General features: G+C 32.9%; 2 protein-coding genes across 2 annotated transcripts; both read right to left on the bottom strand.

The window, feature by feature from the left end:
- Positions 1–39617: 39617 nt before the first annotated feature.
- On the bottom strand, positions 39618–121318 carry LOC126893402 (leucine-rich repeats and immunoglobulin-like domains protein 2). Its single transcript, XM_050663541.1, has 10 exons — positions 120965–121318; positions 120769–120912; positions 78311–78454; positions 77571–77714; positions 77319–77462; positions 68021–68240; positions 67808–67970; positions 67099–67746; positions 51997–52224; positions 39618–41523 (listed from the first exon to the last, which is right to left on the bottom strand). Exons 1-10 carry the CDS (start codon positions 121129–121131, stop codon positions 41087–41089), a joined length of 2439 nt encoding a protein of 812 aa, XP_050519498.1. The 5' UTR covers positions 121132–121318; the 3' UTR covers positions 39618–41086.
- On the bottom strand, positions 113324–120762 carry LOC126893403 (golgin subfamily A member 6-like protein 22). Its single transcript, XM_050663542.1, has 2 exons — positions 118840–120762; positions 113324–116345 (listed from the first exon to the last, which is right to left on the bottom strand). The coding sequence occupies exon 2, from the start codon at positions 115282–115284 to the stop codon at positions 113614–113616; it is 1671 nt and encodes a 556-aa protein (XP_050519499.1). The 5' UTR covers positions 115285–116345; positions 118840–120762; the 3' UTR covers positions 113324–113613.
- Positions 121319–144179: the final 22861 nt, after the last annotated feature.

Raw genomic sequence — 144179 nt, 5'->3', positions numbered from 1 at the left:
AAATTATACTATGCACTAAATAAAAGTTTTATTAGGAAGAAAGAAGTAAGCCTGAAAACAAAAATGAAAGTATTTCAAACCGTATACGAGCCGGTGCTACTCTACGGTAGTGAAACGTGGACAGTGAACAACATCCGTAGTAAAATCCAAGCATGCGAAATGCGATATTTACGTGCGGTATCCGGGGTGACCAGACGTGATCGTATAAGAAATGAAGACATACGTGAAAGGTGCGGTGTTGGAAGGACCTTAGACAGACTTGAAACGAAACAGTTATCGTGGTTCGGACATATGGCGAGAATGAGTGAAGGTAGAACTGTAAAGAGGGTATGGAAAGCGGCATCTGACAACAAACGAAGAAGAGGCAGGCCAGCAAGAACGTGGAATGCAGGTATTGGAAAGGCTTGCGGAAAAAGAAATATTGGGTGGAGAGAAGCAGAAAGACTAGCTACCGACCGAAAGGCATGGAGACGTCTCATTTCTCCACTTACCTCGACACCGTAAGGTACAAGAGGACGGCTTAAGTAAGTAAGTAAGTAGTCTCAGTGTAAGGTCGAACTCTGAGCAGCTCGGTACCTTCCTGAATTTTACGAAAGCTTGTCGAGCTTGCTCAATGCGACATTTTACTTCCCTGTCCGATGCCCAGTCTTCAAAAAGCCACGTTCCTAGGTATTTGAATTTGCTCACTCTCTCAATGGACTTAGTATTCAGTGTTATGGTGGAGTTTTCAAATGCATCCAAGTTTCTGGAGATGATCATGAATTTGGTCTTTTTGGTATTAATCTCTAATCCCATTCGCTTACTGTATTCTCCGATTATATACATATCTATTAAAGATATTATTTATATAATTTTAAAGTGCGCATGCGTTTTGCTGCTAATTTGTCGTCGACACGCACTTAATATGTACTTCTAGCTCTGCCCAATAGTGTCTTACCATCGATTTTTCGAAGGGTTACCTCTGCTGTTTCTAGCTAAATAGTGTGATGCCTACATATTTAAACCATCACTTGTTCTATTATCTCACCTACCAGCTCTCACTTACATCTTAGTAGGTTTCCCTTTATAACCATGTATTTTGTCTTTTTTGGGAAAATTATCATGTTAAATTATCTGGCAGTTATATTAAATTGGTGCAACATTCGTAGTAAATCATCTTAACTTTGAGAGATTAGTATTGCATCGTCTGCATAGCAGATTATAAGTTTTATGTTTTTCCCTTTTTTAGTTCTTACTTTTTTTATCATTTCATCCATGATCGATCGTTTTAATTATTCCTAGAGGTAGCTCTCTTGCGTATAAAAAATGGATAACGTTGTTTAATGTGATCCTGTCAAATGCCTTTTTAAGGTCCACGAAACATAAATATGCCTATTTGTTGTATTTTAATGATTTCTCACTTATATTCGGATAACTTTCTTTAAAAACATTTGAAATCCTTTTGTAATCTCACATTTTGTTTTTGTCCACTAGATTATTTTGATGTGTGTATTATGTTAAGATAAGGCAAGATCAGTTAAGGCTAAAAACTGAATTAAAACAAGCATGAGCGTATCAATAAAACAGGACGAAGTATTTTTTATAGTCCTGGATATCTGGAACTAGTGAATTGTCCTGTTAGAAGAGCCGTATCGCTTCAATTTGGATAATAAATAAAAGTATAATTTATGTAAATGTTTTTATTTTGTATATATCCGATTTTCTGCATTTGGAAGTATAATAGATCTACTGTGAGAGAACTAAGTGATACATAAAAACTGATACCAGATAAGATTTCAGTAACAAATACATAAGAATTGGATATATTTATTTAAAAGGTATTTACAAATGTTTTTGTTGTACTGTATAACAGTTTAAAATAATTATTAATTCTTGTTAATTTATAATATAAACTTAAACTGAAAACAAAACGAGATTTAAAAAAATATTAACTTATTTATTAAAACAGACGTAGTTCCAATATTAACTTTTACATTGTTTAATTTTACCCCTACTGGAATTACTTAACTCTAAGCTACCAATACAATACTTCAAAAAATAGCGAATATGTATTTAAATATTTCTGTACTCTACAAGGCCTTCAAATACTGTAAGAATACAGATGCTCTGGTTATGTTTAATTTGAGAGTGTATACAGGGTGATTGATTAGTAGGGTAAAGCTCAATAGCTCCGCTATAGTAATAGATAGCAATAAAAGTTAATAACAAAAATTTTAGCCACCTTTGAGATTCACAACACAAAATTAGTTAGAATGTTACAGGGTGTTCGATAACACAGTGGCAGACCTAACTTATGTTTTTTTAAATGGAACACCCTATATTTTATTCTATATTCGAAATCCTGTTAACTTCTCCATCACAAAAATATAAAGGTTTGTAATGTTATACAGGGTATTTACAAAGTTATAACCAATTTTGTATGAAAATCGTAACAAGTTCAACTCCCTGTATAAATAAAAATAAGCATAACAGGAATGGTTTATTAATGCCATATTTTTCTATTTATTGTCAAAATTTTTAAGAATTATTGATATTGCTAATTTTATTTATATCAAATACAGGGTGAGTCAAAACGCAAGTACATTATTTTCTGAGTAATGTTAAATGGAACACACTATATTTTATATCATTATTGAAAAGTAACATTAACATACTTTAATGTTTATATAACATTCCCTATGCCCAAATTTATTAGTTTTCGAGATATTTTCATTTTTCAGAGCAAATTATTTTAGGTGTTTAAATTTATCTAAATTTTAAGTAAGCCATGACTGAATTGACAATTGAAGATTACCGATTATCAATCCGGTAATCAATGTAACACTGTAGCAAATAAAGAAATAAAAATAATTTATTAGTAATACATTTTACAAACAAAAACACAATCACTACATGCAACATTTTTGAAACAATTAAAAACTATCTCTTTATGTAAATGCAACAAATAAACAAAGAAAATTAGTAATAAATTTTACAAAAAACACACAAACACAAAATACAATATTTTGTGAAGACAATTAAACACTACTTTTGTATGTAAATGTAACAATGTAACAAATAAAGAACGAATCATAATTTATCAGTAATACATTTTGCAAAAAACATGTTTGAAAAAATTAGAAGCTACTTTTAATAAAATATTTTTAATATTTAATTACATAAGGTGTTCAAAATTATCTCCTAACACATTTTGTATCATGTACGCCTAAAAACGATCATTGAATGAGCTAATTACTCTACGGAGCATTTGTAAATTAACACATCGAAATACACTTTGTATTCTATTTTTCATCTCATCCCTTGTTGTTGGAGGTATTTTATAAACTTCATTATTAACGTAACCCCAAAAAAATCAGTCCAGTTTATTAAATTCTGGTGATTTGGGTGGCCACGCTACTGGTCAATTGAAAAATGACAATATCTCGAAAACTAATAAATTTAGACATAGGGAATGTTATCTAAAAATTAAAGTACGGTAATGGTACTTTTCAATAGTGATATAAAATACAGGGTGTTCCATTTAAAATTACTGAGAAAATAATGTACTTGCGTTTTGACTCACCCTGTATTTGATATAAAGAAAATTAGCAATATCGACCATTCTTGAAAATTTTGAGAATACGTTAAAAAATATGGCATTAATAAACCATTGTTCTTTTGCTTATTTTTATTTATACAGGGAGTTGAACTTGTTACGATTTTCATATAAAACTGGTTATAACTTTGTAAATACCCTGTATAACATAACAAACCTTTATATTTTTGTGATGGAGAAGTTAACAGGATATCGAATTTAAAATAAAATATAGGGTGTTCCATTTAAAAAAACATTAGTTTGGTCTGCCACTGTGTTACCGAACACCCTGTAACATTCTAACTAATTTTGTAATGTGAAGCTCAAAGGTGGCTAAAATTTTTGCCATTAACTTTTATTGCTATCTATTACTATAGCGGAGCTATTGAGCTTTACCCTACTAATCAATCACCCTGTATATAATAAACATTTTCTTTCCATTTTTTTGAGGTCAAACTATTTTATTAGGTGTATTCGCGGAGCAAATCCTGAACTTACCCAGAGGGAGAACGCCTGCTCATTAGGCGTTCTCCCTCTGGGTAAGTTCAGGATTTGCTCCGCGAATACACCTATTTTATACAGGAATATTACTTAAGTACACAAAATTCTTGAGACACAGAGATTCCTTTTGGGGATCTCAATTTCTTGAGAATTCTTAATTCCTTTTAGGGAGTCAATAAATACCTACTGCAAAAGTTTTGAAAAACAATCCGGGAGAATAACATTTAAACTAAAAAATTCTTAAAAAACGTGGCATCTAACGATATAACGTATAGAATATGTTAATATCTAGTAGACTTAAAAAAAGGATATTCATTCATATTAAAACTATTTTACAAAACTGACACAACTCAAAATAATGCATTATTCGTCACAGAAAATGTTGTACTATCTTATTGTGTTTTTGAGATATGACCAATATTGCGAAAAATGTCAAACAAACTTTTTGAATAGCAATAACGACACTTCGTCATCTGGCAGCCATAACTAACTTTATGACGTTATTATACAAAAAAATCTGTTCACTAACATAATCCATTTTATACTTTTTTCGAGATATGACGAACTTCTTCCAAAGTAGCGATATATATTTAATACAATCTTACTTTATGGTTGTTCCTCGCATTTAAAACAAAGTTTTTTTTAAATTACGGCATTGTTCGAATCAGATTATGGTGAAGTACCTTTAATGTTATAAAAAAAATTGAAAATTCTTCAAAAAAGGATTGTTTCTCAAACTTATGTACCAGCTATTACTCAACTATAATGGAAAATATCATTTTAAATGCAGATAATATTGTTATTTTTTAAAAACTTTCAAATTAACATAATTTACTAAAAAATTACCCTCCACATTTTGTACCACGTCGTTTTTTAACAAAATTTAATATAATATGGCAATAATCTAGATTTACAAGAAATGAAAAACGACACGGTCAAAACCTGGCAGGCAATATACAGGGTGTCCCCGAAAATAGTGCGTTCCTTAAAGGTATAGGTAGAAGTCACCATGTAGAGCAAAAAAGTCTTATAACATTTTTTCTAAATTCAACCGTTTGGTCAAAAAATCAAAATATATTGTGTTACGCAAAATGAAATCTGACAACTATGTATACAAAAATCTAAAAATAGACAATCACAATTCAAAAATAGTTGGGGCATGGGCCTTTAGTATTTACATTAACCCTGTCTTCCTCCTGAACAAACAAACAAATTCTTGTTTTGTTTGATTTTCAAACATGGGGTGGTATAATTATTTTACAGGTGTACCTGTCTGACCTACATTTTTCTGGTGTCAATAACCATGTCACAAACAGATTTTGTAGAGTGATGCCAAATTAGTAAATTTTATAAAAATAAAAGTTCGCTTATATGGCGAACAATGTATTTTTTTGTAAACGGTTAACTTTAGAAAAAAATGTTTCTTTTTTTTTCTACTTTTTTATTCTACATGGTGTATTATATCCATACCTTAAAGGAACGCACTATTTTCGGGGACACCCTGTATATATCTACAGAGCATGAAAAAAGTATTCAAAAAATCACTTAAGCCCACGTTTTTACATTTATTTATCGGTAAGTGATTCTTTCGCAACTTTAAAAATTAGTACGTATATTCTTCTTATGTACATTTGTTGAAAAATGTGTCACACAAATGCTATAAAAGACACGCTGCATAAAGCACTTGCGTTATTTTTTAATAAGGCTTAAAAATTCTAAGTCAGTAAAATCGTGTTTCTATGTATATAAGGTACGCAGTTATACATTGCTTCAAATATTAATGCACCAATGGACAGTCAATTATTTGAGAAAAATAATATATATACTTGACTACGAGTTAGAAGTGTGAATAGAAGAAAATACAGTTTATTTTAGGATTGAGATCCAGACATCATACTGGCCACGCAAGGTTCTTTACCTCTTTAGACACGCTACAAGAGGTTATGCCAATAAAAATCTGAAACTTGCCCGTGTTTTAGCTATGACCTTCTGGATATTTAAATATTTCTTTGCAAGGACAAAGTTACTTTTTGTAGTCATAGTAAAATCATAAGAAAAACGTCAAAAATTGAAATGTATTGAATTAATTACAACGTAACAAAAAGAGAACACAAAATAATATCATACTTAACTTACTAAACTTACATAGGTATGTATTTAGAAAACAATCTTTGTCTTAACCTCTTTGACAGTACTAGCAAATCGTACTGCATTAAGATTTTGACTGCATGTCTCCTCGAAAGGAGACAGATTAACAATCATCAAAATTTTTGAGTTGCCTCCCAATGAGGATTGTAATAAATATGTAAGTTTAGAACTCCAGTTTTTGAGTTGCCTCCCAATAAGGATTGTAATAAATATGTAAGTTTATAATTCCTATATGGAATATGCTTATCTTTACTATGTAAGGCCAAAATGACCTTATATAAATAATAAGGCAATAAATTATTGTATTCAGGAAATTAAAGGATTATCCAAAAGTCCTTTTTTATGTTTAATTTTGAAGTTGAATGAAAAAATACTATTCAACTTTTGACTCAAGATACACAACTCTTCCATTGATGCAGAAAAACAGTATATTTTTTAAAACCTTATAAAATAACAACTTAAAAAATACCATACAGTAGCCTCGCTTAAACGGCCAACTTTTAAACACTTTGTGCCCAATCTCGTAAATGCAGAAAGACTTGGATTCTTTTAAAGCTACTCAATAACAACATTTATGAAAATACTGTATTCCCGTGTATACACTGAATTTCTATTTTTGTATTTTTAAGGATCTTGTCTTTTGCATGCTTTCACCACCGGTATTTTGTAATGTTACAATGATTTTAGGTCTCACGGGCCTGGGTATGGAATTATTTCTTCCTAATGTTTCATCGGGATTCTTTTATTTTGCTCCAATGATCAAAACAGAGAGGACATACTGATATTTTTGGCGTTACATTGAGTACTGAAATTACCAAACCAACAAAGAAAAACATATCTTCAACTATAATCACTACCTGCTTTTACCATGAAGAAGAAAACCGTAAAGAAAATAGTCAACCAGAAAATACCCCTGACACAGAATCTACATGAAGCTCAAGATATAAATATGTGGTAAATTTTACGGAAGGCCTACGTTCAGCAGTGGAGAAATTAATTAATGATGATAACAAATGGTTGCAGCTTCAAAAGAGATGTAGAGATTAAAATACAAAAATAGATAAATGATTACAATATAGTCATTCATTAAAACTGTTCTATATCAAAGTAGAGGTAGGGTTACTGCGTTGAGCCAATTACGAATGCTACTGTAGATACATGTAAACTAAAGTATAATACGTTTGTGGGGAGCATTATATATAAATAAATACAGTTATGTACAACATATATATCACAACTAAATTATATTAAAAGCGTTTTCAAAATATAATACAAAATAATCAGCTAATTGCTGCAAGAACAACAAATAAAGTTCCTATAAGTCAAGTTAAGTTAAACAATTTTATCAACAAAAGTACAATTCGCTCCTCTGGAAGAAAAGTGTTACAACTCAAAAAACATCATTTTTCAGGACAGACAAATAGAGTTTTTAGATCCTAATTTAACTGTCAGTTTTAAACGGTAACTGCTAAAATTTTTAAATTAAAAGCGAAGAATATGGATAAGTGAATGTTTCTAATTGTGTAAGAAGCAAAACCAAAAAAACTATGGTATCTGATTTAACAAAGAAAAAAGATCAAATACAATATACACCAGGGAAATAAGGCAAAAATATACCATGTTTGGGACAGTTGAGCAGCCAGGTTGCAAATGGGTTTTTTTGGGTACCTAATACATTATAAATACAAAAATGCCCGTCACAGTTTAGACGAGAAATTTAGTTATTAACAAATAAGGGTCAAAAATGAGAGTTTTTTCGTTTAAATCGCTACAGGTAAAAATAGGGTAATTAAATGTATTATTTATAATATTTTTCTTTTAGTAGATGAGCCAAGGTTTAAAATAGCGTTTTTTGAATTTTGGTCCGATTATTTGTTGCTTCGGATATTTCAAAATAAAACTAAAATTTCGAAAATAAAAAATTTGCTATAACTTTTGCGAAAATGAATTTAGGACTTTCATATTGCATGAAAAGTTGAGTCAAACAGTCCATACAATGCACAAAAATTTTTAAGACGATGATAATGTGTCAATTAGTTTAAATTTTATTCAATTTGTTTATTCCAAAGAGCTTTTTCTTTGCAATGTTATTGTTCAGAAAATAATAACGATACAGCAATTCAGTGAAAACAACATGAAATAAGAATAGTCATATTTTCAACGCATTTTAAAGAATCATTAAAAAGTAATTTTTATCACTCAGAAAACATTTTACTAAAATAGAGTCATCTTTGGCTTATAAACAATTTGAATAACTTTGTTAATATTGACTATAGGCTAAAACTACAATAGAATTTGAAAAACTGGTATTTTTATACGAATTTTAAAAGAAAAACTTTTCGCATAGGTTAATTACGGTCAAAGTTAGCCACTTTTTTTATTTAATTGACGGCTACTTTGTTTGTAACAATTAAGCAACCTAACTAGAGCCATTTTGAAGTTGAAGATATATAGGTTATGTGTAAAAGTTTGAGTAAACTTTGAACCTCAACAGAGTGGTTAATAAAGCTTTAAAAATGGCGTCCGAACGGAATTAATTCGTGGTCGGTGTAGGGTAATTACTAAAATACGTGCACTCAAAAAATGAAACTGATTCTGCAAACATATGCTGCGATTAATATCGCTGGAACTTGTTGATGGATTTTGATCATAATTTTTTTAATTTGTATGTACTCGTAGTCTTTAGAGTACATTATGTACACACAACCCACCTAACATTACAAAATGTTAGGGGGAACTCCCCTTATTACTCAGGGATATGAAGAATAGATTACGACCGAATCTAAGACCTACCGAATATACATATATAATTTCATTAAAATCGGTCAAGCGGTCTCGGGTAAGGAAACGAACACTGTGACAGGAGAATTTTATAGATGTAAATATATAGATGGCTATTAACAAATAGGGGTTGGTGATAGAAGAGTGAAAATTAAGGGTTGTATGTATTTTTTAATTCTACATCATATAAAATTAAGGTAGATAATTTTGTCCAAAAAAATAAACAAAAATGTCAGGGGGGCAACCCCCCTTATTACTTATGGGTATAAAAAATAGATTAAAACCTCTTCAACGTCCTACAGGATAAACGTAAAATTTTATAAAAATCGACCAAGCCGTTTCTGAGTAGTATGGTAACTAACACTGTTACAGGAGAATTTGATGTATATAGAAGTAACTGCGAATTAAATAATAAAAGTGGCTAACTTTGAACCTAATTAACCTAGGCAAAAAGTTTTTTTTCTGAAAATTCGTATAAAAATACCAGCTTTTGAAATCCGAAAGTAGATCTACTCTATAGTCAATATTAACAAAGTTATTCAAATTGTTTAGAAGCCAAAAATGACTCTATTTTACTAAACTTTTTTAGGAGTGATAAAAACGACTTTTTAATGATTTTTTTCAATACTTTAAAAATATAACTATTATTCTTGCATGTGGTTTCCAGAGAATTGCTATGTCATTATTTTCTGAACAATAACATTGCGAAAAAAAAAGCTCTTTGCGATAAACAAATTGAATAAAATTTAAACTAATTGACAAATCATCTTAAAATTTTTTGTGCATTATATGGAATGTTTGATTTAACTTTTCGTGCAATATGAAAGTTTTACGGCCATTTTCGCAAAAGTTACAGCACATTTTTTTTGAAATTTTAGTCTTATTTTGCACTTTCCGAAACAAAAAAGGATCGGACCAAAACTCAAAAAGTGCCATTTTGAACCTTGGCTCATCTACAAAAAGAAGAATATTATAAATAAGATATTTAATTACCCTATTTTTACCTGTAGCGATTTAAACGAAAAAACTGCAATTTTTGACCCTTATTTGTTAATAACTAAGTTTCTTGTCCGAACTGTGACGGGCATTTTTGTATTTATAATGTTTTAGGTATATAGTACCCAAAAAATCCACTTGCAACCTGGCTGCTCAAGTGTCCCGACAAAAACCTTATTTCTCTGGACTAATAGTTTTCGTGATCAAAAACGATACGTTCACGTAGAATATCAGAGCATAACCTCAAAAGTGTCATTGTTCCGGAATAAAAGTATTCATTTTACCGCCAAAGGAATGACACTACTGCCATCTTTCGAAGTTAAAAGTAAACATCTATGTGACACTTTTCCTGGTAAAAGTATGGGCAAGTATGGGGTATTTGGAGTCAATTTAACAAGATAACTTGAAATATGTAGTTTTGAGTTGTGGCACTTTTCTTCCGGATGAGCGAATTGGATTCGTATCAACTTAATCTATTGATGAAGTGTTACTATATGGTTAAATTTCGTGAATTAACATCTTGACACTGAACATTTTGTTCAAAACTTGTATATGAAGTAAATGTTAAGCCGGATTCCTGAGTAAAACATTATTGGAAAAACATAATATTATTTTCCCAACTGCTTAATTTTTCTTAACAGCATTCAGTGCAAACGAGTGAACTGATTTAATATTTTAAGGTACCACTACAGATTAGAAAAAATCAGAAAGGTTCTGAAAATTCACAGAAATTTTGTTGATCGATCGTTCCACAAAAGTTGATTCGTAAAACACCTTTTTACAGCTGACATTATAACATAACTTAAAAAAATATTACGCGAGGTATCCCAATAACTTCTACATTTTTAAATACCATTATATACAAATATTATAAATGAACACAATGCTTATACATTTGATTAAGATAAAACGCTCAAAAATGCATCCTTATTAGTATTAAACCGCATAAAGCTGGGATCCAACGGAACGTAGTGTGGCACGCCTGGAGAAATAGAATATATATAATAGGAAAAGATAAAAAGTAAAGATCGGAATCAACGCAACGTGAAATAGCGTTATTTCCCTCAAAATTTGTGATTTGCGATCCGTGGGCCGGCGTGAAGTCTCCCATCGTTTGTCGGTAAATGAATACGGTTCAAAGGAAGTCAGAAGCTGATACATACTCTTTTAACTCGGCTAGAGACTGGTACGGTCAATGCCGTGGTAATTTTACTATGGAGTGGTCTAACGACGTTGTGTTTGAATTTTTATCATTGTATGAATTATTTTATAATAAAAATTACAAATGGGAATTCCACGAAGACACCTTAGAGAAAATAAAAGAAAAAAATAACTATACCATAAATACCTAAGCACAAAAGATCCACAAGACCTCCGTAAATATAGAGATAAGAACACAGAAGTTATTCCAACGAAAGAAAAAAATGAACAATGGGAAACTAATGGGGAACTAACAGGAAAGAGACAACTTTTATACAATACATACAAGACGACGAGTGGCAGAACCACTATAAAAATCTACTGATAGAGCAACAGCATCGATGGAGACGAACAAAAAATAATGACCACAGAGGAAGAAAAAATAGTCATAACAGACAAAGAGATGAAACAAGCAATAAATTCCATGAAGAACAATTAAGCTGGAGGACCAGGAGGAATTGTGGCGGAACTAATCAAATACGGAACAGAGAAACTAAGAATAATGATTTGCCGAATCATGGAAAGAGCAATAAATGGAGAGGACATCCCTAAACAATGGCAGGAAGCCTACATAACATCAATATACAAAAAAGGTAACAGAAAAGATTGCGAAAATTACAGGGGAATACCCGTCATCGCTACAATGGGAAGACTGTATGGCAGGATCCTCAGGAACAAAATAGAGAAAAATATAGAAGGTAAAATCGGAGAAGAACAAGCAGGTTTCACAGCAGGGAAATCATGTCTAGATCATATCCATACAATACAACAGACAATAGAGAAAAAAAGAGCTAAGAACAAAGATGTACACATGGCGTTTATAGACCTTAGGAAGGCATACGACACCGTGCCAAGGAAAGAACTGTACAAAGCAATGACTAAAATAGGGATACCACCTAACCTAATACAAGCCATCAAGAACATGTACAGTGGAAATGAAGTAAATATAAAAATCGGAAACAAGGTAGTTGCTAACTTCAAAACAACAAAATGATTACTAGAGGGATGCCCAACGTCACCAACTCTATTTAAAATATTTTTAGAACATGCACTAACAACTTGGAAGACAAAATGTAGGGGTATGGGAATACCGATAAGGGACGATTATCTCTACACATTATGTTTCGCAGACGATCAGGTGGTGATAGCTCAAGATGAAGAGGATATCAGTTACATGGTAAGAAAACTAAAAGATAAATACAAAAAGGTGGGCCTGGAAATAAATATGAAGAAAACGGAATACTTAGCAATATCGGAAGAAGACGTAAAAAACTTAGAAATAGAAGAACAAGTTGAAATAAAAGGAACGAAGAATTTTAAATATTTGGGCTTTCGAAAAACGGAACAACAGAAGCAGAAATAAAAAATAGATTGGGACAAACAAGATCTTGCATCAGACAACTCCATAATGTAATCTGGAATAAGAACATCAAGGGAAAAACAAAAAAACCCAAAAAGCATTCTGGCAACCGAAATGGAATACTGGAGAAGATGCTGTGGTCTCACCAGAAGAGACAGAATAACAAATGAGATAAGGAGAAGAATGCAAGTGGAAAAAGATGCCCTGCAATATATAGACGAGAGAAGACTAAAATGGTACGACCACGTACGCAGAGCAGAAAACACTTGGATAAACAAGGTTGCAGAATGGAGCCCAAGAAGAACGAGAAGAAGAGGACGACCGAGAAGATCTTGGAAAAACGAAGACGAAGCCATATCTAAGAAAGAATTGGAAGACGGAGACTGAGAAGATCGAAAAAAATGGAAGTCCTGGCTGACGGAAGGGAAACGGCATTAGCTGTAGACAACCGTTTATGTACATATGAATTATCCAACTTACTAAAATATCTACCGCCAACACTGATGGTGTGTACCTTCGATATTCGAGGAGACAAGCTCCATGGGAACGGTCCGACCGAATGTATCAAAAGTGAATATTTATTAACTTCACAGTAACGTGAGCTGCCGACAGTGCTCTCTTTTCTTTTCACTATTATATATTTTTTATTTCTCTTTGCTGACGTAAACTGAAGAGTGCCACATCACACTCCCTCGGATCCCGGATTAATAATTACGAATTCGTAATTTTTCTGGGAGATACGTAATAAAAGGGTTTAATAAAAATTTGGAACATTGCATTATCATTTAATGTAATCATAAAAGGCTACGTTTTTGTTAGTAAAAACGAAATTCGAAGATGTGAACGTAATGCACTGTTACTATTTGTAACGATAAACAATACGATCCTTTGGACATGATTTCGTCATTCTTGATTCCGTCATCACTCGTAACAGTAAAATATCTGATACTGTGAAAGCATTTTTTTTGCTATCATATACAGAATGGACAGATTAATGAGTATTGGAAAATTACGTCAACATCACTCATTACTACTATAACAAATAAGATATTTTGACATAATTTGGTTATTTTTTGTACTGGTATAGGAGAAATAAATAAATCTAAGGAATATTAAAAATTATTCAATATCAAGTCATCAGTATTTTTAAAATATCATCAGCCATCATGAGTGGCTGCTACTGCTTCAGACCTCTTCAAGATGTGTCGTTATGTTCTGCATTATAATTAGTTCATAGCTTACCCATAACTAATCTTTGGCTGCCAAACCTTCTATTTCCCACATATTGTGCAATGATTCTGTTTTGTGGGATAAAGCTATGTGCGCTTTCTCTTTTTAATGAGTTTTAACTTGTGGGCACAATATAAAAATATCTGTAAGTAAGTAGCCTATGCGCATTTTAGCTCAAATTGGGCCGTTTCCCCATGAAAATTCGTATAAGAAAATCTAAAGGTTATTCTGCACTTTTTGTACCAAAAAGGTTCAATCCAAAGGGTTTCACGCAAGACGATTAAAGGCAAGGAAAGGGTAAAGACAATAAGTAGGGTGTGTGGGAAACTTATTAAGAACAAAATAGAAAATGACTAGAGAGATTACGAAACAGAGGAGCAAGCTGGCTTTAGAGCTGGGCGGTAGTATCAGGATTATCAGCATCCAAAAATAAGAGCAAGGCAGTCATTTAATTTTTAAATGTCCTAGAAAAACAAACAACACGTTTGTTTTCAATTAAGTAGGTGACACAGATTTCTCAACACAAGTACACTAATCGGCAATAACGCTTTGTCAGCTAGTCAATATTATTGTAATTCACGGCCACGATGTATCAGCATTCAAAACAACAACACCTTACACTTTACTTATACATCCAGCAAGCGTGATTCATTCTAATTCGATCTGTTGTCAATTATCATTCGTAAAGCAAATACATCATCAGATGGTTATACCGTAAGCACACCAACTAGTTACTAATATATTTAGTAGTGTTCAATAAATAAGTATGAACAAGTGTTTTATCAAACCAACCCTCACCTCCAGTTAATCAACACCCCGTATTTACCGAGTTCTATTATACACAGTAAGACCACCTGTACTCTATTACGCAAGTTATTGAGAAAAAAATATCCGTCAATAAAGAAGTTCACGTGGTGTACGTAGACTTACAAAAAGCATATAATAGTGTGCCCCTCAGCAAACTATGGTCCAACATCTAGCTAACCAACATTAAACATGGTCTTATCAAAGCAGCCCAAAATCTGTGTAATGAAACGACTGCAAAAATTAAAACTGGATCAAGGATGTCTGAGTGATTTAAGGTCATGGAAAAATTGAAGCAGGGTTGCTGTATTTCGCCTACCCTTTTCAAAATTTATATGGAACAAGCACTCAAGCTGTGGAAAATAAAATGTAATGGCATGGGAATCCCTCTCAATGACGATACAACATTATACACGTTATGTTTCGCTGATGACCAAATTCTGATTGCTCGGGATCATGACGACTTGAGTTACATGACGCGGAAGCTAATAGAAGAATATAACAAATGGGGTCTCGAAGTCAACATTAAGAAAACTGAAGCCATGTGTATTGGAGGGACAAAGCAGTCCATTACATTAGGATGGGGTAGAAAGGCTTTATCCAAGATGAACGACATTGTGTGGGACCAAACAATATCTAAAGCGAACAAACAGCTCATATACAATACCATACTTAAAAGTATCATCACATATGGCAGTGTAGTTTGGCCACGTAACCAAAGATAAACTGTTACTAGTAACAGAAATGGACTTCTGGTGAAGAGCAGCAGGCAATTACTGCATATGCAGACGATGTAGGTATAATTATTAGGAACAAGCCATGACTAATGAAAGCGTTCAAAGAAATTGATCCTAAAGCACAAAAAAGGAGGCTTAAAATAAACGTAAGTATATGATCGTCGAAAGAACACCTAACAATGACAATTATATCACAATAGACGACTATACTATTGAACGTGTGGATGCCTTCACATACCTGGGCACAGAAATCAATCATAGTCCAAGGCGGATCTGTTTTGAGATGGACGTTGAAAGGTGACTCTTATTTTTTGCAGAAATTGCTTGGAATTAACCCATATAATAATAATTGAGTTATCCTCCCACTCAAAAAGGTCCGGAATATTATTTAAATATTCAAAACATGAAGGAAAAATTCGATTTTTTCTTCGTTTTTTGATTATAATTGTAAAAGTATTCACTTTCGAGAAAAATAGCAATACTTGCGAAAAAAACATAAAAAAACAAGTATTCGCCTTTTACGTTTTTCAACCATTTCTGCTACACTTAGGACCTCCATATTTCACCCAGAAAAATTTTATATGATAAAACAATACTGTAAATTTATTTAAGATCGGTGTAATAGATTTTGCAATCCAGTTTCCCAAAAAAATTAATTTTTTCAAAATGTTCTTCTTCTTTAAGTGCCATCTCCGCGGCGGAGGTCGGCAATCATCATAGCTATTCGTATTTTAGAGATGGCTGCTCTGAAAAGTTCATTTGATGTACATCCGTACCACTCTCTCAGGTTGCGCAGCCACGATATTCTGCGTCTTCCTATGCTTCTCTATCCTTGAATCTTTCCCTGCATAATCAATTGGAGCAAACTGTATCTCTCTCCACGTGTAATATGTCCGAGATATTCCAATTTTCTTGTTTTTATGGTACTTAGGATTTCCATTTCTTTATTCATCCTTCTCAGAACCTCTTTGTTTGTAACGTGTTCTGTCCACGATATTTTCAGAATTCTTCTGTACACCCACAGCTCGAATGATTCTAGTTTTTTCATTGATGCAGCATTCAAGGTCCAAGCTTCCATTCCATAAAACAGAGTCGAGAAAACGTAGCACCTAGCCAACCTAACTCTTAGCTCCAACTTCAAATCTCTTGTGCAGAGCACTTTCCTCATTTTTTTAAAATTTGCTCTAGCCTTTTCTATCCTGATTTTGATTTCCTGTAAGTAATCTCCTGTGGAGTTGACCATTGTTCCAAGGTATGCATATTGATCGACTCGTTCGATATTGGATCCGTTTATGACGAGATTTTCGTTATTTCTTTGAGTTTTCGATATTCTCATAAACTTTGTCTTCTTGACATTCATTGTTAGCCCGTATTCTTCTCCAAACTCTGCTATTCTGGTCACCAGCCTCTGAAGATCCCCAATATTTTCAGCTAAGATGACAGTGTCATCCGCATATCTAATGTTGTTAATGGGAACTCCATTTACCTTTATTCCAGCTGTTTCACCCTCAAGAGCTTTTTTCAAGATCTCTTCCGAGTAGGCATTAAAAAGAACCGGCGACAACACGCATCCCTGTCTCACTCCACGTCTGATTTCAATTTCCTCTGACAGCTGATCGTTAACACGTACTTTTGCTCGTTCAAAATGTTACAGGACTGAAAATAAAGCAGACAGCAAGTTAATTTTTTTTGCAAATAGAATAATACTGTACCTTTCATTTGCAATTTGCAAAATTAAAATCGGTTCACGCGCAAGACAGAGGTGTTCGATTCACACAAGTTGATTTCCACCAAAATTTCTTCCAATCTTTATCTAATATATTATTTTCTTACTCTATATTTTGTTGTATTTTCATATTTTAATTCCGCAAAAATCAAATTAATTTGATTATTGTTTGTGAAAAATTGTTTAAACAATTGCATATGTTTAAAAATAATCCGCTTTTATTTTCTAAGTTAAAATACGAGTATATGAACAAAGAAAGTTTTTGCTAAAAAAAGTGTTATTTCAAAGGACAGAGTATGTATTTTTATTTTGCAATAAACAAATTTACTTATTTATTTCGAAATCTCCTAAAAATTAAAATTTATCAATCATTATCAAAGGTCATTGGAATGCCCAATCAGAGCGAACGTATCCGATGTCCTGCGCGTAGCATAAAAAATTAATGTTTATTTAAAAAAATTCCTGACGCCGTGTTAGTTAACCGATTTTAATTTTGCAAATTGCAGATGAAAGGTACAGTATCCTATTATATGTAAAAAAAATAACTTGCTGTCTGCTTTATTTTCAGTGCTGCAACATTTTGAAAAAATGATTTTTTTTTGCGAAAGCTGGATTGCAAAATTTATTTTGCAAAATCTATTAAACCGATCTTAATGAAATTTACAGTATTGTTTTATCACATCATAAGGTTTTTCTGGGTGAAATATGAAGGTCCTAAGTGTAGCATAAATGATTGAAAAACGTAAAATGCCAATACTTGTTTTTTTATTGTTTTTTCGAAATTATTGTTATTTTGCAACAAGGGTGAGAAGTTTTAAAATTCTCAGTTAATCCTATATTGTAGGAAATTTAACTACGCAACTTTTATGTTGGTACAACTTTTCTCGAAATTGAATACTTTTAAAGTTATAATCAAAAAACCAAGAAACAAATCGAATTTTTCCTTCATTTTTTGACATTTTGATTACTTAAACAATGTTCCGAACCTTTTTGATTGGGAGGATAACTCAAATATTATGATATGAGTTATTTTCAAGCAATTTCTGCACAAATATGAGTCACCTGTCAACATCCAAATATACTAATATTTTTACAGATGCGCCCTGGTCTATTAGAAGAATTCCGTAAGTAGCGAAATTGATGCACGTATTTCCAGCTGGAATCTTACATACTATGGTCTATGGTAATAATAAAAGATTGATGATGATTGATGACATCGAAATTATTAGACAAAAGAACCAAAATGACTATATCTACAGAACATTGATTAGATCCTTAGTAACCCATGGTTGTGAAACCTGGTTAATGACGAAAAGGGATGAAGCCGAACTCAGGACATTCGAGAGAAAAATACTGAGAAAAGTATATGGCCCGGTGCAAGAGAAAGACGGCACATGGAGAATCAGGAGAAACGACGAGGTTTGGCTGTCGACTGTCATGGCTGACTGGAGAAACGACGACTGTCATGGCTGGGACATGCGCAGAGAGAAGACGATGCAAAAACAACAAAGAAAATATTACAATGGAAACCGATAGGAAGGCGAAAAAAGGAAGGCCCAGAGCGAGATTGTTGGATGACGTGGAAGACGACTTGAAAACCATAAACATAAGATAATGGAGAATATGGGCAAACGAGAGATCCGAGTGGTAGGACATGGCCAGACAGGCAAAGACCCGTCCAGGGTTATTAAGCCAAAGAAGAAAAGGAAGTGAGGAAACAATAGTTAGATTACAATAAAATATGGAACAAAATGGCTATGAATCAGAACATTCAAGCAAAAAAGTGCCGAATGAACCTTAGATTTGCTAATGGTAATTTAAAAATGGGAAAATTGCCCAATTTGAGCTAGAGTATCCATAGACTATTTACTTTTCTGTATTTGCAAAAATGTTTTTTTAAAAGCCTTTTAACACAATTTGAAATTTTATAGTAAGTGCAAATGTGAAAGACTATGATTTTTCATTTTAAAGATTTCATTTACCAGAATATAACAAATGTATATAGTTTTTAATTTCATATATCAATCAGCTGCATTATTGCAATTATTTAATACTGTAAACTATGTAATAATCTCAAAATTTATTATAGACATTTTTAACTGTTATCCAACAGATTCCTTTAAATCAGATGACCAATTCTTAAAAACGTTTTGGCCAAAAGGCACTTTTGTTATATTGTATTTAGTTTCAAAAGGCATTATAAGCACTATTTGGTTCAAAAGTTCAATATATAGTCATACAGTTAGCAACAGATAAAAATAAATTATGCATACCTTAGTAATATTATCCACTGTATTTAATTGAAATAAACCACAATTTTCAAGAAACCAGAACATCAGTTCAGTTCTATATAAACAATTTTTTTTTATTATCTCCCTTTATTGACAATCAGATATAAAACAAACATCTATAAGTCAATTTGTTGGTCTTACATTAAATTAAATTATTGTAAATGTGGTGACGTGGAGAGGTAAACATCCAGCGATGTTTCCTCGGTTACCTCTTAGGTCGGAGGACCAGCTTCTTCTTAGTCTTCTATTGTGGACAGGTTGCAGTAGTGGATGAAGTAGTGGATTAGGATGGTCTTCTAGTTTGTTGTGGTGTTTTCTGTTGTTTTCTCGGATGACTTCGGTTACATATGGAATTTTTAGATCTGTGTGTAGAGTTTGGTTTGATACATACCATGGTGCATTAACTATTGCTCGAAGTATCTTGGATTGCGCTCTCTGGATAATCACAGTATTGGATTTGCTAGCACAACCCCACAGTTCAATGCCATAAGTCCAGATTGGCTTTATCACTGCTTTATATATTAGCAATTTGTTTTCTATTGAAAGATGGGATTTTCTTCCAATGAGCCAGTAAAGTTCTTTGGTTTTTAGGTCAAGTTGCATTCTTTTCTTTGTTATATGGTGTTTCCAGTTGAGTTTATTGTCAAAGTGTAGCCCTAGATATTTGACTTGATTACTTTGTGGTATTTTTATTTGATTGATGGTTACTGGTGGGCAGGTTCCAGTCCGGAGGGTGAATGTTATATGGGATGATTTTGTTTCGTTTACCTTAAACTTCCACTTCTTCAGCCATATTTCAAGTGAGTTTAGATGCTCTTGGAGATTTTGTGCTGCTGCAATAGGATCGTCATGCTTGGCAAAAATAGCAGTGTCGTCTACAAATGTCCCGATGGTTGTTTTATCATTTGTAGGCAAGTCATATGTATATAGTATGTACAATAATGGCCCTAGTATGCTCCCTTGTGGTACGCCAGAGTGAATAGGCTTGTATTCCGAGACTTCTTCATTAACTTTTACTTTAAACTGCCGTTCGTGTAGGTAGGCTTTCAGTAGGTTGTAGTAACTTGCTGGAAGAATTCTTTTTATTTTGCATAACAAGCCTGGATGCCAGACTTTGTCAAAAGCCTGACTGATGTCTATAAAGGCTGCTGTGCAGTACTGCTGATTTTCAAGTGACTGGTTAATGGCGTTGACTATGCGATGGCATTGTTGTATCGTTGAATGGCTTTGTCGAAATCCGAACTGATGATCTGGGATCCAATTTTGTGGATTTATTTCTGCATTTATTCTGTTTAGGATAAGTCTTTCAAGCAACTTGGAGATAGTTGGTAATAAGCTGATAGGCCTATATGATGAGACATCTAGAGGGTTTTTGCCAGGCTTTGGTATCATAATTATTTGTCCAATTTTGAGTGCTTTGGGCCAGTAGTCACATCTAAGTATTGCATTGAATATGTGCAGTAGTTTAACTATGCCCTTTTTGGGTATTTCTTTTAACATTTTTGCGGTTATCAGATCTTCGCCTGGTGCCTTCTTTGGGTTTAGGGTGGCAATTACGTCTCTAATTTCTTTTGGAGTAAATAGTTTTATTCGGTCCTGTATCTGTAGTGGTTCTTCTAATATTTGGTTCGCTTCTGGTACTTGGTCGTCATTTAGTGGAGTAAAAACTTCTGCTAAATACTCGGCAAATAGGTCAGCCTTTTCTTTATCACTTTTTGCCCATGGTCCTGGTCGTGTTGAATTTTTACGTATTGGAGGTAATGCTGTTATTGGCTTTCTCTTACTTTTTATGAGCTTCCATATAGAGTTGTCTTGTCTTGAAAGATTGGTGATATAATTCGTAAATGACTCATTTTTGACTTCTTGCAGCTTTGATTTTAATTTGTTGCTGATGCGATTGTATCTTGTTCTGCTGTCTGGTGTGTGTGTTCGTTGCCATGCAGATCTGGCCTTTCTTTTTTCAGCTACCAGTTTTTTTATTTCTAAAGGTATATTACTTACGTTTCTGTTGGGACTACTTTGTGGGGTAGCTGATTTAGCTGCATACTGTAGTATGTTTATAAATTTGTTATAGTCCTCTTCTATTTCTTCCGGTTTTTTCAGCCTCGTTGTTATTTCGATAGTATCGTGAATTATTTGTCGGTAAGTGTCCCAGTTTGTTTTATTGTTGTGCAGGTGGAGTTTTGGTTTTTTAGTGATAACTGTTGTACTTACCGTTGCTATTATTGGGCTATGGTCAGTAGTTAGGTCATAGCTTGGTGTTATATCTGTATAAGTTATACCGATACCGTTTGTTATGAAGAAGTCCAATAAATCTGGTTTTTTGTTGGGATCGGTAGGCCAGTATGTTGGTGTTCCCGTTGAGATAAATGAGTAATTCTTATTTTGTATAACATGTGCCAGTTCTCTGCCTTTTGTTGTTATAAGTCGTGACCCCCACAAGGTATGCTTGCTGTTGTAATCTCCCCCAGCAATGAATTTTGGTCCTAAAGTTTGGAAAAATTCTTCATAGTGTTCTCGTTTTAGATTATGGCGAGGAGGGCAGTACACAGCTGTTACGTTGACATTATATGGAAGTGCTTCAACGCTTACTGTCGTTGCTTGGATGTGTTCTTCTTTGTACTTCAGTAGTTCATGATGTTTAATATTTTCTTTGATGAGTATTGCTGTACCTCCGTGGGTTGTGCCGCCAGGATGCTCAGTATGATATAGTTTATATTTAGGTATGTTAAAATAAGTTCTGTTCGTAAAGTGTGTTTCACTAATTAAAAATATGTCAATTTTATTTATGTCTAGAAATATTTTCACTTCTTCTGTATGGCTTGGAAGGCCGTTGGCATTCCATTGGGCTATTCGAAGAAACTTAGCCATTTATTTCATTTTGTTCATAAGCATGGTAAGCATGTTGAGGACCATGCTATTTTGTTGGATTAGTTGGTTGAATAGATTCTTGAATTCTTCCAAAAACTTGTTTAACACAGTGGTTGTATCTTCTGTTTGGTTGCGTTTAGTTACTTCAGCATAGCTCAAGCCCTGGGGCAGTGGATTGGATAGTTGTTGTGTGTTTCTTGTGTATATATCATTTGTGTAGATTGCTGATGGGTTTTGATGCTCTCCATTGTTTTTATTGCTTCCTTTGGTAAGTTTCTTATAGTGATCACATCCCTTGTAATTGGCTGGGTGGCCTCCATTGCATAAACAAATGTATTATACAAATTTAGTATAGCTAAAAACCTCCAGTCAGTATACAGGGTGTCCCCGAAAATAGTGCGTTCCTTAAAGGTATAGGTAGAGGGCACCATGTAGAGCAAAAAAGTCTTATAACATTTTTTTCTAAATGCAACCGTTTGGCTAAAAAACCAAAATACATGTTGGTATGCAAATTGAAATCTGACAACTATGTATACAAAAATCTAAACATAGACAATCACAATTCAAAAATAGTTGCAGCATTTTAGCCATAAGTATTTACATTAAACCCTGTCTTCATCCTAAACAAACAAACAAATTCTTGTTTTGTTGGATTTTCAAACATGGGGTGGTATAATTATTTTACAGGTGTACCTGTCTGACCTACATTTGTGTGTCAATAAACTAAATCACAAACAGTTCTTGTACCATGCCAAATTAGTTTAGTACCCATGCCAAATTAGTTAATTTTATGAAAATAAAAGTTCGCTTATATGGTGAACAATGTAATTTTTTTTGGAAACGGTAAAACTTAGAAAAAAATGTTATAGGACTTTTTTGTTCTACATTGTGTATTATATCCATACCTTAAAGGAACGCACTATTTTCGGGGACACCCTGTATAAATAATTATAACCCGTTCAGGCAAGTTTCATTATTTTTTCTTGCAATTTTTTATTGAACTTCTTTAACTATTGAAGCAAACGTAGCGAAGCAAACGATTGAAGTGCGTCTTTTAGTGAAGAATACTGATTTTTTAGTGTCTTATATTTTTCATTGAGATTTTTATGTTTGTCTTTCAAAATTTGATATTTTTCGTAGTAATCGAAATCCTCAATCCTAGGCTCAGGAATGGTTTCCAATTTCGCTCTTTTATGAGGGCTAGAAAGTCCTCCAGCAGGGTTTCTCTTAGCCTTCTATGGACATTTGTATTGGGACCTGTGTTTGTTGTAGCAAGACTTGCAGGGACATTTCTACTTTGAGCTGGTCCAGCGGTTCTCTGAATAGCAGCAATTTTTACAGGCTTATTGATGTTCTTTTGAACATCAATATCATCACTTGTATTATCTCTCTCTGCAATCCTGACCCCCCGGAGGGAGTGTAGTGGTCGACGTGATGTCGTTTATTGTCCGTCTCCAAAGATCTCTGTCTCTGGTCATTTCTTTTAATTCATGAATAGGTCTTTTGCATATTCCTATAATTTGATCGATCCACCTTGTTGGGGATCTTCCTCGTGATCTTTGGTCTTCCATCTTTCCTTGTATAAAAGTCTTTCCATGTTTTCTGTGATTGCTCTCATAACATGTCCAAAGTACAGGCCGACAAGTATCTCGTGAAATAAAGTTGTCACCGCGCATCAACAAATTTGAAAGTGGCGGTAAAGCAAAGCCATTCGTGAGTAGCCGTTAAGGAACGATCTGCTCGTAATTTTTACAGTGTTGCATTGTTTCTGCTGCTCGCGGTATTTAAATTTGATCTTGTTCTTTTTCGTTTATTTTATTGTTGTGATTTTACGTTTTGTATTTGTGTATTTTGTTTTAATTATTTTAGTTTTATACTCATTTTATGCAAAACTTCTTTTTGGAACTCTAAAATTAAAAACTGTAAAGGTAAGTAAATAATTGTAATACAAAAAAGTAGATATACCTAAATTACTGTTATTTAATGGTAGCAATGGTAGCATGGAGCTTAAGAGCAAATTATCCGGACGACCTATTAATAGTCTAAGTCGAGAAATTATTGCTAATGTGTTAGCCTTTATGAAAACGGAAGCTGAAGAAGGTGTCACAATACCTCATTATCGCATAAAAGAGCATGTGGCAGAAGCGGCAGGTGTTTCCGAAAGTACAATAATTTATAGAATCTTAGCTGAATAAACGAAAATTGAGCAAGCTATATCTTATAGAAAGTAGTAAACAAACACCTATATTTACCATACTATTTTATAATATGGTATCCATAGCAACTTCTTTATGCTGGCACTAATGGAACATATGCAATTGCAGGATAATGCGACAATGCTCCTCCTTTTCTTCTTCAATAAATCATATTATAAAAGAAAAAAAGAAGCAAACTTTCGAAGACGTTGACAAAGGGGTGTCAATGCGTATTATTCATAATATTTGCATATGAGTGGTGCAGAAGTACCTCAGCTAAAATATATTCTGTCTAAATTCAGAGATGCTGGAGGCGATTAAGATACTTTTTAGGAAATTTTAGAAGATTAATTATAAGAGACACTGGTTTCCGTTGGAGAAAATCAAAAACAAATCGAAGACTTCTAATGGAAATATATGACATTCAGAAGCTTCGTATACACTATTTAAGAGCAACCATGCAAAAAATGGGAGCAAGGATTTTAGTTCAACAATCAACAATAAAAAATAATATGGAAAAACTGGTCATGACTTTAAGAGACACAGATTCGGAATGGGATTTTTCTGATGATGAAGAATTAGATACCGAGAATTTCTAACCCCGCGGGTAAAAATAAACTGATTTATTTAAACCCCATTTATTTGATAATATCTACGACTCATTAATGCTATTATTGTTTCAGAATTTTCAGTAATATTTTACAATAGACAATATTATGTACACGTACTTTTTAATTTAAAGAAAATAATTTTGCCGAATTTGTTACTGTTATATTAAAAAGAATTTAAAATATTAAAATGATAGGAAAAATCATATAATTATTGCAATATTTAAATATTTATTTTGAAACGTTAAATACTTATCAGTAATGTAGTTTTGCAATTAGGATCTTTTAAAATAAAAGTGTCTTAATTGTATTGTAATGACATCGTAATTATCTATTGTTGGGTAAATATTATATTTCAATCAAATCATTATTTTGTTTGCCCTTTATTCCATACAATGTTTTAAAATTCTTTATCTGATTATGGATTTACACGACATGCAATTATTTGAGACTCATTTCTTTAGATACCATACTAAAAATACCCAATATTACAGTGGTCACTCACATATTGACAACACTGCGGTACGGACAAAGCGGTAATATTCGGATAAACTTCATCTTTTTCTGTCTGAAGGCTTTCTTTGTCTGCGCAGTACAAGACCCGCCCATTTCACGAGATCCCTGTTCACCTGTATTTTAATTGTTGGAGATGGACTTTACTGGAGAGTCGTTGGCTAACTTTTAGCTATCTTAAAATTGAATTATTTGTCCTATGGTCGGTCCAAGGAATTCGTAGCATTCGTCTCCAACAGAACATTTCAGTGGCGTCTATCTTTCTTCTTTACGATTTTCTCAGGGTCCAAGATTCACATCCGTAAGTCAGTATTAGAAATATTAAGCAGTTGATTAACCTCACCTTTAACGCCCTTGAAATTTGACAGTCCCTCCATATTGTAGTCATTTTTGCTGTGGCAACTTTTGCTAGATCACAACAGATATAAATATTACGTAAAAATTAGAATAACTATACAACTGACTTGTTCCAAGATGACGGTGTTGTTAAGATTAAACCAGAAATGGTAAAGTTGCAGAGAGAAAACGGAGAACAATGGCCGGTAGAATTATACCGCAAGGCATGACAAACTATTAAGATTTCAGTTTTGAAATTAAATTTGAGAATTAAAATTGTGGTTTATTTTGATTAAATATAATGGTTAGTATAGAAATGCCACAAGAAAATAGTTTCAAACCTATAATTTTCATAAGAACTTTAACTTCTACAATACATTTTTTCCAGGCATATATAAACTTATGCAACGTTATACTTTCATACAGGATGGGGCATTAGTGTGACAAAGTCAAATTACTCGTTTGTCGTAAGAGATACGAAAAAAAGTTATTTACATAAAAGTTGGGGCAGGGATAGGACCATAATTTAAAAATATATAGGGTCACCCGTATTGACAGGGTGACACAAACTTATGTTTTTTTTAATGGAACACCCTGTATATTTTTACATTTTTCGATTCTTCTCGATGCCTTCTTTCTCAAAATATAGGGTTTTGTAATATTATACGAGGTGGTTTAAAAGATAATTACGTTTTATTGTTAATTTTGTAGCAATATTCACACCCTGTAGAATTATAGTGATTTGACATCAAAGTTTCTATTTATGGTCAAACGATTTTTAATATAGTCTACTATTGTTAAACATTAATAATATTGCGAAAAGTTTAATATACAGGGTTGGTCAAAACTCGGAGTATTTTCTGAGTTTTCTTAAATGGAACACCCTGTATTTTAGTATTCTAATGAAATGATATTTTATGGTACTTTTTTATTTCTTAAGCATTCCCTATACCTAACTGCTTTAATTTTTGAGTTATTCGTGATTCTTTAATCCAAACATTAATTGCAACAAAAATTACGTGAAATTTTATTAGGTGGCTGTGCAAATATTCAATCAAAAATAATTTTTCGAAAAAAAAAAGTAGATACTAATCTAGACTGATCCTTAATTTATTAATTTTGGACGAGATATCCAAATACCTACGTAGTTAAGATTGTTGGTGCGTAAAATATGAATAAAAACATACAAGATTCTACCTAGTTGGCTATGACAATAAATTTGATAAAACATTTGACATTATACTATTTTTATAGTTCCAGTTGCTTTGTTACCATTACTAATATTAATTTTTTTTAATAAATAACTGATGAGTAACTGATCAAAATGGTTTCTGTGGTAGGAGAGTATAATAAAAATGTGCTACTAGCAATAAGAATTTTTCATCAGCAATTCCCTGATAGACGAAAACCAAGAAGAGAAACTTTTGAAAGTATACTAAAACGGTTTCAATGTATAGGATACTTAAATTACGAGAAACCTGAATAAAACTATTGTAAATGAATAAAATGAATTAAATGTAATCCTTAGTGTAACAGGATCTGCATATTAGGAAGAACGTTTTTATAATATAACTATCTAGACCTAAACTGTTGAAATCGTTTTAGTGTACTTTCAAAAGTTTCTCTTCTTGGTTTTCGTCTATCAGGGAATTGCTGATGAAAAATATTCTTATTGCTAGTAGCACATTTTTGTTATACTCTCCTAGCACAGAATCGTTTTTGATCAGTTACTCATCAGTTATTCATTAAAAAAAATTAATATTAGTAATGGTAACAAAGCAACTGAAACTATAAAAATAGTATAATGTCAAATGTTTTAGCAAATTTATTGTCATAGCCAACTAGGTACAATCTTGTATGTTTTTATTCATATTTTACGCAAAAAAAATCTTAACTACGTAGGTATTTGGATATCTTATCCAAAATTAATAAATTAAGGATCAGCCACCTAATAAAATTTCACGTACTTTTTGTTGCAATTAATGTTTGGATTAAAGAATCACGAATAACTCAAAAATTAAAGCAGGTAGGTATAGGGAATGCTTAAGAAATAAAAAAGTACCATAAAATATCATTTCATTAGAATACTAAAATACAGGGTGTTCCATTTAAGAAAACTCAGAAAATACTCATTCCGAGTTTTGACCAACCCTGTATATTAAACTTTTCGCTATATTATTAATGTTTAACAATAGTAGACTATATTAAAAATCGTTTGACCATAAATAGAAACTTTGATGTCAAATCACTACAATTCTACAGGGTGTGAATATTGCTACGAAATTAACAATAAAACGTAATTATCTTTTAAACTACCTCGTATAATATTACAAAACCCTATATTTTGAGAAAGAAGGCATCGAGAAGAATCGAAAAATGTAAAAATATACAGGGTGTTCCATTGAAAAAAAAACAAGTTTGTGTCACCCTGTCAATACGGGTGACCCTGTATATCTGAAAATATTGTTAAATTATGGTCCTATCCATGCCCCAACTTTTATGTAAATAACTTTTTTTCGTATCTCTTACGACAAACGAGTATTTGGACTTTGTCACACTAATGCCCCATCCTGTATGTCGCTTAGCGTAATTCTGTTATATTTCAAAAATACATTATTTACAACGTTATGCATATTATATCCGTCTGTAGAATTCTTGTGCTTATTTATTACATATTTATTAGGCTAGTATTTGAACCTTAAGAAAACTCAATACATCTGAGTAACTTCCTCTAAAGATAGTAGGATAACTAATAACCCGTATACACGAGAACGATTTAACGTAGAGATGTGACTGTGCAGTTCGTTGGTGTCGATTTATCGAACGTGAGGACGCAAATCGACCAAATAACCAAAAATCTGCGTTGATTTGCGTCCACACCAACGAACTGCAGTCTCTCACACGCTACGTTAAATCGTTGTTGTGTATAAGAGCTATAAGTAGTAGTTCGAGTGTACATCCATTCTATGAACACATTCTAGACAGTGATTTTTTTACGAGAAGAATAATAAACAGGTCACGCACATACCATACCAGCACATCCCTCAAGTGTGAGAAAATTTGAAATTTCTAGAGCCAAATCTATCAGTTCTTCTTTTAACCGTTATTTTATTTCATAAGATCTTTCAATTCTTTTTATTTTACATGTCTTTTCGTGGTTAGGTTTATTTAAGGCTTGAATGTCGACAATTTTTACCGATAGTAGGAAAAACGAGCAGCATAGAACTTGTTGATATACAGGCTGTTTGGCAAAGAATGGGATATAGCTTAACCTTAGATTCCTGAGTTTAAAATAGGTAAATTTAAGCTAACTTACCTTAGTACAAAAGTTGACAATAACCGAAATACAGGGTGTCAAAGTTAAACTTTTATTTTATTTATTTTTGAATATTTCCTGACAGGCATGGGACAACAACACGAAATTTGGTAAGTGGTGCTGGTATTGTACAATCTACTAAATTATGTTAAACAAACGTTTCTGGCTACTACCAGAGGCGTACGACGGGGGAACGTGAATGGTTGACCCTTCCCAAATTCTACGCCACTGGCGGAATTGCTATTTTAGTGCAATTTTTTGATTCTCCAATACTTTCTATGTAAAAAATATACTCTTCATTCCTAACGATAAATCCATTAGTTTTCGAGATATTTGAAGCTAAAAACGAAGGAGCATAATACATTAATAAAAAAAGTGTGCCTTTTCATTTTTAACTTCAAATATCTCGAAAACTAACGACTTTATCGGTACGAATGAAGAGTATATTATTTGCATAGGAAGTACTGGATAATCTAAAAATTATGCTAAAATAGCAGTTTCATCAGTGGCGTAGAATTTGGGAAGGGTCAGCAATTCACTTTCTCCTGTTGTACGCCTCTGGTAGTAGCCAAAAACGATTATTTAACATAATTTAGTAGGGTGTACAGTGCCTACACTTTCTGCCAAGTATCACACGGATATGTCAAATTATTTTAAAGTATTCATTTTTTTTAAATCATTTATTCTTTAATTAAAACTTTAAGAACTATATGTGCCCAGTACTATAAAACTATTTGATTGACATATCCTTATGATACTTGGCAGAAAGTGTAAGTACTTTATCCTCCTCAGTCCATAGGTCCAGCCAGCTGGACAATATTTACTATTTTATTACATGGTGAATATTCGGGTTGGGCATCGCTGCATCCTATATTACAGCATACTGGACTTCCTATTTATCAGTCAAATTTACTCATTTGAAAAATTCGACAACAGCGCCTACCTCGATAGTTTGTTGTTACATGTGGTGAAACTTCTTAAGTTATGATGGTGGCTCCAAAAAAATAGAGTAAATTGTAGTGTTTTTCTGTACTTGTATTGATTGTTTTTAATGTATTTTACTTGATGATTGGACGTATTTGTGGTAAATATATATTTGAAAATTACAACTGGACACGCTAGCGGCCCTCTAAACTTTTTGTCCAGCATTTTGGACTTTGGGACTTAGTTAGCCAAATATGTTAACATACTCACATTTTTTAAGTTTAGTTACAGATAGTAAAAGGATATTGATGGAAAGTGCATTGGAGGCTATTTTGACAGATAACGATAATGATCAAAGGAAATGGATTTACAGGAATTTAAGCTGTATGTTGGAAGGTCACTAGCTCTAGGTGGTAAGCCTGCAAGTGGGAGACAAGCAAGTGCGTCTATTTCAAGAAAACCGGAGACATGTGAAGATGAAGTGCCCATAATTCCTGTAAAAAGATCTACAGTTTTCCAGTTACCGCCTATAGATGTAAGAAAAACCAGTAATGACCATTTGCCAATATGCTCTGTCAGCAATAGAAATTCTTATCGCGTTGCCTAAACCTCTTGAATGCACTAAGAAGACGAGATTCTTTTGTACAAAATGCAAAATGTATATATGTATTTCTTCTGAACCAGAATGTTTTTTCAGTTTCATACTTAAATTAAATGAAAGCTAAGTCCTGATGTCCATTATGCTGGACCTGTCATATTATGTCTGCCAAATAATTTTTTTATAGTTTTTATAGATTTTCGTTTATTGTTTTCACAAATGAGGAGAGAAAATAGAAAATATTGTTAAAATAATAAAAACTTTTTTCTTGGGGCTGAAGAGGTTATACCCTACTAAATTATGTTAAATAATCGTTTGTGGTTAATACCAGAAGCGTACAACAGGGGAAAGTGAATGGTTGATCCTTCCCAAATTCTACGCCACTGATGAAACTGCTATTTTAGCATAATTTTTAGATTCTCCAATACTTTCTATGCAAATAATATACTCTTCATTCGTAACGATAAAATAATTAGTTTTCGAGATATTTGAAGTTAAAAATGAAAAGGCACACTTATTTTGATTAATGTTTTTAGCTCCTTCGTTTTTAGCTTCAAATATCTCGAAAACTAATGGCTTTATAGTTACAAATGAAGAGTATGTTATTTACATAGAAAGTATTGGAGAATAAAAAAAGCACTAAAATAGAAATTCCGCCAGTGACGTAGAATTTGGGAAGGGTCAACCATTCACTTTTCCCCGTCGTACGCCTCTGGTAGTAGCCAGAAACGTTTGTTTAACATAATTTAGTAGGGTTTACAGTACCAGCACCACTTACCAAATTTCGTGTTGTTGTCCCATGCCTGTCAGGAAATATTCAAAAATAAATAAAATAAAAGTTTAACTCTGACACCTTGTATTTCGGTTATTATCAACTTTTGTACTAAGGTAAGTTAGCTTAAATCGACCTGTTTTAACCTCAGGAATCTAATGTTAAGCTATGGCCCATTCTTTACCAAACACCCTGTATAGGTGGTAGTGAGAAAATCATCACACAGATCTACGGAATGTAGTCAGAAATTTGTACGCATAAATAACTCGATAAATTATTCAGGATCCATTCGTCTGATGAACTCAAACGTACAGTCCATAGCATGGGATACTCCCACCACTCAACTCTGACCTTACACACGCCCACAAAATGGCGACACGTCAAGTATTCGTATTTCAGACGTTCTTTTCTAATTATCGTTAGGTACATGCGATCTACTAACTTGTCTTCTTTTTCTGTAATTTGTTTTTGTAAAATATTCTTATTCACCTATGAAAGTTTATTTGATAACTAATCTTACATTTTATTTATATTTAATATGATTTCCTATAATTTGTGCATGATTTTCTCACTACGCCGATATATTCGGGCTATAAACATGAATCATCACGACACAAATGAAAGATGTAAAAAATGCCGTTGATAAATATGAAACAAAAATTTAGAAAAAATAGTTACAGACATACTTTAAATCAAAATGAGAGATAAAAACAAGAAGTGTTAAAAAGAAGAATCGACAGATATGGATTCTTATAAGGCTCTAGGAATCTTATACTTTCAAACGCGCAAATGGCCATGCTCTACTATTAAACAACGGCAAACGAGACGTCTTTACGCATTCACTCATTGCTCAAAGAGCATTCCTGACTAATAAATCTATTTGGTTTTACGAAGGGTCGGTTACAGCTCTAGATGTACAAATATACACAACCAAACTTATACGGAATCACAACTTACTTCAAATCAATATTTATTTCTTTTGAAAACACTTGTTATTGTTGCGAAGAATAAAGGTTTTTGAAGTTATACTTCTTTACGCGAGATATGAGGGGGAATTTTTATATGTTAAAACCTATGATCCGGGCGCATGCGCACTATAACTTTGTTCTGATTGGATGTTCAAATGACATGTCAAAAATTATCCAATATGGCAGCTGTAGCACAGCTATGGTGTGGACGGTTGACGGTTTGGTTATGTAATGTATGGTTGTTGCGTGTTAAAATTTGTGGGAAGAGAAACAACAAAGGTTAGTTAATAGTTATACTGCCTTTTTGAAGTTATACTTCTTTAGGCGCGATTTCATTGAGGGCGAAATTTTAGGAATCTTCGCACACAGGCAGTATGGAGTTCGTTACTAAATGTTTTAATTTATGTATTTATCAGTCCAGAAAAGGTGTGGAAAGAATATATTAGTGTTTTTAAATATATTTTTCTACATACGTGTTAAAAATGCAATTTATAGCACTCCATAGGAGCGTTAAAAATGCTACTTTAAAGCACCGATGCTTTAAAAATTTAAAGGCACTGCAGTTAAAAGTGAATTGTCAAATTGTGAAACGTCAAAATATTTATATTTCATTTAGTAACATTAATAGATATTAATAATATCTATTTACGAATTTTTCTTCTAAAATTTATGAATATATTAATTTTACATTTAAGTATACTTCATCTAATTTACTTACCGTTGCACGTCATTCGCGTCATAGCCCGTGACGACATATGATACCAACACGAAATATTTAGGCGGTAGGTGTGTTCTTTTTATAATCACTTTGCCGAGTACAATGGCATTACAGCCACTAGACATATTTTATTATATACGCGTAGAAATAATATTTAAATATTTCTATTAATGTTAGCTTAAAGAAATACACAATAATATGTTTCATTTAATTTGTACAAATGTATTATAAAGCGTTATTATGAAGCACATTTGTTCGGAATACACTGCAACTATAATCGAACGGAGGTGACATTTTGGCATAAATTGGTAACATTTATTTGACAGTTGCGGCGATGACAATTCATATTTGTTTATATTCTTTACTACAAGTATTTGTTTCATTATATTTACTGTTTTTATTATGTACTTTAACGTAAGATTATAACTTAATTCTTGTTTTCTATTTTTAAAGTTGTTATTTATTTACATTGAATATTAATTGGTTTTGCTGTAAAATCCACTACCGCAAAAATTGTGTGATGTATTTGATTTAAAATGAATTCAAGAATTTTTTGTAATTGGGCAACAATGTCAACTTAGATCTCTAACGTAGATAATGACGTGCAACGGTAAGTAAATTAGATGAACTGTATGTATGTAGTAATTTTCTTTACAATTGTTACTTACCAATTTGTTTTGTTTATACCTAATATCGCCGTTGTCTAGCAAGTGTCTGCGTAGATTAGCGGTATGTGTATTTAGCTACGGACCCGTTGGTACTTGGTTCAATTCCCACATAAGGAATTTTTTTTTGTTTATTATTAATGGTTATTGACATCTTAGACTATTTTTATATGGACTTATAAATGATTAAAAATAATTAAAATAATTAATCGGGATGTTGCCCAACTATTTACCGGGTTGCAAATTTATAATAATTGCCTATTTCAAAATGCACTTTTGAAATGAATTTTTCTTATGCACAAATGCAATTTCAGATTTCTTATTCATTACAATAGTTCACAAAATTTCCTGACATTCTCACGAATCCAACGCACCAAACTGCATTAAAATCCGTCTTACTGCGCCAAAAATCGAGAGTAAGGCCTTTTTTGTGCAATCCTATACTTTTTTTATTTTTTTGAAAGCGGTAAGCACAAAATTAGTTTGGTGTTTTAAAAAAAATTAAAACAAACTGTTTAAAGTATATTTATTTTTAAGAAATCATATAATAGAAGTATAACTTCTTACGTGCGTACAAAGTACACACACATTCTTTTTTTCACATACTAGCAGAGTGACTACAGACTTCCGTGAAGCAGAAGATATCACTGTTCTGGAGTGACCTGCTTGCTCCCCGACCTTAACCGTAAAATTAACCGCTTAAAAGTAAAATTAGATCTCACCGGGATAATCGTTAATCGCAATTATACGCCAGGGAAATAAGGCAAAAATATACCATGTTCGGTACACTTGAGCAGCCAGGTTGCAAATAGGTTTTTTGGGTACTATATACTTAATGCATTATAAATTCAAAAATGCCCGTCACAGTTCGGACGAGAATTTTAGTTATTAACAAATAAGTGTCAAAAATGGCAGTTTTTTCGTTTAAGCAGGTAAAAATAGGGCTATTAGATATCTTTTCTTTTAGTAGACGAGCAAAGGTTAAAAATCTCGGTTTTTGAATTTTGGTCCGATCATTTGTTGCTTCGGAAATTTCAAAATTAATCTAAAATTTCGAAAATAAAAAATTTGCTATAACTTTTGTGAAAATGGCCTTTAGACTTTCATATTGCATGAAAAGTTGAGTCAAACAGTCCATTGAATGCACAAAAAAGTTTAAGATGATTCGTCAATTAGTTTAAATTTTATTCAATTTGTTTATCCCAAAGAGCTTTTTTTGCAATGTTATTGTTCAGAAAAAAAAGAATGATATAGCAGTTCTGTGGAAACTACGTGAAAGAAGAATAGTTATGTTTTCAAAGAATTTAAAATAAATCAATAAAAAGTCATTTTTATCATTCCGAAAACATTTTACTAAAGCAGTCATTTTTGGCTTATAAACAATTTAAATAACTTTGTTAATATTGACTCTAGATTAAAATTATTTTGGTATTTGAAAAGCTAGTGTCTTTACACGAATTTAAAAAAAAACTTTTTGCTTAGGTTAATTATGGTCAAAGTTAGCCACGTTTTTATTTAATTCACAGCTACTTTGTTTATAACAATTAAGCAACCTAACTAGCGCCATTTTAAAGCTCAAGGTATATAGTTTATATGTAAAAATTTGAGTAAACTTTGAACTTCAACAAAGTGGTTAATAAAGCTTTAAAAATTACGCCTTAACGAAATCCATTCGTGGTCGGTGGAGGGGAATTATTAAAATCCGTGCACACAAAAAATGAAATTGATTCTTCAAACATATATGCTGCGATTAATATCTCCCGAGCTTGTTGATGGATTTTGTTCATAATTTTTTTAATTTTCACGTACTCGTATTCTTATAGAGCACTTTATGTACACATATCCCCACCTAACATTACAAAATGATAAGGGAGAACCCCCCTTATCACTCAGAGATATGAAAAATAGATTACGACCGATTCTAAGACCTACCGAATATTCATATATAATTTCATAAAAATCGGTCAAGCGGTCTCAGAGGAGTATGACAATTAACACTGTGACAGGAGAATTTTATAGATGTAAATATATAGATGGCTATTAAAAATGGGGGTTTGTAATAGAAGAGTGAAAATTAAGGGTTGTATATATTTTTTAATTCTACACTATATAAAATTAAGGTACACAACGTTGTCCAAAAAAATAAAAAAAAAAATTTACGGGGGCAACCCCCCTTATAATTATGGGTATAACAAATAGATTAAAACATACTCTCAGTCCTACAGGATATACATGTGAAATTTCATAAAAATCGGTCTAGCCGTTTCGGAGGAGTATGGTAACTAACACTGTTACATGACTATTTTATGTATATAAAAGTTACTGTGAATTAAGTACTAAAAGTGGCTAAAAATGACCGCATTTAACCTAGGCGAAAAGTTTTTTTTAAATTTGTTTAAAAATACCAGCTTTTGAAATCCTAAAATAGATTTACTCTACAGTCAATATTAACAAATCTATTCAAATTGTTTTTAAACCAAAAATGATTACTTTAGTAAAATATTTTCGGAATGATAAATTTCGATTGATTTTTTTATACTTTTTGAAAATATAAGTAATCTTCTTTCACGTATGTTTCACAGAATTGCTGTATCATTATTATTTTCTGAATAACATTGAACAAAAAGCTCTTTGGAATAAACAAATTGAATATTTAAACTAATTGACGAATTGTCTAGAATGTTCTTGTTAATGATATGTACTGATTGTCTCAACTTTTCATGCAATATCAAAGTCTTAAGTTCATTTTAAGTCTTATTTTGCAATTAGCGAAGCAACAAATGATCGAACCAAAATTCAAAAACTGCCAATTTAAACCTTTGCTCATCTACTAAAAGATGAATACTCTAAATAAGGTATTTAATTACCCTATTTTTACCTGTAGCGATTTAAATGAAAAAACTGCCATCCTTGACACTTATTTGTTAATAATTAAAATTCTCGTCCGAACTGTGACGGGCATTTTTGTATTTATAATGTATTAGGTATACAATGCCCCAAAAACCCATTTGCAATCTGGCTGCTCAAGAGTCCCGACAAAAACCTTATTTCTCTGGACTATTATTGTCGTTTTAACTTCATTAACCACTGAAGCAAAACATGGCGCATTAATGTTTTCAGTATATGTTTTGAAGGGAGAAATATTATCAATCACAAGCGTTTTTGAATTTCATGCAAACGAGGATTTATATAAATCCTTTAGAATTTGTATATGGCACATGTTTATTGTATTTAATAACATTAAACTTTGCAAGACGTCTTTGGTTTACGTAAGGTGAGCTTTTCGATTTCGCACCTCCACTCAAATAGTGTCACAACTAAAAAAAAATAAAAACAGTTTTATTGCACCAACAGTTTAATAAAACTACAAAATCTTATCTCAAAAAGTGTTACGTTTATAGTTCAAGTAGTTGTAGTTAGATGACACTAGAGTCATTATACAATTATCCAAAATCAACGGTGCGCCAAACATAAACAGTGTCACATATGCAAGGCATTTGTCCATTTAAGATGTGTATAAAGCGTCGTTTGTCGAGTTATGATGGTATATGTGATTAATTTATTCAAAACAATCTCCGTATGTGCTCAAGAAAAGCGACACATTTATCACTTATTTATCTTTCTTTTTGCCGTTTTTTTTGTTTAATGTTGTTACTTGTATTTAAAGTTACATCATTAAAAAGTATAACACTCTTAACCAGATAATATTATATTATGTACTGCAAGAGCCACTTTCGATAAATAATATTTCGTAAATTTTTCGTTATTTATCCGTATAGTGTCACAATTAAAAAAAATTAATATTTTTAACAGGATTCTTCTTCATCATCTTTTATATAGGCAGTACTGCCTGTTTTACTTCAACGGTGCCTTTCATTCTGCCCGTAAGTTGTCATTCCATCTTTTCCTTGGGCGTCCTATACTTCTCCTGCCTAACGGTGACTTGTCCCTTGATATTCTTACTATCCTTGATTCAGACATCCTGCTTATGTGCTCATTCCACTCTTCTTTTCTGTTCTTTACCCAGGTATGTATACTGTCTACCCCACATATGCGTCTGATTTCCTCACTTCTTACCCTATCCTGTAGTCCTTTTCCAGCAATCCTTCTTAAGATCTTCATTTCGTTGGTTTCCAGATGTCTTCGTGTTTTGCACTGGTCTTGATCTGGTCTTGTTTCGGCCGTGTAATTCATAACTGGCCTAATAACTGACTTATATATTCGGGCCTTTGTTTCCAATCTTAGGTGTTTGTTTTTCCAAATTGTGTCGTTTAGGCATCCGGCCGTTCTACTGGCTTTAATTATTTGGTCTTTTACCTCTTCTTCGATATTGTTGTCGGCTGATAGATTAATTCCCAGATATTTGAAAGTCATTACTTGTTGTATAATTTGATTGTCTAACTCCAATTTGCATCTTATTGGTTCTTTGGCAATTACTAAGCTTTTTGTTTTTTGGCCTGATATTTTCATATTCATTTCTTTTGCGTTAATGTTGAACTCGTGCAATAATCTTTGTAGGTCGTCTTCGCACTCTGCTACTAACACGGTGTCATCAGCGTAACAGAGTATTTTTATCTCTCTATTGCCCATTTTGTACCCTCTTTTTTCTTCACTTGTTTTATTATTGCATCCAATATTATGTTAAACAGTAGAGGGCTTAGTGAATCTCCTTGCCTGATTCCTGTGTTTGTTTCTATGGGTTGTTATTATGCCATTGACTTTCATTTCTATTTTATTTCTTACATATATGTTTTCTATCAGTTTTATGATATCCAGTGGTAAATTTTTCTCATATAGTAGGTGTATCACATCTTTTAATTAGATTCTATCAAACGCTTTCTCTAGGTCTATGAAACAGAAAAAGGCTGGTTTGTTATATTCTAATGATTTCTCCGCTATTTGCCTTATTACAAAAACTGCATCGTTACATGATCTTCCACTTCTAAATCCTTGTTGTTCATCCGATATATTTATGCACGCCATTATTTTCTCCATAAGTATTTTTGTTGTGAGTTTCAGTATAGTGCTCAGTAAATTTATGACTCTATAGTTACTGGGGTCTGCCCTATCACCTTTCTTAAATAACGCTATCATTTGAGTGGTTTTCCATTCTTCTGGAATTTTTCCTGCATTTATTATTTTACTTATAAGGATATTCAGTCCTCCGTATTTTAAAAGTTCATTAGCTATTCCATCTTTCCCACGAGCTTTTCGATTTTTCATCTTTTTCAAGGCGTTCTTTATATCTTCCTCTTTAATTTCTGTTTTCTCATCCGATTCTAATCCTGGTGTTTCTAGTTCTTTGTGATTAGCTGTTTGAGGTTTTTTAGGTAAGTTGTCCATGTATTTGTATCAATATGTTTTACTTCTATCAATTCCCTCATCTCTGCTCTTTGACCTCTTATCATTTTCCACATTTCCTTTTGCATCCCATAAAAGTCGTGCTCCATCTCTTTTGAAAATGCTTCCCAATGTTCTGTTTTCTTCCTTCTTACTATTGAGTTTAATTCATTTCGTACTCTTTTATATTCTTCATATGTTTGTCTCGTTCTTTTGGACTTGTATTCTAGGTAGATTTTCTTTTTTTCTTGGCATTTTATTTTTATTTCTTCACAGAACCATGGTGTTCTCCTCTTCTTTCGTATATGTTTACTATCTTACGTTCTCCAAGTGCTTCCGTTGATGCCATTTTGATATTATCTCTGACCTTCCTCCAACTTTCTTTTATGTCTTCATCCGGTGTAATGTAGTTTTCATTCAGTACTTTTTGCAGTCTTCTCTGGTATAGATCTCGTGTTGACAAGTCTCGTAGCTGTTCTACCTTTATTCTTGTCTCACATTCAACAGGGTCTTCTTTCCTGTTTCTTTGTAGCTCTATTCTGATTTTTCCAAGTACTTATTAGCAGGCTTAAGGGGCTATCCTAGTGTAAAAGTACGAAATTCATATACTTTTTTGGGAATTTCTAAAATAAAAAGTACTGTACGAATTATTTTGAAAATTTGCATGAGCATTTACTATAAAAGGAAGTACATGTAAAACAATTTCCATAAAGAAATATTGAAAATTAAACGGTTTATGCGCCATCTACTGGCACCGTCAAAATGAAAACATAGCTGCACTGCTGCAGAGATTGCGACTAATACAGATCCTGAAACATAAAATTTCAAAGTTATTATTTAAATATGAGTTATTTTCTATACCATCAACTACGGGTTTTTTGATCGGATGAATGATGTCAATTTGGTGGTTTTTGAAACTGAAAATGTTTTAGCTAGTTTTAAAAAACATTTTCGACACTTCGTCATTTTTCCAAATTTTAATATTTTTCAAAAATCCTAGTTGATGGTATAGGAAGTAACTTATATTTCGATAATCACTTTGAAATTTTATTTTTCAGATTCTCTATTAGTCCCAATCAATGCAGCAGTGGACCTATGTTTTTATTTTCATGGTGCCTGTAGATGGCGCATAAATTGTTTAATTTTCAACATTTTTTTATGAAAATTGTTTTAGATATACTTCTTTTTATGATAAATGCTCATGCAAATTTTCAAAATAATTGGTATACTACTTTTTATTTTAGAAATTCCCAAAAAAGTATATGAATTTCGTACTTTTACATTAGGATAGCCCCTTAATACACTATTTTGTATAGCTTTAAAAATCTTTGTAACTGAATAAAATAGTTATTATACTAATTTTAATAGTTTTTGAATTAAACTCGGAACAGTTCTAGCACACATTTTATACGTCGTTTTCTCGATACTTTGTTTTTTCGACTTATGACACTGTTTGAGCTGAGATGCGATTTGTCTTTTCCGCCTACGATTTGGCTAAATAAACAAGGTTCACAGATCCAGTTCGTGATGAGGTGGTTTATTCATTTTTCTTCAAGAAAATCCTCAAAAAAGAAACTTAATTTGATACTGTTGCCCTCATTTCTTGTCTTTTTTTTTTTTAAATTCGCTCTAAGTAATAAGAAATACCAGATGATTCCATATAAGTTTGGTTATGTGTAAAGCAAACCATAAGCAGAATCATTCAGAAGAAATATTAGATAACCTGTGGGAAAGAACATAACCGAACACAAAAATTGGTAAACCAACTAGTAGATAAATAAAATATTTAATACAATATCTAACTTAAACAACTTATGAAACTATATTCCGCTATAAACTAAGTAAAGGCGGGTTGATATTAATACTTTTATCATAATTGTACGTTCAAATACTGGCCCAAGTATTAGTATTACCTTAACTATCTAAAGCCTTTTCAGGCGGACTGGATTCTACAATTGAAATCCTGTTATGGTTCGTAGGGTAGTGCAGTAATGGCGCTTGCGAGTTATTCGCTTCTGAGCTAGTGTTGGCAGCATCAGGGTTGTTAGTAACAAAGGTAAGCTCTTCTTGAGCTAAATTGTCGTTACTACGTTTAGCAGAATCCCCCGTACCGCTGTCTTTACACGAAGATTGGTCCGAAATGTTATCTGAACTTCGTTGCAGTTGCAGTTGATGCATGTGAGTGCTATCATTTAATTCAGGAAGTTCCTCCATTTCTGTCTGGATGACCGGGTTTGTAATTTTGCGTCTCGTTTGGTAGATAATTACTACCCAGATTATAGATGTCAAAACTGCGCAACAGACTACTGAAATTACTATAATTCCCATTAGGTTGCTTGTATCGGTGTTGTCTAAAACGAATACAATAAAATTAGACGTCAATAAAATGGTATTTATGTATGTACACTGTGGGCCGAAATAAAGGAGTACATTTTTTGGACGAAAATAACTTTTTTGTTTTCTGGGCGATTTAATTTATTTTTGCAGGGCTAATAGCCTAACATGTCCTCAACATGACTGCAAATTTGGAAGCACAAATAACTTACAGGGTCGGACTTATAAAAAAATTTATGTAACGGTGCATTTGAGCTCGTTGCAAATAAAAACTATCGTAGCTAAAATTGAACTGATACGCTCCTTTGGTAGGTTAACTATTCAGAACACTTTAGTAAAAAGGAAATTTTTCAAAATTACCGGATTCGCAAAATATTATTTTTTTATTTAAATAATCAGAACACGCTCCATAAAATTGTAAAAAATCCCGAATTTGTAAAATATCATTTTTTACTTAAATTAGGAAATCTTATTCGAATACTTTTCTAATATGTTCACCAGAACGAAACCTTCTTAACACTTAATTACATCTTGTTGTTACTTACTTTCCATCGTTTTTGTCTCATATTAGCAGTAGGGAATTTTTGTTAAATGTCTTAAGAATTTCTGAAACGCTCAAATATGTCAATTTTACTTAGTAAGCCATGACTGCTTATGTTGCCATGGAATTTGTTTGACATTTATAGTTAAATAAGTAAATTGGCCAGTTCATAATGCAACTTTTAAGCAAAGAGGACGGAATAATAATTAAATATTACCGTGAAAAATATAATTATGGTGCAAGAAGAATTTTAAATGCATTTCCTGAGAAAAATGGGCATATTGGAACCATAGGAAAGTTCTTAAGACATTTAAGGGAAACCCACGGCTCTATTGAACATAAAAGTGGAAGAGGAAGGAAGCGAACCTCATAAAGTGAAGAAAATATTGTTAGAGTAAGGGTTGTTTTAGGAAATATGCAACCTGGCCAATCTGTTGGAACAAGGAAAATCGCAAAAGAAACTAGGATTTCCCGCACATTAATTAGAAGAATCATTAAAGAAGAAAGTATTTAAAAAAGTTTACTGTCAAAGACTTACTGCCAATATACGAGAAAAGCGACTGGAAAGATGTAATTTGCTACTAAGAAGATTCCGCTCTCGTGAAGACATTAGAAAAATATGGTTTTCAGATGAAAAAATGTTTTATTTACGGCCTTGTAAAAATACCCAAAATAATAAGTACAATATAATAAGTACAAGTTCTGAAGTACAATTTAAGAAAGAAATTCGACTAGAGCATCTTTTAATGGAAAAAAGTCATTTCTCAAAAGGTGTAATGGTCTCTGTTGCAGTATCCATGTTGGGAAAATCTCGTTTGATTTTTGTTGATACCGGGGTAAAACTTAATTCAGAAACATATCAAGAACAAATCTTGCAGCACCTATTACCTGAAATTGAAGAAGTATGTGATGGTTACACTTTCCAGCCGGATGGTGCTCCTTCACACACTTCCCACAATACAAGGATATTCTTGAATGACAATTGCCCGGATTATATTGAGCCAGAGATGTGGCCACCTAACAGCCCAGAATTAAATCCGGTTGACTATTCAATTTGGGTAATTTTCGAACAAAATTTGTATGACGGGTAACAATTTGAAACCATCGAACAGCTCAAAGAAAGAATGCAGTTTGTTTGGAACAATTTTGAACAGGGTGTAATAAATGGAGCTATCAAATGGTGGATACATTCATAATAATATTAAGACATAAATGTGGACACATAAATATTATTTTAGTCTAAGTTTTAAAATTATTAAACTGTTTTCATAAAATGTTATATTTTCCTAATTTAATAAAAAAATGATAATTTGCTAATTCAAAAATTTTGAAAAATTTCCTTTTTACTGAAGAGAGTTCTGGATAATTAACCTACCAAAAGAGTATATCAGTTCAATTTTAGCTAAGACAGTTTTCATTTGCAACGAGCTCAAATGCGCCGTTACATAATTTTTTTTATAAGTCCGACCCTGTACGTTATTTTTGCTTACAAATTTGCAGTCATGTTGAGGACATGTTAGGCTAATAGCTCTGCAAAAAGAAATTAAATCGCCCAGAAAACAAAAAAGTTATTTTCAACTAAAAAATGTACTCCTTTATCTCGGCCCACAGTGTATAAAAATTAGATTAGTTTTTTCGGACACTCATATAATTATTGTTTACAATTTATGGAACGCCTCGATTATGTCGGAAACGGCTTGCACGATTTTTACAGATTTTAGTGAGTAAGGGTCTTGTGCTCACTAACCATACATACTCTAGACCAGGGGGGTCGGCAACCTGCGGCTCGCGAGCCGCATGCGGCTCTTTGGATGTGCAGCTGTGGCTCTTTAGTTCCACACGCAAATATTATTTATTTTACCAAAAAAAACATTTAAAATTAAATAAAAATTCCATTTTTATTCAGTTGCAATGCGAAGGCAAAACAATCTTATTTTTCAATTAGAATACGGAGCGCAGTCCAGCCCTCTGAATCGACGATTTTCGACTCTTGTTAAAGTCTCATTGGAGAGAACGTACGCCTGCTACTCCAAACTCCAATTGACCAACACCGAGAGTTTATCCCCCACACCGCAACTGACGTGAATGGACTAGGTGACTAGCGTCATCTGGCAATTGAAAGATGAAGTAGTTTTCAATCCTAATAGCAATATTAATAATATTTAAAAATATTAAAATATTACTAAAAGATTTTTAAATTGAAAACTTATTGGTTTATTTCCTTGGTAACACCTCCATGGCTTCTAAAATTTGCAAACCAGATGGACGCTGAAGCGAAGAAGATAAGAGGGAATTCAAAAAACTTACAATTCACGACCCCGTCTGTTCGGCTGGTAAATTCCAACAGAAAATGGACCTAGTTACTCAAAGAAGTAACGACCAATATAAAAATAAAATAAAAATTCCATTTTTATTCAGTTGCAATGCGAAGAATGTCGAATGTGGAAGTAACTAGAAGGATAGGAAATCAACCGGAAATAATACTAACTATCAAAAGACGAAAACTTGAGTACTTGGGACATGTGATGAGAGGGCAAAAATACGCATTATTACAACTTATTATGCAAGGCAAAATCCGAGGAAAGCGAAATGTGGGAAGACGAAGAACATCCTGGCTTAAGAACTTACGGGAATGGTTCGAATGCAGTAGTGCAGAGATATTTAGAGCGGCAGTCAACAGGGTCCGCATTGCCATGATGATTTCCAACCTTCGATAGAAGATGGAACTTAAAGAAGAAGAATGCGAAGGCAAAACAATCTTATTTTTCAATTAGAATACCGAGCGCAGTCCAGCCCTCTGAATCGACGATTTTCGACTCTTGTTGGAGTCTCATCGGAGAGAACGTAGGCCTGCTACTCCATACTCCAATTGACCAACACCGAGAGTTTATCCCCCACACCGCAACTGACGTGAATGGACTAGGTGACTAGCGTCATCTTTCAATTGACAGATGAAGTAGTTTTCAATATATTATTGTTTTCAATTTTATCAATCAAAAGCAAAATAAAAATTAAATTAAATTTTTTTAAATAACGCGGGCACATAAATTTGATACACCCTGTATATTGAGCTATAAATATTTATTAGAATGTAGTTTGGATGTAAGTAGATTTCTCTTTTAATGAGCTTTCCGATGAACCATTAAATGACTTTTGTGAATAATTAAAGTGAAAATAACGATGTATTTAGATTTAAAATGGAAAAAGATTGTTTAGGGTATAGGTATTTGATAATATTCGAAATTGATAATTTAAAAGAAAGTTGGAATTTCAATATCTTTGTTTCAACACGAGTATATGTTGTAGAGTTTCTCCGAAAGTAATTAGGATTGTCGGAATAATTTTGAAAATGACTGTTTTGTTTGTCGAATGGAAAAGTCGAGGTTTCTGATGTTTGGCAATGTGGAAGGGGAAAAGTAGTTAGAATGATTGAGAGAGTTGGAAAAAGAAATTATTATGTTTTTGGCATCGATGAGGAGCGGTTCGACGTGTTAAGTGGATAGATAGTTAGCAGATACCAGTGGCTGTTTGATAGTGGAGAATAGTGTTGAAAAGTGGAACGAGAGACAGATCAAATTGAGACGAAATACCTCTTTGATTCTGTATTATTGTGAGAAGGAGAGCAGAGAATTTTTGGAGTTTTGTTTGAATCGAGTACGTGTCAAAAGAGACCCGGCTTGTTGGAGAAGTGGTGCTGGTATGCTGATAGTTTTGAAGCTGGACAACGGAGAGGGCTTTGAGGAGTAGCCTTTAACATAGTCAACGAGAGAGAGCTGTTTGGGTCACGAGAAGACGTCAGAGTGAGTGAAGCAAAAGGTCAGTCAATTTATGTGAAAGAGATTTTATGTTCGGAAACTAAATTTTTTGAGTAAAAAGCATATGAATTAAAATTCCAATATTTCAAAAAGTAAATAGTAATTATAGGTAATCTTGCGAATACATAAATTTGTTTTGTTTAGTTTGTTTTACCAAAGTCATCGGGAACAAACCGATAAATTGTTTTTTTTTAACTATAAAAAATTTAAATGGTAAAAATTTCATTCGGACATCTGTGTCCACAGGTTTTTAGATTCGATAGATTTCAGAGTATTGATTTTGATAAATAAAGGACAATTCTGTATTTTTATTTTAATATTTTGCTTTATTTCTTTTCCCTATTTTATCCCGATTAGGATCAACTCAGAGATACTGAACCCACGAGAGAAGATAAGTATAACGTGAGATAATTTGGTTTTTTTTTTATAGTATAAAAAGGCACCCTGAGATTTTTTATTCAATTTTTATGTATGATTTGCGACAATTAAATAATTAATCAAATAAATAATAATTAATATAAAATTAATAAGAAGCAGATCATAACAATATATATGTTTTGTTCCCCGATCATTATTTTTTTCTATTATATTTCGTAGTATGCTTATGTTATCAACTGTTTGTCTTTTGGCTCTGAATGCTGTTTGTCTTCAAGTTTTTCTTCTATCTCTGTTCTTACTCTTCTTTCTATTATTCCCGTATAGAGCTTGAACACTACTGATGAGAGGCATATATCTCTATAGTTTCCACAGTTGGAATCTTCTCCTTTCTTGCGAATTGGGATCAGTAAGTTTTCTTCCCACTCTCTCGGCATTTTGTTTGTTCTCCACGCTTCTCTCATTATTTCCAGCAACCACTTCTTTCCTTCTTTCCCTATCCATTTTATCATTTCGGGATCAATTTTGTCTGCTCCGCTCGCTTTTCCTATTTTTATTCTACTTATCGCTTCTTCCAATTCTTCTGTACTTATTTCTTCCATTTGGTTTTCGTCCGCTGCTGTCTGTTCTATGGTTCCCTCTGTCTTTATTTCTTCACTTTTCTCGCCCATATATTTCTCTTCATAATATTCTCTCCACACCTCTAGTATCTCTGTTGTATTTGTCTTTAGTTTGTTGTGTTTGTTTTTTTACTCCTCTGAGTTCTTTTCTTTTCTTTCCTCTTAAGACTCCTTACTTTATTCCAGAAGCATCTGTTGTTGTCTCTGTAATTTTGGTTTAGTGATTCACCGAACTTCTTCCAACTTTTTTTCCCTTTCTTATTAGTTCTTTCACTATGTTTCTGTATTTTTCGTGTTCTTTTTTATCTTGTTCCTCTCTTGTGCTATTGTATTTTTTCCATGTCTTTTTCTTTTTCCTCACCTTTTCCTGTATATCTGCATTCCACCATTCCGTCTTTTTCTTTAATTTTCCGACTATTAGATTCTAATATTAACAGATCTGAATATTAACACATCCAAAGAAGCTCTAAAATAGGTGGTAAAAAGAGAAAAGTAAGGCCTAGGGCCGGATGGAGATTTAATGTATCTACAATAAACCTCTATAGTCCAGAGCGCATCCGTTTTGAGATGGATATTGAGAGGTGATTCATATTTTTTTGCAGAAATGGCTTGGAAATAACTCATACAATAATAATTGAGTTATCCTCCCACTCAAAAAGGTCCGGAACATTGTTTAAATAATCAAAATGTCAAAAAATGAAGAAAAAATTCGATTTTCTTCTTCGTTTTTTGATTATAACTTTAAAAGTATTCATTTCCTAGAAAAGTTGTACTAAACTAAAATAGCAATAATTGCGAAAAAAACATAAAAAAGAACAAGTATTTGCACTTTACTTTTTTCAACCATTTATGCGAGACTTAGGACCTTCATATTTCATCCAGAAAAACATGATATAATAAAACAATACTGTAAATTTCATTAAGATCGATTCAATAGATTTTACAAAAAAAGTTTTGCAATCCAACTTTCGCAAGAAATATCCAATTTTTCAAAATTTTACAAAACTGAAACTAAAGCAGATAACAAGTTGATTTTTTTTTACATATAGAAGAACACTGTACCTTTCATTTGCAATTTGCAAAATTAAAATCGGTTAATTAGCACGGCGTCAGAAATTTTTTAAATAAACATTAATTTTTGGTGCTACGCGTAGGACAGCGGATACGTTTGCCCTGATTGGGCATTCCAATAAGCTGTCAAAAATTATCTAATATTGCGGCTTTGGACAAACAAATGTGTTGTTGTTAATAATTGCTAGGTTGGTGTTTTAGTTTTTATTGTTTTGAGAACAGAGACAAAAGTAAGTCTATACGTGTAGTGACTTTTTAAATAGTTTTTAAAAGCAACAGGTACTAAGTGTAAATATTTTAGTACTGTAATGAAAAATTATATATTCTATTTGAAAAATGTAAAATGTTCGATTTACACAATTTGATTTCCTACAAAATGTCTACCAATCTTTATCTAATATATTAATTTCTTACTCTATATTATGTTGTATTTTAATATTTTAATTCCACAAAAATCAAACTAATTTGATTAATTCAGATAATAAGCAAATATTAAGACCAACTGTCAAAAACTTTAAAACGTTCAGTTCGCATGTCTAATTGGGTACATTTTAACGTGCTTGACAACCTAATATACACGAGTTCGATCCCCAATGCAAATAACCCAACTTTTTTTTAAAGAAGCGTCTTTTAAATACCTTTCTAATGAGCTTTTATAAATTTAATTTGATTGCGTAGTTTAAAAGATATTTTATTTGTTTGTAAGCAAAAAAAGTAATGTTTACTTAAAAAATTCCTGACGCCGTGCTAATTAACCGATTTTAATTTTGCAAATTGGAAATAAAAGGTACAGTGTTCTTACAGGGTGATTGATTAGTGTGAGGAAGCTCAGTAGATCTGTTGTAGTAAAAATTACAAAAAAAAGTTACTGACAAAAATTGTAGGCAGCTTTAAACTACACATTTTAAAATTAGTTACAATCTTACAGGGTGTTCCGTAAGATGGTGGCAGACCAAACTTATGTTTTTTTAAATGGAACACCCTGTATTTTATTTTAAATTTGAAATCTGCTTCACTTCCACATCACAACAATGTAAAGTTTTATTATGTTATACCGGGTACTTAAAAAGTTATAGCCAATATTACCTGAAAATCGTATTAAGTTTAACTCCCTGTATAATTTAAAAGGAGTATAGGAACATTGATCTATTGCAACCATAGTTTTTTAATAATTGTTAAAAATTATAAAACATATTCGTTAAATCAAATACAGGGTAAGTCAAAATGCAAGTACATTATTTTCTTGGTAATTTTAAATAGAACACCCTGTATTTTATATCACTATCGAAAAGTACTAATATCGTACTTCAAATTTTATGAAGTACTCCCTATACCTAAAGTTATCAGTTTTCTAGATATTTTTATTTTTCCATCGAAGTATTAATTTGGTAGGTAATTTTAGCGTTTACCAATAATTATTGTGAGTTGGGCCATGATTGATTTGTCAGAAACTGACAGTTTTGACATTATTGTTTATTATCAGTAACGAAATAACGACACAGAAAAGAAAACAATTTATTTTAAATAAAATTTATATAAAATAACCGACGGAAAATTAAAAAAAAAAAATAACAACACAAAAAAATAAAAAACAACAGTAATTTTAACTTATCTTACTTAAGTAAGGTGTTCAAAATGACCTCCCAAAACATCTATGCATACTTGAAAGCGGCCATTGAAAGAGTTTGCTTACATTACTAAGCATTTGTAAAGAAATATTTTGAAATACAATTCGGATTCTATTTTTCATATCATCTCTTGTTGTTGGAGGTATTTTAATATACTTCGTTCTTAACGTAACCCCAAAAAAAATGAGTCCATTTTATTGAACTCTGGTGACCTTGGGGGCCACCTTACCGGTCCATCCCTTCCTATCCATCTTTCACCAAACTTATCATTAAGTTCACCACGTACTAATTCGTTGTGGTGCGCAGGAGCACCGTCATGTAGAAACCACATTTGTTCACGTATATTAAGTGGAACCTCTTCTAATAATATCGGTAACTAATTTACGATAAAATCTAAATAAATCTCAACATTTAAATTATCTTCAAAAAAATATGGTCCTACTACATGGTTACCGACGATACCTCCCCACACATTTAGAGACCATCTTGTTTGACTATGTGTTACTATGTGGTATGGATTACTTGTTGAATAGTAGTGAAAGTTATGCCTATTAACAGAACCGTTTCGATGGAATGTAGCTTCATCACCAAATAGGACATAATCAAAAAAATCTCTCTGCTCATTAATTTTTTCTAAGGCCCATTCACAAAATGCTATTCGTTTCTGAAAATCATCATTATTTAATTCTTGGTGCTTTTGAATATGATAAGGGTGCATCTTGGTTTTTAGATAGAATGTTTTGAACAGAGTAGAAACTAAGTTCTTGTTCATTGGAAAACTCCTTATACTTGTGTGTGGGTTTTCTGTAACTGCCATCAACACACTCATTTCGTTTTCCTCTGTCACACTAGTTTTTGTTCGTTCATGTTTTTCATAATTCACTGAACGAGTGCGGTTAAATCGATCTTTCAATTTTTCAAATGTATCTTGTCTAGGTTGCCGCCTGTCTGGAAACCGTTCTTGATAAATTCTAGCTGATAGTAATGAATTTTTATTGCATTTCCCCAAAATCCAGATCATATCTACCATTTCATGAGTAGTAAAATTCATTATTGCTAATTTAAATTGAATTAATTACTGAATTACTAAATAATAATTGTTGCTAATTTACGGTGTACCCCAATACTGAATTAATAAACAATAATGTCAAACTGTCAGTTTCTGACAAATCAATCATGGCCAACTCACAATAATTATTGGTAAACGTTAAAATATCTGCCAAATTAATACTTTGATGGAAAAATAAAAATATCTAGAAAACTGGTAACTTTAGGTATAGGGAGTACTTCATAAAATTTGAAGTAAGATATTAGTACTTTTCGATAGTGATATAAAATACAGGGTGTTCTATTTAAAATTACCAAGAAAAAAATGTACTTGCATTTTGACTTACCCTGTATTTGATTTAACGAATATTATGAAAACGAATATGTTTTATAATTTTTAGCAATTATTAAAAAACTATGGTTGCAATAGATCAATGTTCCTATGCTCTTTTTTAATTATACAGGGAGTTAAACTTGATACGATTTTCAGGTAATATTGGTTATAACTTTTTAAATACCCGATATAACATAATAAAACTTTACATTGTTGTGATGTGGAAGTGAAGCAGATTTCAAATTTAAAATAAAATACAGGGTGTTCCATTTAAAAAAACATAAGTTTGGTCTGCCACCATCTTATGGAACACCCTGTACGATTGTAGCTAATTTTAAAATGTGGAGTTTAAAGCTGCCTACAATTTTTGTCAACAACTTTTTTTTGTAATTTTTACCATAACAGATATACTAAGCTTCCTCACACTAATCAATCACCCTGTATATGTAAAAAAATTTCAACTAGTTATCTGCTTTATTTTCAATCTTGTAAAATTTTGAAAAATTGGATATTTTTTTGCGAAAGCTGCATTGCAATTTTTTTTGCAAAATCTATTGAACTGATCTTAATGAAATTTACAGTATTGTTTTATTATATCATAATGTTTTTCTGGGTGAAATATAAAGATCCTAAGTGTAGCACAAATGGTTAAAAAAAGTAAATACGAATACTTGTTTTTTATGGGTTTTTCGCAATTATTGCTATTTTGCAACAAGGATGACAATTTTTAAAATTTTTAACTAGTCCTATCTTGTACGAAATTTAATTACACAACTTTCTCGAGTGCAACTTAGTGCATGTTAGTGTAACTTTTCTCGAAAATGAATACTTAAACTTATAATCAAAAAACGAAGAAAAAAATCGAATTTTTTCTTCATTTTCTTGACATTTTGATTATTTAAACAATGTTCCGGACCTTTTTGAGTGGGAGGATAACTCAATTATTATTATGAGTAATTTTCAAGCAATTTCTGCAAAAATATGAGTAACCTCTCAACATCCAAATGTACTCATATTTTTACAGATGCGCACTGGACTAATAAATTATTATGTACTTACTTGATTTGACAACAATTCTACACCTTCCGCTTTCTTGTCCTATTGAATTATTTAGATGACACTCGTAATTTCCAGAATCTGATTGAACAGAATCCACAATAATGACCATTTGATTATCATGAATAAAAAAGTGCCTTTCTGTTGGTATAATTAAATCACCATCTTTCAACCATGTTATTGTTGGCTTTGGCAATCCTTTTGCAAGACACTGCAGTACAACATGCTCACCTAGAATATTTTGAATGTAGCAAAATTTTAAGTTTAAAATGGTTCAAGAAAATAAAGCAAAAATAGTACGTTGTTTGTGACATCAACCACAACCACCCCCCTTCCCCCAGGCATACGATAACTGTATTGCGTAGTATGTACCTCTAGACTGGTTAATCATTATCTGAAGCTAAACACCACACCACGCACAGGAGAAAGATAATTGGACAGGAATGATCAAGCAAATTACATAACTACATCCTTATGAATGAGATAGAAGAGGAGGACCTCTAAAACAAGAACCTATATGTTTCCAGCAGTCGATTTTTTGGACATCACTTTGAAATTTTAACAATGCCCCAACATATCTTTAATATGAAGATTTAAAAAAGTTATTAACATTTATAAAAAAATCCAAATTTCTGACTTGCTTTGCAATTTTTTAAGCAACAAAATAAGGATATAAATATTTAGAAAATGCCTTTTTGAAGTTGCTTGTACAGGGTGTTTCATTGGGAAAGTAACATACGTTAACTGCAGAAAGAGGACACTTAGGCGGTCTCAAAAATACCATACTTAATGGGTCTTACTCCATTAATAACAAAGATACTGAGTGTTTTATCTATTTTGCCATTTTCTTAATTGGTTCATAACTTTTTAACCACACTGTATATTTATTTTATATTTGGCACGCAAATATCGTTTAAGGTGTACAATAAATTATATTATTTACAATTATAAAAAATCCAGGTCCGGATTCAAAAAAATTGGAAAAATATTCCAACCCAAAAATAACACCCTGTACATTAAATTTTTTTCAGTTGAAAAGAGGATGAAAAACTAAATTTAGTGGTATACTTTGAATTTTTGGCAAAATGATTTTTCTGGTCAAATTTTGAATTTAAATTCTGAAATTATGTGAATTTCGAGAGCTATAAGTAGAAAAAAATTGAAATACAGCTTACAACTTGTCAACCGCACTGTATATTCATTATATATTTAACACGCGAATACTCTTTTAGGTGTCCAATCAATTAATTTATTTACAAATAAAAAAATCCAGGTCCGGATTAAAAAATATTGTATAAATGTTCCGACCCAAAAAAACATCCTGTACATTAAATTTTTTTAAAATGGATTTTGCATTTGAAAAGAGGCTGAAAAACTAAATTTAATGGTATACTTTGAATTTTCGGCAAAATAATTTTTCTGGTAAAATTTTGAATTTGAATTCTTAAATTATGTGAATTGCGAAGCTCAAAGTAAAAAAAAATTAAAATATGATTTAATTTTAATTAATACGATTATTTAATCTAAATTGGTAAAATATTAACATTTTGACACATAACAATAATTTTTGATGGTGATAATTTTGAATAAGTACTTTAGTTTTGAATAGTTTTGCTGCACATTTTCTCTGTTTTGTTATAATTTTTAGATACTTTGTTGATTTAAGTGATGTATTCTTTATTGACTCTTTATTATTTATTCATTATTTAATGATGAATATTCGCCACAAACTATTTGTCACAGATAATAAAAAAACACTGAAATGTTTTAACAATTTACCAATTTAGATTAAATAATGGTATTAATTAAAATTAAAATTAAGTCGCATTTTAATTTTTTCTACTTAGAGCTCTCGCAATTGACATAATTTCAGAATTCAAATTCAAAATTTTATCAGAAACATTATTTTGCCGAAAATTCAAAGTGTACCACTAAATTTAGTTTTTCATCCTCTTTTCAAATGCAAAATCCATTTTAAAAAAATTTAATATACAGGGTGTTTTTTGGGTCGGAACATTTTTACAATATTTTTTAATCCAGACCTGGATTTTTTATAATTGTAAATAAAATAATTGATTGGACACCTAAAAGAATATTCGTGTGTTAAATATAAAATAAATATACAGTGCGGTTAACAAGTTGTAAGTTGTATTTTATTTTTTTTTCTACCTAGAGCTCTCGCAATTCACATACATACTTTCAGAATTCAAATTCAGAATTTGACCAGAAAAATCATTTTGCCGAAAATTCAACGTATACCACTAAATTTAGTTTTTCACACTCTTTTCAACTAAAAAATCCATTTTAAAAAAATTTAATATACAGGGTGTTTTTTGGGGTTGGAACATTTTTACAATATTTTTTATTCTAGACCTGGATTTTTTATAATTGTAAATAAAATAATTGATTGGACACCTAAAAGAATATTCGCGTGTTAAATATAAAATAAATATACAGTGCGGTTAACAAGTTGTAAGTTGTATTTAATTTTTTTCTACTTAGAGCTCTCGCAATTCACTTAATTTCAGAATTCAAATTCAAAATTTGACCAGAAAAATCATTTTGCCGAAAATTCAAAGTATACCTCTAAATTTAGTTTTTCATCCTCTTTTCAACTAAAAAATCCATTTTAAAAAAATTTAATGTACAGGGTGTTGTTTTTGGGTCGGAACATTTTTCTAATATTTTTTAATCCGGGCCTGGATTTTTTACATTTGTAAATAAAATAATTTATTGTACACCTTAAAGGATATTTGCGTGCCAAATATAAAATTAATATACGGTGTGGTTAAAAAGTTATGAACCAAATGAGAAAATGGCAAAATAGATAAAACACCCAGTATCTCTGTTATTAATGGAGTAAGACCCATTAAGTATGGTATTTTTGAGACCACCTAAGTGTCCTCTTTCTACAGTTAACGTATGTTACTTTCCCAATGAAACACCCTGTATATTCGTTTCAAATGCTTCACTTTTTGCTGATAGACGAAAAAAGGGAAAATTTACCATTTTTTGACCTTCTTCTTAAAGTGTCGATCCGTTCCGGATGTTGGCGATCATCATGGCTATTTTGACTTTGTTTACCGCAGCGCGGAACAGTTCAGTGGTAGTCGTATTATACCACTTTGGTAAATTTTGAAGCCAGGAAATGCGTCTTCTTCCAGGCCTTCTTTTACCATTTACCTTTCCTTGGAGAATCAGTTGGAGAAGGCTGTAACGTTCTTGATTACTCATTACATGTCCTAGACATTCTAATTTTTTATTTTTGATGGTCATGAGACTTTCACACTCTTTCCCCATTCTACATAGGACTTCCACATTAGTAATTCGGTCAACCCAGGATATACTTAAGGTGCGCCTATAACACCACATTTCGAAAACTTCGAGCCGATTCATAGATGCAACAGTTAGTGTCCACGCTTCCATTCCGTAGAGCAAAACTGTGAATATGTAGCATTTCAACAGACGGTATTTTGTTTTTAATGATATGTCTAGACTGTTAAAAATGGGTCTCATTCTAACGTATGCTGCTTTTGCTTTTATTATTCGCTGTTTAATTTCTGTTGAGTAGTCCCATTGGCTATTTAAATTGGTGCCCAGATATGTATATTGCTTGACCCTTTCGATATTCTGTTGGTTGATTGTAAGTTGAGCGTTTAGTATTGTTTTTTACTAATTGTCATAAATTTGGTCTTTTTTATGTTAAGAGCTAGTCCGCATCTGTTGCTGACTTCTATTATACGATTTGTTAATATCTGTAAATCATTCAAATTATCGGCAAAAACTATGGTGTGATCTGCATATCTAATGTTATTCAACCATTCACCGTTTATTAATATTCCTTTCGTACAACCGTCTAAAGCTTCATACCCATTCAGAATAAATATTGAATAATAGTGGAGATAAAATACAGCCCTGTCGTACTCCTCGTTCAATTTCAATTTTACCAGTTAACTGGTCTTCTATTTTGATTTTAGCCGTTTGATTGTAATAAATGTTTCTGATAATTCTCAGATATTTGTTGTCAATTCCAATTTCGTGCATTAGAATTATTAATTTGTCATGTTTCACTCTGTCAAATGCTTTCGGGTAATCTCACAATTTACATCCCTGCATGTATAAAATAGCACTTACAGTAAAAAGGGCCTCCCGTGTTCCCAGAGCAACACGAAATCCGTATTGTATTCTCGTTAGTTGTTCCTCTCACTTTGTATATAATCTTTTATGAATGACCTTTAGAAATGTTTTAAGTAAATGGCTCATAAGGCTTATAATTCTATAGTCTTCGCACTTTCTCGCATTGGGTTTTTTGGAAGATTTATAAAAGTTGATTCTAGCCAGTTTTGGGGAATTATGTCTGTGTCATATATATTGTTAAATATATTTGTCAACCATTTTATGCCCTCGTAGTCTATAAGTTTTAAGAATTCTGAATGAAAATTATCAGGGCCTACTACTTTACCATCTGTGGTACTTTTGATGGCATACTTTATTTCTTCGACTGTAAGTGGAGGTTCAGATTCGCAGTTGGTGTTTATTGTGATGCCAGTGTTACTTCGTATATCTTAAAAAGTTTTTTCCACGTATTTAATCCAAATATCCCTTTTTTGTTCTATTTCCAATACTATGTTTCCCTGATTAGCTGTCAGAAATCCAGTGTTCTTGTGTTTATTTGGTCCGATCATTTGTTGCTTCGGAAATTGCAAAATAAGACTAAAATTTCGAAAATCAAAAATTTGCTATAACTTTTGCGAAAATGAACATAAGATTTTGATATTGCATGGAAAGTCGAGTCATACACAAAAAATTTCAAGACGATTCGTCGATTAGTTAAAATTTTATTCAATTTGTTTATCCCACAGAGCTTTTTTGCAATGTTATTGCTCAGAAAAAAACCAATACAGTAATTCTGTGGAAACCACATGAAAGAAGAATGCATACTTATGTTTTCAACATATTGAAAAAAAAAAAGCAAAAAAGTCATTTTTATCATTCCGAAAACATTTTACTAAAGTAGAGTAATTTATGGCTTATAAATAATTTGAATAACTTTGTTAATATTGAATATAGACTAAAATTTTAGATTTAATCTACTTTGCATTTTTACAAGAATTTTTGAAAAAAAAATCGCCTAGGGTAATTACGGTTAAAGTTGGCCACTTTTTTTATTTAATTCACAGCTACTTCTATGAATATAAAATTCTCCTGTAACATACTTCTCATGTCATACTCCTCCGAAACGGATTGACCGATTTTTATGAAATTTTACATGTATATGTACATGTAGCATTAAAAAATACACACAACCCTTAATTTTCACCCTTCTTCTTCTTCCAACTTCAAATTCCTTCTAGTATCACCAACCCCTATTTTTTAATAGCTATCTATATATTTACATCTATAAAATTCTCCTGTCATAGTGTTAGTTGCCATACTCCTCCGAGACGGCTTGACCGATTTTTATGAAATTATAGATGTATATTCGGTAGGTCTGAGAATTGGACGTAGTTTATTTTTCATATCCCTGAGTGATAAGGGCGGTCCCACTAACATTTTGTAATATTAGGTGGGGATATGTGTACATAACGTACTCTACAAGACTACGAGTACATACAAATTTAAAAAATAACGATCAAAATCCATCAACCAGCATTACCCTCCACCCGACCCCGAGCCGAACTCGTTAGGACGTCCTTTTTAAAGCTTTATTAACAACTCCGTTGCAGTTTAAAGTTTACTCAAACGTTAACACATAAACTACATACCTTGAACTTCAAAATGGCGCTAGTTAGGTTGCTTAATTGTTATAAACAAAGTAGCTGTGAATTAAATAAAAAAAGTGGCTAACTTTGACCTTAATTGATCTAGGCAATTTTTTTAGTGTGATAATTATTTGTGTAAAATATCAGCTTTACAATAACAAAATGGATTTAGTCTACAGTTTACTAACAAAGTTATTCAAATTATTTATAAGAAAGAAATGATTTTAGTTCAGTAAAATGTTTTTGAAATGGTAAAAAGGGCTTTTGTCGATTTTTTATTAAAAATAATGAAAATATAGGTCTTCGTCTTTCATGTGGTACCCGCAAAATCGATCTATCATAATTTTCTGAGCAATAACATTGCAAAAAAAGCTCTGTGGGATAAACAAATTAAATAAAATTTAAAACTAATTGACGAATCGTTTTCAAATTATTTGTGTATTATATCAACTGTGTGACTCTACTTTTCATGCAATATCAAAGTCTATGTTCATTTTCGCAAAAGTTATTGTAAATTTTCCATTTTCGAAATTTTAGTCTTATTTTGCAATTTCCGAAGCAACAAATGATCGAACCAAAATTCAAAAATTGCCATTTAAAACCTTTGCTCATCTACTAAAAGATGAATACTCTAAATACGATATTTAATTACTTTATTTTTACCTATAGCGATTTAAACGAAAAAACTGTCAAAAATAATACAAATATGTACCATTCTTATTCGGCAGCAATACGTAGGAAAAACAATCTTACTTTTTAATTAGAATAAGGAGTGCAGCCAGTCCCTTTAACTGCAGTTTTCTGCTCTTATTGGAGCGTCATCAGAAGGAACGTAGGCACTGTTCTCCTTAATCCAATTAAACTGCATCGAAAGGTTTTCCCAAATATTGCAGCCAAAGTATTGGTAATGGGTGGCTAGCGCCATCTGGCCGTAAAAATACGAAGCAAGTTTTCAATCCTAATAGCAAATAATTAATATTGAAAAATATTAAAAATCACTAAAAGATTTTTAAATTGAAAACTTACTGGTACATCCCCATGTATACGCCTCCAAGACTTCTACAATTTGCAAGTCATATGGATGCTGCAGTAAAGACGATAGGGAAGGAATTCTAAACTTTGCAATTCAAATCCCCCGTCTGCAGCCGGCTAGGAACTGAAAGATGCACCATAGTTACTCTACTGAGTAATAAGAAAACAAAAATAATACAAATATGTACCATTCTTATTCGGCAGCAATACGTAGGAAAAACAATCTTACTTTTTAATTAGAATAAGGAGTGCAGCCAGTCCCTTTAACTGCAGTTTTCTGCTCTTATTGGAGCGTCATCAGAAGGAACGTAGGCACTGACAAAAAACTGTCATTTTTGATCCTTATTTGTTAATAAATAAAATTCTTGTCCGAACTGTAACGAACATTTTTGTATTTATAATGTATTAGGTATATAATATCAAAAAACCTATTTGCAACCTGGCCAACTCTTTGCCTTATCCCTATGCTGGGTCGGCTTCCCTAATTGCATTTCTCCACACAATTCTATCTTGGGTCATATCAATGTTAATCCCCTTTACCAACATGTCCTACCTTATCGTCTCCCCCCGGGTCTTCTTTGGTCTTCCTCTCCTACTCCTTCCAGGAATCTGCACTTCAGCTATTCTTCGTATTGGGTGATTAACGTCTCGACGTTGAACATGACCAAACCATCTTAACCTATGCTCTCTCATTTTGGCATCAATTGGTGCCACACCTAGACTTCCCCTAATATACTCATTTCTAATTTTATCCTTCTTTGTCACTCCACTCATGCATCTAAGCATTCTCATTTCCGCCACATGCATTTGTTGTTCCTCTTTCTTTTTCACTGCTCAACATTCAGTTCCGTACATCATAGCCGGTCTTATTGCTGCTTTATAGAATTTTCCCTTCAGCTTCATTGGAATTTTTCTGTCACACAACACACCACTCGCTTCTTTCCACTTCATCCATCCAGCCCTAATTCTACTGCATGCATCTCCATCTATTTCTCCATTACTCTGTAATACCGATCCTAGGTACTTAAAACTATTGCTTTTCACAATCATTTCACCATCCAAAGATACCATTTTATTTGTAGTAGCTCCATCTTTAAATGAACATTCCAAATACTCTTTTTTTGTCCTACTAAGTTTTAAACCTTTTTCCTCCAAAGCTTGTCTCCACTGTTCCAGTTTTTGTTCTAAGTCTCTTTCACTATTTCCTACTAACACGACATCATCAGCATACATTAAGCACCATGGAATGTTACCCTGTAGTTTCGCTGTTATCTGGTCCAAAACTAATGAGAATAAATACGGACTAAGCACAGAGCCTTGGTGCAAGACTACTTTCACATGAAATTTATTAGTCTCTCCCACACCTGTCCTAACACTAGTCGTTACTCCCTCATACATATCCCTCACAATCTTTACATATTCACCAGGGACTCCTTTCTTATTGAGTGCCCACCACAGAATCTCTCGAGGAACTCTATCATATGCTTTCTCAAGATCAATGAATACCATATGAGCGTTGGTTTCTTTACTCCTGTATTTTTCCATTAACTGCCTTATAATGAAAATTGCATCTGTTGTTGATCTACCCTGCATAAAGCCAAATTGATTCTCGGATATTTCGGTCTCTTCACGTATCCGTCTATCAATTACTCTTTCCCATATTTTCACGGTGTGGCTAAGCAGTTTTATAGCCCTGTAGTTTGTACATTGTTGTATATCTCCCTTGTTTTTGTAAACAGGTACCAGTATACTGCTTCTCCATTCATCTGGCATTTGTCCGACTTCCATAATTCTATTAAATAGACCTGCTAGCCAACTTATTCCTGTCTCTCCCAATGCTCTCCATACTTCCCCAGAAATATCATCTGGTCCTACAGCTTTTCCTTTCTTTATTTTTTGAAGCGCTTGAGCCACTTCCTCGTTGGTTATTTTGGTGACCATTGCTGCTACTGTCTCCGTTGACTCTACAGGCTGTCTGTCAAATTCTTCATTTAATAAGCTGTCAAAGTACTTTCTCCATCTCTTTTTGACATCCCTTTCGTGAACTAGTATTTTATTATTTTCATCTCGGATACATCTAATCTGATTAAAATCTTTTGCTTTCTTTGCTCTCTGTTTGGCTATTTTATATATCTTCGTTTCGCCTTCCCTGGTATCAAGTTGATCGTATAGGTTTGAATACGCTTCTGCTTTGGCTTTTGCTACTGCTACTTTCGCTTCCTTTTTCGCCACCATATAGTTTTGAAGATCTGTGTCGGATTTGGTTTCTTGCCACTTTTATATAATTTTTCGAACATGGTATATTTTTGCCTTATTTCCTGGAGTATTATTTCTCTGGACTATAATAGACCAGGGCGCATCTGTAAAAATATTAGTACATTTGGATGTTGAGAGGTGACTCATATTTTTTTGCAGAAATTGCTTGAAAATAATTCATATAATAATATTTGAGTTATCCTCCCACTCAAAAAGTTCCGGAACATTGTTCAAATAATCAAAATATAAAAGTCAATTAATTATAACTTTAAAAGTATTCATTTCCGAGAAAAGTTGCACTGACACAAAAGTTGCGTAATTAAATTTCCTACAATATAGGATTGGTTAAAAATTTTAAAAATTGTCACCCTTGTTGCAAAATAGCAATAATTTCGAAAAAACCATAAAAACAAGTATTCGCATTTTACGTTTTTCTATCATTTATGCTACACTTAGGACTTTCATGTTTCACCCAGAAAAACTTTATGATATAATAAAACCACACTGTAACTTTCATTAAGATCGGTTTAATAGATTTTGCAAAATAAATTTTTCAATATAGCTTTCGCAAAAAAAAATCATTTCTTCAAAAGGTTGCAGGACTGAAAATAAAGCAGACAGCAAGTTGAATATTTTTTTACATGTAGAAGAATACTGTACCTTTCATTTGCAATTTGCAAAATTAAAATCGGTTAACTACCACGACGTCAAGATTTTTTTTAAATAAACATTTATTTTTGGTGCTACGCGCAGGACAGCGGATAGGTTTGCTCTGATTGGGCATTCCAATGACCTTTGATAATGATTGATAAATTTTAATTTTTATTACATTTCGATATAAATAAATAAATTTGTTTATTGCAAAATAATAACACATACTCTGTCCATTGAAATAACATTTTTGTAGTAAAAACTTTCTTTGTTCATATATTTTAACTTAGAGAATAAAAGTTTATTATTTTTAAACATATGCAATTGTTTAAACAATATTTCACAAACAATAATCAAATTAATTTGATTTTTGTGGAATTAAAATATTAAAATACAACAAAACATAGAGCAAGAAAATAATATATTAGACAAAGATTGGAAGAAATTTTGGTGGAAATCAACTTGTGTGAATCGAACAGGTCCATGTCACCAGCCCCCCCTTTTTCAATTTGAGGGTCAAAAAAAAGCTCATTCGTTTGTATTGCGTTAGTACTGGATTGTATCACCCTTCATTCGTTTGTACTGCCCCCACCCTTTTAAATCTGCCTGGAGGGGCTGGTGACATGCCATCCCCCCCTTTTTCGATTTGAGGGTCAAAAAAAGCTCATTCGTTTGTATTGCGTTAGTACTGGATTGTATCACCCTTCATTCGTTTGTACTGCCCCCACCCTTTTAAATCTGCCTGGAGGGGCTGGTGACATGCCATCCCCCCCTTTTTCGATCTGAAAGTCCGGGATGGGTATGTTCGTTTGTACTGCATTAGTATCGGATTGTATCGCCCTTATTTTGTTTGTACTGCCCCCACCCGTCTAGATTTTCCTGGGGGGGCCCGTGACATGCTACCCTCTACTCTGCACTTTTTGCCTTCTGAATGTCGAAAATATGCTATTTCGTTTGTACTGCGTTAGTACTGGATTGTATCACCCTTCATTCTTTTGTACTGCCTCCACCCTTTTAAATCTGCCTGGAGGGGCTGGTGACATGCCATCCCCCCCTTTTTCGATATGGGGGTCCGGGATGGGTATGTTCGTTTGTACTACGTTAGTATCGGATTGTATCGCCCTTATTTTGTTTGTACCGCCCCCACCCGTCTAGATTGTCCTGGGGGGCCAGTGACATGCTACCCTCTACTCTGCACTCTTTGCCTTCTGAACGTCGAAAATAGGCTATTTCGTTTGTACTGCGTTAGTACTGGATTGTATCACTCTTCATTCGTTTGTACTGCCTCCACCCTTTTAAATCTGTCTGGAGGGGCTGGTGCCATGTCATCCCCCCTTTTTCGATATGGTGGTCCAGGATGAGTATGTTCGTTTGTACTGCGTTAGTATCGGATTGTATCGCCCTTATTTTGTTTGTACCGCCCCCACCCGTCTAGATTGGCCTGGGGGGCCAGTGACATGCTACCCTTCTACATTTAAAACAGGGGAAGATTAATGCTAGGAGTAAGGACACAAAATTACCCAAAACTATTATAGTAACACCGCGGGTGTAAAATTTGGTAAATTCGTCAAAAATGCAACGAATTAAATTTTGAAACTGAAAAACAGGCTTGCAAGCCACTCTCCATGGGGAATGGAAAGTTACACCCTCAGATGGATCTCGGAGTAGTTCTACGCTACCGATTTCAAAAATGGTACATGTATTTGTTGGAGATATTTTGAACACCATTTTCGATCAGAAATCAGAAGAGCGACCTTGCCTTTTCCTACTAGGAAGAAATTTATCCAGCCCCTCAATAAATTTTACAGTTTTACACGCTATCGATATGAAAATCAAAGATCTCATGCGGCGCATTCCGAAATACACTCTTCGTTGTACAATTTCAACCTCTCTGGATAACTGATTAACTGAAACATACATACGGCAGAATTCATTGGAATCGAAAATTATTAAAAGTGTTTGGAACATTAAATGAAAAATTCCCACAATCAATGTCTTTCCTACCATCCAATGCGAGAGACCAGATAACAATATTTGCCGTTGCTATGTTATGTTAATTTGTTTTCTAGCAAGGTTTGTACTGTTCATTTATGACTGCAATGAGATTCAGAATTTCCGTATTCCATTTGCAAAATAAATATAGTGTCAAAAACTTGCTTATACATTTGACGCACTGTCCGTCAACGTGTTAATTGACTCTACAGATTCAGTGCCGAAACGAGACATTTTATAGAAAAATATTTGCAAATATATGAAATGCCAAACTGACCTATTAAATAAACAATGACAGTGCAATTTTCGATTTTTTTACTATGGAATTATCGCTGTATAGACCAGGGCGGATCTGTTTTGAAGTGGATGTGAGAGGTGGCATTCCGATTTTTGCAGATAAAATTAGGTGACAACTTCAGTAATTATAATTGGCTTATGCTCCTTCTCAAATATGTCCGGAACATTAATAAAAACATTCAAATATTTAAAAATTTCGAAAAGCATCGATTTTTTCAGCTTTTCAATCGTTTTTAAAACGATTTATTTTGGAACAAAGTCGCAGGGAAATAAAATAAAGATAATTGAATTTTTTATTATATACGACTATAAAATACACTTAATAGATTTTGCATAATAATTTTGCAATCTAAATTTTTTTAAAAAAATTAAAATTGTTTATAAACTTTCTGAACAAAAAGTAGACCATTATTTAGAAGTTTGCTAATTTTTTTACATAATATAAAGATACGCCCTACCTATCTAATGCACTGTACAGAACTTAAGTTGGTTTATTTAATCGGCCTCAGCAATGTTTCAAGTTATGCACAATTTTTTGGCTTATAAACAAATACAGTGAGGACGTTTGAGTTAATAAATACGAATAAATTCATTTTTCTGTTATTTATCAAATAAACATTTTTTTCTGTTTTAGGACAACAGTAAAATGTATCTCGAATTAACTAAATTAAATACTTTCTTCTGTTTGTCTTAATTAATTAAAAAAAAATGTGGGCACCCTGTATAAATAATTATGTAATAAATAGAGAATTGAATAATCTTTCAAATAAGCTAGCACACGACCCACATTTTCATTTAAAAAAATCATCGATTACGTCATCACACCCAGATGGATGACGTTAGTAGTATGATAGATATCCCAAAAATTAAAATTTAAATATAAAAATCGACCTGTTTAGGGATTTATCTCCAGAGTTGCCCATTCTCGAGAAAATGAATTTATTCCAACTCAAACGTCCTCACTATATTTGTTTATAAGCAAAAAAATGTTTATATCCTTAAAACAGTGCTGAGGCCGCTTAAATAATCCGATTTTAATTTCGTAAAGTGTATTGGATTGGTAAAGTACCTCTCGATATGTAAAAAAATTAGCAAACTTCTAGCAGGTCTACTTTTTGTTCAGAAAGTTTTTAAAAAATTTGAACTTTTTCTAAAAAAATTTAGATTGCAAAATTATTATGCAAAATCTATTATGTCGATTTTAATGAAATTTGGTGGACGGATTGAGTATGTTGTAAGAATTTTCTAAGTAAAATACGAACGTTCTAAGTGCAACCAAAGTGGTTGAAAAACATTGAATAAAAAGAGGCTTATTTTGCCCTCTTATTTTGTATTTATTGCTATTTTGCAGAAAGAATAATCATTTAAGATATTTTGTACCAGTCGTGTCGTATATCATACAAAATTCAATTATCTTTATTTTATTTCCCTATGACTTTGTTCCAAAATGAATCTTTTTTAAGTTACAAGCAATGAAAGTTGAAAAAAATCGATGTTTTTCGAAATTTTTAAATATTTAAATTTTTTTAATAATGTTCCAAACATATTTGAGAAGAAGCATAAGTCAATTATAATTACTGAAGTTGTCACCTAATTTTATCTGCAAAAATCGGAATGCCACCTCTCACACCCACCTCAAAACAGATCCGCCCTGGTCTATACAGCGATAATTCCATAGTAGAAATCGAAAATTGAAATGTCATTGTTTATTTAATAGGTCAGTTTGGCATTTAATATACTTGCAAACATAATCCGATACTAACGTAGTACAAACGAACATACCCATCCCGGACCCCCATATCGAAAAAGGGGGGGATGGCATGTCACCAGCCCCTCCAGGCAGATTTAAAAGGGTGGAGGCAGTACAAACGAATGAAGGGTGATACAATCCAGTACTAACGCAGTACAAACGAAATAGCCTATTTTCGACATTTAGAAGGCAAAAAGTGCAGAGTAGAGGGTAGCATGTCACTGGCCCCCCCAGGCCAATCTAGACGGGTGGGGGCAGTACAAACAAAATAAGGGCGATACAATCCGATACTAACGCAGTACAAACGAACATACCCATCCCGGACCCCCAGATCGAAAAAGGGGGGGATGGCATGTCACCAGCCCCTCCAGGCAGATTTAAAAGGGTGGGGGCAGTACAAACGAATGAAGGGTGATACAATTCAGTACTAACGCAATACAAACGAATGAGCTTTTTTTTGACCCTCAAATCGAAAAAGGGGGGGATGGCATGTCACCAGCCCCTCCAGGCAGATTTAAAAGGGTGGGGGCAGTACAAACGAATGAAGGGTGATACAATCCAGTACTAACGCAATACAAACGAATGAGCTTTTTTTTGACCCTCAAATCGAAAAAGGGGGGGCTGGTGACATGGACCTGAATCGAACACCGCTATCCTGCGCGTAGCACCAAAAATTAATGTTTATTTAAAAAAATTCCTGATGCCGTGGTAGATAACCGATTTTAATTTTGCAAATTGCAAATGAAAGGTACAGTATTATTCTATATGTAAAAAAAAGTTCAACTTGCTATCTGCTTTATTTTCAGTCCTGCAACATTTTGAAAAATCGAATTTTTTTGCGAAAGCTGGATTGCAAAATTTATTTTGCAAAATTTATTCAACCGATCTTAATAAAATTTACAGTATTATTTTATAATATGATAAAGTTTTTCTGGTTAAAATATGAAGGTCCTAAGTGTAGCATAAATTGTTGAAAAACGTAAAATGCAAATACTCGTTTTTTATGGTCTTTTTTGCAATTATTGCTATTTTGCAACAAGGGTGATAATTTTTAAAATCTTTAACCAATCCTATATTGTAGGAAATTTAATTACGCAACTGTTATGTCAGTGTAACTTTTCTCGAAAGTGAATACTTTTAAAGTTATAATAAAAAAACGAAGAAAATCGAATTTCTCCTTCATTTTTTGACATTTTGATTATTTAAACAATGTTCCGGACCTTTTTGAGTGGGAGGATAACCCAATTATTATTATATGAGTTAATTCCAAGCAATTTTTGCAAAAAAATATGAGTCACCTCTCAAAGTCCACCCCAAAACAGATGCGCCCTGGACTATATTCTACAAATATAAAAATGTACTTACCTACATAAACTTCTTTATCCATCATTTTTTTAATAAATGATGGTTTTTCCTCAACAACAAGGGTAGCATTTGCGTAGATCATGCCAGCAGCATTATGTGCTGTGCAGCTATACACACCCATGTCAACTGGCTTAGTGTTTACTATAAAAAAGGCATCATCTGAGGGCATTACATTCACTCTTCGTTCTCTAGCAGCTGGAAAGTCAGTTCCATCTTTATGCCATGTTATTTGTGGATTTGGATCACCAGTGGCACAACATTCCCATTTAACAGTTTCTCCAGCACGTACAGTTAAATTCATCGGCACTTTAGTGAAAACAGGGTACACAAGTACAGATATAGTTGACTTTTGGGAATATGTGGTACCAAAACTATTGCTCACCACACACTGGTACTTTCCAGCATGATAATTGTCAATGTTTATTAAATGCAGTTTGGATGTTGTTTCTGTTGATTTTCCGTCAGAATAGATTCTGGACTTTACTTCACTGTTAGGATTCATAAGTTCAGCATTGTCTTTACGCCAAGTGAATTTCATTCGATCTGACGAACTGGACATCGCTTTACAGTTTAGGGTTATATTTTCTCCTTTTAATGCCATTATTGCTGCATCAGGTTCTTCAATTAGTCGAGGTTTTGGCAATTCATCTAAAACAAAAAGATTTTTATAATTCCCTGGATTTGAAGTTTTTTGCACATTTGCACTTACTGCAAGTGAAGTTACTTGTTACTTCAAGTAATGATTGACCTCTAAGCCAAGCTGGATAAGAACAATAGAGAGCTTGTACTTTTAGTTGCTTGAGAAGAAGCCAGTCCAAAAACCACTTCAAATTACAGTCACATAACAGGCTAGTAGTATTTATTACCAGCTCCTATGAAAAAAGTAGTTTTAATGACATAAAAAAACCTCAAGATGTCTTACCTTTAACATTGGTAGTTCGGCAAACGCATTATTTTGAATTGAGGTAATATTATTGTTAGATAGATTAAGATAAGTAACATTCTTTACTCCTACAAAAGCATTTGCATTTATAGACTTGATCTGATTGCCAGCAAGATGAAACTTCATTAAGGAATTAAGACCTTGAAAGACCCCAAAGGCATCCTCTACAGTCCAACCAATTTTGTTATTACTTAAATTTCTGAAATTCAATTATTCTTTATTAGTACATACTAAAAAGCTTTATATAATCCACCTCTTCTAGTTTTCTGTTACAAGTAGTGTAACAGAAAACTATACAGGGTGTTTCATTGGGAAACGGAAATACTTTAATGGTAAATAGAGGTCACCGAGGCCGTTCTAGGTATACTAAATTTTTTGCCCTATCGACTATTATATCCCAGTTACAGGGTGTTTTATCGATTTTGCTCATTTCTTTCCTAAGCCATAACTTTAGAACCATCCTGTATATTTTTTTAATATCTGGTACACATATGTCTCATTCAAAACCCAAACGATCGACATACTGATCACAAAAAAAATCCAGGTCCGGATTAACAAAAAATTATAAAGTAATTGTGACCTTAAAACACCACCATGTATATTGAAATTTTGAAAATATGTTTGCATATTTCAAAAGAGCACAAAAAACTAAGTTGAATGGTTCTCTTTGATTTTTCGGCCAGATGACTTTAATTTTGAAATCATTATGAATTTTTTAAGAACTCAACATTAAAAAGCAGGTATTATTAACTTTTAATTATATTATTAAATTTATTGAGTAAATACTCATTTTAAAATGAATCAATACTTATTTACCACTTTGGAAAGAACCAATTATTAATCACAAGAAAAATCCAAGTCCGGATTAACAAAAAAACATAAAGTAATTGTGACCTTGAAACAACACCCTGTATATTGACATTTTCAAAATTTGTTTGCACATTTGAAAAGACCACAAAAATCCGAGTTTATCGGTTCACTTTGATTTTTGTGCAAAAATTTATAAACTCTAATTTTAAAATTAAATATATTCAAATTTTAAGAACCCTGAAATTAATAAGCAGGTTTTTAAAGCATTTTTAATAATAAATCATTCAAGTTAATGAATAAATACTAATTTTAAAAATAATCAGTTATTATTTACTGCGCTAGAAGGACTCATTTACTAATCACAAGAAAAAACACCCTGTATGTTGAAATTTTTATAATGCGTTTGCATACCTGAAGAGAGCACGAAAAACTAATTTTACTAATTTTAATGTCCCGCTTTAATTTTTTGTGCAGACAATTTAATGACATTACTTTTGAAATTATATCGAAATTTTAATTATGAGTTATTAAAAATTTCGACATAATTTCAAAATTAAATTCATTAAATTGTCTGGACAAAAAATTGAAGCGAACGATTAACTTAGTTTTTTGTGCTCTTTTCATCCTTATGTGCAAACGGATTTTGAATATTTCAATATACAGGGTGTTGTTTCAAGGATACAATTACTTTAAATTGTTTTGTTAATCCGGACCTGGATTTTTGTTGTGATTTGTAAGTGGGTAGTTCGAATGTCGTAAATAAGTATTGATTATTTTTAAAATGGGTATTTATTTAATAACTTTAATAATTTATTGTTAAAAGTGCTTTAAAAATCTGCTTTTTAATTTCACTGTTCTTAAAAGTATCAATATATTTAATTTCAAAATTAAGTCATTAAATTAAAGCAAACCGATAAACTCAGATTTTTGTGGTCTTTTCAAATGTGCAAACAAATTTTGAAAATTTTAATATACAGGGTGTTGTTTCAAGATCAGAATTACTTTATGTTTTTTTGTTAATCCCTACCTGGATTTTTCTTGTGATTAATAATTGGGTCGTTCCAACGTGGTAAATAAGTATTGATTAATTTTAAAATGAGTATTTATTCAATAGCTTTAATAATTTATAATTAGAACTTAATAATACCTGCTTTTTAATGTCAGAGTTCTTAAAAAATTCAATATATCGCACCCTCAGTGCAAGACTGCAGTAAGTCAAAATAAGTAAGTTTCGAGATAAAGACGATTTTGTTTATTTTCGTGCTAATATCGGTGAAATAAGACACACTTTTAAGAAAAATTAACATTTAATTATGATTTTGCATGCTTTTCAGCCTATATTACATTAACCAAAAATAGAAATTTAAATAAAATAATATTAACGCAAAAAAAATTAGGAATTTCAAAGTTACAACACTTTTGCACGAAAAAAATTGTTAATCACTACACATTTAGTATTAGAATTTCAAAGTTACAACAGTTTTGCACGGAGAAAATTGTAAAAAGCGTAGACACATTTACTTTTACAGTAAAACCTGTGTTACCGGCCACCTGTACTAACGGCCAGTTTAAAAATTACCCAAACCAATTATGTACAGTAAAACCTGTGTTAACGGCTACCTGTCAAAACCGGCCACCTGAACTAGCCGGCCAGCTTCAAAGTTCCCCAAACCAAAATTTTTGGACTACAAAACCTGGTATTAGCGGCCACCTTTTTATATCGGCCAATAGTTCTGTCATTTTTAGTGACCGTTATTGACAGGTTTTACTGTATATCTAGACTACAAAAACTGGCATTACCGGCCACCTTTCTATATCGGCCAATAGTTCTTTCATTTTTAGTGGCCGTTGCTGACAGGTTTTACCGTAGTTGTTGTCCTCTTCTCGTACATCATCTTGTGCAAAAATATTTTTATAAAAACTATGGTGGGCTTCTGGTATCATACCCGAATGGCATAGGTATACCAAATCTTTTTTTTTTGCCATTTGAATTTTTGGCTGTTCTTTGGCAAGTTTTCTGAGAATAGATATTTTTGACCTCTCAGTATTGTCAATACACAAGTTTTAAGATAACTGCTTTTCCTTTTAAAATCGTATGGAAAATAAATATAATACAGTAAAACCTGTGTTAACGGCCACCTGTCAAAACCGGCCACCTGAACTAGCCGGCCAGCTTCAAAGTTCCCCAAACCAAAATTTTTGGACTACAAAACCTGGTATTAGCGGCCACCTTTTTATATCGGCCAATAGTTCTGTCATTTTTAGTGACCGTTATTGACAGGTTTTACTGTATTACACAAAGGACATAAAATTTACATGAATAGATTGGTCTCGAAAATCTTTGTTTATTGTCTCAGCCGTTAATGGATTACATAGACGCTCTGTATATTAAAATTAAACACCACAGATATAGATATTAAAATAACAAATATCTTACTTTTTTCGTTGCTTGTTATCGAATCCGTGCAATGTTCCGTGCAAAACTGTTGTAACTCTGTTACATTAGAGTTACAACAGTTTTGCACGGAACTTATGTTCAAAAACGTAAAATAGTTAAACTGTTGTTGTAATATTTAGCCCATTAAGCATTTGAAAGTTACTAAAGTTTTACAGGGGATAGATATGCATGTTTACAATCAAATTCCATGATTATTTCATTTTCATAAAATTTTGAGTTACTGCAGTCTTGCACTGAGGGTGCGATATGTAATTTCAAAATTAAAGTCATAAAATTGTCTGGCCGAAAAATTGAAGCAAACGATTAGACTTAGTTTTTTGTGCTCTTTTCAAATATGCAAACAGATTTTCAGAATTTCAATATACAGGGTGTTGTTTAAGGTCACAATTACTTTATAATTTTTTGTTAATCCGGGCCTGGATTTTTCTTGTGATTAGTATGTCGGTCGTTTGGGTTTTGGATGAGACAAATGTGTACCAAATATCAAAAAAATATACAAGGTGGTTCTAAAGTTATGGCTTAGGAAAGAAATTGGCAAAATGGATAAAACACCCTGTAACTCGGTTATAAAAGTTGGTAGGGCAAAAATGTAGTATACCTAGAACCGCCTCGGTGACCTCTTCTTCTTAACGTGCCCTATCAAGTCCCCTTGACATTGGCGATTAACATGGCGAAACTGTCTCTGTCTCGAGCTATTCTAAATAGGTGTTCTGCTTTCTTTATTCCTGTCCACTCCCGGATATTCTTCAACCAAGAGGCCTGCTTTCTACCAATTCCTCTGCGTCCTTCGATTTTACCCATCATTCACAACCTCTATTCACAATTAAAGTATTTCCGTTTCCCAATGAAACACCCTGTATAGACACAATGTATAGACGAGATGGATTATATAAAGACAGTGTGGGATAAGACAGGGAGACTCCCTGAGTCCTCTGTTGTTCAGCCTGATCATGGATAAAATAATTAAAAAGTAAGAACTAAAAAAGGATACCAAATGGGAGAAAAACAACTTAAAATAATTTGCTATGCAGACGACGCAATACTAATCTCTTAAACTGAATATGATTTACAACGTGTGCTGCACCAATTTAATATAAGCGCTAGAACATTTTAACATGTTAATTTCCCCAAAAAGACCAAATGCGTGGTTATAACAGCAGATTTAATAAGGTGTAAATTAGAGCTGGAGGATCAAATAATAGAACAAGTCATGGAGTTTAAATATCTAGGCATCACACTATCTAGCTACGGAAAGCTCGAAACAGAAGTGGAAGATCAAGTGAACAAAGCAAACAGAGCCGCAGGTTGCTATAATGAAACAATATGGAGAAATAAAAATATCGGAAAAGAAGTAAAAGGCAGAATTTACAAAACAGTCATTAGACCAATAATGACGGCAGAAACATGACCTGATAAAAAAGGACAAAAAGAATGCTAGAAATAGCAGAGATGAAAACTCTTTGAAAAATCGATGGTAAGACACTATGGGATACAGCTAAAAGTGCAGATATACGACGGATATGTAAGGTTGACAACAGTAATAACTGGGTAAAAAACTGAAGAGTAGAATATAACGGCCACATAAGCCTAATGACAACGAACAGAGTAGTAAGGACGGCCAGAGACGGTTCCCCTATAGGAAGACGATCAGTGGGACGAACACGAAAACAATGGAATGACAACTAACTGGAGGCACATTGAAAAACAGACAGTCAAGTCTACACAAAAATAAGAAGTAGTGTATGGATTTGTTTAAATAATGTATAAACTAGAATAATTTGTGGCAGACATAAATAAAGGCATTATACTGTTTCAAGTGTATTCGGGACTAAAAAAATATCGTGATATAAGACTTGCTAAATTGTTCCAAAATTCCAATGGTTCTAAGAAGGTTCCTCAAGAATGATTCCTTCAAGAATAAGTTCATATCCAATGCAGAAAACCCCGAAATCTTTGAATTCCAGTAGGCAGATTGAGCACTAATCGAAAAAAATCAATTAAACATACAGTAAAATAGACCCGTGTTGAGCTGCCCCCCCCCACTTGCAAAAATCAAAAAACAAATAGGCCTGATTTATGAGCTCTCATATTCCGCAAACTAAAAATTTTGAGCTCGTTCCACTGAGCAGGAATTTAATACTTTAGTGGGGGGGGGGGGGGGGAGCTGAGTCAGCCCCCCCCCACTACTTAAAAATAGAAATATTGAATCGGGTTTTGCGGCAGAATTACGAGCTATTTATGAGCTCTTGAAATTATATAGTTTCGATTTTTGAGCTCATCCCCTTCACCCCCAAACAACCCTTTAATTGATTTAACTTAAGAGAAAAATGCTGAGAAAACTTAAAATATATCGTATTGCGGATATAATTCCTATAGCTTATATACTCCAAGAATAAACTATTAAATCACGTGCATTTCGATTATTGAGCTACAACCCCTTCGCAAGAAAACCACCCTATCTTCCCGGCTTAAGAGAAAGTTGTACTTGAAATTCATTAAACTAATTATTTGGCGACTACATATCATTTAATAATTTATAAGCTTCCAAATTACGCGCATTTAGATCAGTAAATTGCAATTTATTTTGTATAGTGCAGTCACTGAAGGTAAAAATCAACGATTACCTTCAATTTCGGTGAACCTTCATCGATTTTCACGAAAATTGGTCAGTGGTTAGAGGATACCTCAAGAAACAAAGGTGACATGGTACCACCTTGCGCCTTTACCCTGAGTGTTAATACCGCCCCTTCTCGGGGGTGAAAATTATTTTATAAAAAATAACTGTACAAATCTATAAAAGAACAAATTATAAACAAAATTTTTTATATAAAGTTATTAAAATAAGTCAATACTTTTTAAGTTATTAAAGATCAAAAATTTTAATTATTCGTGGAAAAAATGCATGTTTTGAAGCGGTTTTTCGTAAATCACTGAAAAACTGTAAGTTTTTACAAAAAAAGTTAATAGTAGTTTAATTCGTATAGCTTATATTCTAAGAATAAACTCTTAAATCACGCGCCTTTCGATTATTGAGCTACAACCCCTTCGCAAGAAAACCATCCCTTATTCCAGGCTTAAGAGAGAGTTGTACTTAAAATAATTTAAATTAATTATTTGGCGACTAGATGTCGTTTAATAATTTATGAGCTCGCAAAATATACGCATCTCAATTATTGAATTGCCATTTTCTTTCTATAGTGCAGTCACTGAAGGTAAAAATCAACTATGACCTTCGATTTCGATAAATCTCCATTCATTGTCACGAAAATTGGTGAGCGGATTTTGATGCTATCAACTTTTTCTGGAGCTCATTTTTGATAGGTATTTCTAAGTACTTTGACAAGTATTTAGTACCTAAGTGTTATAAAATGCATCTCTTTCCCGTTATTTAAGCTTGAATCCTTAGATTTCAACAGTCGCAGAAAAAAATATACATTTAATTACCAATAACTTACTTTAAATTAACATTAAAGGATTTTTCAAGTAAGCAATTTATTATATTTTTTATTAGCTTTAATTTTAGTGATGAAAACTTTTTTGTAAAAACTTACAGTTTTTGAGTTATTTATGAAAAATCGCTTTAAAGCATGCATTTTCTTTCACAAAAATTAAAATATTTGATCTTTAATAACTCAAAAAGTATTGATTTATTTTAATCACATTATATAACAATTTTTTCTTACAATTTGTCCCTCTCTCGATTTGTGGGGTTATTTTTAATAAAGTAATTTTCACCCATGAGAAGGGGTGACATATACCCCAGGTTAAAACCCCAAGTTGTTATTGTCAATTCGTGAAAATGAATGGAGATTTACCGAAATCGAAGGTCATAGTTGTATTTTACCTTTAGTGACTGCACTATAGAAAGAAAATGGCAATTCAATAATTGAGATGCGTATATTTTGCGAGCTCATAAATTATTAAACCATATCTAGTCGCCAAATAATTAATTTAAATTATTTTAAGTACAACTCTCTCTTAAGCCGGGAATAAGGGATGGTTTTCTTGCGAAGGGGTTGTAGCTCAATAATCGAAAGGCGCGTGATTTAAGAGTTTATTCTTAGAATATAAGCTATACGAATTAAACTACTATTAACTTTTTTGTAAAAACTTACAGTTTTTCAGTGATTTAAGAAAAACCGCTTCAAAACATGCATTTTTTTCACGAATAATTAAAATTTTTGATCTTTAATAACTTAAAAAGTATTGACTTATTTTAATAACTTTATATAAAAAATTTTGTTTATAATTTGTTCTTTTATAGAGTTGTGCAGTTATTTTTTATAAAATAATTTTCACCCCCGAGAAGGGGCGGTATTAACACTCAGGGTAAAGGCGCAAGGTGGTACCATGTCACCTTTGTTTCTTGAGGTATCCTCTAACCACTGACCAATTTTCGTGAAAATCGATGAAGGTTCACCGAAATTGAAGGTAATCGTTGATTTTTACCTTCAGTGACTGCACTATACAAAATAAATTGAAATTTACTGATCTAAATGCGCGTAATTTGGAAGCTTATAAATTATTAAATGATATGTAGTCGCCAAATAATTAGTTTAATAAATTTCAAGTACAACTTTCTCTTAAGCCGGGAAGATACGGTGGTTTTCTTGCGAAGGGGTTGTAGCTCAATAGTCGAAATGCACGTGATTTAATAGTTTATTCTTAGAGTATATAAGCTATAAGAATTATATCCGCAATACGATATATTTTAAGTTGTCTCAGCATTTTTCTCTTAAGTTAAATCAATTAAAGGGTTGTTTGGGGGTGAAGGGGATGAGCTCAAAAATCGAAACTATATAATTTCAAGAGCTCATAAATAGCTCGTAATTCTGCCGCAAAAACCGATTCAATATTCCTATTTTTAAGTAGTGGGGGGGGGTGCCCCCCCCACTAAAGTATTAAATTCCTGCTCAGTGGAACGAGCTCAAAATTTTTAGTTTGCGGAATATGAGAGCTCATAAATCAGGGCTATTTGTTTTTTGATTTTTGCAAGTGGGGGGGGGGGGGGGGGGAGGCAGCTCAACACGGGTGTAAAATAGAAAAAACACCTAAAAATGAACTGAGTAAAGTTTATAAAAAGACCAATGATAGATTAAAAAATGTATCCAATAAGTTCAAAAAGATTTTCAAAGACTCTTGAGAAACTACAAGAAATTTACAAAAAAAAAAAAACAAAAAAAAATTAAAAAAAATGAAATAAAAGTTAGATTAAGATTATAGGAAAACTGATGGCAAAATATTTCTAGTAAGTTTAAAGAAAATTGATGGAAGTCTTCTTGGTTATGGAAAATTTGAACCAATTACAACAACCAACGATTGAAAAGAAATTTCTTTTTAAAATCATTTAAAAACTGAAAAAGTTTAAACTTTTGAACGCTTTGTAGCCATTATCATTATTAGGTACATAGATACTAGATAAAAAATATAGTAGCACTGAAAAGATACCCCAAATTAATATTTTCCCAGAAAAGATTCTTAACCCTTTCGTTCACGAATTAAATTTCTCTAAAACTGAAGCTAAATGATTCTTTTGCTAATTTTTGATATTAGTTTTACATTTTCAAAATGCACAGTTTGGTCACTACAAGATGAATCATTTGAGGGCATTGTGAGCCAATATTAGTTAACTTTTGTAAATAGTGACAAATACCAAAACTAAAGTATTTTTTTTTATTAAATAAGTAATGTATGGTATTTTACAAAACAATTTTTTTCTTTACTTATACAGAGATGAACATTGTATTTGTCGGATGTCAATATAGAAATGTCACATGAAATATAGAAACCTATATTTCAAAAAATTAAATATTTTATTCAAAAGCTGTAAGATGGCAGCACAAGTACACATTGGATGGAATATGATGTCCATAATCGGGACAATGTGTTACAAGGGTAAAAACACATGGAGCTACATTCAAAAAATTATAGAATAGGTTGTCCTCATTTGAGGACAGTGTGAACGAAAGGGTTAATTAATTGCATTATTATATAAAATTGTATACTTACATAAATTTTAGTTTTGGTAGATGGAAAAAAGCTTTTTCATTAATAACCGAGATATTATTATTATTTAGAGAAAGTTTCTGAAGGTGGTCAAGATTTTTAAATGTATCTGATTCAATGGATGTCAGCTTATTAAAAGACAGATCCCTGAAAAACAAAACATATGAATAAATCAGAAGTTTACATTGTGAAATTGGATTTTTCTAATAAGTTAGCTGTAAGTTTTAAGATATTGTTTATTTTATGCATACTTACAGTAATACCAGCGTTTTGCAAAATTCCCATGAATCCTGTTCAATTTTCTCAATAAAGTTGTGACTGATAGAAAGCTCTTTCAAAGCTTCTAAACCATATAACCAGGTTTTTGATATCACTTTTAAAGAATTGAAATCCAGTAACCTAAAAAAATGATAAAATATATAACTTCTTTGTAGGTAACAACACTTGTATAGTGTACAAAAATGCTTATTTCTGCAGAAGAATTAACGATATGATCTGTGGATATCAGACTTTAGGAGAAAGTCCAAGAATTAACCACATGCATCCAGAATATATCAACAGCGATATTCTGAATGGAAGAGCTTTCCTAAAATTAATGATTCATTTTGTTCACACTGGATCAGTTTTATATGAAAAAAATGGGCCAACCAAAACTGTTATAAGCGAAGAAAAGGAATATGATGTATTGTTAGCTACTACTGAGAATATGAAATTTCACGCCAACATGCTATTGGTCAAATTTCGGCAACACTTCATAAAGTATTGTAATTTTTTTCTAGCAATATATTTTACAATATGTAGAAGCAATAATATAATTATTAGTAAATAATTTAAAGACTATAATGAAACATATATGAATAATGATGTCGACTACATAAGTGGATATAGCTATTTATGAGCTAAAATTGTTGATTTCGCAGGAGCATTTGACACTTTTATAAAAGACAACATATAGTGCATATAATTTAAATTTAAATAAAGAATGGAATACTTACAATTTGTCAATTTCTTTGAGACCATAAAAAGAACCATCCTTAAGTTCTCTTATGTAGTTTCGTTTTAACTTCAATGTGCTTAAATGTTCAAGAGTTATAAAATTTAAAGCTTCAATCACTTGTATATTATTGCGATTTAATTCCCTACAAAACAAAAAAGACAAATAAAAACTACATTAATCACATTTATATCAATCAGTTACAAATTTTTATATACCAGTGTAGTATATAAAGATATTTTTTATATAAATATACCAGCGTAATAAGAAGGTGGTGGTTTAAGTTTCACAGAAACAGGAAGAACAGACAAATCCACACAATCTAGGCACCAACGAACATTGGGAAGAAATTAAAATAAAAGCAACGATAAAAGTATATGACGCAGCAAGAAAGATTATAGCCAAAGAAAAAGACAAAAAGAGCTCAATGGCGAGTGTAAAGAGGCAATAATTAGACCGGGTAATATGACCCGTATGCACGCCAATGGTGAATATAAAACTCTTCATTGTATGTCAAAAAATTCGCAATAACTACCTCTTAAAACCGACCAAATTTCATTTGCATATATCTCAACCCGTTTTAGAGCAATAAATTAATCGTCAGTTTGTAGGAAAAAACTCAACATCCCGTATCTCGGAAACGAAGCATTTGCGGACATATGTTTATAAAGCAAACGGTCATTATTTTTTCATGCAGAATTGCCCTTTAAAGTTTGCATACTTATTTAAAAAAAAAAACCTGTATTGGTGAAAAACATGTCTAGTTGTTAAAGTACCTAACTTTTTTTATTATCCAACATAAGCGAATGAATCAAAAAACAGAAAGTTAAGAAATACTCAGGCTATAGTTGGGTTTTAATTTCAGTATTTTATAAATGCTAGAATATTCCACAGGGTGTTCCTGAAGGACATCGCACACATCTTATGGAAAATATAATGTCACTCAAATTCAATAAAATTTATACGAATAGGGAATCAAATGGGTACGTACATAAGTTAGAGAGAGAGAAAAAATATTTTAAAATACCCAGATTATCGGTACTCCATACATCAGCGGATTAGTTTCACTAATCCGCTTAGGCCCAGCGGTGTTTTGAATAGCACTCAGAGCAATAATGATTGTAAACTAACACTTTATGGACTCCAAAAATGTGATTTCGATAAACTTTAATATTTACGCCGTAATTAATCATAATTAAGAGTTGGCGCAATGATAAGAATTGACCGTCATTTTAAAACAGATCTAATCGTATAAATTTTATTGAATTTGAGTGACATTATATTTTCCATAAGATGTGTGCGATGTCCTTTGAGAAAAAAACAGTTTGACTGGTACACCCGGTATACAACGACAATTTACCTGTCTAGCAACAATATTATTACAGCGATATTGTTAAAGAATAAGCATGACTATTATAAACAAGAGAGGACTTAATCCATCTCCTTGTTTAATTCCCTTATCCCATTTAAACATGCATGATCTTTCCCCATTTATTTGTACTTGTCTTTCTACTTCCATACATGTAGATTTTATGACTTTTATCATCTTGTTTGGTATATTATAACTTTCCAATATCTTTCACATTCTTTCTGTTTATCCTATCAAATGCCGCCTTCAGATCAACAAACATTAGAAATAGTATCTATTCATCCCCTTTACGACATTGCCTTTATTATATTTATTATAATATATGTTATCGTTTGTAAAATTAAAATAATAATTCTTCTGATTTATGCGTTTTATTCACTATTCACTTTGTAAATTTTTTTGCTGGAACTGTAATCATAATCATACTATAATTACACTAATTTTTATAAGTCTATCATGCCTTTATACTTTATAACGATCCTTAAATCTACTATAATTTTCATGAACCATATTTTTTACAATGGAATTAATTTCTAATAAAATAATTTAATCCCAAAAAATACAATGAAATTATGACCTCATTGAAGTTGTGGAATTTAACAGTTGACAGTGTCAGGTTTCGTTTGTAAGAGATTAATCCTTTTCAAGATATGATTGAACTATACTCAGCATCAGCACTTCTGATAAAATTATATACTTGATACATTCCCATAACTGTTTTTAATTCATTCATACATACTTGCAATAATTATGATAACACTAACGCCCAGTGATCTATTTACAGGACGGGTCAAAATTAAAAAATGCAAAGATATAAAACAATGTCATAGTCGCCGTCTTTCGTCTTTGTACCATGGTCATATAGTCCAGGCTATATCGTCGCCCCCGTTAGGTAAATTATTCCGATTCGATATTTTTGTACAAACTTACTCAAAAAGAGGTCCTTATAACAAATCCACAGGTACTCCAGGGTAATAAGCTAGACATAGACCATGTTCGGGACGCGAATTTATAAAACCTATACTATTTCAGTCATGGGGGCGACTGAATTCGACTAGGTTTTGTATGCAGAATATTAGTTACATATCCTATTCTATTTCGGTCCAGAAATTAACTGTATCGGTGTAGGATTTGTAAGCGAAATTTTTTATTATTATTGAGCAAGTGACTATACTGTTTCAGTCATGTAAGTAAAACTAATCAAATATTTACTAAGTGGATTTATTATTATATCATAAAATTTAGATCTGTTTTGAAAATTAAAATTAATGATATATATTTGGATATTAAAAATTAAAAACAAATGAATATTTACTAATGTACGAATATATACAGTATATCCCTGTAAGTTGGAACCAGAGGCGTAGCTACCGCCGTATCAATTATACGGGGCCCCGACATTCAGGGGCCCCAGCGCGGCATATCGAAACAAAATTCCATTTAAAAAGATTGCACAAAATATTCTACAAATATATCACTATTAAAACGTTTTGAAACACTGTATATTGTTTGGATATCGACATTTTTGTGGAATGGATTCTTTATCTATATACAAACTATATTTATGTACAGGTACCTATCTATTTCTTGCCGTTTGCCTTTATTCCATAACAACAGAGCTTTTTTGTTTTCAAGCTACTGTTTATTGTCTATTCACCTTTGGCTGTGTGTGAGACATTATATAAAGTAACTTATATAACAAAGACATATATAAAGTGTAATCGGTTCTTTATCTATAAATTGTATTTAGCTATATCTATTTACCGGCCGGTCGGATCGTAAGAACAGAGCTTCTTTGTTACGCTTATTTCCAATGTTCAATCACTCTTGGCTTGAAAAAACTGAATCTATTTTCAAACAATGGATCTCAACAATTTAAATCTACTTTTCGACTTTGGTATATTAGAGTTTCTTACGTTTATTATTTATATCTATATTTGGGTGTTATACGCAAAACTTATTAGTTCCTAAGGTTGTATGTATTATGCAATTTATTTAAATTTTGCAATATACGGGGTGTTCCATTAATAATTGTAAATATTTTAGCTGTAGATTCCTGGGCTCAAAATATTAACCCAAATCACCTAGTCGGTATATGCTTCATAGGGAAAATAGAGCTCTTTGAAAAAGGCGCCTTGTAATTAGTTATTTAAATACCTCCAGAACGCTTCCATTTAGAGAAACGAAAACTGGTACGCCTATTTATCTTCCAGAGATAAATCGATTCCATAAATTAAGAATTTCTAGTACCGGTCATAGGCATCCGTTTTTGATAGGGCAATGAATATTTTTTTTATCGCATAACTTTTTTGTCTTTATAACCTTTAGGTCTTTTTGACACTGGATTATTAAATTGTGAGGCATTTTAGTAATGAAAGGTACTCTTGCGTCGGTAGTATACATCGTTTTCTAAAACCGTCGATTTGAAAATTTTGCGTTTTATAATTTGAAAAAAGCTAAAAAAAATGAAAACTGGCACGTTTATTCCAGAGATCAATCTATTTCATCCATTGCGAATTTCTAGTACCGGTCATTTAGTCTAGTCCAGCGGTTCTGAAACTTTTTGAGTCATGTACCACCTACAGTTCTTTTTAAAAATGTTGGTACCACCTATATTTTTATATTGTATTAACAAGACTCACTATGTACTACTATTTTGATTTTTTTTTGTGTTTTGTGTACCACCGCACATGATGAGATGTACCACCAGTGGTACATGTACCACAGATTGAGAACCGCTGGTCTAGTCCGTTTTGGGTAGGTCCACGGTTATTTTATCGCATTATTTTTTGGGTCTTTAATTTTTAAGCATTTTTGACACTAGACTATGTATTAAATTATGAGGTGTTCTAATACTAAAAGTTACTTTTGCTTTAATTCGGTAAAATTCACCGTTTTTTTTTTATTTTTTTTTTCAAATTTTGTTCAAATTCAAAAAAACGAAAAATTTTCAAATCGGTTTTTCTAGAAAACGGTGTATCCTACCGACTTAAAGCAAGAGTAACTTTTAGTATGTTCATAGTTCATACTAGAATACCTCATAATTTAATAATCCAGTGTCAAAAATAAAAGACAAAAAAGTTATGCGATAAAATAACCGCTGCCCTACCCAAAAAGGACACATATGACCCGTACTAGAAATTCGCAATTTATGAAATCGATTTATCTCTGGTAGATAAATAGACATACCAGTTTTAGTTTTTCTAAATAGACGCGTTCTAGAGGTATTTAAAAAGAAACTAATTAAAAGACACCATCTTCAAAGAACTCAAGCTCCCTTATAGGAAGTATTTTCGGAGTAGGTGATTTGGGTTTTACCTTAATATTTTGAGCCGAAGAATATATAGTTAAAAGATTTCCAATTATTAATGAAACACCCTGTATTGTTTTGATTTATTTCATTATATTTTATTTTGTAATAATATTGACGATTTATGTAATTTTAGTAAACTTGTATTTGTTATTGTTTTTTTTTTCGACTCTTTGTAAGCTTTCTTTGTCCATACAATTGTAAAATTTTCAGGGACAATAAAGCATACTTCTATTCTATTCTATACAAACGTTTTGCTTCTTTTGTTTAACATTTTTTTAGCACTATCCCACATCAGTCGTCGAAATGGGCCCCTCAACAAACCTTGATATGGGGCCCCTGTGGGGCTAGCTACGCCACTGGTTGGAACCATATGGAAAACTGTTTTATTATTGATTTTACGAAAAAAATATATTCTTCATAAAAAGTTCTGCATGGCCTAAAACCGAAGATGCAATCATCTGATATCAAGCTTTTTCAATAGTATACGAGGGATGTCAAAAAATATGAATTTGTCTCAAGAGTAAAGTACCTTTATATATTTCACAAGATTGAAAATTGTTATTACGAAAATTTGTTTGGACTTAAAAATAATTTCCTAGTATATAACTACATTCTTCTAATTGTAAAATAAATTGAAATTTTTTCTCTAAAGATACTTTACTCTTAACAGAAATTCATATTTTTTGACATTTTTCTCATATACTATTAATAAAACTTACTAGTAGTAATATTAGATGTAATAATGCAAAAGTAATATCAGACGTGAAGAGACCGAAATATCCGAGAATCAATTTGGCTTTATGCAGGGTAGATCAACAACAGATGCAATTTTCATTATAAGGCAGTTAATGCAAAAATACAGGAGTAAAGAAACAAACGCTCATATGGTATTCATTGATCTTGAGAAAGCATATGATAGAGTTCCTAGAGAGATTCTGTGGTGGGCACTCAATAAGAAAGGAGTCCCTGGTGAATATGTAAAGATTGTGAGGGATGTATGAGGGAGTAACGACTAGTGTTAGGACAGGTGTGGGAGAGACTAATAAATTTCATGTGAAAGTAGGATTGCACCAAGGCTCTGTGCTTAGTCCGTATTTATTCTCATTAGTTTTGGAGTAGATAACAGCGAAACTACAGGGTAACATTCCATGGTGCTTAATGTATGCTGATGATGTGTTAGTAGGAAATAGTGAAAAAGACTTAGAACAAAAACTGGAACAGTGGACACAAGCTCTGGAGGAAAAAGGTTTAAAACTTAGTAGGACAAAAACAGAGTATTTGGGTTCATTTAAAGATGGAGCTACTACAAATAAAATGGTATCTTTGGATGGTGAAATGATTGCGAAAAGCAATAGATTTAAGTACCTAGGATCGGTATTACAGAGTAATGGAGAAATAGATGGAGATGCATGCAGTAGAATTAGGGCTGGATGGATGAAGTGGAAAGAAGCGAGTGGTGTGTTGTGTGACAGAAAAATTCCAATGAAGCTGAAGGGAAAATTCTATAAAACAGCCATAAGACCAGCTGAAGGGAAAATTCTATAAAACAGCCATAAGACCGGCTATGATGTACGGAACTGAATGTTGGGCAGTGAAAAAGAAAGAAGAACAACGAATGCATGTGGCGGAAATGAGAATGCTTAGATGGATGAGTGAAGTGACAAAGAAGGATAAAATTAGAAATGAGTATATTAGGGGAAGTCTAGGTGTGGCACCTATTGATGCCAAAATGAGAGAGCATAGGTTAAGATGGTTTGGTCGTGTTCAACGTCGAGACGTTAATCACCCAATACGAAGAATAGCTGAAGTGCAGAGTCCTGGAAGGAGTAGGAGAGGAAGACCAAAGAAGACCTGGGGGGAGACGATAAGGCAGGACATGTTGGTAAAGGGGATTAACATTGATATGACCCAAGATGAATTGTGTGGAGATATGCAATTAGGGAAGCCGACCCCGCATAGGGATAAGGTAAAGAGAATGATGATGATGTTTCTTTTTTTCGTAAAATCAATAATAAAAAAGTTTTCCATATTGTTCCAACTTACAGGGACATACTGTATATATTCGTATATTAGTAATTATTCATTTGATTTTAATTTTTAATATTATCCAAATATATATTATTCATTTTAATTTTCAAAACATACCTAAATTTTATGATATAATAATAAATCCACTTAATAAATATTTGATTATTTTTACTTACATGACTGAAACAGTATAGACATTTGCTCAATAATAATAAAAAATTTCGCTTACAAATCCTACACCGATACAGTTAATTTCTGGACCGAAATAGTAACGGATATGTAACTAATATTCTGCATACAAAACCTACTCGAATTCAGTCGCCCCCATGACTGAAATAGTATAGGTTTTGTAAATTCGCGTTCGGGACACTCAAAGATCCAGGTAGCTGACTACTTTTTTAGTTATTGTAGACCTATAGGAAGAAAACCTACCTGATTCCTGCCTAGAGTTCGCGTCCGTTTTTTAATTATTAACTATTTAGTGTAAAAATCGCGATTTTTTCGATTTATTGCACCCCATTCAAAAGCTAAATAGTTGACATAAAATTACAAAATTTAATTTTTTAGAACATTAAAAAACCTTCAAAATGCCGATTTTTGAAAGTTAAAAAGTTAATTTGTTGCTACGCAAACTGCAAAATAAGTGAAAATCGTTATTTGTTAGTAACTTTTACGGAAACTAGAATCTTTAACTAGAAACTATATATATATAACTAGAATGGCAAATTTTAAAAATTTGGCATTCGTAATTTTGACTATATTACATAATTTTTTATCTTTTTTTAGTACATTTTGATAGTACATATCACTTTTCTACTTTCATTTGGCATACCCAGAATTGCCCTATCTTCATTATTTTCTGTCTTATGTTATTGCAAAATAAAGGTCTCTGGGATAAACAAATAGAATAACTTTTAAACTAATTAATGGATTATTCTCAAATTTTGAGGGTTTGTTAAGTACCCCAATACCCAACTTTGGGCGAAACACTAAAGTTATAAGGTAGTTTTAGTAATAGTTATTAACAAATAACAATTATCACTTATTTTGCAGTTTGCGTAGCAACAAATTAACTTTTTAACTTTCAAAAATCGGCATTTTGAAGGTTTTTCAATGTTCTAAAAAATTGAATTTTATAATTTTATGTCAACTATTTAGCTTTTAAATGGGGTACGAAAAATCGAAAAAATCGCGATTTTTTGCACTAAATTGTTAATAATTAAAAAACGGACGCGAACTCTAGGCAGGGAACAGGTAGGTTTTCTTCCTATAGATCTACAATAACTAAAAAAGTAGTCAGCTACTGGATCTTTGAATGTCCCGAGAAAATCCTTATTGCCCTGGACTAAGGGTGCCAGACGGCGATATTACAAAAACTATACTACTTAACTCATGGGGCGACTGAATTAGAGTAGTTTTTGTTTGCAGAATATTAGTTACATATTACGGTACAGAAATTAACTGTATTGGTGTATGATTTGTAAGCGAAATTTTTGATTACATATTGAGTAAATGTCTACACTGTTTCAGTCATGTAAGTAAAACTAATCAAGTATTTACTTAAGTGGATTTACTATTATATTGTTACAAAACTTTTAGGTATTGGGTCTATTGAATAAAAAGAAGTATTTGCTTTTACTTACAAATATTTAAGTATTTACTTAATAGTAATTGAATAAAGTAATTTCTTTAATGCTTTGTTCAATTACTATTAAGTCAATACTTAAATACGAGAAAGTAAAAGCAAATACTTATTTTTTATCCAATAGACCCATTATTACGCGAATTTACTTTTCTGATTTAGTTTATGTTCTTTTTGGCACTAATGTTTAATTTTAGTTAACTTTATTTATTTTTAATAACTTACATCGCGCCCGTTACATATCAAACTACACCGACGTTTTCAAATTCACAACTAGTCCTCTAATTCCAAAAATGTCTATTTATATATAATTACAATGTTCTCCAAAATAAATAACAACATCTCGAATAATATTTACAAGTTTAAAAGATTTACTCCGGAAGTCTAGAACAAAATCGAACATCATAAATCATTCTATATATAAAAAAAGGTTGAATAGTGGTAAACAAATTCGGGTCTGTTGGGCCAGGAGCTGAAAATAGTCGATGGGCTAATTATGTCACAATATCATAAAATTCAGTTATATTTTGAAAATTAAAATGATTAATACATATTTGGATATGATTAAAAACAAATGAATACCTACTAATTTACGCTTATATATTGAAGTATCTAAAGTGTGGTCCATTAAGTGTACAACAAATTGCATTTTTTCTTATTTGCTTAATCGAAATTTAAATTCAGACAAAAGTTGGTACATGTTCAATAAACATTTTAAATGCACTTATGGCCGGTTTCACCAACGACAAATATTAGTTTATTCTATGAATAAAGTTATTCGAACCAATAAACTGGCATTTCTCCATTTTACTAACGTCAAATAAGACTTATTTTATTTATTTATTAAATAAATATTTACTCTCCGCATAAATTGGCAAGTTAATCTCGCTGTAAATATCTATAAGAAAGTTAATTCGTGAGTTTAACTTTAAATTATCAAAATTTTATTCAAACAAAATAAAAATATAAACGTCTAATAAATTTTATTCGTCGAATACCTATTCATTGATTTATTTGTTGTTGGTGAAACCGGACCTTAGAGTGGCTTTAAGTAAAATAGTATACAGGGCATGCCAAAAATATGACACTTGCTCAAGAATAAGTACAACTATTTCAAACATTGTAACAAAATGTTATTAAGAAAAGTTATTTATTAATTAATTAATTTTAACTTTTAATTAATTAATTTTTATTAATTAATTAAAAGTTAAGCCGAAATACGAAGTCATGGCCTGCTATTCGAATTTATATTATATTTTGGAAAATTTTGTAGTACCCCCGTATTATGCATATTTTTATTATTCTGATTTAATACTTATCCAAAGTAGCAATAACCAAATAACTTTTGAATATCCTTTTTTCAAATTAAAGCGTATTTGTAAAATTTACTTGGATTTACATTTTTTTAGGTGATCGCAAACTTCATGTTTGTTGCAATGATATTTAACAGAACTCTACACTCTCGCAAATATTCTTTTATACAAAGCAAATACATAACTTATAATAATGTACAGTCGAAAAAAAACCCCTCGATTAAAGTAAAATATTTATATTTCAGATCCTTATGAAAATATCAAATGGGGTACTTAAAATAATCCCATTTGTTGCACACTTAATGGACCACACTGTACTTATAATAATATATGCTGGTACATTAGTAGGTATTCACATTTGTTTTTAATTTTCAAAATATAACTAACTTTTATGATATAATAATAAATCCACTTACATGACTGAAACTGTGTAGACATTTACTCAATATGTAATCAAAAATTTAGCTTACAAAAATCATACACCAATACAGTTAATTTCTGTACCGTAATAGAATAGAATATGTAACTAATATTCTGCAAACAAAAACTACATACTCGAATTCAGTAGCCCCTATGACTGAGATAGTATAGTTTTTGTAATATCGCTGCCATTTTTTAAATAAATTCATAAGAATAATTTTTTCACTTCAGACAAATTTTTTTTAGCTTCTTTGGGTCATTCTGAGCAAAAAAGGTCTCTTGTGATTTTTCTCTAAAATTGATTGTTGTCGATATATACGATTTAAAATTTGAAAAACGGCAAATAACCATTTTCAAGTCCTAATAACTCGGTTAAAAATAATTATTATGGAAGTAAAAAACTGACCAAATAAAAATTAAAGCTCCCTCCACAGGATCCTGAAGAAATTTTTGTCATTATTTTATTACCAAGATGTTATTTTTAATTATCAACAATGAGCGCTAAGCGTGTAATGAGGCGGCGCGCGGCGGTCAATGTAATAGTAGTAATAGGATTTATTTAGCTTTTTAGCTATTACATTACAAATAAACATTTACATATATTTAAATAAATATTACTTAAAAACGAAAAATCAACTAATTCTTAAAATACAATTTTTTTAACCTACTTTTGAAGACTTTAACATTTGGTGAATCTTTTATGCTAGATGGTAGACTGTTAAATATTCTTAGTCCTTCAACAAAAAGAGTTTTTTCCATGGCACTTGTATTGAACCTTTCAATATGATAATTATCAAATCTTAAATTATACTGACCTAACAAAAGTGATCTTTTAATGACATAATTATTGAAGTATTGAGGAGCTTGCTTGTTAATAATTTTAAATATTAACACCAAACATGACTCAGTAATAAGCTGATTAACATCTAAAAAATTTAATGTTTCCAGCATAAAGTTTATAGAGGTATACTTGCTACATCCAAGGACAATTCTCATAGCTTTATTTTGAAGCAACTGGAAACGATATACCTGTTCATCTGCAAATCTTGTTCAGAGACAGAAATTAATGTATCATCTGCAAACAGATTTACAAATGAATTTTTAAGATAGAGATGTAGATCATTTATAAAATAAATAATAATGGTCCAAGAACGCTTCCTTGGGAAACTCCATATATAGTACCTATTTCGTCTGAAATATTATTATTTACTTTAGTTTTTTGACATCTACCGTTTAGATAATTTTCTAGCCATTTGAACACAAGTCCAGTTATTCCATAATTTTTGCATTTCGTTAATAACATCTGCCTGTCTATTGTTTCAAAAGCCCTTTTTAAATCTACAAAGACACTAATTACTATTTTACCGTCATCTATATCTTTCTTCCATGTGTTACATACTAATTGCCATGCAGTTTCAGTAGAGTGCCTACATCTAAAACCAGATTGATTTACAAACAGCAAATTATATTCATTTAAATAGTTAAATAAGTGATCATAAACTAATAATTCAATGATTTTTTCGATTATCGGAAGTAAATTAATCGGCCTAAAATCTTCAAACGCCTGTGGTTTACTTATTTTTGGTACAGGTATTATGGTACTACATTTTAATACTGACGGCAGAACTCCTGCTTGCAGGCAGGTATTAACTATGTTTAACAATGGGTAACCAACCACTGAAAATATCCCTTTCAACAGTGACACTGTCAGAATATCGTCACCAGTTGCTTTATTTTTTAAACTACTTACCACTTTATGCAATTTACCAAGTGAAATGATGGGAAAAGGATCAATCTTAGACACAATATCAAGCTGTATTTCAGAAAAATTTGAGGATCTAGGAATATTTTGAGCAATCCCCTCAATACTATCAAAGTAAAACTTATTTAAGTCTTTAGTAACATTTAACCTACTATCTAATATGCTAAAATTCGATGTATTATTACTACTATTTACAATTTCTTTTAAAGTACTTCACATTCTTTTACTGTCATAGCGACATTGATCAATTTTTTGCTCGTAAAATATTTTTTCCTTTCTTCTAATTAAAGTAACAACTGCTCCATTGGTCGGCCGCAATGGTGCATCTCTTTCGCACTCACCAATTACTGCCGCTTAATATGCGCCTAGCGCTCATTGTTGATAATTAAAAATAACAGCTTAGTAATAAAATAATGGCAAAAATTTCTTGAGGATCTTGTAGGAGGGGGCTTTAAACTTTGATTTGGTCAGTTTCTAACTTTCATAATAATTATTTTTAACCATGTTATTGTGCCTTGAAAATGGACATTTTCGCATTTTTCAAATTTTAAATAGCGTATAACTCAACAATCAATTTTAGAGAAAAATCACAAGAGACCTTTTTTGCTCAGAGTGGCCCAAATGACCTAAAAAAATTGTTTGAAGTGAAAACATTATTTTATGTGAATTTGTTTAAACAATTTTTCGACCACGTTACCGCCTGGCACCCTGTGGATTTGTTATAAGGACCTCTTTTTGAGTAAGTTTGTGCAAAAAAATCGAATCGGAATAATTTACCTAATAGTCCAAGAGGCAGCGCTGAAAAATTTCTCTGAATTTACTAAAGCTAGTTTTTTCACAGTTGATTACTGTGATTGGGTAGAGGAATGTACAGTCGGAAAAATGAAAGAATACCCATGAACGAACATATAAAACACGCTGTATTTTCCTGTCACCATGTCACAAAGAAAATTGTCCAGTGCAAGTACATGTAACAATAATAATTATTACATGTACTTGCGCTGGCCAATTTTTTGTGTGACACGGTGACAGGAAAATACAGCGTGTTTTATATGTTCGTTCATGGGTATTCTTTCATTTTTCCTACTATACTGCGGTCGGTCAAGCGAAACGTAGAACAGAGGTTACTGATAGGTTATCAAAATTGCTTTCCTACGAAGGTTCACTGGGGCCGACCGACCGGCTCTGTCCCGTCATACAGCTGGCCGACTATAATAACTTTTATTTATATTCAATTTAGAATGTGTGTACTGACTTTCCTATTTCTATACTTTCCGAATACTATACTTTCTGCTAAAACTTACCCTGGAGCAGATATCAGTTCAGACCATAACCCCATAGTAGTCACATTACGAATCAAATTAAAGCTGATTAAAAAACCCACACAAAGTAGAAGAATTGATGTTAAGAGATTAAGGGAACCACAAACAAAGGAACAAACTGTAAAAACTCTTACTAAAAATTTACATATTGCCCAAGAACTGAATAAAAGTAGCTATGACATTGATCAGAAATGGGAAAATATAAAACAAGCAGTAATTAAAACAGCGAGTGAAAACTTAAAACCAAAGAAAAGAAAACATAAAGACTGGATGACTGAAGAGATACTATTATTAATGAATGAAAGAAAATCATTCAAAACAAAAAATCCAATTAAATATAATGTAATCGATAGATTAATTAAAAAGAAAATAAAAGAAGCTAAAGAGAGAATGTTACATGAGCAGTGCCAAGAACTGGAAGAATTTGAGAAAAAATATGACTTTTTTAACATGCATAAAAGAATTAGAGAACTAACCGGAATGAAAAAAACACTTCAAACTAGGCAACTAAGAGATGAAAGTGGTGCACTTATTACAGATATAAACCAGAAAATACAGAGATGGACACAATATATAGCACAGCTTTTTGAAGACAAAGAGAGAACAGAAGCACCAAAATAATTTAAAGATGATACTGGACCTGACATTATACGAGAAGAAGTCGAATATGCAATGAAACAAGCTAAAAGTGGTAAATCTCCCGGGCCTGATGAAGTGCCTATCGAATTACTCAAAATTGTGGATACTGAATCTATTGACCTTCTTTTGGATTTATTTAACACCATATATATAACAGGTATAATACCTAAAGAATGGCTCCAATCGACATTTATACTGCTACCCAAAAAAACCAATGCAAAGGAGTGCAATGAACATCGCACCATAGCGTTAATGAGTCATGTCTTGAAATTGTTTTTAAAAGTGATTCACAATAGAATACATAAGAAATTAGACGAAGGCATAAGTGATACACAAATGGGATTTAGGAAAGGTCTGGGAAAACGGGACGCACTGTTTGCAGTAAGTGTTCTTTCGCAGAGATGCCTAGATATGAATCAGGAAGTATATGCCTGTTTCATTGATTTTAAGAAGGCATTTGACAAAGTGCAGCATAATCGTCTTAAAGAAATTTTGTTAAATAAAAACATAGATAGTAGAGACATTAGAATTATGTGTAACCTCTATTGCAATCAGACAGCAAAAGTGAAAGTTGAAAATGAACTGACTGAGGATATGCAGATTCGTCGTGGGGTGCGCCAAGGGTGTATTTTATCACCATTGTTATTTAATTTATATAGTGAAGCCATCTCAGAATTAGCGTTGGCCGAAGTCAATGAGGGCCTAATAATAAACGGTGAGCCACTTAATAATATAAGATATGCTGACGATACCGTACTTTTAGCGGGAACGCTAGAAGAATTGCAACACCTTGCTCAACAACTAAATATACATTGCAACGATTATGGACTAAAAATAAATTTGAAGAAAACCAAGTTTTCATGGTATTTATAAAAGCACAAAACATCAGAGTTAGACTAGTACTGGATAATACAGAAATTGAGCAAATATCTTCGTACAAATACCCTGGAGCATGGATCACAGAAGATACTGATCAGACAAAAGAAATAAGATGCCGCATTGAAATTGCACGATCCATTTTTAACAGAATGAGGAAACTTTTCTGTAATCGCAATATCAATATAACGCTCCGGATAAGAATGCTTCGTTGTTATATTTTCTCCACCCTTTTGTATGGGGTTGAGGCATGGACACTAAAACAATCCCACATTAAAAACCTGGAAGCATTCGAAATGTGGTGTTATAGACGTATTCTGAAAATATCATGGACAGATCGTAAAACAAACGCACAAGTGCTCAAACAGGAAAACAATGCGAAGTTTTAAATTCCATAAAAATCAGGAAGTTGGAGTACTTGGGGCACATCATGAGAGGTGAAAAATACAAACTATTAAGGAATATAATGCAGGGCAAAATCAAAGGCAGAAGAAGCGTAGGAAGACGTAAAATCTCGTGGCTGTACGCAATCTCCGTGAATGGTTTGGATGCAGCTCAATTGAACTGTTCCGGCGCGTAACCAACAAAATTATAATTGCCAGAATGATTTCCAATCTCCGATAGGAGCGGAACGTTAAGAAGAAGAAGACTGACTTTCCGCCTTAGTAAATTGATTGCATTACCTTCGTAGGAAAGTAACTTTGATAACCTATCAGTATTCCTTGTTCTACGTTTCGCTTGACCGACCGCAGTATGTTTCTCTATACAATCACAGTGATAAACTGTGAAAAAACTAGCTTTAGTAAATTCAGTCTATAACAGGGGGGCGACGATACAGCCTTAATTATCATGAATATTTCCAAATTAAGAACTGATAATTGTGTATAAGTAAAAATTTGAAACAAAAAATAATTGGGTATTAATGGGTTACATGATGAAGTAACAGAAAAAATACTCCAGAAAAGTTTTTCTTTATGAGTATTTAAAATATTTGACACTTTTCTTGTTTATCAATTTGTAGGCTTTAAATTAAGTTTATTTATTTATTACAAAATGATTGTATATTTCAATAAAAACTTGCAGCAACTTAAATCTAAGATAATGGTGACAATTGTGCATTGTGATAAATATATCTAATGAATAATTTCTCATTTATCATCTGAATTACTCACTTCAATTATTTATTTACTATCTAATGAGATTACTCAGCTATCACTGTCAAAAGCATTAATAATAATTATTTAAGATAAAGTTGTAGTATACAGCTTTCTTGAATCACAGGATTGATACATTATTTTCTCTGGCCACTAGCCATAGCACTTTAATTATTTACTTTTTTATATAGGAAGACCCCATCAATAGACTAAATCACAATAAATGCATATAGTCCAGGGTAATAAGGTTTTTTCCATGGCACTTCAACAGCCAGGGTACTGAAGCGTTTTTTCGACAGGTAATACCTGTAAGAACAAATTTTAACTATTTCCTGCGTAGGATATGGCGGCCATTTTTATTTATAAACAATTTAGTGTCAAAAACTGTTTTTTTCCTTTTTTGCGAATTAATGAAAAACAGTAAGACTCATGGTTTTCTTAGTGAAGAGGTTTCTCACATCTTCGAGTGAATGGAAAAAGCTTTAAAATGGCGTATTACAAAGTTTAATACACTTATTTATTGCTAATATAATTGCGAAAAAAGGTCGAAATTTCAAAAAAAATTATTTTGCAATAACTATTGTAAAAATAAGTATAGAGCTTTGAAATTTTTGTCAAATGAGGGTTCTTTGGTGCTTACTATGTGACAAAAATTTCAAAGCGATTCATTTAATTGTTTAAATTTTATTCAAATTGTTTATCCAAGAGAGCTTTTTTTTGCAATAACATAAGTCAGAAAAAAATAATGTTAGAACCATTCTACAGGTGTCAAATGAAAGAGCATGTGCTAAACTTTCAAATTGGTTTAAAAAAGTGAATAAAAAATGCATTTATTAGTAATAAATAATTATGCAAAAGTATGTTCAATTTTTCCTTATAAACTTTTTATTTTTTTATATAATAAATTATATATATATTTATTACAATTTTTTATCAATTATCATATAAATAACATTACTTGGTACTTATGCACCTAAAAAACGGTAAAAAATATATTTTTTGCATACTGCTCTGTTGTTTGGGTCTCCATTTCATCAAATCTACAGTGATGGATTGGAGAGCGTTCAGCGGAAGTTTCTAAGATTTTTAGCTTATAAAGCACATACTAATATAAGAAATACTGAAAATTTCGTCATAGATTATTCTGGAATAATGTATCAATTTAACATTGCTACACTGAAGAGCCGCAGGTTGAGAGCTGATATGTTATTTCTATTTAAAATTCTTGTTGCGGTTGCAACTTATGGTGCAACTGACACTCGCCTTTTTCTTTCCACCGACATAATTTGGATAGGTGTGAAAAAGCAGGTTTCCTTTGCAATGCAAAAGGTGCGTTGGGTCTGAAGCCGGTTTTGTGTGTAATCGCAGGGACTGTGGCTCTCTCCCGCCTTTTTAGCAGCATTCGTGTGCCGACTCTTAAACAAGCAACATGTATCACTTTTGTGTAAAAATAGATCGCTAAATGCGAAATTTACTGTGTAAAATTAAATGGAAAGGTTTAGTAAGTAGTTATGTGTAGTTTTTGTGAAAATGATCGCCAGAATAAAGGTAAATTCTTTTATTAAACTTATACCCCGCACGAGTTTTTCTTATTTCCACGAACCAGTCGAAGGAAGCCGCCCCCAACCGGTGGCTTGTACGAAGTAGAGGGGATAATCAACCCCCCACTTCGTTCACTGGTCCTTCGAGCCGGATGTAGATCATATTCACCCCGGAAGTAGTCCTGGATTTCCTGTAAAAGCCGGAAGTTGGAGATTCATTTCAAAAACCACGACTGTGATCATTTTTCGCTTATTCAAATGCATTTCCACATAGTAACCTCAAGATCTTCACGCTACTCATAAAAAACAGTTTTGCTTTCCTCTCATTTCTCACAAAGAAAAAATATATTTGAATTTCTCACACACTCGATCAAATTTGGCGTTATAGAAGGCAGACAGAGACAGAAGCAGTTTTTGTTATTCGAAGTTTTTACCCGTCTCGGAAGGTAGAAAAGCAGGTTTTATTGTTCTTTCTCGAAGTTGGTCGTCGATACCTACCAGGATCCAGTTTTCCCCTCGCCTTTCAAAAGTTGAAATCGTTATTAGAAGTTTTATTACAGGTGGAAGACAGGTTTTTCAGTTTGCGTCGGAGGTTCGCTCGCTGTGGATTTATAAATGTGGTTTTAGCGGCGAACTTTTATGCGGTTTGGTCACTTATTGTAACGTTTCCTGAATTATTTTTGTATCGATGTTGCATGTATATTTTTTATAATTATTTATCGCTATTTAAGTAGATATTAGATTTTTGGTACAAATTATCTCTCATTGTATTTAAAAACTTGTATTATTTTTCTCACGTTTTCAAAATGACTGATGTTGAAATAACTGATGTTGCAAAAATTATAAAATTGAGGGGGCACACGAAAGCTTCCATTACTAGAATTCAAACATTTGTTTCAAAAAATAAAAATGCAGTCTTAGAGTGTGGTCAATACATTGCACGAAAAAACGTATTAAACGAAACTTATCGCGAATATCTCGTCCTACAAAAGGAACTCGAATTAGAAGATTTCGAAAAATACAGTTCAGATAGGGATGTAGTTGAAGAGCAGTATTATAATTTAGATTCATATTTGCACGAGAGAATCACACAATTATCTGCGAAACCGTTTCAGACTCCACCCATTGTAACTAATGTAACACCCTCTGTCAGCACAAGTCAAAATGTAAAGCTTCCGGAGCTAAGAATCCCGTTTTTCTCCGGTGAAATATCCGAATGGACCAGTTTCTTCGAGGTTTTCACAAAATTAATAACAGATGATAAGCAACTATCCAACGCGCAAAAACTTATTTATCTCAAATCAGTGCTAAAAAATGAACCGCTAAAATTAATTGACAATCTTGAAATAATCGACTCCAATTTTGAAATCGCAGTAAAAAACTTATGTGATAGATTCGAAAATTAAATACTTAATAGTAAATAGCCATTTGAATAGCTTATTAAGTGCTCCTCTCGTTACAAAACCAAATGCACACACTCTTAGGGATTTTTTAACTCAAATTAAAAGTCATCTCGCTGCTTTAGCAAATCTAGACGTCTCAAGTCAACTCGCTGACTTAATCCTCATTAATCTCTTTACTCAAAAATTAGACTATAACACAAAAAGATCATTTGAAACCGAGCGTGATATCAAAAAACTCCCAAAATTAACTGAGTTCCTCGAATTTATCGAAAGAAAATGTAAAGTTCTCGAAAATCTCGTTCCTGAGCGTCCTCACTCTCCTAAGCAAAAACAATCCTCTCGTTTTACTTCCCTCAACACATTTAGCAATAATATGCAGTATAGTAACAATAATCAGTACTTTAAATGTTTTTTATGTCAAAATAACTCGCACAAGATATACACTTGTCAGGAATTTTTAAATATGGCTGAAGATGAGCGTTATCAAACAGTCAAGGTAAAGAAAGCGTGTCTCAACTGCTTGGCTAGTGGTCACTCGGTAAGTACATGTACCTCTACGTCAAATTGCGCCAAATGTGGCAGAAGACATCACTCATTGATCCACTTCTCTAACGTTTCTACGCGCAACTCAAATAATTCTCGTTTTATCCCAAGAAATAATCAAGAATCTCGTAGTCTATCTAACAGAAACACTGATTTTCAAAATACTCATCACTCTCAAGATTCACAAGGAAATCATAACTCTCAAAATACTCGCCAGTCTCACAATGTTTATCCAAACTCTCGTACTCACGGTAATGCGTCTCGTGATCCCGATACTCAAATCGAAACTCCAAGCTCTTCAGCAAACTCACGAAAGGCAAACAAATCTGACTCTAATGATGTCTACCAAGCATCATCTCTCTCTACATTCTCAGGCAAAAAGGAGGTTCTACTCCAAACAGCATGTGTTACAATTTATGACTCTCATAATAATCCTGTTAAGGTACGCTGCCTCACAGACTCAGCTAGCCAGCTGTCGTTTATCACTGAAGAATTAGCAAGTCGCTTGAAGTGTATTCCTTACACAAAAAGTCTTCAAATTTCTGGTATATCCGAAATCTGTTCGACGTCGAATAAAATGGTGGATTTAAATATTTTCTCAAACGTTAATCCCACGAAACAATTTACACTCTCCTGTGCCATTCTCCCAACCATCACGTGTAAGCATCCTCAAATGACATTGGATTTTAATGCTCTCAAAATTCCACCAAACATTCATCTAGCTGATCCAGAATTTTGTGCTCCTGCCGAAGTTCAAATGTTGCTTGGAGCAGATATTTATTTCGACTTACTCACTTATGGTTTAATAAAGTTAGGCCCTAATCTTCCCACTTTAACAAATACTCACCTCGGATATCTTGTAGGTGGAATTGTACCTCATCCCTCTGGATCAATTGATTCATACTCCACACTCAACATCCAAGAAAATACCCAACCTCGAAATGAAGTATCTTTGTTCGTTCAAGCTCAAAATACCGATTCACTCGTACGGTCGTTTTGGGAAATTGAAGAAGTCTCATCTCCTACTTGTACTTCAAAAATCCTAACTCCTTCGGAGCAACAGGCCGAAGACAATTTTAAATCGTCACTTAAAATATTGTCCTCTGGTAGATTCCAAGTAGATCTTCCTTTCAAATCTCCAAACGAGCATAAAAAATTGGGCGAATCATTTTTCCTTGCAAAGAAGCGATTTCTAAATCTCGAAAAGAAGTTGATCAAGTCGGATCAATTGTACTCACAGTATAAACAATTTATTCACGAATATATTGCACTTGGACATTGCAGATATGTTCCCCTCTCCACTCGAAATATTCACTCTGATTTAAAATATTTTATTCCTCACCATTGTGTTTTGAAAGATAGCGTAACAAATAAGTTGCGTGTTGTTTTTGATGGTAGTATGAAGACTACTTCAAATCTAAGTCTCAATGATATAATGCTTCCTGGTTATACAGTACAACGCGAACTGTTCGACATTCTGATAAATTTCAGATTGTTTAAATACTGTATTGTAGCAGATTTACGTCACATGTATAGACAAATTCGAGTGAATCCCGAACAGGTTTTTCTGTTGAATATATTATGGCGTGATTCCCCTCAAGAGGACTTGAAATGTCTTCAACTCGAAACTATCACTTATGGATTAAATAACTCTGGGTTTCTCAGCACTAGATGTCTTAAGGAGTTAGCTCAAAGAAATGCTGACCAATTCCCCCTGGCTAGTGATGCTCTTTTAAATTGCTGTTACATCGATGATGTGTTGTACGGCTGCAATGATTTCGAAACACTCTTCGAGATTCATCGTCAATTAACCGAATGTTTAAAACTCGCTTGTTTCTCACTTCATAAATGGTGTGCAAACTCTCCTGAATTTCTCGCAAGTATTTCTCATATCTCTGATGAAGCTAGTTATGTAATTAATCCCGACAATCACACGAATAAAATTCTCGGTTTATGTTGGAATTCTCACTCTGATCATTTTTCAGTCCTTGTGCCAAAGGTTACCGTCAAGGATACCTATACAAAAAGAGAAGTTCTCTCTTTAATCGCTTCAATTTACGACCCTATCGGATTGATTAACCCCGTAGTGGTAACTGCCAAGTTAATTATGAGAAAGATTTGGTTGGAAAAATCGAATTGGGATGACTGTCTCAGTTCAAAATTGCTCTTAGAATGGAATTTATTTTTAGAAACACTTCCTCACCTCTCTAGTCTCAAGATTCCCAGGCTGCTGCTAAATTCTAGCAATGCAATAAGTATTCAAATACATGGGTTTTCAGATGCAAATCTTAACGCATACGGTGCTTGCGTTTACTTGAGAACTTCAAACGAAAATGGCTTTATATCTTGCCATCTAATCTCCTCAAAGAGTCGTGTTAGTCCTGTAAAGGTTGTTACTCTTCCTCGATTAGAACTTCTAGGAGCATTATTACTCTCTAATCTTGTTTCGAAGATTCTCTCTGTTTTGATTCCATCACTCTCTCAAATAAATTCTGTCAATTTATGGACAGACTCAGAAATCGTTCTCGCATGGATTAACTCACACCCTTCTCGTTGGTCTACCTTTGTAGCCAACAGAGTAACTCAAATACAAGAAATCACCTCCAACCATACATGGAGACATGTACGATCGAAAGACAATCCTGCGGACATATTATCTCGCGGTGCTGCACCCTCGCAGTTGCTTGATTGTGATTTTTGGTTTAATGGTCCTCAATTTTTGTCAGATCCACACGTTGATTTCAACACTTGTGTATCTAATGGTCCTTCGAGTATTAATGTTGATGAATTGCCTGAACTCAAAAAGGTTACTCATCTGATCAGAAAACCAGATTCGCAAATATATGATACTCTCTGCAAATTCTCGTGCTTCACTCGACTTCAGAGAATTTTTGGATATTGTCTTCGTTTTATTCACAATGTAAAGGCTAAGTCTCATAGACGTATCGGTCCGCTTACTCTAAACGAACTCTCTAGTTCTGAGTTAATGATTATCAAATTGACCCAGTCTCATTTCTTCAGTTTGGAAATCCAACTTTTAATGGATAATCGTCTGATTAATGATAAGTCCATTCGTAAATTGAATCCCTTTCTAGATTCCTCTCAAATGATACGAGTAGGTGGTCGTCTTCTCCTTTCGGATGTTCCTTATGATCAAAAATTCCCTCTGCTGTTACCTTCGAGATCACATATTGTCAATTTATTGCTTACCCGAGAGCATCGAAGACTTCTACACTCCGGCCCTCAAAATACACTCTCCAATGTTAGATTGAAATTTTGGCCTCTGGATGGTCTTCGACAAATCAAACGTATAATACAAAATTGTCTCACTTGTTATCGTTTTAACGCACAAGTCGCTTCTCAAATCATGGCTAATCTCCCAAAGGAAAGAGTTCAAGTTTCGCGCCCATTCATAAACGTTGGAGTCGATTTTGGTGGTCCATTTCCAATTAAGACTTCTAAACTCAAAAGAGCTCCCCTTACTAAGGCCTATATGGCAGTTTTTGTATGTTTAGCTACTCGTGCTGTGCATGTGGAATTAATTTCCAGTCTTTCTACTGAAGCGTTCTTATTAACTCTGAAAAGGTTTATCGCCCGAAGGGGCAATCCTAGTGTCATTTTCAGTGATAATGGCACGAACTTTCTCGGTGCAAAAAACCAATTGAAGGACCTATATGAGTTGCTTCTCAAAGGTGATACCTCTGAATCTATTCGCTCGTTCGCTACTTCATGTCAAATTCAGTGGAAGTTTATCCCTCCTCGCTCTCCACACCACGGTGGTATTTGGGAAGCTGCCATAAAGAGCTTCAAGTATCATCTTGTAAGAGTAATGGGTAACTCCAATTTCACCTTCGAAGAACTATCTACTGTACTTTCACAGATTGAAGCAGTACTTAATTCACGCCCTATTTGTGCGCTCTCAGATGACCCGTCCGATTTTTCTTTTCTCACTCCCGGACACTTCCTTATTGGATCTAACTTAACCTCATATCCTGAATCAGATTTCTCTCATATTCAAGAAAATAAGTTGTCCTTGTGGAATAAATGCTCCAGGATTCAGCAGCATATGTGGAAGGTTTGGACACGCGATTATCTTAATAGGCTTCAAAATAGACCTAAATGGTTTACTCCTTAGGAAGGCATAAAGCCTGATGACCTCGTTTTGCTCAAGGATGAAAACTCGCCTCCTCTTAAATGGCCTATAGCTCGGGTAGTTGAGATATATCCGGGAAAGGATAATAGAGTAAGAGTTGTAAAGGTTAAAACTCCTGAAGGGTTATACGTTCGCTCTATTGCTAAACTGTGTCCTCTTCCTATGACTCACCTTCAAGAATTTTGATAATTTTTTTATTTTAGTTATACCCTTTTTCGAATTATACTCAATTATTTCTCTTTCTTGTTTTTTGATTCCCATCAAGGCGGGGACTATGTTGCGGTTGCAACTTATGGTGCAACTGACACTCGCCTTTTTCTTTCCACCGACATAATTTGGATAGGTGTGAAAAAGCAGGTTTCCTTTGCAATGCAAAAGGTGCGTTGGGTCTGAAGCCGGTTTTGTGTGTAATCGCAGGGACTGTGGCTCTCTCCCGCCTTTTTAGCAGCATTCGTGTGCCGACTCTTAAACAAGCAACATGTATCACTTTTGTGTAAAAATAGATCGCTAAATGCGAAATTTACTGTGTAAAATTAAATGGAAAGGTTTAGTAAGTAGTTATGTGTAGTTTTTGTGAAAATGATCGCCAGAATAAAGGTAAATTCTTTTATTAAACTTATACCCCGCACGAGTTTTTCTTATTTCCACGAACCAGTCGAATGAAGCCGCCCCCAACCGGTGGCTTGTACGAAGTAGAGGGGATAATCAACCCCCCACTTCGTTCAATTCTAAACAATGCTATTAAAACTAGCTAATTTTTCTGTTTCCAAAGACAAGATAAACAAATATAAAATGGAATAGGCTAAAGTAAATTTGCAACATTTAATTAAAAGAGCAGGGACACCATCTGGGCCAAATGAAGACTTGTTTTTAAATGGTTAATACCTTCAAACACTTCAATAATACTGAGAGTTACCCTGTTCAAGTCAATTACATCAATAGAGGTAGTAGTTGGTAATGCTATTTTTTACCTGAATATACTGTGCTAAAGTTTTCAGCAAATGCTGGATGCAATAATAACACAAGTGAAGAAAAAAAGAGGGTACAAAATGGGGGATAGAGAGATAAAAATACTCTGTTATGCTTATGACACTGTGTTAGTAGCAGAGTGAAGACATATTACAAAGATTACTGCACGAATTCAAAATTAATGCAGAAGAAATATGAAAATATCAGCCCAAAAAACAAAAAGCTTAGTAATAACCAAAGAACCAATAAGATACAAATTGGAGTTAGACAATCAAATTATACAAGTAATGACTTTCAGATACCTGGGAATTAATCTATCATCCGACAACAATGTCGAAGAAGAGGTAAAAGACCAAATAATTAAAGACACTAGAACGGCCGGATGCCTAAACAACACAATTTGGAAAAACAAACACCTAAGAGTGGACATCTGGAGACCAACGAAATGAAGATCTTAAGGTGGACTGCTGGAAAAGGACTACAGGACAGGGTAAGAAGTGAGGAAATGTAAAGGAGGACAGTAAAGAACAGAAAAGAAGAGTGGAATCAACACATAAGCAGGAGGTCTGAATGAAGGATAGTAAGAATAGCCAGGGACAAGTCGCCGTTAGGCAGAAGAAGTATAGGACACCCAAGGAAAAGATGGAATGACAATTTAGGGGCAGAATGAAAGGCACCGTTGAAGAAAAACAGGCAGTACTGTCTATATCAAATAAAAACAAAAAGAATATCCAATGGGGATATCACATAAATACTCTGTACTTAATGTATTTATTTTCAAATTGGGCTTCATAGTGTAATTATCAAAATCTTTTCCTTCCTGTTTATAAGCAATTTCTTGCTTTCTTTATAAATACTTGACTTCACCTCAGTGTCAGGTACAATATTGACGAAGGCAATTGTCTTTTTCGTCATTTAAGTTGTTACATTATGAATGAGTTGCTTTTCTGTACTCTTTTTCTGAGTATCACCGTACTAATTATGGTAGAAATGATCCAATGACTAGAGCTCTTAGGTACTTTAACACATATACTGCTGACCCATTTTGTAGTTTAACGTATTCTTTTAGGCAATTGTTAAATTGTGTTGATCTTGTTTAGTTTGTTTATGGTGTTACATCATATTTTTAATACGTTTTATATTGTTTTTTATTGTATATGTTAGAATTTAACTATGTCAACTATTTTATAATTCATTGTACAGTCGAACCCGCTTATTGGAATACCGGTTATAGGAATATCCCGGTTTAAGTAATATAAATTTGAGGTCCTGAAACGTTTTTATTGGCCACTAGTGATTGGTTATTAGAATATCCCGGTTATAGGAATACTTTTGCTTGGCACGAATGCTATTCCAATAAGCGGGTTCAACTGTATTACTTTTTTGAACAATGGTGAAACCGTTAATAAATAAATAATAATAATAACATTATGTTAAACAATAGAGGGCTTAGTGAATCTCCTTGCCTGATTCCTGTGTCCCATTGGATATTGAAGAACATAATTTTACGAAATTTACAGATTTGCATTAGCAACTTTTCATCTCTCACCTAATCTTTTCAAATTTAGATATTTTTTTCAGATTTATTTACTGTTTCTATTGCAAATAAACAGAGACTAAATAACGGAGTAGATCTACAAATACTGTCTATTGACTACAAGCAAGCGTTTGACAATGTTTTAAGGGAGGAGCTAATTAATGATATGAAACAACTGGGCATTCAAGGAAAACTAGTAAGGCTCATGAAAATGGCGATGAAGGGATCCAAGGCACGATGAAAGGCACAAACATTATTTAACATAGCCGTACATGGTGCGGTAATAGCAGAGCAGCCAAAATTATGGGAACTATTCTCAAATCTTCAACCAAACTGATAGCGTAGACGCTATTGCACTGGTTACCAGAGACATAAAAACCATGCAGAAGATAATATTAACACATTGACGGACAGAATGTCTGTAGACGTCTAATTTCCATTGATGTAATGTGACACAACATCTATAGATGACATTTCTAAAAAATCGAGTTGTGGCAAAAAGTCGGTATTAAAAAAATGTCATATTACATCTACAGATGCATATGAAATGTGACACGATGTCCATGGTTCATCGTCCACATGTTTACAAAAAATGTTAAAAGACTCGTTGTTTCCATAAACTATAAGCGCTAAAATAAATTCAGAATTTCTCTATTCTCTTTGCAAAATACATATACTTAGTGTCACAACACTTGCTTATACATTTGACACACTGTCCATCAATGTGTTACTACTAGATAAAGAAGCAAAGAAGAGGGGGCTAGTAATAAACCAGAGCAAAACGAAATACCTCAAGTGTTCAAGAGAGAGTATGAACATTGATAAAGAAATTAAGCTTGGTGCATATATGTACCTTTGAAAGAGTACACTGTTTCAATGATAGAATGGATGAAATAAATGAACGCATCCTACTGGGTAATAAAACCTACTGGAACTACCAAAAATTATTAAAAGAAAAACACATTAGTAAGACAACCAAATTAAAAATTTACAAGACCTCAATCAAGCCAGTTATCACTTATGGTGCAGAGAAGATGGGCTTAACACGTTCGCACCTGACTACCACTATACTGGTAGTTCGAGTTTTCCGTAATATACTGACTACTACTTTACTGGCTCACAACTCTACTAATTTCAATACTTTATATATTCACACAGACCAGGAGTAAAGAAACGAGATGTAGATGCTGTATATGTATGTAGTCTCTAATATTGTAATCTTTGCCAGTATACTGGTAGTTCGTTCCTAAACAATATTATCGACACATTTAGAACACATGAAAATTTTAAGGTTATATGGTGATATTGGTGAATTTTATTGATGAAATATGGATAATACAAATATTCCAGGGTAAGAAATATTGAATATCATTTATAGAATAAGTCGTAATAGTGCTAGCAATAAAACAAAATAATTTTGGTGTAATATTTTAGTGTTATTTAGTTACTCATTAATTAAAAGCACAATGTGCAACTAATTCAACTTTAGATCATTTTATTATTACTTTTCTTTAACCCGGCACGTGCCACGTGGCTTTGCAAGTCGCCAACTGCCACGTGGGATGCTCACAGCACCCCTTAAAAATTTTCTGTGATCTACTTGTTTAAAAAACAAAATAATGTGTTGAGTAACATAAGAATATAAATAAACATGTTTTATTAACTTATTAGCCACTAATATGTTATAAAAGTTAAAAAATAAAATGAAAAAGGTGTTATAAGCGAATTAGCAAGTACCAAGCCATAATAAATGAAGTCAAGTAAAATATCTAAAAAATTTAAAATTTAGTGAGTATAGAGTCTATATTAATAATTTAAATCAGTTATTTCAATAAAAAATGTAAATTTGACCTGTTTATCAAAAATACAAAAAAAATTAAAACTTAAAGTGCCAGATGATGACACCCCAATTCGACTTTAGAGCTATAAGTTCAGAATGACACTAAATAACCACTTCAAACACTAACACATATATGCTATACAATATTATAGAAAGCTACTATGACGCACAGCTCGGTTACCAAACTTGAAATACCAAATATTTGATAAAAATGTGTTATGGGGTGCTGGTAGCTCCCCACGTGGCAGGTGCCGGGTTAAATTACTTTCGTTCTATGAACATAAACCTCTCAATCTTAAGTTAAATTTAGCATTCTTAAATTTTGTTCACTTTATTTAGTTACAAGATTTTTTATTGCCCCATTATAAACACTTGAATATTTCTTGAACGAATAAATAATATTGAAATGTTTTAATTATTGTTCTTAAAAGTATTACAATATTTAGATGAAAAATAAAGTTATGTACAGAGTGGTTCAATAGTTTGTGCATTACTAATTGTTTTCTTTTTGTTTTAGCCCAAGTGGTATGAAAAAACCTAGACTTTCAAAGTATGTTAGTAATCGTCCGTTAACAGAACAAGAATTGCAGATTGAAGCTAATAAAATAGAGGCAGAATGTTCCGATGATGTCCCAGAAAATTCTAGTGAGTCCGAAGATGATTCTATAGTTGATAAAACTTATCTTAGCGAAACTAGTGTGAATAGTTCTGAAGATACAGAGTCCGATCAAAGTGAATATGGGGATGAACAACAGTTTGGTCTAACAGATGTACCGAATATTTGCCATAATAAGACAACAAATCCCACTATGACACAGAAAAAAATTACAAAATACATTTTATATGAACATTATGGTTGGGGTGAAGTAGAAGAAGATGTAACAGAATTTGATTTTACTGGAATGTCGTATATTAATGTAAATCTTCCGGCCAATGCAAAACCCATAGATTATTTTAATGTACTTTTTGACAACGATATAATCAACACAACTGTATGTGAAACTAATAGACGACCCACTGTATCCACATCTACAACACTTCAACAACGAAAAAGAAGTGTATGGAAAGAAGTTTCTAATGAGGAAATCAAAAAATTCCTAGGTTTGTGTGTTTTGGGAGGCATCGTAAAATTTCCCTCCCTTGCCAAACAGTGGAGCAGGGAAAGTATTTACTACCACCCTATTTTTGGGAAAACTATGGCCGCGATAGATTTCTAGGGATTTTAAAAATGCTACGATTCGTAGACCATACTGATGTTAATACTGACGACCGTCTTTACGAGATTCGGACTATTTTGGACGCAGTTCTAAAAAATATACAAAATTGTCTATACCCTAATAGAGAGCCCTACATTGATGAGGCCATGATCTTGTGGCATGGTCGTCTCATCTTTCGACAATACATAGCCAGCAAACGTCACAAGTATGGGATTAAACTATACGAACTCACTACACACGATGGATATATATTAAATATTATTGTATATACCGGAAGGGGTACATTGAAAACGGCGGATATTGTCAAAGAGTTGACGAAGGATTAGTTCGGAAAAGGTCATGTTTTATACATGGATAATTTCTACAATAGCGTTGATTTGGCGGAAACCCTATTCAATAAAAAACACACGTTGTTGGAACTCTACGAGAAGACAGAACTGGAAACCCTAAGGACATGTTAAAAAGAAGCTAAAGAAAGGAGATGCTGTAGAAGAAAAACACTTCGGTGGTATCGAAAATTGTTTTTCCATCTATTAGATATATGCATTTGGAACAGCTTTTACATCTACAAGGGAGCATCGAATAAGAAAACTTCCCTTTTACAATTTCGTGAGAGCATAGTAATGGACCTTATCGACAATAACAAGGCTATTCAGGTACAAGCCACTGCAAACAACATGCATTACCCAGAACACTGGAAAACCATCGATCAATTGTCCGCATATAATTTGGTGGGATATTCACTGGCATCAGCATTTTGCAGGCAAAATGGATATGGAGGCACAGCAATTTTTTTAAGGAATGGTATAGAGTACGTACATAGAAGTGACATAACCATATTTGGCGATGAAGAATGTTTTGAGTGTTCTGCCGTAGAACTCTCATTTTATAAAAAAAAGGTCATAATCATATGTATATACAGAACAAGCACAAAACCTGTTCACGACTTTTTAGTAAAACTTGAGTCAGTTCTAAATATACTACTGAATGAGCAATGCACATGTTTTATTGCTGGAGATTTTAATTTAGATATAATGAATGTTAAGGACAGTAATGCTAAAGATTTCAGTGAATTGTTGCAGTCTTTTAATTTTGCTCCTTCTATTTTAGAATATACACGGGTAAGTAGGACTTCTCAAAGTTGTATTGACAATATTTACACTAATATAAACGTTTTTGATGCAGAGGTGGTAGGCACTCATATGTCTGACCATACTGCCCAGAAGGTGTCCTTTACTTTGCAAATAAGTGGAAAACTCAAAAAAGTTAAAAAAAGAATTTTTTCAATTACAAATAAAAATAACTTCAAGTCTATGCTTTTTAGTCAAAAATGGGACTCAGTGTTTTTTACCCCTGAATCACTGGTAAATGAGCAATGGGATGCTTTTGTCAGTATTGTTGGGTCTACCTTTGATTATTGCTTTCCTATAGTCTCAGTTCAGCAAAAATGTACGGCAAAAAAAATACTAAAACCTAATCAGCAGGTTGCTGCATGTAAGAATGAGCTAGACATCCTTCTAGTGCTTAGTAGGTCTGACAGGGTCTATAGTGAGGCTTACAAAACAAAGAAGCAGGAATACAATCGTCTCCTGAGCGATGCAAGAAGTGCTCATTATGAAGAGCGTATAAATAACAGTGAAAGCAAATCAAAATGCGTTTGGCAGATTGTTAGGGAAATTAATGGTACAGTTACAGAATATGTCGATCAAACTTCGAATATTAGTGGTAAGCCTGAGGATATTTGTAATAACTTTAACAAATTTGTACTTCATGCAGGTCCTAATTTAATAAAAACTCAACCTCAAGCCACTTTTTCATGCAGTATTCCATATAACACCAAATCTTTTTTTCTTATACCAGTAACTATTTCTGAAATTCTTAATATCATCTCAAAGCTAAAAAATAAAAAAAGTGCAGGTTATGATGGGATCTCAGCGAATCTGTTGAAACATTGTGCAGAAGAGATTGCAGAACCATTGTGCCACATTATTAATAACTCTTTTAAGTATGGTATTTTCCCTAACCAACTAAAGTTAGCTCTAGTGAAACCTTTACATAAAAAGGGAGATAAAACCAAATTGGAAAATTATAGACCCATCAGTTTACTACCGACATTTTCAAAAATTTTCGAAATAGCAATGTGCACAAGACTTATAGCCTTTTTCAATGATGACCACCTAATTGCTGAATCACAACATGGATATCTCAAGGGAAGGTCTGTTGAAACAGCTACATACGAATTCGTGGATAAGATTTTGAATGGATGGGAGAACGGGGAGATTTCCTTGGGAATGTTCCTGGACTTATCAAAAGCGTTTGACAGCATAGATCATCATATTGTTACAACTTCTTGAAAGTAACTTTATTCAAACTCAAATACAATATAAACTTTAACAAACTGACAACTGTCGACTACTAAATCTGAATTACAACTGAACTATAGAATGTCAAACACATAATGTTTATATAGTTTTCTGACGTTCTAGATGTCACCAGACATTTCTGGGTTATTCCATGACATCCAGAATATTCTCGTACGTGACTACTTCTTCTTTCACGTCGAGGGACTCTTTCTATGTAGGAACAATCTACGGAACTGTCATAACACTGCTCCCTCCTTTATAGTTATTCGCCTCGAATAACTGGTCTATCAGGGTCTGGTTGAAGCCAACAGGGTGGATCAGTTCCATGATATGGGGCTAATCTCTCAATGTGAACTACCTTGGGTTTACTTCTCGCTGAAAACTGGATGCGGTAGACCAGATCATTTATTTTCTTTAAGACGGTGTACGGGCCTTCCCAGTTTCGTTGAAGTTTCGGACAAAGTCCTTTCTTGCGTGTGGGATTGTATAGCCATACTGGATCACCTCTTTCGAAAGTTGTCCCTGTAGCTTGCACATCGAACCTGGACTTGGCTTTATCACTTTGAAGCTTCAAACTTTTACGAGCAAATTCGTGGACTTTTTCCAGTTTTTCTCTTAAGCTTTCTAGGTACGTCAGGGATGAAGGTTCTTCTTCACAGGTAGGCAATTTTCCGAAAATAAGATCTTGAGGAAGCTTCATTTCTCTTCCGGTGATCATCATTGATGGAGAATAACCGGTTGCTTCATGTTCAGAACTTCTGTAGGCTAACAGGAATAGAGGTATTAGGGTATCCCAATCTTTTTGATTATCAGCAACAAACATTGAGAGGTATTGACAAATAGTTCTATTATGTCTTTCGATCATTCCGTCTGATTGTGGGTGGAGAGGCGTAGTTCGAGTTTTCTTAATACCCAAGATTTTCATTAATTCTTGCCATAATTCGGATTCAAAATTTCGTCCCTGATCAGAATGCAACTCTAAAGGAACTCCATGTCTTGATACGACGTGTGTTATGAATGCTTCTGCTACAGTCGTCGCTTCTTGATTAGGAAGAGGTGCAATTTCAGGCCATTTTGAAAAATAATCCATTGCAACCATTAAGTACTTGTTACCTCTCTCTGTCGTTGGAAGTGGACCGAGAATATCAACTGCAAGTCGTTCAAAAGGCTCTCCGGAAAGATATTGTGCCATTTTACCACGACTTCTTGTTCTAGGGCCTTTCCTACCGTTACATAAGTCGCATTTCTTACACCATTCTTCTACATCTCGGCGACAATTGATCCAATAAAATCTGTCTCGAACCCTGGCCAGTGTTCTTTTTACCCCAAAATGTCCTCCAGACAGGCTGCTATGAAGTTCTTGCAACACACTTTTAATGTGTGATTTTGGCAGTACCACTTGTTGAACTATACGTACTCCATCGGGACTTTCCCACTTCCGATATAATAGACCATTCGAAAGATGCAAAGATTCCCATTGAGCCCAGTACGCCTTTATAATTCGACTATATTTAGATATTTCCTGCCAAAGAGGTCTTACTCCATTTCTAAGCCATTCTCGTATGACTCTTAAGTCATTATCTTTCTTTTGACTCTTCTTAATGTTTTCCAGGGAAGTCTGATCATTATCTTCTTCCTGTTCAACCGTGGTCATGCAGAGACTTACTTCTTCAGTTACGCTCTCTTTTTCTTCAAGTCTTTTACAGTACTGGCATTGTCGTTCTAAACAGGGTCGCCTAGAAAGAATATCGGCATTGTTATGGAGACGCCCTTTTCGATGTACTATGTCGAAGTTATACTGTTGGAGTCTCTCTATCCATCGAGCCACTTGTCCTTCTGGCTTTTTAAAATTCATTAGCCACTGCAAAGCGCTATGGTCTGTTCTGATTGTAAAATTTCTGTTATAAAGGAAGGTATGAAAGTGTTCTAGGGCTTTTATAATAGCTAGGAGCTCTTTTCTGGTAACGCAATAATTCTTTTCTGCCTTTCCTATGGTTTTACTAAAATATGCAATAACTTTTTCTTCACCTTCCTGTTCTTGTGATAAAACAGCGCCAATACCATGCTGAGATGCGTCACAATCCAACAGAAATTTTCCATCTTCTCGTGGATAGGCTAGGATAGGTGCTGTTGTAAGTAGTTTTTTTAAATCTACGAAGGCATTTTGACAATCCGGTGTCCAGTCAAATTCAATGTTGTTTTCGGTTAGTCGATAAAGAGGCTTAGCGATGCGGCCAAAATCTTTTATGAATTTTCGGTAATATGAACAGAGTCCAAGAAAACTTCTAATTTCTTTTTTATTTCCTGGTTTAGGCCAATCTTTAATAACTGAAATCTTCTCTGGATCAGTTTTAATTCCATCTGCTGAAACGATATGTCCTAGATAGTACGCTTCTCTTTGAAATAGTGAACATTTCTTATAATTAAGCTTTAAGTTGGCATTTCGCAGTCTTTCAAATACCTCGCTTAAGTTTTTCAGATGTTCATCAAAGGTTTTGGACATAATCATTATATCATCAAGATATACTAGACATGTTTTCCAAGTAAGTCCTCTTAAAACCATTTCCATCAGGCGTTCAAACGTAGCTGGAGCATTACAAAGACCAAATGGTAGAACCTGAAACCTGTAGAGACCACGGCCAGTTGAAAAAGCTGTTTTGTCTCGATCATCAGGATGTACTTCTACTTGCCAGTAGCCACTTTTTAAATCTAGAGTCGAAAACCATTTAGCACCTGATAAAGTGTTTAGTGTATCATCTATTCGTGGCAATGGATAACTGTCCTTTTGTGTAACATGGTTTAATCTTCTGTAGTCTACACAAAAACGAGTAGATCCGTCTTTCTTAGTTACTAAGACTACTGGTGAACACCAGGGGCCCGAAGCTTCTTCGATGATATCGGAATTTATCATGTCTTGTATTATGTTTTCAACTTCTTTTTGTCTAGCAAACGGTAATCTGCGTGGGGCTTGACGAATTGGTCTTGCATCTCCAGTATCGATTCTATGTTGAACTAGACTAGTACGCCCTGTAGATTTCTCGGATTCAAAAATGTCGTAGTTTTCATTAATAAATTCATTAGCTTTTTCTACTTCTTCAGTTGTTAAGTGATCAACATTTTTGATCAGTTCTTTCGCCAGGTTAGCGTCAACTTGGTAACTTAAAGCTGTATTCTTTTTCAAATACTTTTCGCACTTGATTATTTTTTCTATTGGCGTACAGAGTGCTATTTGTTGTTCTTTCTTCAACTTAAAAGGCTTTTTGGACAAATTAGCAACCCTTACTGGAATTATCTCATCTACATTCACGAGGCATCTGGCTATCAAGATTCCGTCATTAATAAGTTCCTCGCTTTCAACAACGCCGAAATGTAAACCTTCAGGTTTTTGACTCAGTCTCGCCAGGACTATACTTTCAGAATTTTGAGGAATTTCTGTATCTTCACTAACTATAACTCTTACTTGAGGTGTAGACTCTTCAAAATTTAGGACTATTTCTTCATTTTCAATAAACAAAATTTTATTTTGAAGATCTATGATAAATTTGTTTTGCATAATGTCCATTCCAAGAATGCATTCATCTTTAATATCGGCTACAAGAAATATGTGTTTTATCAAGGTGTTGCCAATCTTTATGGTCGCCGTTACTTCTCCATGAATTGGAATAGTTTGACCTGAAGCTGTTTCAAGAACTAAGTTTGTTTTACATGGCTGTAGTTTTCTGTTCAGAAGTTCTTTGCGAACAAAAGATCTTGTTGCACCGGTATCAATAAGAAAAGTGCATTTTTGATTGTCAACGTAGCCCTTAAGTAATAAGTTCTGTTCATTTTTGTTGAAAGTATAACTGCGAATTTGGGGGCTTTTATTAGATTCAGCCGACGCCCGCCCCTTAGTGTCGACTTTTATTCGTTTCCCTGGCTATTGTTTGAATATCTGTGGTCAGTTGTAGGAGATCGACTTCTTACATACCTATCTCTACTAATATTTCTAGTAGGACTATATGATGGGCTTCTGGATGTCGATCTAGGCGACCTTCTGACATCATTATTGTATTCTTCTTTTCTCGCTTGGGATCCACTTCTACAATTGACCTGCAAATGTCCAATTCTTCCGCAGTTAAAACATCTTCTGTTTTGATTTTGAGCTTTTTGTTGATTTTGTTGAAGATTTTGGAGTATGTTCAACATCTGGGACAAAATAGGTTGTTGATTATCTGTGGTAGGGACTTGTTCATCTTCTCGAAATCTTATTTCTTTTAATCTTGGGCGAGATCTTGAAATACTTTTAGCCGCTTCAAACTCCTGGGCTGAAACTAGTGCTCCATTTAGCGTTTTGTGGTGTTGTAATCGGAGAGCCTGTTGCATTTCGATATCATGTAGTCCGTCTATGAATGCCTGTATACCGATTTGTTCAAGAAAATCTTTAGGTGCCTGAGGGTATGCCAAATGTAGTAATCTTTTAATATCAGCTTCAAATTCTTGTAGGCTCTCGTTATGTTTTTGATACCGAACTTTAAGCTGACTTTGAAAAACCTGCTTCAGATGTTGTTGGCCATATCTTGTTTCTAAAGCTTGAACAAGTGAGTCATAACTAGGTGAATCCCGAGGAAGAAATTGAAGGACGGTTGCTGCCTGACCTCGAAGCGACACCACCAAGGAAGCTGCCATTTCTCTTTCAGTCCAGCCATTTGCTTTAGCTGCAGCTTCAAATTGGAAACGATAAGTTTCCCACGCTGTTTGGCCATCAAACGTGGGTGGTTTTAAAATTTTGCTACTTCTAATTATGCCTGGATCAACGATGGAAGAGGAAAGGGCTGTTTGTTCGGATTCGATATTAGTAACTGAAACAATATGAGATAAAGAAGCTTGGGTATTAATTTTGTTTGCTAACTCTACTATTTGTTTTTCTAAACTATATTTCAAATCGTTTTGTTGCTGCTTTAAATCGTTTTGTTGCTGTTCTATTTTATTTTCTAAATGATTTTGTTGTTGGTCTATTTTGTTTTCTAAATAATTTTGTTGTTGTTCTATTTTATTATCTAAACAGTTTTGTTTTTCTTCTAATATATCTATTTTATTAGTAATTCGACTTACCTCTAACTGAAAATGCTCGTGAATTTGGGACAAACTATTCATAATTTCTACCTCTGCTTGTCTACGCCTCTCCTCCTCTTCTTTTCTAAGTTTTTTATCTTCCTCTTTCTCTTCTTGCCTACGTTTCTCTTCATTTTCTTTCTCTTCTTGCCTACGCTTCTCTTCATTTTCTTTCTCTTCTTGCCTACGTTTCTCTTCATTTTCTTTCTCTTCTTGCCTACGTTTCTCTTCATTTTCTTTCTCTTCTTGCCTACGCTTCTCTTCATTTTCTTTCTCTTCTTGCCTACGTTTCTCTTCATTTTCTTTCTCTTCTTGCCTACGCTTCTCTTCATTTTCTTTCTCTTCTTGCCTACGTTTCTCTTCATTTTCTTTCTCTTCTTGCCTACGTTTCTCTTCATTTTCTTTCATTTTTAAAAACCATGCTGGTGGTCCGGATGTATCCATTTCCTTCTCAACTTTAGATGATCTGGTATTTACCATAAACAATTCTCAGTATCTTCTTCAATATCTCTTAAATCCCACCGCTGTCACCAATGTTACAACTTCTTGAAAGTAACTTTATTCAAACTCAAATACAATATAAACTTTAACAAACTGACAACTGTCGACTACTAAATCTGAATTACAACTGAACTATAGAATGTCAAACACATAATGTTTATATAGTTTTCTGACGTTCTAGATGTCACCAGACATTTCTGGGTTATTCCATGACATCCAGAATATTCTCGTACGTGACTACTTCTTCTTTCACGTCGAGGGACTCTTTCTATGTAGGAACAATCTACGGAACTGTCATAACAATATTTTGATCAACAAACTAGAAAGATATGGAATTCGTGGCCCTGCTCGGGACTGGATAAGAGATTACCTCACTGACAGACGACAAAAAGTTATTATAACTCGAGAAGGACAACAGTTTTCTTCAGAAGAAGGGAATTTACAACTTGGTATTGCTCAGGGCAGTGTCATGGGACCACTTCTTTTTGTTTTCTACATTAACAATCTTGGTAGCGAAATACTGAGCAGTGAGTCTCACCTTGTAAATTTTGCAGATGATGCAAACTTATTAACATTAGCATCAACGTTTGAGGATCTTTTGAGTATTTCTTCAGATCACTTAAAAACAGCTCAGAATTGGTTCTTAAAAAATAAATTGGTTTTAAATACTGAGAAGACTAACTGTGTTTGTTTTCACACAAAGCAAAATAATGAGATAATTCCAGAGGAGATTGAGTTGGATGATCAAACTGTTGTATTATCAACAAATACAAAATTCTTGGGTATTTACATAGATCAACATCTAAATTGGTCAGAGCATCTGTGTGTTGTTCGCAAGAGAATCAACATGGCATGTTATTCATTACGAGTAATGTCTAAGTATTTGAATTTACAACACCTTAAGACAGTTTATTTTGCAAACATCTACTCAGTGCTCAGATATGGTATTATTTTCTGGGGCGGAGGAACTGATGTTGATAGAGTATTATTGCTCAGAAGAGAGCAATAAGAACAATGCTCAAGATAAAAGCTCGAAGGACCTTTTTTTTTTTTTTTTTTGAGTGAATTTGATGGCCTTGGCCGAGCCAATTAGCCAGACATTTTGTTATTTTAAAAACAAACAAATTTGATTTTTCAATCAGAGGAATTTTTTCTGTATTTCTAATTCTAAATACATAACAAACTAACATTATTATCTACAATTATTATCTAAATAATACTCTGTTTTGGTTGTTCATTTTTTTTCGTAAATTTTTATTTTTTTTTTGTATTTTTTTTTTTGCATTTTTTTTATATTGTTAATTTGTTTTTTTTTCTTAATTTTTTTATTGTTATTTTTTATAAATTGTTTTTTTTACTACGCTAAGACGTAAACCCGATTCATCCTCGCGAAGGTTTACATCTTCTTAGTTTTTTTTTTGCATTTTTTATTTTTTTTGTTTTTTTTTTGCATTTTTTATTTTTTTTTTGTTTTTTTTTTCTTTTCTTTTTCTATTTTTTTTTGTTCTTTTCTTTTTTCAATTATAATATACAATAATGACTTAAATCTACAGGATTTAAAACAAAATAACAACAAAACAAACTTGTTTTGTTTTAACAAACATGCCTGCTTTGTTTTAACAAAATTTCTTAAATACAGGGTAAATTTTATTGCTACAATCTATATTTACAATTTTTGATATGTTCGTAAATTGTTTTTAATATATTAATCTCTTCAGAAAAAATCAAATTGTTCAGGTAGACGGGAAGGGGAATTTTTAATATATTAAGATTATCATAAAATTTGTTTATATTTACTGATTGATGTGAACATTCGAGGAGAATATGTAGTAGATTACCTTCTTTTCCACACTCACAGTTAGGTGACTCTGTGAGACCCAGACTGTACATATGAAGGGGGGTAAGAGCATGATTACATCTCAATCTATTTATAACTCTTATGAAATGGCGATTTGATACAGAATGAAACCATCTTTTAATGGGAATTTCAGGTCGCATTTGTTTGTAATTACTACCAGTTCTCGTGTTTCGATAATACCTTTGCCAATTTTCTTTTTGGTGTCGTCTACTAATAATATCAATATCCGAAATGGGTAGTAAGTTCATGGGAAGTTCTTCGCCTATTTCTAGGGCGGATTTGGCTAGCCTGTCTACTATTTCGTTACCCCTAATGCCTGCGTGTCCCTTTATCCATGATATAATGATGTTTTTTCCTAAATTTGCAATTTTATTATAAAGAGTCATAATTTCCAGTTCTATATGATTGAGTTGTTGGTACTTATGTACGTTAGTTAGTCTATCAACGACACTCTTACTGTCTGTAAATATTATGCAGCTATAGGGTTCGTTACTAAATATGTGTCTTAAAGCAAAAAGTATCGCTATCATTTCAGCGGTGTATATGGATGATTCACAAGGCAATTTGAATAATTTTTTAAATCCACTTTGAATATTGATTATTGCACATCCTACTTTGTTTTGTACTTTGGATCCATCTGTATAGTAAAACTGATAATGTGGCCATTTATGAAGTATAAATGATTGAAAAACGGCTGGATTTAAATTAATATCCATAAAAAAAGTATTAATTTGTTTTGAGAAAATTTCTTCTAATACATGGGAATACATAGGTGAAACTTGATTTTCATAAGTATAGAAAGTACTTCGGTATTGAGATATTTTCAAGTAACTATCTACAAGAAGCGGACATTTTTTCTTTGTCCAATATTTATGAGTTAGATTTAAAATTGATAACTTATGTATATCCTGCAGATAGTTTGTATTTTTTCCTATAGTTCTAGTAATAAATTTATCACTTAAAAACTGTCGTCGAAATTCCAGGGGTGGTTCTATCGCCTCAACTTCCATTATATTAACGGGTGTAGACTTCAAATATCCAAGACAAAGTCGAAGACATTTATTTTTTTGTATTTCTAATTTATTCAAATGTGTGTTTGCAGCAGTTCCATACAGATGACAACTGTAATCGAAAATAGGACGAATCATAGTACGGTAAAATAAAACTGCTATATTTGGATCGGCACCCCAATTAGTTCTACAAAAGGCTCGTAGAATATTCATTGCATTTCCAGACTTTTTTATGATATGATGCATGTGATCCTTCCATAGAAGTTTTCTATCCAAATAAGTACCGAGATATTTTATACAATTTTTAATAGGATATTGAATTTGACCTACTGCCAAATGACCTTGTGGAATTGACGATTTCTGGAGAAAATGCAAATTTCTGTTTTAGATTCTGATATTGCTAAACCAATATTTTGATAGTGATTAAGAACAGCCTTAATTGAGACATTAAAATTATTTTTACATATATCCAATGATTTGTGGGATGTGTAAACTACTACATCATCAGCATATTGAATAATCTTTGTTGTGCTATTAATACAATTTTCTAAATCAATATTATATAAAATATATAACATTGGACTTAATATGCTACCCTGTGGTAGTCCTATATTTGTAAGACGTGGAGTGGAGATGAAATTGTTGATTTTTAAATCCTCGAAGGACCTGTAGGGGAAAATTTAAGGAGTTAAGATTATTAACTGTGGCAGGGCTTTATATATATGAGTGTTTACTGTTCCTGTTCAAGAATAGGGATAGGTTTACACATTCTGAGCCAAAACACAGCATACCCACTAGGTATGTAGGGCTCAATTTTCCTATACATAGGCTAGTCGCAACAGAGAGGGGACCTACATATTCGTGTATAAATTTTTTTAACAAATTGCCTGTTAGAATTAAATTGCAACAGAATTTTAATACATTTAGAACTGAAATAAAAAGCATTTTATTGGATTTAGAACCATATTCTGTGTATGAGTTTTTAAATCACACATTTTAACTTTTAACTCATAGTATTTGTAATTGTAATTTTGTATGTATATTAGACACTTATTATTCAATTGTGACAATTTGCTGTAAGTGTGTTGTTTACAATTTTTTTAATAAAAGATATTTTGAATTTGAATTTGAATTTGAACAAGTTCCGGTCACGGAAAAAAATAAAAGTGGTATGTTACGGTGCCGATATTGCACTAAGCAAAATGCCCGAAAAAGGTTGCGTTATTATTGTCCCAGCTGCCCCGACTCACCAGGACTATGCATAGTTCCTTGCTACAAATTGTTCCATACACAAGGCAAACAATAAATTTATTTATTATAGTTTTTTAGGATAATAATTATGTTTCTTTTGTAATAAAAAAAATTATGACCAATTTCTTTCCCAATTATAAAGCGATTATTGTTGTTTATTTTGTCTAGATTAGCCTGCCAGTATACTGGTATTCAGTATATAGTTAAACACGTACAAATATATCCTGACTACCAGTATACTGACAGGCTAAGTAAACAAAAAAAAATGTTTAAATATCTATATACTAATCCATGTGTCCGAGTTTTAATCCAATATTCCTGTTTTTTACCTAAAAACTCATATTTGTTTCTGAGGAACGTCTAGTGGTAATACGTTAGGTGCGAACGTGTTAACACAAAAAGATGGAATGAAGTTAGAAATCTTATAGAGAAAGATAATTCAACAAATAATGGGACTGGTGAGCATAGGTGTAGGTGAATTTAGAAGGTTAACCAATGAAGAAATTAAAGAAGCCATCCAGGGTGAAGACATAATCAAGTTCACGAAGGTGCAAAGGCTCAGGTAGTTGGGACACACTGAAAGAGCTAACCCAGATTCTATGCTAAAGGGAATAACTGGCTGGATACCAACAACAAAGAGGCCAAAGAGGAGACCCAAAACAAGATGGGGAGATCAAGTCTTAGGAGACATAAACATAAATTTCATCACTACAACTTTGGTAGGCATCGTATTGACTGCATCACCAATTTTTGTCACATTTACTATATTTTTATGTTTAATGTATCACTAGATAATAATTGAAGGGTACATGCATGTACCCTTGACATAGCCTTTGCATGCAAAGAAGGTGCTATGTCAATTTTTGCAGAAAATCAGTTTCTGGTCCCTCTGTTAGCCAGCGATCTCTACTACCATTCTATGAATCAATCACTGCTATGAACGTGTTCAGTCAGGAATCACAATATATTTTAATTTCTCTAGTCAATCGAAGAAGGTGGCAAGTCCGCGAGGTTCTGGCGAAAAAAGTTCTATGTCATGTTGTACACATAGACTGATTCCATCGCTATAATTCCAGCAAATTTATAAACAAATACCAGAGAGTCAACTTTTAAAACCATTTTTCTCAAACCTTATATTTTGACATAGCACCTTCTTTGTCTGTATCCTTCAATTGTAATATTTTATGAATATATATAATATATAATTGGGTGGTACCCAAATAAATAAATCAGTGATCCCAAAAGGGGGCAAACGCTCTGCCAGGAGTGAGTAAGCCACGATGATAATTGATGATTGCAAATAAACTCATAACTGCTAGTAAATTGTAATTCAAAGTTACTTACAGTATCCTCAACTGACTTTGATACTGAAATACATCTTTTGGGATGGAAGAAATGGCATTCTTGTTTAAAGTAAGCTCTTTTAACGCAGAGAGATGTTTCCAATTAACATCAGTTAATTTCTTTATTGAACTGTTTTGCAAATTCCTTAAAACAAAAGGTAAATAAACCTGAAAAATAACACAATAAAACAACTTACAAATGCGTTGCCCATTTTGGTATACTGAGGGAATTGGTTTCAAATTTCTTCGAGGAACAGTCTACATACGATCCTAAACATGAGCATATCTTTGGGCAGTCTCTTGGTTTAGCCAAACATAAACTTATCAGAACTATTATGTTAACCAAAAAACAAACACCCACCATTTTGAAGAAGCCACAATTCTCTCCATCATAATTATTTCCAAATTATGACATAAATGTGGAACTTCCTATTGTTCTGAGCACTTTAATATTTAATCTAATCCAATATCTAATAATTTTTTGGTAACATTTTCACTTTTTTATTTTAAGATAATTTACCTCTTCACAAACCCCAAACACCATTACGGCATTGACATTGACAGCATATTGACAGCAAAAGTATGAAGATAGCTTCAGGCTTCTGCGTCTCTAGTCAAATGTCAAAACGCTGCTTCCAGCATAGGGATTACGTACACTCGATACGCATCGTATCCGCCATGTTTTCCCGTAAGGCGCTATGGGAAAACATGGCGGATACGATGCGTATCGAGTGTACGTAATCCCTATGCAGATTTCTGTGGGAGTTGGACAATGACATATTAAGGTGGCGCCAGACATGCGGTATTTGGCAAATTCGCTCTGAGCGTTAACCAAGAGCGTTAACAAAGTGTCAAAGCAAAATCGACCGACCTGCTCATGGTGGCGGTTTTTTGAAATTTTATCAGGACGCTTTGTGTATGTTTAAATGAGACATTAGAGAGTTATCAAGTAACTCGAGGAGAATACGGTAACGTTATTTTAGCAATGGAGCATGCGCAGTATGAATATTGAATAACGGAAATGATTTTAACGTTAACGTACTCCGTTACGGTAGGTCGGATAGCGGGCTTAAAATACGGTAACGTTAGCAGCGAATCGCACCAATTCGGCAGGACTCGGAGTGACTCGACCATTTCAGTTCTGTCATGTTCATGTAATAAATAAATATGTTGGGTTATGAAATTTTATTTTGTATGATAACAGGTGTTTTGTCTTTGTTTTCTTGGCTTGGTTTTGGTTTGGTTGAGTTTAAAGGCCCCGTCTCACCATCAAATAATTGACAGTTAATTTGATCAAACTTGACAGTCAAACTTGACTAGTGACACAAACTATACATACTAACTGTCACTTTGTGTCACTAACTGTCAAGTTTGATCAAATTAACTGTCAATTATTTGATGGTGAGACTGGGCCTTAAAGTTTTAGTTCCTCTCAGCATTACTTACCAGTACAGGTATGGCCAGTTTCTGTTACAATTATATCTGATATCCCTAACAATTGTACATGCCTTGGAATATCCTGTTTTTCAAACCGAAAATAATGTTTGGCTTGTTCAGGTTTAAGGTATCGAAATTAAAGACAGAGGCAAAATTACAAAATATGTATCTTGGGTGAAAGAAAACAAAAACAGAAAAAAATTTAAACAAATTTAATTATTTTGCTGTCAAATACGAAATTTGACTGACAGCTGCCAACTATTAACGTGAAGCAGAAATTCGACCACTTGATAACTCTAAAATTACATATACGTTAAAACTTATACCGTAAAAAAATAGCGTTTACGTGTCAAAATAACGGATGGATAGAATTTTACTTGATAACTCTCTATTTAAAAAAATACCGTGTCCCGCTAGTGATATTATGTATTAATATAAACAGAAAATAAAAACGCACTTAATCTGATATAAATTCTTCTATTTAAAATATTGATTATCAGTTTGATTTTGTATACCTAACCTCACTATCACAGTTTATGTCAATAAATCTTTATTAACGAAAAAGAAAATATTTTTTTTGCACTATAAATTACAGTATAAATTAATAACTAATGAATTCTAACAATTGTATTCGGTTATTATCACTACAAAATAAAATATTCAAGTTTACCAAAATAATCCCATAAAAACCGCGTCCCACCATCAAATAATTTGATCAAACTGGTTTGAGCAAACTGAAGGCCCCGTCTCACCATCAAATAATTGACAGTTATTTGATCAAACTTGACAGTCAAACTTGACTAGTGACACAAACTATACATACTAACTGTCACTTTGTGTCACTAACTGTCAAGTTTGATCAAATTAACTGTCAATTATTTGATGGTGAGACGGGGCCTTGAAAGTGACAGTTAGTGACGTCACATCCTGAGTGTTCATTGTGGATAATAATGAAAAATTTTAATTTTAAATAAAGTACAAACAAGTTAGACAACTCAATACAAAAAATTTGATCAAACTAGACTGATAGTGAGAGCACAGATTTTTAGAATTTCAAAAAAACTACAATTGTGACGTCACTTTGACGTACTTCCTCAAGTACGTCAAGTTTGCTCAAACTGTTTGATCAAACTTGACAGTTAGTGACACAAACTATACATACTAACTGTCACTTTGTGTCACTAACTGTTAAGTTTGATCAAATAATTGACAGTTATTTGATCAAACTTGACAGTCAAACTTGACTAGTGACACAAACTATACATACTAACTGTCACTTTGTGTCACTAACTGTCAAGTTTGATCAAATTAACTGTCAATTATTTGATGGTGAGACGGGGCCTTTAGACTCAATGTTAAAACGTCCTGACAAAATCTGACAGCGTGTCACGTGACTGTAAGTAGAGGGGAGACGCACTGAGCCAATACTGAACAAGTGCTTGCTAAATATAAAATATTTGAGTGCTCATGAAAGTGTTCGTTAAACGGAAAGCACCTTGCACCATATTATTCGAGATTTTTCTTGTATCGAATTCGAATCACTGTGGGAACAACAAATATATTCTAAACGAACAAAAAAGGTAGATAACGGTTAGTGATACCAAAGAATGCAGCACTCAACTTGGGTGCTGTATTCTTTGGTGATACAGAGCTTCTTATAAATTTAGCCGCTTTTGGCATTAAGTCTGGTGAAAGTTTTCATGCATCGTAAACATCATTTCGATTTTTATGATTTAAAATATTCGCATTCCATATTATAGGTTCATTTTCATATACATCCAAAAATTGTAAAATACTTTCATTGGTCTACTCTATATTTACTATTTTCAGTATTGTTTACATTCTGTAGCAATAACTAAAGTACAATTAAATAAATTAAATTAGATATAAACTTTAACCCAACATTTAAAAACTTGCTTATGCTTGCACGAATATGTAAATGAGAATAAAAATATTCAAACGGCGAATATTTGTTTACTTTGAAGTGTTGAAAAGACCGACAACGTACGGGAACATGACAAATATTCGACAAGTACTAAAATTGGTCAATGCCAAATAGCAAGCAACCCCTCCACACTAATAGGCAAATAGCGAGCACTTGTTCAGTATTTGCCAAATACCGCATGTCTGGCGCCGCCTTTAAGTCTAGACTCGGCATACTCACCAAAAAAGCGTAACGCGGAAACACCATGGAAACAGTCGATCGGTGGTCTATCTATCTCTTTTAACCAAGCGACGCCGCGCATGTGAGCGACAAAGATGGCTAGACCACTCACACTCAATCCTATGTCTGCGTTATATCCGCTTTACACCAACATAAATTGATGAATGACCAAGTTCTTCAAGGGCAAATTTGACGTGTACAAAACATAATTTTACATCCAATTTTGCCGTGAATTAAAAGAAAATGAAGGAATTTGACTAAATAGAGCATGTTCTATTATAGGACATGTTTTATTTCGTCAAATTTCTTCATTTTCACGGTAAAATCACAGAACACTTTTGATGATCTGTGGTTAAAATTGGATGTCAAACTGTGTTTTGTACCACAAACCATACATTTTGTACACGTCAAATTTGGCCTTGAATAAATTCGTCAATATCTTGATCAATTAATTGTTGGTGTAAAGCGGGTTTTACACCTCGATGCATTAAGTGGCATATCCCTAGCCAAGTCTCTTTACATGTCTCTGGAGTTGGATGGGCTTTTCATTCACAGCAAATACTATTGACTGTAATACATCCAACTCCCACAGAAATTTGGAAGCACGTTATATCCACAATCAGACAGAATGATTGAAAGACATAAGACTATTTGTCAATATATGTCAATACCTTTCACTTTCAATGTTTGTTGCTGATAATCAAAAAGATTTTGATATTTTAATTCCTCTATTCCTGTTAGAGAGGTGTAGTTCTTCTTCTTCTTTTATATAGACAGTAGTGGCTGTTTTTCTTCAACGGTGCTTTTCATTCTGCCCCCTAAGTTGTCATTCTATCTTTTCCTTGGGCGTCCTATACTTCTCCTGCCTAACGGTGACTTGTCCCTGGCTATTCTTACTATCCTTGATTCAGACATCCTGTTTATGTGCTCATTCCACTCTTATCTTCTGTTCTTTATCCAGGTATTTATATTGTCTACCCCACATATGCGTCTGATTTCCTCACTTCTTAGCCTATATCCTAGCTGTAGTCCTTTTCCAGCAATCCTTCTTAAGATCTTCATTTCGTTGGTTTCCAGATGTCTTCGTGTTTTGCTTGTATCTGGTCTTGTTTCGGCCATGTAAGTCATAAACTGGACTAATAACTGACTTATATATTCGGGCCTTTGTTTCCAATCTTAGGTGTTTGTTTTTCCAAATTGTGTCGTTTAGACATCCGTTCTACTGGCTTTAATTATTTGGTCTTTTACCTCTTCTTCGATATTGTTGTCGGCTGATAGAATAATTCCCAGATATTTGAAAGTCATTACTTGTTGTATAATTTGATTGTCTAACTCCAATTTGCATCTTATTGGTTCGTTGGCAATTACTAAGCTTTTTGTTTTTTGGGTTGATATTTTCATATTCATTTCTTTTGCGTTAATGTTGAACTCGTGCAATACTCTTTGTAGGTCGTCTTCGCACTCTGCTACTAACACGGTGTCATCAGCGTAACGGAGTATTTTTTATCTCTCTATTGCCCATTCTGTACCCTCTTTTTTTCTTCATTTGTTTTATTATTGCATCCAACATTATTTTAAACAATAGAGGGCTTAGTGAATCTCCTTGCCTGATTCCTGTGTTTGTTTCTATGGGTTCTGTTATTATTCCATTGACTTTCATTTCTATTTTATTTCTTACATATATGTTTTCTATCAGTTTTATGATATCCAGTGGTAAATTTTTGTCATATAGTAGGTGTATCACATCTTTTAGTTGGATTCTATCAAACGCTTTCTCTAGGTCTATGAAACAGAAAAAGGCTGGTTTGTTATATTCTAATGATTTCTCCGCTATTTGACTTATCACAAAACTGCATAGTTACATGCACGCCATTATTTTCTCCATAAGAATTTTTGTTGTGAGTTTCAGTATAGTGCTCAGTAAATTTATCCCTCTATAGTTAACTGGGGTCTGTCCTATCACCTTTCTTAAATAACGCTATCATTTGAGTGGTTCTCCATTCTTCTGGAATTCTTCCTGCATTTATTATTTTACTTATAAGGATATTCAGTTCTCCGTATTTTAAAAGTTCATTAGCTATTCCATCTTTCCCAGGAGCTTTTCGATTTTTCATCTTTTTTAAGGCGTTCTTTATATCATCCTCTTAATTAATTTCTGTTTGCTCATCCGATTCTAATCCTGGTGTTTCCAGTTCTTCGTGATTAGCTGTTTGATAGAGGTTTTTTAGGTAAGTTGTCCATGTATTTGTATAAATACTTATGTTTTACTTCTATCAATTCCTTCATCTCTGCTGTTTGACCTCTTATCATTTTTCACATTTCCGTTTGCATCCAAAGTCGTGCTCCATCTCTTTTGATAATGCTTCCCAATGTTGTTTTCTTTCTTCTTACTATTGAGTTTAATTCATTTCGCACTTTTTTATATTCTTCATATGTTTGTCTCGTTCTTTTCGACTTGTATTCTAGGTAGATTTTCTTTTTTTCTTGGCATTTTATTTTCATTTCTTCACAGAACCATGGTGTTCTCCTTTTCTTTCGTATATGTTTACTTATCTTACGTTCTCCAAGTGCTTCCGTTACTGCCATTTTGATATTATCTCTGATCTTCCTCCAACTTTCTTCTATGTCTTCATCCGGTGTTATGTAGTTTTCATTCAGTACTTTTTGCAGCCTTCTCTGGTATAGATCTCGTGTTGACAAGTCTCGTAGCTGTTCTACCTTTATTCTTGTCTCACATTCAACAGGGTCTTCTTTCCTGTTTCTTTGTAACTCTATTCTGATTTTTCCAAGTACTAGGTTGTGATCGCTTCCAATATTAGCTGCACTTAAACATCGTATGTCTAGTATTTGAGAGTGGTGGATGTTTCTGTTGGTCAATATATAATCAATAACGGATCTGTGTCCTCTTGTATTTTTTGCAATGTATATTTTTGTTGATCTTTGTGTCTGAAGAACGTATTGTTTATTCGAAATTCGTTCTGAGAGTAAACGTTAATAATTAGTTCTCCATTTTAATTTTTGTTGTCTTCATTGAATCGTTGCTTTATTCCTAGTATAATATTATGTTACCGACTCTTGCGTTCATGTCTCCTAAAATGTATATTATCTCATTGGCTGGTATTTCGTCGACTGTCTGTTGAAGCTCGTTATAAAAGTGGAGTCTGTCGATTTCAGGTTTGCAGTTTTCTGGGCTATAAACTCCTATAATATTTATTTTTTGCTTTTCTAATTTGATCTTAGTAACTACAATTCTTTCTGATATGTATTGGCATTCATATATTGTTATCTGCCCATTTTTTGTGTATCATCAAGGCCACGCCTTCTTTGTCTCTCGTATTTTTTGGTACACCACTATATAAATCAAGAAGTATTCCCCAAGCCACATCTGTCCTTTCCTTTCCCTTTCTTCTTTGTTTCCTGGATCGCGCATATCTCTATCTTATTTTCTCTCAGATCCTTTTCTAACTCCTGGTCTCTGTTGTTCAATGATTTTATATTCCATGTCGTAATTCTGAGTATATTTTTCCTATTCTTTGTCCTGATTCTCGCCGTTTTCGTCATCTGTCTATAGTGTATAGTGTCATCTGTGTATAGTGCATTCGTCCTGTTCCGAGGCATCCCGTTGCAATGGTTCTTTGAGTATTGCTTCATTTTACGATAGGTAGTGTGGTGTCCACATCCAAGAATATTAAACAATTTAGACGGCATGAAACCTTTATTCATTATACTCAATGAGCGTATGCTAATAGAGAGTTATTGCCACCGACAAATAAAGGATCCTTTATTACAGGATACTTTAATAAAGGACAAATACAGGACGGGTCTAAAGAGTGGTATTGCAAACGCAGTTAAAGAATCTTTTATTTTGACAAATGACATGAAATATTTTTGTAAATATAAAAATAACCTATAAAATTCCATTTGTCGATATAAATTAAAATAAGATAATTGAAGAGTAAAACGTTAAATTTAATTATTTTGTCATTTAAAGATGTTTAGAGAACAACATAATATATCCCATAATACTCATCCTTCAATAATATGGAAGTGCAATAAATTGGAAATACTATTTTAGGAGTTTTTAAATACTTTTGCATTATGGGTATATGTAATGGGGAATTTCTGGAGAATATATTATTAGGGAATAGTGGATATCCATTCCTCAACTACAACTACCGAATGACACCATTCCAGAATTTTCAGACAGAAGTTGTGTTTTTATAATCCATCACAAATCCCTTCAAGAATTGTTATTGAAAGAACATTTGGTATTGTGAAGAGATTTCCCATTTTACCATATGTAATGAGATGCAAGTTACCTTTTATTCAAAGAATAATATCAGCTTGTTCAGTTTTACATATTGCAGTAGTACATAATAGAGAAAACGTTGAAATACTGGCAAATGAGTGTGCTGTTTATATTGATATAGAAGCTGTGGCAGTACATTTTCAACCAGGAGCTAATCTAATGCGACTATGCGACTAAATTGTGTGTGTGTTTGTTTAAAATTATTGTTTGACATTTAAAGCTAGCGCTTAAACTAATTTTATTTTTATTGGACTGCAGTTTATTAATAAATTTATAAATAAATATAAATATTATATTGGTGACTGATTTTAAGTATTTTATGATCATTAGCAGGTTTTAAATAATAAATTTATAAATATATACATACATGCTATTGGCGTTTGATCTTTTATCCATTATGGCCCTCTCTTTCTTTCTTTTCACCTCTGGATAACTAGTTATCAGGAAGTTTATCTGACAGATTAGATACTAATAGATATCTGACAGAGAAAAACTTCCCGTTAACTAGTTATCCGGAGCTGAAAAGACAGATACTAAGGATACTGTTATATAAACTTCCCAATAATTAGTTATCTGAAAATGAAAAGACCTCTAATCTGTCAGATAAACTTATCGATATACAAAAAGATAATAGAAGAATTATGCTGGTTTATGCTTTGAGTTATGCTTTATGCTAGTTTTTAATAATTTTTTTGGTAATGTTTAAATAAACAAATACTGATGGCATGAAATGGATCACGAACAAGGAGGAATGAAGAAGGAATTGGAGATTGTGTTTACCATTAAACGCATAAAACTGCAGTATCTGGGACACATATGATAAATCAGCACCGTTACTCCCTGCTGCAGTACATATGCTGCAAGGTACAGTCAAAGGTAAGTGAAGACCTGGTAGAGGGAGAATATCAATGGAACTGTTTCGAATCGCAGCTAGCAAGGTTACGATTGCTATATGATTTCCAACATTCGAAACGGATAAGAACCAAAAGAAGAAGATGGCATGAAAATGAAAGTGTATTAATACTTTTGATTAAAAACTTTATAGATTCTAATCTATAAAAGATTAAATTTTCAAAAATAAATACTTGAACCTTTGTTTTATTTTGTTAACCTGTTGTTATATATCTGTTGAATAGAACTCTATTTTGAATCTAGAATTTTAACAAATCCTAACTTTCATTAAAATTTATTGATCTTATATCTTCAATCTCTTATATCTTCAATAAATATTTATTTCTATAGAAAAATGTAAAATATATTGAGTTTAATAAATGAGTTACTGATATTTTAAGTCTGATCATTGTAATTAGTAACAATTTAAAATTATTTATGTAATATTCCTTTTTACAACTTCTTGTAATAACTCCAGCTTCAATAAAATGTTCTTTTCTATATTCGTTTGGGTCAAAACATCAATAATCTATATCTCAGAATATTACTTAGAGTTGTTTTTAATAAATAAAACCCAACATACAACTTTCATGATGAAAGTTTAATCAAATATCAATCCCACAATACATAAATTATCAATCCAAAGAAGCGACAAGATAAATTCAAAATACAAGTGAAGTTAGACCTTTTTCACATTTTTGACACGTTATGTCAAAATAAAGGAACTTTTATTAAAATAAAGGTGTCCTCTAATTTTCCTTAAATACAGGCGGCCTGTATTTTATTAAAAGACAAAAATAAAAGACGCAATACTGCGCATGCTTATATGTCAAAATAAAGGATCTGTTATTACAGGTTGACTTAAAAGACGTTGGCAATAACTCTCTATATTTTAGGTTATCTGTGAAGTTGGTCATAGATAGATTGGTAGAGGTGGGAAGTAACATAACTGTTACAGGTAGCATACATTACATCCCTCCACACCAAGATCCGAATATAAAAACCACATTGTCATAGTCTTAATTATAAATCTAAACGATCAGGCGGTCTGATGGTTCTTCTCAATCTTTCCTTAATATTAGGTGACTGCAACCCAACGGTTGATTGTGATGCACTGTCTTTAATTGACGAAGGAACCGCACTGATATCTTCACTCGAAAATTCGGTTTCAACACTACCGGACGACACTCCTTGGGTCTCACTGGTATTTTTTAAAGTTACCAAAGCTTCAGTTTCACTTAAAGGTAATGGCAAACTTACAGAAGTACTTGGAACTGAACTTAGTGGATCACACGTATCTCTATCCTTGTCATCAGAAATTTTAGATATTTCTTCATCGTAAAAATGACCACATTTAACAATTTGGTCCAAATGTCTTTTCCATTCAAGACTTGGATTATCTAAAGGCTGACATAGAAATGTTTGATGTCCTAATTTTCTAACTATTTTACTCTTTGCCCATTTAGGCTTTTGTGCATTTACCCTGTAATCCCTAACATAAACATCTTCTCCTTCTATAAATTCTACCACCCTATTACCTTTATGGTATTTTATCTGTTGTTCTCTAGCTCTCAATGTCTTATCGTTAAATGTCAAAAAGTCAAATCTGGTTTTAATTTTACGCCCAAACATGAGATAGGCAGGAGTTTGAAATGTCACTGAATGAGGGGTAGTTCTGTAAGAAAATAAATATTTTGAAATCAACTCAGATATACTCTTGCTCTGGGAGTCTGTTAACATTTTGTTTATTGCATATTTTAGGGTTTTAACTGAGTTTTCGGCCGCTCCGTTTGTCGCTGGATGATAAGGAGCTGAAGTTTTATGAATAATGCCATTATTTTTACAAAATCGCTGAAACTCCTCTGAATTAAACTGTGGACCATTATCTGAAATAATTTGATTTGGCAACCCAAATCGGGCAAAACAGTCTCGAAGTTTACTGATGGTATGTTCTGAGTCAGTCTTTGACATCTCATATACCTCGGGCCACTTCGAGTATGCATCTGTAATAACAAGATAATTCTTTCCCATGATACGGTCCTAAAAAATCAATGTGAATTCTATCAAACACATGAGCTCCTTCCTGGAATTTAATTAAAGGTGCCTTCCGTGGAGTTGTAGTATTCTTTAAACATGCTTCACAAGATTTTACAAACAATTCAATATCTCCATCTAAGCCAGGCCACCAAAAATATTGCCTTGCTACTGTCTTCATTCGAACTATTCCGCTATGAGTACTATGCAATTCCTGTAAGATTTGTTTATGAAACTTGGAAGGTACCACTACCCTATACCCCCACATAATTAAATTATTATCAATGGTAAGCTCATTAGCCCTGTTAGCATATGCTTTCAATTCATCTGGAACTGTTTTTGGCCAGCCATCTCTTACATACTTAAAAACTTTGCTCAAACAGATGTCTGACCGTATTCCTTTAATTATTTCTACAGCGGTAACTGGTAATTTATCCTCTACCAGAAAATTAAAATAATCAAACTCAACATCACTTTGTACCTCATTAGTTATGGAAAGAGGCAAGCGTGAAAGTCCATCAGCTGTTTTATTCTCTACTCCCTTAATATGTTTAAAGGTGTAATGAAATCCACTTAAAAATAGTGCCCACCTCTGCAGTCTCCCTGCTGCCATTTGCGGAATGCCCTTTGTCTCTCCGAATATGGCCATCAGTGGTTTGTGATCAGAACATAAAAAGAAATGCTTCCCTAATAAATATTGATAAAATTTTTGTACACCCCAATATATTGCCAAAGCCTCTTGGTGTATAACGGAATACTTAGCTTCATGTTTGCTTAACACTCTTGAAGCAAAACTGATTGGCTTCTCTGACCCATCTGGATACACATGCATTAAAACAGCACCTAAGCCAACGCTGGAAGCATCACAAACCAATTTCAAGTCCATCTGTGGATCATAGTGTGCAAGGCCCGCACCTGAAGAAATGTCCCTCTTTGCCTTTAAAAATGCATTCTCACACTCTGAAGTCCACTTAAAACGTTCATCTCTTCTTAATAACCTATACAATGGCTCCAGTACTGTTGATAAGTTGGCCACAAAACGACCATAATAATTGATCATCCCGACATATGCCCTAACTTCAGAGATATTTTGGGGTCTGGGGCACTCAATAATGGCTTTAATTTTTCCTGGATCTTTATGTAACCCTTCCTTATCAATAATATGCCCCAGATACCTTATTTCAGGCCGGAAAAACATGCACTTATCTAAATTTAATTTAAAGCCTGCCTTCTGAAGTCTATTAAAGACTTTTTCCAAATTTTTTAGATGCTCCTCTCTATTAGGACCTGTTACCACAATATCATCTAAGAAATTAATAACATTTGGAATACCTAACAAAACTTTTTCTACAATTTTTTGAAAAATGCTACAGGCCGGTCTTTTACCATATGGTAGCCTGTTTACCTGATAAATACCTCTGTGTGTGCTCCAACTTAAAAGTTTTTTTGTCTCCTCCGTTAGTTCCAATTGGTTGTAAGCATTTTTGAAATCCAGTTTTGTAAAAAGGTGCCCACCCTGGAGGGCTGCAAATAACTCCTCCACTCTTGGCAATGGATGCTTGACATCAATTAGAAATTTATTTACGGTTATTTTGTAGTCAGCACATACACGGATTTTGCCTGTCTCCTTGACAATGGGAACCAGTGGGGTGCCCCATTCAGCATTTTCAATCAAGGTAATGACACCCTTACTTTCAAGTTCATCTAATTCTGCATTAACATCCCTTTTAAAAGCAAAAGGTAATGGCCTTGGTTTGCAAAATATAGGTTTTGCATTTGGTTCCATTTTTAAGTCAACCTTTTCAAACCTATAATGCCCTAATTCATTACTAAAGAGAGAACTATATTTTTTTACTAACCTTGCTATCTCTGCATCCTGATCTATTTTATTTATATTAATGTTAGGAACTCCCGGTAATTTAATCTCGAAATTAAATGTCTTCATTAAATCTCTACCAATTAAGACTGTTGTTCCATTTTTTATTATAATTAACCTACAGTTATCTACCCTAACATTATTATATTGAATAGTTACGAAAATCTCACCTAAAGGTGTAATAATACTTCCATCAAATGATCTGAGTCTAACTTTAGTTGGAAGTAATGCACTGGTTTTGAAATATCTGATATAAATATTTTCAGGAAGGACAGAGATACCTGCGCCTGAATCCAGTTCCATTAAAATAGTACAATCATTAATTAACATATTTGCCTTGTGTGGTTTTATAAAACCATTATTAACATTATCAAAAGAGGTATGGTACATGTTTACAAAATCAAAATCTTGTACATTTTCTGAATCAGAATTTTCACTCTCTACAGGTTCTACATAATGAGTACTTTTTCCTTTGTTTTTATTACACATTTTAGCCAGATGGCCAACCTTCCTACAGACCTTACAACTATATTTTCGGTACTTACAATTTCTAAAGTCATGTTTTATTCCTCCACACGCATTACACTTGGACTCTCCATACAAACCTCCTGAACCTCCTTCTCGTGCTTCTCTATTTCTGCCTTGGTTAACACTGGTGCTTGATATCTTATTTACTGGAACTGAAGTGTTGGCTTCTACTGCTGCAGCTTCTTTTCTCAACGCCAACTCATATAGATGTTCTAAGGTTTTTGTATGATCCTCCTCACATAAGCGATCCGGGACTGGTCCCTTTCTCACACCACAAACGAATTTGTCTTTTAAAACATCGTTTAATGTAGCCCCAAACTTGCAATCTATTGCTTTATTTTTAATTCTTACGTAAAAGTCTGCCACGGACTCCTTTTCAGCTTGTCTCAAAGAATAAAATTCTATTCGTTCCTTAAAAACAGAAACTTTTTTAGTGAATTGCTTTTGTAGAAGAATACATAGTTCATCGAAAGTCTTATTCTTAGGTAAAACTGGGTCACACAATCCTTTTAATATTTCATAGGCCTTATCACCAATTATTGTCAATAATACTGGAACCATTCTATCATTCTCTACATAATTTGCAATAAAATATTGCTCTAACCTCTCCTGGTATATATTCCAATCAGTACCTATCCGGTACTCTTGTAGGCTGCCTATTGCGCCCCTTAGAACACTCACTTGAGTTGAAGGAAATACTGCACCTTCCATTTTGCACCTTGCAAATACTAAATTATTCAAGCGCCTTGCTTGTAAAATTGTCTACTGCTTATTTATCTTCGTCGCCAAATTATGTGGTGTCCACATCCAAGAATATTAAACAATTTAGACGGCATGAAACCTTTATTCATTATACTCAATGAGCGTATGCTAATATCTAAATTAGGGATTCCAATGAACTGTCAGTGGTGGCCGGTGGATGGCTAAACTGACATGGGCATAGACATAGTTAAGGGGGGTGGTCATGGCGTATCTAATGTTTACATTGAATATTGACAAATTTGTAAAGAATATCCTGTTTGGTTTTGTTTTTTTGTTAATTCTGTAGCGAAATTTGTGAAATTGTGATAGGAAATTAAATATGAAGTGGTTTAAACATTGGATACGCCTATGGATGACAGTTTCGCCATCCAGCAGCCATATTATATCACGTGATTTGGAATGCCTAATTACATATTTTAGGTTATCTGTGAAGTTGGTCATAGATAGATTGATAGAGGTGGGAAGTAACATAACTGTTACAGGTAGCATACATTACAGGTAGGTTGCTAACGTCGCCTATTAACCCTCCACTTTTATTCGGGCTTGGGACCGGCTGTGATAACTATACTAAGCTACTCGATCCACCCGATAGTTATCCCAGGCAGTGTTCGAGTAGAGGCAGACAGAGGCGTAGTTCGAGTTTCCTTAATACACAAGATCTTCATTAATTCTTGCCACAATTCTAATTCAAAATTTCGCCCTTGATCCAAATGCAACTCTAAAGGAACTCCATGCCTTGATACGACCTGTATTATGAATACTTCTGCTACTGTAGTCGTTTCTTGAATAGGAAGGGGTGACAATTTCAAGCCATTTTGAAAAATAATCCATTGCAACCATTAAGTACTTGTTTCCTCTCTCTGTCATCGGGAGGGGGCCGAGAATATCTACTGTAAGTCATTCAAAAGGCTCTCCAGAAAGATATTGTGCCATTTTACCACGACTTCTTGTTCCAAGGCCTTTTTACAGTTACATAAATCGCATTTCTTAGACCAATCTTCTACATCTCAGCGACAATTTATACAATAAAATCTGTCTCGACTCTGGCCAGTGTTCTTTTTACTCCAAAATGTCCTCCAGACAGGCCCTATGAATTTCTTGTTACACACACACTTAATGTGTGATTTTGGCAGTATCACTTGTTGAACTGTACGTACTCCATTGGTACTTTCCCACTCCCGATATAAGAGACCATTCGAAAGATATAGAGATTCCCATTCAGCCCAAGTACGCCTATATAGTTCTGTATTTGGATATTTCCTGCCAAATAGGTCTTAGGTACTCCATTTTCAACCCACTCTCGTATGACTTTTAAGTCATTATCTTTCTTTTGATTCTTCTTAATATTTTCCAGGGAAGTCTGATCATTATCTCCTTTCTGGTCAACTGTGCTCACCCGGAGACTTATTTCTTCGGTTAAATTCTCCTTTTCTTCAAGTCTTTTACAGTACTGGCATTGTCGTTCCAGACAGGGTCGCCTAGAAAGGATATCGGCATTGTTATGCAGACGCCCTTTTCGATGTATGTACTATGTAGAAGTTATACTGTCCGAGTTATACTGAGTCTCTATGCATCGAGCCACTTGTCCTTCTGGCTTCTTAAAATTCATTAGCCACTGTAAAGCGCTATGGTCCAGTGGCGATGCGTGACTTTTTCTAAAGTGTCAGATACCAAAACCAGATGCAAAAAATCTTTTCATTTAAAAAAATGAAGATATGGCTAAATGTAGGTATATTATGTATACCTATAGCTTCAATAATATTTTGTATATCACTTGAAACTCTCGAAAAAACAGTTGATGTTTCTAGATGTTGGCAAAATTTTTGATCTTTTTTGGCAATTAATGTTAACAATTCCCTGTAATTGCCTCGATTGTCAGAATCGTCGCCCTCAAAATGACCACGAAACGCTAATTCTTGTTTGGCCAAAAAACATACGGTATCTATTATAAGTGTGCTAAGGATATACCTATCTATTTTTTTTAACAAACTCATTATGTTTAGCAATATTTGCTTTAAAAGCTTGGTTAAGAGAACTTTCGATTCTTGTTTTGCCAAACTGAATCAAATTGGGTCTACATCTTACATGTAGGTAACGGAGAAATTTCATGTCTCCTTTTTAAAACTCTATTTAAATCGTAAACCTGGTCCCCCATTTTTTCTGTAGAAACCAGAAGACATGGCCAACAATACAGTCTATTTTGACAACAGTCTCTATTATGACAATACAGTCATAACCAAGGATTTGCACTGTACCAACTAAATTTAAAATATCGAACTACTTTTTTGATTCCTTTTTTAAATTGTTTAAAATAGGTCTTTCATTTTCAATAATCCCATTTTTTTCTTCAAAATTATATAAGGAGAATTACTTTTCAAGTAGTTGATCGATTACGCAGCGACACTCATCCATGGTTAACTGCACGCACACTTTTTATAGGTACTGTAACCAAATTTAAATCTGGTAACAGGGCTACTGATATACACAGCGCGTTTACGCCGTCCGTCGCTCCTTCAAAATTTTCAGACACTAGCCGGTCCCGAGTGACAGCGAGGATATAACCATTGTAACCGCAAATGCAGTGGCGGCTCGTGGCTTTAGGGACAGGGTCGGCAAGGTTTTGTCTCCTCAGATAGGTATGCCATCTAATTAAAAGGCTTCAATTTCATAGATTTTTGGTTTTTGTTTTTTTTTTATTTTTTTGTTTTTTCCTATAAATTTAGAACCTAAACCTTTTAATAAATTAACTCTACTCTAATCTATGTTGCTTCGAAGTAGCAAAATGGGTTATAACGTCATTGTAAAATTTATTATTGTTTTGGAGAGGTTTTAAAAGTTTTTTTCTATTGACATTTGAGACAAGTTTGACATTCTCTCTTGTTTCATGGTGTTTCGACAATACGTTTTGACACTTTTGAGACAAGAGAAATCCCGTTCATTAGAGGCAGAATTTGCCCACATTTGAGCACAATAATTTATTAATTTCGGGAACAGTTTGTTAATACCCAATGAATTGCAGTATATAAAATTAAACATATTTTGTAACTTATCCCACCTTCCGAAAATATTTAGACCAACATATAAAACTGTTAATCCAATTTCTTATTTTATTTGATTAAAGAATGATGGATAATTTTTAATGAACTTGTCTAATAGATATTTTGAAAATTCTTTGGAAATAATAAATGAGTTATCCTTACACTCAAAAAGGTCCGAAACATTGTTTAAATAATCAAAATGTCAAAAAATGAAGAAAAAATTCGATTTTCTTCTTCGTTTTTTGATTTTAACTTTCAAAGTACCTATTCACTTCTGAGGAAAGTTACACTAACAAAAAAGTTGCGTAATTAAATTTCCTACAATATAGGATTGGTTAATAATTTTAAAAAGTGTCATCCTTGTTGCAAAAGAGCAATAATTGCGAAAAAAAAAACATAAAAAACAAGTATTCGCATTTTACGTTTTTCAAACATTTATGCTACACTTACCACCTTTATATTTTAACCAGAAAACCTTTATGATATAATAAAACAATACTGTAAATTTCATTAAGATCGATTCAATAGATTTTGCAATCCAGCTTTGGCAAAAAAAATTATTTTTTTCAAAATGTTGCAGTACTGACAATAAAGCAGACAGAAAGTTGATTTTTTTTACATATAGAAGAAAGGTACAGTATTCTTCTATACGTAAAAATAAATTCAACTTGCTGTCTGCTTTATTTTCAGTTCTGCAACATTTTGAAAAAATTTATTTTTTTGCGAAAGCTGGATTGCAAAATCTATTGAACCGATCTTAATGAAATTTACAGTATTGTTTTATTGTATGATATAGTTTTTCTCTGTAAAATTATGACGGTCCTAAATGTAGCATAAATGGTTGAAAAACGTAAAATGCGAATACTTGTTTTTTTATGATTTTTTTGCAATTATTGCTATTTTGCAACAAGGGTGACAATTTTTAAAAATTTTAACTAATCCTGTATTGTAGGAAATTTAATTACGCAACTTTTATGTCAGTGAAACTTTTCTCGAAAATAAATACTTTTAAAGTTATAATCAAAAAATGAAGGACAAACTCTAATTTTTCCTTCATTTTTTGACATTTTGATTATTTAAACAATGTTCCGGACCTTTTTGAGTGGGAGGATAACTCAAATATTATTATATGAGTTATTTTCAAGCAATTTCTGCAAACAAATATGAGTCACCTCTCAACGTCAAAATTAATGTACATACTAATATTTTTACAGATGCGCCCTGGTCTATACGTGTCTTGTTGCCGTTTGCAGATCACCGCTCGGTAGATTGTTTATTTGCCTTACTTGACATTCAAATAAATACGGGGAATGTGTAATTGGTTGCCTATCGGCTAATATTCCATAGCTTCTTAATACAAGCAAATGGTCAATCTGGGGACGGCTTGCCGAAGCGGGCCTTATAGGAATTCACACAATCACAATCGGGTGCATGGCTAGGATCATTAATTTGAAAAGTCTCTTACGCACAGCGAACAGGGATCACTTAACGTATTGGATCGATCGAATTCTTTTATAAACGATGAATAAAATTTAGTCTGTATTATCTCACAGATATTTTTTTATTTCACAGAAACGAGTATCATCAACTCTGATTAACTTAAATATTAAAAAAAAAGCTATAATGTGTCCATAAATGTGTGGGTCGGCACTGCCGACCCTGACCAGCCGCCACTGCGCAAATGAGATTGGTAACGGAGTATTATAATAAAGTGTAATTGAGTCACATAAACTCGCCAATATTTTCGTGTGTCTACGAGTAGTTGGCTATTTACTGAATTAGGTAGATTTTTATCGAAGTATGCACTTTTAAGGCATCTATATTTTATGTAAAGGGTTTTTACCCAGATATTTTTCTTTTGTGGCTCAGCTAGCATCCAGTTTATCGAACACTGATGATGATTTTTTATAAAAATCGAAAACGTTTTGTTGTGATGTAGCCCTTTTAAGGGACTTTTAATAAAAAATTTTATACCTTTTACAAAGGATTTCTTTCCAATTTTGTGATTGATGGTATACAGCCAACTACAGGAAAACTTTTTCTTTTCCTTGTGGATTTTGAATTAGGTACTATTAACCCATAATATAATATATTTCTATTGGTAAATGGAATTATTCATCACCATAAAATATTTATTTGCAAGATTTTTAACTGCTACCAATGGTAACAGTGGTTACATGGACGCTTCGCCAGTGCTATGGTCAGTTCTGATTATAAAATTTCTGTTATAAAGGAAGGTATGAAAATGTTTTAGGGCTTTTATAATAGCTAGGAGCTCTTTCTGGTAACGCAATAATTCTTAGATCAACAAGGGAAACCAGACCGGAGATCGTTTAGATGTTCTAACCGGATTAAATGGTGGATTCGATGAGTTCGGGCAGAGTTTTCCTCTCTCTTCTTGCCTACGTTTCTCTTCATTTTCTTTCTCTTCTTGCCGACGTTTCTCTTCATCTTCTTTCATTTTTATAAACCATGCTGGGGGTCTGGACGTATCCATTTCTTTAATTTCTGAAGCTCTAGTATTAACCATTCAAAATTGTAGTATTTCTTCAATCGCACCGCTGTCACCAAATGTTACACTTCTTGAAAGTAACTTTATTTAAACTCAAATACAATATTACAAACTGACAACTGTACACTTCTAAATCTGAATTACAACTGTTTAAAATGTCAAACACATATGTTTATATAGGTTTTCTGACGTTCTAGACGTCACCAGACATTTCTGGGTTTTCCATGACGTCTAGAACATTCTCGTACGTGACTACTTCTTCTTTCACGTCAAGGGACTTTTTCTATACCGGGTGTCCACTTATATTTTCCCCCATTTTAACTGCCTATAACTTCTAAACGGTTCAAAATAGAAATATGCGGTTTTCGCTGAAATGTTTTATTTTAGTAAAAGTTTTGTCTGAATGGATTGAATTTTTTATATCGCTTTCAAATACGAAATAAAAAAATGGCGGATTTTTGAAAAAAACTTTGTCGACTTTTTTTTTAATGGAACACCCAGTATATTTTTTTGTAAATTGAAAGAAAGGTCATTCACCTATCCAGCGATATAAAATTTTTCAAAATCGGTTGTCAAATCACTGAGTAATTAATTTTTAAAATGAAGGGTGCAACGTGGATATCACATACCTAAATAACGTAACTGAGCAAAATGATATTATGTTATGTGATTTCCACATTGCATCTCTCATTTTAAAAATTAATTGCTCAGTCATCTGGCAACCGATTTTAAAAAAATTTATATCGCTGGATAGGTAAATGACCGTTTTTTCAAGACACAAAAAATATACTTTGTGTTTTAATAAAAAAAGTCAACGTTTTTTTTTTAAAAAATCTGCCATTTTTTATTTAAAAGCGATATAAAAAATGGTCATTTACCTAAAAACTTGAAAAAACGGTCTTTTATCTATCCAGCGATATAAAAATTTTTAAAATCGGTTGTCAAAATGATTGAGCAATTAATTTTTAAAATGAGAGATGCAATGTGGAAATCACATAACTTGCTTATTTATGTTGTTTAGGTATGTGATATTCACGTTGCACCTCTCATTTTAAAAATTAATTACTCAGTGATTTGACAACCGATTTTGAAAAACTTTATATCGCTAGATAGGTTAGGTTTTAGATTTATTTAGATTAATTTTTAAAATGAGAGGTGCAACGTGAATATCACATACCTAAACAACATAAATAAGCAAGTTATGTGATTTCCACATTGCATCTCTCATTTTAAAAATTAATTGCTCAATCATTTTGACAACCGATTTTAAAATTTTTTATATCGCTGGATAGATAAAAGACCGTTTTTTCAAGTTTTTAGGTAAATGACCATTTTTTATATCGCTTTTAAATAAAAAATGGCAGATTTTTGAAAAAAAAAACGTTGACTTTTTTATATATTTTCTTTCAATTTACAAAAGAATATACTGGGTGTTCTATTAAAAAAGTCAACAAAGTTCTTTTCAAAAATCCGCCATTTTTTATTTCGTATTTGAAAGCGATATAAAAAATTCCATCCATTCAGACAAAACTTTTACTAAAATAAAACATATCAGTGAAAACCGCATATTTCTATCTTGAGCCGTTTAGAAGTTATAGGCAGTTAAAATGGGGGAAAATATAAGTGGACACCCGGTATAGGACCAATCTACGGAACTGTCGTAACAATATTAAATATATCTCACATTTTATATTACCGTTGGAATATTTGAAAGGAAAACGTGTAGGAAATATAATGGAAGGTAAAATTTCTATTGACTATTGATAAATAATAAAGTAATTTATTTTAACAATTTATTTTTTAAAGAACATGGACATATTCTATATCTACTTTATATTGTGTATAAGAACAATAGAATGTGAGCATAACTGTATTATTAAAAAGTTCATAAAAATATTGCAACAATCACATGTTTTATTATTAATTTTAATACCATACCAAATGTGTGTAAAAATGCATTTTTAGAGAGATTTTAGAGATACACGGTACACAGATTTTATTTCTCTAGATAATATCCCAGGCAACCAAGTGACGTCAATAACGACGAGGAAACGTCAGTTTTTAGTTGAATATATACACGTGTTTGAACATTACGTCATATAGATGTCTTTTGTAGGTGATTTTAAACACGCAAAATTAATGACGTTAAAATACGTTTAAAAAACGTTTTTATTTCAGACAGCCTAAGTCTGACGTCACAAAATTGGAAGGAGCTTAAAGGCCGCGTCTCACCATCAAATCATTTGATCAAACAGTTTGAGCACACTTGACGTACTTGAGGAAGTACGTCAAAGTGACGTCACAATTGCAGTTTTTTTGAAATTCTAAAAATCTGTGCTCTCACTATCAGTCTAGTTTGATCAAATTTTTTGTATTGAGTTGTCTAACTTGTTTGTACTTTATTTAAAATTAAAATTTTTCATTATTATCCACAATGAACACTCAGGATGTGACGTCACTAACTGTCACTTTCAGTTTGCTCAAATTATTTGATGGTGGGACGCGGTCTTGAAACTTATATTGACTCCAATCCCAAAAAATTTCATTTATAACGCTAAATGGTCATAAAAAATTTCTCATTTATTGTTTACATGCTTTGTGTTGTAAAATAAGACTAAAATAAGTCGTTAGAAAAAAGCTAACATTTTACCCCTTTTCGTGATAACTCGATGAAAAATTTTGCAACATAATTTTCCACTCGCAAGTGCCTTGAGGAAGGGTGTAGTAATGCGTAGGTTTATTTAAAAAAAATCCTCTTCTTTTTGTGGAATTTATGGCTTTGGTGAGAACCAATTAGCATTGTAGTAAATAAAAAAACTATAAAATAAAAATTTGTTACAAATTCGAATTTATTTTCGTATTGTTAGATAAAATATTACGCGCGACTGCTGACGTGACAGAAGTGAGCGCGACTGTTCACGGGTTAAGAGCTTTTTATTCGATTTTGCTCAGATGAGTTATTTTAATGCTGTAATTCTTCTTGAAAACTTTTCGAGGTCACGTTTTTATTTGTTTTTTGGTGTTTATTTTCTGTTAATGAACTAATTATGAGTTATCGAGTTTAATTAAATTTATTTTTAACCTTCTAAGATTGCTTTAGCAGTCTACAAGATTTAGCTATGAGATGGTGAAGAAAAATGACGCTCATGTACTACCTACTGTATACAGGTATTCCCAACAATGAGTTGTTCGTGATTCTTTTTGATTTAATAGACAGCGTTAAATTAAGATATGCTGGATAATTTGTTAATAATAAATTAGTATATAAGTTGTTTCAGTTTTGACACAGTAAGTATATATATTTTATATACAGGGTGAGGCAGATAAAGGGCCTATTAGAAATATCTCGAGAACTAAAGGTAAGAAAATCAGGAAAATTGTTATACAGGGGTTTTGAAGTGTGAACTATTTAATGAAAATATTTTGGTCTCTTTGCTACTTCCGGTTATACCGGAAGTTGATTGTAACTTCGTTTTTTTAAATGGGACACCCTGTATATTTTTACATTTTTGGATTCTCCTCGATTTCTTCGTTCTTTAAATATTAGGTTTTGTAATATTATACAGGGTAGGTTAAAAGATAATTACGTTTTCTTATTAATTTCGTAGCAATATTCACACCCTGTAGGCTTGTAGTAGTTCGACATAATAAACTCTATTTATGTTCAAATGATTTTTAATATAGTCTACTATTGTTAGGAATTATTGGTATAGTTAAATTTCTCGTTGTAGTATACAGGGTTGGTCGAAACTCGGAATGAGTATTTTCTGAGTTTTCTTAAATGGAACACCCTGTATTTTAATATTGTAATGAAATGTTGTTTTATGGTAAATTTTAATTACTTAAGCACTCCCTATACCT

The sequence above is a fragment of the Diabrotica virgifera genome, chromosome 10 (genome assembly GCF_917563875.1).
Source record: "Diabrotica virgifera virgifera chromosome 10, PGI_DIABVI_V3a".
NCBI lineage: Eukaryota > Metazoa > Arthropoda > Insecta > Coleoptera > Chrysomelidae > Diabrotica > Diabrotica virgifera.
The sequence above is the reverse complement of the archived record's forward strand: the minus strand, read 5'-3'. Positions and strand labels throughout refer to the sequence as shown.

Bases quoted from the DNA above. Each gene is read 5' to 3' on its own strand.
- LOC126893403 (XM_050663542.1), bottom strand. From the start codon at position 115,284: ATGGTAAATACCAGATCATCTAAAGTTGAGAAGGAAATGGATACATCC.
- LOC126893402 (XM_050663541.1), bottom strand. From the start codon at position 121,131: ATGGTGGGTGTTTGTTTTTTGGTTAACATAATAGTTCTGATAAGTTTA. The intron at 78,455-120,768 runs GTAAGTAACTTT...TTTGTTTTGTAG, and splicing joins CAAAGTCAGTTGAGGATACT to GGAATTAAATCGCAATAATA. The intron at 77,715-78,310 runs GTAAGTATTCCA...TCATTTTTTTAG, and splicing joins CTCAAAGAAATTGACAAATT to GTTACTGGATTTCAATTCTT.